At 42.1% G+C, this 144179-nt stretch overlaps 5 protein-coding genes and 1 long non-coding RNA gene across 14 annotated transcripts; 2 read left to right on the top strand and 4 right to left on the bottom strand.

The window, feature by feature from the left end:
- Positions 1-3785: 3785 nt before the first annotated feature.
- LOC110990119 (coactosin-like protein) lies at positions 3786-18418 on the bottom strand. Of its 3 annotated transcripts, none has more exons than XM_022254965.2 (5): positions 18212-18418; positions 9036-9102; positions 7465-7547; positions 5574-5719; positions 3786-5002 (listed from the first exon to the last, which is right to left on the bottom strand). In XM_022254965.2, exons 1-5 carry the CDS (start codon positions 18315-18317, stop codon positions 4892-4894), a joined length of 513 nt encoding a protein of 170 aa, XP_022110657.2. In that variant the 5' UTR covers positions 18318-18418; the 3' UTR covers positions 3786-4891. The 3 variants fall into 3 exon arrangements, with proteins under 3 accessions (XP_022110657.2, XP_086993912.1, XP_086993922.1); XM_087137786.1 differs by lacking the exon at positions 18212-18418 and adding an exon at positions 11876-12085; XM_087137796.1 differs by lacking the exons at positions 3786-5002; positions 18212-18418 and adding an exon at positions 11876-12211 and having other exon boundaries at positions 5659-6637.
- Positions 18419-19604: 1186 nt separating this feature from the next.
- On the bottom strand, positions 19605-30345 carry LOC110990114 (protein YIF1B-like). 2 transcript variants are annotated; one of them, XM_022254954.2, is made up of 7 exons: positions 30200-30345; positions 27664-27944; positions 26457-26561; positions 25738-25874; positions 24714-24869; positions 23854-23947; positions 19605-22909 (listed from the first exon to the last, which is right to left on the bottom strand). In XM_022254954.2, the coding sequence occupies exons 1-7, from the start codon at positions 30225-30227 to the stop codon at positions 22742-22744; spliced, it is 969 nt and encodes a 322-aa protein (XP_022110646.1). In that variant the 5' UTR covers positions 30228-30345; the 3' UTR covers positions 19605-22741. The 2 variants fall into 2 exon arrangements, with proteins under 2 accessions (XP_022110646.1, XP_022110645.1); XM_022254953.2 differs by having other exon boundaries at positions 30194-30336.
- A 5929-nt stretch (positions 30346-36274) lies between these two features.
- On the top strand, positions 36275-57032 carry gnpat (glyceronephosphate O-acyltransferase). 2 transcript variants are annotated; one of them, XM_022254955.2, is made up of 16 exons: positions 36275-36418; positions 39594-39797; positions 40508-40684; positions 41297-41426; positions 42040-42243; positions 43821-43972; positions 44804-44937; positions 45663-45886; positions 47777-47904; positions 49258-49369; positions 50356-50435; positions 50845-50985; positions 51761-51866; positions 52607-52700; positions 54123-54172; positions 54620-57032. In XM_022254955.2, the coding sequence occupies exons 2-16, from the start codon at positions 39612-39614 to the stop codon at positions 54697-54699; spliced, it is 1998 nt and encodes a 665-aa protein (XP_022110647.2). In that variant the 5' UTR covers positions 36275-36418; positions 39594-39611; the 3' UTR covers positions 54700-57032. The 2 variants fall into 2 exon arrangements, with proteins under 2 accessions (XP_022110647.2, XP_022110648.2); XM_022254956.2 differs by lacking the exon at positions 36275-36418 and adding an exon at positions 38592-38721.
- A 1008-nt stretch (positions 57033-58040) lies between these two features.
- LOC147800528 (uncharacterized) lies at positions 58041-76058 on the bottom strand. The gene is made up of 3 exons (XR_015426186.1): positions 75797-76058; positions 65792-65938; positions 58041-58126 (listed from the first exon to the last, which is right to left on the bottom strand). It is a non-coding gene; the product is annotated as an uncharacterized LOC147800528 (long non-coding RNA).
- LOC110990117 (forkhead box protein N3-like) lies at positions 61836-137604 on the top strand. 5 transcript variants are annotated; one of them, XM_022254962.2, is made up of 9 exons: positions 61900-61966; positions 76068-76348; positions 96994-97606; positions 106326-106483; positions 108070-108128; positions 124320-124397; positions 130420-130488; positions 132237-132402; positions 132679-137604. In XM_022254962.2, exons 3-9 carry the CDS (start codon positions 97010-97012, stop codon positions 133160-133162), a joined length of 1611 nt encoding a protein of 536 aa, XP_022110654.2. In that variant the 5' UTR covers positions 61900-61966; positions 76068-76348; positions 96994-97009; the 3' UTR covers positions 133163-137604. The 5 variants fall into 5 exon arrangements, with proteins under 5 accessions (XP_022110650.2, XP_022110654.2, XP_022110653.2 ...); XM_022254958.2 differs by lacking the exon at positions 76068-76348 and having other exon boundaries at positions 61836-61966; XM_022254961.2 differs by lacking the exons at positions 61900-61966; positions 76068-76348 and adding an exon at positions 79468-79846.
- A 1648-nt stretch (positions 137605-139252) lies between these two features.
- On the bottom strand, positions 139253-143711 carry tmem223 (transmembrane protein 223). Its single transcript, XM_022254964.2, has 3 exons — positions 143573-143711; positions 141883-142430; positions 139253-140787 (listed from the first exon to the last, which is right to left on the bottom strand). The coding sequence occupies exons 2-3, from the start codon at positions 142364-142366 to the stop codon at positions 140489-140491; spliced, it is 783 nt and encodes a 260-aa protein (XP_022110656.2). The 5' UTR covers positions 142367-142430; positions 143573-143711; the 3' UTR covers positions 139253-140488.
- Between the last annotated feature and the right edge of the window lie 468 nt (positions 143712-144179).

Raw genomic sequence — 144179 nt, 5'->3', positions numbered from 1 at the left:
AACCCTATCTCAAACCCTAACCCTAGCCCAATATATAAGGATAGTGTCAGGGATATATAGGGATATAGTCGTATATTCCGTTGTGTTAAATGTTGATGTAAATATATAGCTCAAAATATCCCTTTCTGTAGCCCTATCCCCAACACTCGCACTATCCTACCCCTAACGCCAACAATATCCCTCACCCATCAGTCCCTAACCCTATTCCTATCTCTAACCCTACCCCTAACCCTATCTCTAACCCTAACCCTATCCTTAACCCCAACCCTATCTCTTACCCTAACCCTATCCCTACCCCTAACCCTATCCCTAACCCCAACGTACCCTATCTGTAACCCTAACCCTATCTCTAACCCTACCCCCACCCCTAACCCTAACCCTATCCCTAACCCTACCCCTAACCCTATCTGTAACCCTAACCCTATCTCTAACCCTACCCCTAACCCTATCTCTAACCCTAACCCTACCCCTAACCCTAACCCTATCTCTAACCCTACCCCTAACCCTAACCCTAACCCTAACCTTATCCCTAACCCCTCCCCCTTCTTTAACCCTAATCTTACCCCTAACCCTATCTATAACCCCAACCGTATCTTAAACTCTAACCCTAACCCTACCTCTAACCATAACCGTAACCCTAACCCAATCCGTAACCCTAACACTATCTCTAACCCTAACCCTATCCCTAACCCTATCTCTAACCCTATCTCTAACCCTAACCCTATCCGTAACCCTAACCCTATCTCTAACCCTACCCCTAACACTATATATAACCCTAACTTTATAAGTAACCCTTCCCCTTTCTTTAACCCTAACCCTACCCCTAACCCTAAACCTACCCGTAACCCTATCTGTAACCCTAACCCTATCTCTAACCCTACCCCTAACCCTATCCCTAACCCTATCCGTAACCCTAACCCTATCTCTAACCCTAACCCTATCTGTAACCCTATCTCTAACCCTTTCCGTAACCCTAACCCTACCCCTAACCCTAACCCTAACCCTATCCGTAACCCAAACCCGATCTCTAACCCTAACCCCAACCCTATCCCTATCTCTAACCCTACCCTTAACCCTATCTCTAACCCTAACCCTACCCCTAACCCTATATCTAACCCTAACCTTATCCGTAACCCTTCCCCTTTCTTTAACCCTACCCCTAACCCTAACCCTAACCGTACCCGTAACCCTATCTGTAACCCTAACCCTATCTGTAACCCTACCCCTAACCCTATCTCTAACCCTAACCCTATCCGTAACCCTAACCCTATCTCTAACCCTAACCCTACCCCTAACCCTATCTGTAACCCTAACCCTATCTCTAACCTTAGATAACCTAGCAGTGGCTACTCGCAGTTATCTTAAATTTTGGAATGCACCAGCAAGGGTTTCAGCTAACGCTTGATTTGACTGGCGTAATGCTTCAGCCACGCCGTCGGGCAGTGCCATGTTTTAAAACGGTGCAGAGATGCGGAAGAACTCTATCACATCAAAACCAAACTGTATTATTCATTTAAAAAAGAGACTGTCACGGACGATTTAAAATACAGCGCTTACATGTGAATTCTAAGGAAAGGCTAATCGCGTCACCTGGTATAACTAATGCATGAAAGACAAACACTCATAAACTCCATCAGGGTAACAAAAACAAAATCCGATATCTATAATCAAAGATGAGATTAAAGGGACTCATAAATAATAATCTCCCTCCAATGCGAGCATTATTTTACATGAAAATTACATGTACATAGTTTGTGCTTCCTAACACTTCACAAATTGAGACACACAACAAAACTACATGTATAGAACCCAACACTGGGAGTTTCTTGAAATTTTGAATTAATTATACAAGTACATGTCCAAGGCCCAGCATCCTGTCTACGACGCCACAATCTGTCGGGAGATGGCCTACCCGCCCAGCCGGTGACTAGGGCGGGGTCCGCCTCCCTAATTGAAGAAAGAAGGCTGGAGATGAAAATGTACCACTCTTCTCGCTGCTGATTTATTATTCGCCAGTCGACGAAGTTCAACTGCGGTACACACAAAGAGAATAAAATAAACCCTGGAATAAAATAACCAAGTCCATAATTACTTAATTATGATCTCATTTTTTATTGGTGAATTGCGTGCTTAAACTACGCATCAATTCACAAAAGCAATAAAGCCCTTTCAGCTTACCCCAGTATATCCTGGTATAGTAAGTGTGACCGAGCCAAAGGGTGGGTATCGCCCACGTACACCACGGACGCTATAAAATAAAATACACGCTACAGTGATTCGATCAGCTTACGACACTGATGTACACATAGAAAACCTCAAAACTAGGGTTGTCATAATTTGACTATAGTAAGCACGGGGGGGGATTTCAAGTCATTTAGGAACATGCGGGCCTGTAAATGATAAAAAAATACTTACGTCCAAAGAAGCCAGTAAAGGACTTTTCTCTTCTAATAACCAGTACTAGTAGTAGTGGTCCTTGACAAATTCCAAAGCAAGAGAAAGCGTGTTTTGTCACGTAGGCACCAGCCTAGTACGTTCATCGCTGCCCGAATATTCCTGCGCTATTAATAAGGCGTCCTGTGCTCAGTGCCCTCATTTGATATCTAAAATGTAACTATGTAGGGATCTGGGAATTCCCCATCAAATTTAGCGAATTGTGTGACCTTTGAACCTTGTGCACGTCTTCAAGGCGTGATTGGGCCCACGTGGGTGCACAGAATGTACATGACAGTACAAGTATTTTCTGTAGGTCTTGCTTGTCAGCCGGAAGTGGCCTACAATGTGATACTTTTTGGGGGCACTGAAGTTGGGCGGATTTCCAAGGTTTTTTTTCGGGAGAGCGGAGAGTGCTGTGCGAGACGACTGGGTGGATGGACGTTGTGATGGTTCGGCCGGGAATCACGTAGATTAGCACCGATTTAATTGTCCAAGCAGTTGTGATTGTAAAAGAAATCCAGTCCGCTTGAACACCCAAGTCTTTCAGTGCCTGCTGAACTTTCTTTTTGCCTGCCTGGCCTCCAATTCCCCCTTCAGGGGCCGGACCGCTACACCTATTTATTGTAAAAAGCTTAAATATGAAATATGACCACAAACTTAAGCCACAAACCAAGTTACGATGTTTGTTTACATAGGTGTTATTTGTAGGTCAGTGTACAAAGATCACCGTAATCCGGCCAGGTCACATGCAAGTTAATCAGACGATTTCTCATGTTTGGGGATTTCTCTGGACGTGCAATAATCTAACAGCGCGGTGCTGCACAAAATACGTGCCTCCAATAAGACTGGCTATGGTGTTACAAAAAGTCCTGACCCCCACAACAATTCAATGTATGGGATCGATTAGGAATATTAGCAAAGGCTCAAAGTCTACCAGGCTGTAGTGAACACTGCCATGCGCTTGTGAATTGTCTGCAGCAATCACGCGTGACGGTTGAATCACTTCCATAGTCTGGCTACCCAAGCTAATGAAGATCAGAGGACCAGAAAAGAGGTTCTCAGACTTCAGAGCACAGAGGAAGGTCCTTAAAGACCGGTACTAAAAGATTGCTCCTTGAGCGCCTGGATAAAGACCAAGCCTTCTGGATGGGTGTCCTGTGGTCGGACGAGACTAGGATGAGCTTTAGCATTTTTTGTGGTTGTCTTAGGAATCGAAAACGTCAATACTCCAGAAAGAATACCAGCTCGAGAGCGGGATAACTCTTTAAGGTTGAAACAAATAGACAATCAGGAAAATAATTTGAGTGAGTGAACAACCAGGCAACAAGGCTCATGTAACTACATGTGTCTTATAATGCATATTTGAAAAAAGTTATTTTATTGCTCGTGTATAATAACTATAGAACCACAATTGATGCAGAAAAAAGATAGAGTTACAAATACAAACTAATGAAATATAATCTATCGTAAAGGTAATAAACTAAATTAGTTGAATAAAAAAACAAACTATGACTTTTTCTCAAATAAACCTGCCGCCGATTTTACGAACTCGATAGCTGCGCGACAAATTAAGACCAGTTAAGTCGCGACTTTCGCAACAAACTATGGCGTAACTTATACGGAGTCATTTTAGACGGAACAAATCGAATCGAAAATGGATTTGATTAATTTGTCGTGTTCGGTTAGTCTTATTATCATTGCTGAACGAAAAACGTACAACTTTAGAGGGAAATAAAGAACTTGTTTGGCTTCAAGAACTGTAAGATTTTCTGTCCGATTCTGACGAAGAAAAGACGAAAATGTTTTCAAAATGGCGGCCGGAAGTGATTTATCGGCTGTTGGACGACTGTTGTTATATTGAAAAGGAACAGCCGTCGTAAAGCCGCTTTTGTCATTGTGTAAGAAATTAACACTTTTCGAGAAATTGAACCGAAGTAGCTACGGCATAAATTTGTGCGGCAAGGCTTACATAAGGTTTCAAGTTACGCCACGTTTCGTGAAATCGGCTAAAACTGAAACTTTTCAACATTCTACTTGTAAGGCGAAGATTAGACGTGATCTGAAAAGACTGAAAAACAGGATTGTCTGCTGGTTTGTTTGTTAGCACGGAGCGCTCGGCTCGAGAATCCAACCTGCCCGGGGCCACTTAGTAAAGCTCACTTCATATACATATAACCTCGCTGAATTCTAACCAATACTACAGGTCGAAGTTTCTCCGATGGAGCATAATGCCTGTCCCTGCGCCACGTTACTCCCCTCCCTCTGGTTCACAGAACGATGTTTCTCCCCTACCCTAGCTTATTAACCTCAGATGCCTCTGAGCATGAGGATTACTAAACCTAAGTTACATTCCAAAATAACATGTTTTTTTTTTTCCTTTCGCATCTTTTCTGTCGATAAAACATTCCAAACAAACGCCCCAAGAAACTTGTCTTACACCTTCGTCCCTTTAGGGCTAACGCTGTCCGGTTCCATAAGCAGCCCCACTAGCCATTTCAAGCATTTTGATAATTTTTCCTTCTTTCAAGTCGCTCTTTTCGTCAGCGAGTATTTCCTTGCCAAACTCCTGGGAGGAGGATAAAACAAGTCATTTTTCGTCATAAATAGAAAAGTATCAACATACCACCACATTAATTTGTCTTTTTGGATTCGTTATAGAACTCGGATATACATGAGATTTTAAATTTGCAAACGAAGCATGAAAGCAAGCCAAATCCCCTCAGACAGAGAAACAACTAAAACTAAAATTACTAAATCAAACATTAAATCACAAAGATATCAAATTAAACAAAAAACAATGAGCATATCACAGAAATTGTAATGTAATGGGCGAACATAACGTCAGTAGCATCAACTCTATAAGAGGGCAAGGTTTTCCTATTCCAATATGAGTTATAACACCCCAGGGTGTTAGGGTTAAGGTCTGGTACAAACCTAACCAAAAATAAGAACCAAAGACATACAGGAATCATGAAAACTGGGAGATTAAAAGCAACAGTTTGGAAAGATAGGCAAGAAGGAACAGGACTTTTAATTGCTTCATCTTTTCTTGCAAGGCACTGTTGGAGACTTGACGTACAGTTAACCGGGAAGGACATGAATTTAATACAAAATAACAAAAGAAGCATAGAACTCACTGTCCAAATTTTCTTGACAAAGGCTTTGTCTGTGCTGACTTTTGCCTTTTTCAGGGGTGAAACGCTGGGCCCAATCCAAGTGATAAAGGCAAACTTATCTCTAGTGTCAACTTCGAACTTTGCATAGGCATAACATCGGTCGTCTTCTGCCGAAAGAAAATCGTACGAACCGACCGTTAGGCCTTCAGGATACATTATATATTCAGTTTGGAACATTTCTCAAACCTTCGTTTGCCTCAAGCCGCAGCTTCAGTATCGTTGATTTAAGGTTTCTTATCGGGGGGATCTGGAATAACATGGATACCGCTATACTTGAAAGCAACGACAGATTGAAATGATGGGACCAAAGGGGAAAAGCCGCAGCCGAACACACAGCGGAGAAACGGCTTACGTCTTCCCAGACACTTTCGTACTTCCGGGCCAGTTGCGGAAATCATGATTTCTTTCATCCCTATTGGATTAAAGCATGTTAAAGCAAATGATTGCCCCAAAAGTCCGCATTTCGGGGAAGGGATGTCGATCTCCCAAATACAAGACGATGACAACGGCCGATATCCCGGCACAGCGAGCGAGCTCTCCTGACTTTGTCCAGTAAAGCCAGATATACGTCCAATCCATCTACGCACAAGAACCGAAAATGTTACCTATGTGATATACTGAAAAAGCCACAGGATGCCAACGAAAGGGTTGAAAAGGGGTCTCGTTCTTGTTCAAAGGGCGGAGTTTCAGAACTCACGTGTTCCATTTCTTTTGGATTGCGTGAAATATCATTTTGAAGGATAGTTTACCGTGGATCAAATAAACATGGCATTATCCCCAATAAAGGCACAGTGTCATTTTCAACTGCATAAGCTTACAGCTCACCAGCTCACCGAGGGAGGAAGCTAGCTTGATAGACACAGTGAACTGGTTTTGTGTGTATATCATCCCGTTCCCTAAAGACTGATCCACGAAGCCGCACCCCTTTAACACGACCTGTTCTTCTTCTATGTCACACGGCCACCCTCGTTCCCCAAAGCGGTACCACGTTGGTTCCCATCGTACCACTTGCGAGATGGTAACCCCTGGTACATAATGAGAAATGGAAATATTCCACGATGGGAGATTTAAATAATGGTTGTATTACGAGACGCAGATTCACGCGTGACGTGACGTAAAGGTGTCATGAAACGACAAGACTAAAGGCGCCTTATTTCCATATCTACGCATTTTTGGCTACGTTGCATACACGATGCGTTCATGCGTTTCACTTTCAAGGACACAAAAATCGACTCCATTAACATAACGCACGTGTGCGATGCGTTTGGTTTTTGTGAACGAAATTTCCAGAGTTGGGAGCCACAAGCCCCAAATTCGTAATTGATAGAAATATATCCATGTTCGGTCCCGGTAATAATACCCCGCACTGCAAATAACTCGCAGGATCACCGGAGTCAGGTTGGTGGAGTGGCTCTTCTCTCGCCTTCCACCTCTGCGACCCACGTTCGAATCCCAACTAGGTCAGCATGTGGATTGAGTTTTCAGTCCCGGTCTGACTCCGTGGGTTTTTCCGGGAATATTCATCCGGGGTTTTCCTCCTACCTCTAAAACTGAACATTTCATTTTCTTCTTAATTACCACTTCATCCTGTAATTGGCGATAAGTGCGCTGTTGGTTGAACAGAAATAAACTTTTAAAAATGAACAAAAATATCTATGAGCTTGCGCTTTGAAATTAGCGCTTTAAATAGAATGTGCCCTCATTGGGGCCTAGGCTGGTTGGTATTTGTGCATGTAGGATCGCGGATATCACAGCTTTTGGATGGTCATGACACAAAAGGGCTTGGCTTAATGGCCATCGGTCTGTTGGATTCTGAAGTCACCATGCATTCTGTGATTGTTGTGTTCCATACCTCCAAGAAGATCCAACAGGTCGCTATATTCCATACCACAGTCGCCCGGCACGATGATTTTGCCGTCGTATGTAGCAGTACACCTGAGCATTGATATTTGAGCAAATTATATCATAAGACAAACAAATTATATCGAGCATTAGGCTTTGTCTGAATAATATGGCTATGGCAAGAAAGAGCAGGTGCGCTTATAGACTAATTCGATTTGACACCATAACTGCGCTGGTACCCATAGATATGAAATAAAAAGACTAGATCAGCAGTGCGTGAATATAGGTGCGCATTCTTTGTGCCATAATTGTACATCATTTTTTGAAGTCTCTCTTGGACACACAAAATGAACGTGAAGTATTCAGGTAAATGTATCTTCCTCTAGCACGTGACCCTCCAGACAAGACCGCGCTTGACTCACGCACTGCCGATTTGTCAGTAACTTAAAGCCGAATTAAAAACAGATAAAAACAAACTTTAAAAAAATTCATACTGAGTAAGAAACTGAAAGTAATAATCTACTTTTGCGAAAGATTCTAATATTTTATTTAACCTTTGCTGACAACAGCTGCGTTATATCAAATCAAGGGAACATGGAACCCATCAACTACAGGTAGGTAGATCTTTGCAGTGTTTTACAATCTCGTTTTTACGTAAGCACGGGCAGTGAAAACAAACGTGCATGAACAAAGAGACCTGGGTACGATATCGCCGGACGTGAAAGGTCGTTAATGAGATTCGGTTTATACCCATCACCAGGTGACTTTTCCTGAATATTAGTTGAGGAAGATAAAGGTCAAATTCCAACATGAGTGTTTAATGGGGTGGTTTCAGTTAGGAATTATTCTTTCAAAAAGTTTCGAACGTGATAGGACGACCCAAAGTAAAAATCCCCATAGGCAGTCCGCCTTCTGTTCCGGAAGCTCGCCGCGTTAGTACCTTTACTTTCGGGCTCTATTCTAATTAGACTAAAGACATTTAGCATGATGCTGCCATATTTGTATTGTTCCGTCAAACCCCCTTGGCAATAGTATAACAGCTTCACATGTTGTTAAAATGGGAACAGACTATTTTCCTTCCAGCCTCGGTTTGGTTAAATTGCTTTGAATGGTAGTAGAGCAAAATAACTGCCGCATCAGTTGCGAATCCAGCAGGGGGAAGGACTTTCCCCCGCCACACACACAACTAAGTGTGTATTTGCCTGCAACTGGGGACCCCCTATTGTTCCTCTTTTGTTTGTACTTCAACTGTTTTAGAAGACCACCCATATGTTTTGTACACAGTTATCAATCGGAGACCCTCTCAATCGGGGACCTTATTGTCCTCTATTGGTCAGGGTCCCAAATTGAATGCAGAAACAAACTCCACACACATCCACCAAAAGCTGGATACGCCACTGTGTCCAATGACAGAGGTCAATGGCAGCTGGTCAGCCTAGCGATTGCAGTTACTTCCATCTTCTATCTGTAACAATGCTTAAATACAGCGGTTTAATTGCAAAAGGCACAGAAAACACAGTTCGAACTGTACGGCCGAGCTGTAATTCAGTGTACTAAAATGGAGATTCTGTATTATTTTACCATCCTTTTGCACCCCTGCGAACGTCCTCGTACATCTCTCTCAGCTTCTCCGAATCTGGAATTAAAGCTGAAACAGAAAAAAGTGTGATCTGATTAAAATTCAAACCAAAATGCCAGCAATGACGGGCCCAAAGTCATTTTTCCTATGTAACTTTCTGTGGCGTTGATAATGAAGGGTGAGGCTGTACTGGAGGGCTTTCTACACGCTTTTGAGAGGAAGGAAATAATACAGACGAAAAGCTGCGTTCAGTCTGTCAGCCACTATCCCCCTCCTCCGATTTGGTCTTGTATACAAGAGTCTAAGGTTCAGGTTGTGTTCGGTTGTGGCCCACCCTAAGCCGTCAGTGGTCATCAATGACCGTTGTCGAGAGCCCTCGCACAACTTTTTTCCCACATGGGAATTTTTCACCACTGTCCTGAAAGATTTCCTGAGGTTGACCAATTTCCCCAGTGATCTACTCTAGGATTGTCCTTTGAATGTGCACATTTTTTCTTATATGATTGCAGGTAATAAGTTCATGTTGATAATAGTCAGTGTTCTCGTTGGAAACTCTAAAGACCTTCTTCAGACTCTGCATCATCATCACAAGACCTCCAGGCAGAATTCAAGTTACGAGCAGATGAACGGAAACAAAGCATTCTTTGTTGGTGTTCACCGTGTTACGTAAAGTCTGGTCTTCAGACTGGTTTTGTGACTGACATTTTGGTATGAAGATTCTCAGTTCCCAAACGATAGTCTCTATGCCACGTCGTCATGCGCACTTGCTTCGTGTTAAAAGAGCCAGTGATTTCTGTCCTTTCTCTTTTTTTCTGCCCAGGGGCCACCGATTCATTAATTACCTTTTTTAAGTTCACCGTTTCCTTTCATCTTAAAAAATCAAAACTTTTTAAGTTGGCCTTCAAATTCTAGATTTTCCAAAACTTTCTTTCAGTTCTCTTTTAATTTCAGGCCCGTAACTAGGGTGGTGCAGGGGGTGCGTCCGCATGGTTAATATGTGCAGTGTGCATGGTTAAACTGATGAAGTGACATCGCACGAACCAGATAAGCTGTCATGACTTGCCCAAGGGTGCACTGAACCAATTCAAGCTCCATTGAAAATAGTGTAAAGTCAACCAGGTTTGGAGCCCCATGGCAGGCAACTGAAGTCCCTGAGGCCTCTCAAACAAAAAACAATGTGTTGTTTAATCCTTCAGGTTTCATTTGATTTTCAATTTTTAGTAGGTTAACCAATGAATTTTTTAATTATCCGCCCAAAACAAACTCTCCCCCAAAAAGTGAATGTTGCAAAGCCCTCCCAGCGGCCATTTTTCAAATGACATCCCTTACCTTCCTCGGGCTCTTTTGACTAATTTTCAATCCCATTTTTATCTGCTTTGCCCCCAGATGGGTGCCCCTGAATCTACAGAGATGATCCTGGGCCATATTGACAAAATTCCACCATTTCTTGGCCCAAACAGACCCCTCTTTTTGAAACAATCTCTTGGGGGTACTTTTTGTGCGCCTCTGCCTGGCGGAGAATTTTCCTTGATTTGGGACACTGCACCCCTAAGTGCGCGCACGCTCGAGGATGTGCGCGTGAGTGCGATCGCCCCACAGGAAAGGCGTCTCATCAGATTTGTCAACAGGACAAAATACCTGCTGAGCACGATAGCCTGTCATATATCACCGCAGCCACACAAGGACCCACGGTCGCGCCTTAATTGTTCCCAAATGACCTTACTTTTTTTTACCGAACTGGCACACTGACCAGAAGACACAATAGTTATACCTTTCAGCAATTATATGCAGAGCACCTTTTGCACACTTCTGAGTTTCTCAATAGAAAATAACCTTGCCACACCACTGTGATAAACCACTGGAGCTCCATTTTGAACAATGCCTTTAGTGAAGATTTCATGCAGGAATTCGTTGTAACCCCCCCCCCTTTATAGAATTCTCCATGGTCATTTCGGGAAGAAAATATAGTATGGTGTTTTCTGACTGATAGAGGGATTGCGCTTCACGTTTTGAAATAGTGTCCTGGCGTGTCAAGGGAGCTATTACCGAGTACCAACTGGAAGGGGTCAATCAATTGCAAGACATTTTGTCAAATAGTTGACTGATAGATCACACAATGACCTTAAAGAGGACTGTAACCAAAAACAACTACAAAAAGGTACAGTGCATGTTAAAAGATACCTATCCATTATGCTATTTATTCGGTTCCATAAATTGGTGTTATATTTATTTCGCTTTGTTTTGATTAGCATAGGCCTGCAACGTTATCGTATGTCCCGGCGTTGTAAACCAACCGAAGGGCTTCTTATCACGTACATATAATTTTAACTATGAACGGTTCACACGTCCGACAGATTTTATCTTCTGTTTCATACCAACGACCCTGTCTGAAACCAGTTTTGTCGTCGGGACCACCAAAAGACTAGACACAAGACCAGACACAAGACCATGCACAAGACCGTGCACAGGCCCAGTCACAGGTAACAGTGAAAACAATGGCATAGCTTGTGACTTGAATTCAGACTGTGGAGGTCTTGTGTTTTGTACTTGTGAAAGCCTTAAATGGTCTCGACTACAACACTGTCTGAAACATGACCCTAAAATCAAATAAGAAAAAGGTTCCTCTTTCCGTTTCTGTGGACACAAAATGCCGACTTTACTGTTTCGCGAATACTATATCCGAGACAAGCATATTTGCATGAATAAAGAAATATGTGTCGTAATTAGTTTACCACATACAAGAATTTCCAAGCTTAACTTATCTTAAAAGTGTCTGTTAAGTCTGGATTGGCACTGACAGCAGGAAAACCTTTTCAACTGCATTGCCACGAAACGAACTCACCCTGATTTCTCGTCATCTCAAGGGCCCGGAGGAGGTACCGAAGCTCCTCCACCTGGCTTCCGAAAGCAAACCCAATTACACATGCCAAAATGATGAAACGGAACATCTTTTCCACCAGCAGAAACCACGCGTGTGCAAAGCAATGTCTGGGCCGTTCAACCTAAGCACCTGGTACTGCCAAACACTTGCTCCGAAATCTGGCTTTGGGAGAATCAGTTAATGACCTTTTGTTGATGTTCTGCTTGTCCTTTTCTGCTGTGGAAGACGTGCATTTCAAAAATATCGATCGACCGTGAAAGGTCACCATGCATGAAGAAAGCTTGTGTATACCGATGGGGAGTTTTTGCGTATTGCTACAAAATTTACCGTCATATTGAACTGTTCACCATCTGAGTTCACTGCATTTTGAAAAATCAAGAAAACGTTCGTCACATTCAACGATTAAAGCGCAGCTCGTCTCCCACGTTTCAGCCGCACTTTAACCCGCGAATGTCTTTCAAAGGTGTACATGCACTTCTACGTGATAATGAGGCCTCGTTGTATTGATCGCGATACGGCAGAAATTATTTTGTGGCGTATGTAGAGGTGGTCATCAGATGAGAGGAATGTAGGAACTAGCTTAAAGATCTAGGAAGTCAATTCAAAGTGTAATTTGAAGGGATTATGACCACTCTCAAAACAACCCAGTCGAAATATTGACTGATTTCCCCAGTTGTTCAAAATTGACTACGTATTCAGTCAAACACCCACGCTTACATTGGCAAATCATGCTTTCTGACAAGATTCCTATTCGGTGTCTTTTGAAATATCAATGAAGTGACTGAAAAAAATCTAGTCAGGTTGACTACTTTCCAGTTGCACCCAGCTGAATGTCATTCTCTTATACATGTACGGCTTGCTGCATATCTGTTAAAGTACTAAGGCCAAGACTTCGGAGCTCTTAACTGGCACTGTGAACATCTAACAAAAGAAGCACGGGTGCAATAGCAATGGACGCTCAGTGTTAGTGCTCTGTTTCTTTTGTTAAATGTTCTTGTGTGATACTTGTCCTAAATTATCGTCAATTTTACATTTGACTGACTTGCATGACAACTTGAATGTTGTGGTGGAGTATTGTGAAAGCCACCATACGTGAAATCGGTTAGTTTTCATACTGTGGTCATTCCCACAAAGACCAACATCTACTTGTCGAAATGGAACAAACACGTTTTAGAATTTTATTTTCCATTCTTTTGTATTTGTACGCGACATACCGGTTTGTAGTACGCTGCCTATGTAAAGCCAAGAAGTATATTAAAACTCAAAAAGTTAATAACTATCACGCACAGGCACTTCTTTTTCAGTCTGTCCCGTTGAGTATTTGGAACTCGTATAAGAATGTACAAGTATAAAAGGGAAACCCTGAATTCCATCTGTACAACTAGCAGGATGAAAGCTCTGCACGGACACAAAAAATTACATATGTCTCCATATAATTTAAAGGCAGATATCTATCTCTGTTTTTCAAGCGATGCGTTATTTTGAAATATGTTTGATCGGTTTCTTTTTGACATGAAGTCTGGATGCTAGACTTGTAACATTGCATTGGGGACACATTTACTGGAAGGGGATACAAGTACGTTGGGCAGGAAAACAATTCTTCAGGACACATATTCACTGGGTTGCGACCACAGTCGTATAAACTTACGGACGGGCAGCTCTTTCAAAACAACGGTGGGGTACCGTAACCAAGACGGCACCCAACTAATTCAAAACGCGTGGGCAAATTCATCTCCGGGTGTCCACTCCGAGGAGGAACAAAAAGGAATGAAACTGTAGTCCTTTGGTATACATTCCCGCATAGACGCGCAAGTTTAAGTGCGTTTGACGCGAAGAACGCGCAACGAAGGCCACGTCCCAATCTCGACTCCATTAGCTGCCTTTACTAGCCCCTGGTCGTTTCGAATTCAAAAATGATGCTGACTGGCTATTAAGAATGAATATACATAAACCTAAAGTCAATCGCAATCGCATCAAAGGCTACACGCTCGCACACCGGTATTCTCCTGCACCTGGCCCGTGCAGATTGTGCAAGACGCAAGACTGGGGGTCTATGCGTTTATATGCCTACATCTGTGGTTGTGACCCCGTAAATGTGTTCGGGGAAAACATCTACAGGCGAGGGAGCATACGACCTTTAATACCGGCAGTCATGACACAGCTAGTACTTTTTTGCGGTGGTTACCATTCAAATAAAATCTACTGACCATAAAGGGGAGAAAAACCGAGGGGAGATCAGGTCCCGATAGAACTCGGAACGATTTGGGGGTTTTGTGCCAGAGTTTCGGATAGTAAATTTTGCTGTCTTTACTTTTTTGTTCTCTCTTAGGGGATCATTTCCAGTTTAGGAGACGCCAAACATTTAATCTTTAAGAGGAGTTGACGGTTAGTGCAAAAATAGTTCATTGTGTTTTAATGGCTCCCTGGTTCCTTTTTGGTGAAAACTACCCTTAGTGCATGATTGCCTCTGACAACCCAATTTACAGCCAATGCGTGCAAAGTTTCATGCCACTGACCATCTAAACCGAAGTAAGGCTGCATCCAAACCCGTGTTTAATATTGTATGGCCAGGCTGTCGCCCACAGCTTTTGTGCGGGAACACGCCGATTGTCACAATAAACTTTATTTACGAGGCCGTCCATATTGAATTTGAAAGCGAGGTTAATTCTTCATTTTGAATGTTGAGAGTACAAATGAAGCAATAAAATGAAAATCATGACAAATTGGCACCTGTTTACTCTGATGAATAATTTCAAATTCATGATTGAACGCACAGAATTGTACACTGCCAGGCTTTGAATGCATGGAAGCATAAAACAGGCCGGTGCCATCCTAATGGACAGTTTGCAAATTATATAAAACAGATTTGGGGAATAAGATTAAAGAATGACCTCCATGTGAATAGGGTCTATATACGTGACTGTACAGCTCCTGAAGCTTGTTTCGGCCGTGAACTTATTTCGATGGAAAAAGGCCATTTTTAGAACCCGTACAAATGCAGATTTTGTCATTTACAGCTCATGAACGCTCTGATTTACACCAATGTATCCAATTAGCTATCTTGACTTATTATATCCACTCAATTTTATAGTGAATCTGAAATGTGCACGGTTGAATGGGTTCATGATAAATGAGGATACAAAACAGAATCCAGAATGCGGCTTCATACAACATTATGTCAACACACACGTAACTCAAGTGAGATAAATAACAGATAAAATAACAAACAAAACTTGAATGACGAGTCGGAATACTTTGTCACACAAACAGGCCTTTTAGTGTTTGATGAGATTCCATTGTCGTTTATTTTATCCCCAAAAAATCAAAACGTCAGTCTCGTGCTGCATGCAATTACCAAATAAGTTGCAAACGAAAATACGTGGATAAGGATTACATGTACATACTTACAAAAAGAACTGCTTTTCCAATAACTACCACCAGGCGGAAATAAAATGAAAAATCCAGAAACTGCCTATTATAAATTTCTATAAAATTAGACCTTGCCGATTGTCCCTACAATAGGGCAATGCACTGTACTAGATGATTGGGTTTTGGACAGAGTAACTGTTACGGAACAGTGGCTCTGTTATCAAGGTTTCTATTTTCACTGACGGGGCGGTTTTAGGCAATGGGGTGTAATAATGGATTTAGGACAATGTAGAGCCCTCGGTTCTTCGTTTGTGTTTGTCACTGTGAAAGCCTTTGGAAATCAGTGCACAGTAATACATTGGAAAAGAATAGGAAAATACCCCTTTGTAGATTCCATAGCGGTATATGGACGAATCTATCAACGCTTCACTGAACCTTACCTATACGGCCCTCTTTTGATAGCGGAAAGGGGGTCTTTGTTTAAGAGTTCCTTTGTACCAAAGTTTCCATGGGCGTAAATCCCAGAAGGATTGGGGGTATATGCCCCCCCCCTTTGAGGTGGGAGATGGGCTATTGAATCATTTGCGCTGCACACTTTTTCGTGGTGAGCAAAAATATGAAGCGGATTGAGAAGAATTTTTCGGAATTTTCAACGGCTAAAATGTATTCATGATTGGAAACAATAAATAAACATACATATGCCATTCTGATGTATTATTGATGTACACCTATATCACAACTGGCAAGTCACCCCCCATCCCCCATCTCCCAATTCCTGGCACAAATTTACGCCATTGATACATGCTTATTAGCAACGACCATTGATGGCGTTGCTGTGGTAACAGGATTCGTCTATACTGTCACTGCACTGCATGCAAGACCAAAGTGGTGCAAGTGGAACGACTGACTTAGACCCTGTGACAATTTCATAGTATTAATGACACTGCAATGGCATTGACACTGTCAATGTAGCAATAATACATCTGGGCTCTGAGGTATCGTTCGGACGGCCCGTTCTTGGCACGGGTATTGCACTCAAACGGAGGGAACGCGACCGCAGAACACTCAGTTCTCGGAACTAGATAACACACGTCACGTCCTCATCGGGGTTTCTTGAGAGCTGCAAAAATGGCGACATGGCCGACAAAACTGGAGATTATGGCAACGTTTTATAATTTTCCATGAAACAGAAACGGATTTTCCGTTTATATAGGAAAGAACGTAGCCTAGAAATCCAAACGTTAATCTTTGAAACGGTACGTTGACGCTGCCATCATGTTGCATGTCGCTTGTTACTCATACCAGCGAGAACCGAGTGTACGTTCCCAGCAACCGAGCGGTCGCCCCGTCAACTACACATCGAAATGTTCAGCTAACACGCCGCCCAAACTCAGCGTGGATGGACGATCTCTAGTCTTAATTTTCAGCGTAAGGATGGGTACTGTATATAAAATGGATGCGTACATGGTTCGGAAGCTGCTGGGTGACCGAGGAGGGGGGGAATGGGGTACTGGGTGAGGTGGGGTGTTGGGTGGGTGGGGTGTTGGCTAGTTGGGTGGGGTGTTGGCTAGGTGGGTGGATAGGTTTGGGTTTTTTTTGTGTGTGTGATTGTTTTAGGAACTGAACGCCAGTACTTCAGAAAGTGTCTGCGCAGATACAGGGGGTGACTCTTTTGAGGGTATATCAATTTGCTTCAACACAAACATTCAAAAATGCACCTTTGTGTCTTAATTAACCTTCTTTTCATTTTTGGTATTATTTTAAATGATATTTCACTGCTAATCGGTATTCATGCTAATAGTATTTCCATATTCATGAGCAAAACTGTGATGTCATCTCAGGAAAAAAGCCTCAATGTTACATTGGCTGGTACACAAAAAAGTCTTGCATTTTTGTATGACTCCATTTTCTCTTCTTTGCTGATTTTTCATCGTTGTTAATGTGCACGGCAATAAGCAATCATCAACCCCTTTCTGAGAAATGTTTCCAGTAAGTAAATCCTGGGTCCAGTATTTGACAAGAAGAACTTTGAATTCAACTACATGTATGTCTTCCACAGACATATAAACGCATAGACCGCCAGGTCGCATTCATATACATGAGCATTTCCTTGATCAATGCAGCACCTGACTAAATCGAAACTACGGGAAAATTCACCCCTCCAAACATAAAGGGAATTTACGCACAGTTGAAGAATTCCAGCCATAAAATTCTATGGAGCCACTTTCCTATGTAAAAAAATCCTCCGTTTACTTAATCTGGCCCGTGCAGATTTGAAACAATGTTGTTGTAACACATGAAAAGATGACACGCAGTCATCCAGCACCGTCTCGCCTCGCCATTATTGTTTGCCTGTAGTACTTTTCATATAATCACGGTTATATGAGAGGATCACGGCAAGTCATCTATCGTTAAAAAATCACACGAAACAGATCACGTCATCCAGTGGCATCAAGCACAACTCATCACCAGAATCAAGCAATAGCACCCTCGACGTATACGCGAGGCCACAAAGGACACGATATCGTTTCCAGTATTTTAAATAATGGAGGTCAATGGTACAGGGCGCTGAGGCTGTCTGACGCCACTGCCCAAAGTCATGAACAACTAGATCAATATTCCTCGCTGAAATGCTTTATGGTGTGAATATGAAAGAATTTTATGCAAATAGCTTGAAAAAATCAACTTTTTTGTCCCAAACTTTACACACAAGATGCCATTTTTTAGGATCCCACAATTTCGTTACACTATGTCTTTGGGAACAGTGTGACGAGCAGCTCCGTGGATCAACGGTGCCGGTGTGCGGGGAGAAGCATGTCTCGTGTATGGTCCAGCGGTTTCAAAATTAATTGCCAGGTGTTTGTTGGGCCTGGTTCAGTACCAAGAGAAGATAAACCTTTTCATCTGCATGTCAGACAACGAACTCACCCTGATTTCTCGTCATCTCAAGGGCCCTAAGGAGGTACCGAAGCTCCTCCACCTGGCTCCCAACAGCAAATCCAACTACACATGCCAAAATGAGGAAACGGAACATCTTTCCACCAGTCCCTGCAGAAACTACGCCTCTACAAAGCAATGTCTGCAGCGTTCAGCGTCACCACCTGAACTGCCAAACACTTGCTCAAAAATGTGGTTGTTGATTTTCTTTTTGTCCTGATCTGCTTTTTAAACATACTGTAGACGCACCTTTCAAAAATTAGCCAGCCGTGAAACATGACAACGGTAAAGGGTAATGTATATACATCCTTCACCTTTAGCATATACAATTTACTGTCTGGGAGGGTCGATATACAGTGTCTGCGATACCATTGACTTGTTTCATCGTTGATTTCACTGCTCTTTCGAAAATCAAAAGAATGTTTATCACATTCAGCAAGTTATGCGACGCTAGTCCGTGCTCTTCGTATAGTTTTTGGGCCGAACATTACAGCCGTGCATGTCCCATTTCGAGTGTTATCTCTAATGCGGCTACTTTAATCGCGCTACGGAACAAACTATTCTAAAATGTTCACTTTTTTGGGAGACAACTGTGGAGAAAGTCAGTAGATAAAGGATATTACAGGGATTAGTTTAGAGATAACAAGGAAGTCAATTCAAGTGTGTTTTCAAAGACTAGTACAAGAATTTGTGTTTCTCGTATATGCATGGTTGCTGATTAACTTTTAAAAGTGAACAAAGAGCGTGCAAACACCCTCTGTACACAATTGCGGTATACACTCCATCACTCATTACGGACTGAAAATGTTGACAAAATGAAGGAATGGAATTACACATATCTTTAAAGAAAAAAGCCAACTGCCAGGCCCTCCTCAATTCGCTCCTTCCCCGGGTGAGAATCCACTGACTGCGCCCTTTTAATGGCTAAAACCGTGCAGGACATTTACACGCTGAGCAAAATTAAGCCGAGACCGAGTCACGGGTAGTGCGTTGTGTGTGACATTTCTGATAGTAACCTGTTTTCTGCTTAGCAAATATTTTTTCCTCTTTGCAAACTTCCGCACATAAATGAAGAGTTGCTCGAGAGCTGGTAATAGAAAGGCTCCTTAAGAGTGCAATTCTTGCACACGCATTTAACAAGTCATCTAAAACTTGCTGCATTAGGCAAACTGTTGCATAATGTCGGCTTTCGCATCATCCTTCTGGATGCTCTTTGCACGGTGAAAGTTTCTACAGCATCCAACAGTTCAATTATGCTCTCGAGCAAACCACCTGTATACAATTTGCTTTTCTTGTAATACAAGAAAGGTTTTGAGAATAACTTAATGTCCCAGGTAATTACATGTAAAAGATTTCTTAGAGATTGAGGGAACCATCACTACAATTATCAACATACCTGTATATTGTAAAAGTTTGATGTTTCACATAGGATTCTATTTCTCATATCCTTTAACAGCAGTATCGCCATTACTTTTTTGACAGTGGATAAATGATGTTTTACCATGGAGCTATTAAACACAGGGATTTCGAACAAAACCCCTACCGACCGTAATCCGATGAACTGCCCCGGTCGGCTCCATAGACAAAGCGCGGTTACCAGCCCCAGTGTTGGAGATCCGTGACTTTCTTTGTACTCAATGATTGCTACCGCCGGGTAGCAGGTAACCCACAGACTCGCCGTGTTTCCCTGCGGCATACTGGAGTAAATAAATGGTGGAAAAAGATGCACGAAGAAGATGCGTAGTTCTCTTCTGTAGTCCTCAGGAGTCAGTGCGTGATCCCCGCAGATGCACTGGAAAATTCTGAATCAGCAATTGTTATTTTGCAAAAGGTCGGACGTTTTTTAAGTCAGTTGTGACATTTAGCAGTTCCGGCGGTAGAGAAGAAATGCCCAAAATACGAACTGCGATATTTATATAACAAGTGGCAATCCTAGTGGTTCCTACGGTTAAAAGAAGGTGGAAACATGCCCCAGGGATGCATTTGACAACGTGGTGAGGTTTCAGGCCGAGACAGTTGTTGACAATGACAGAAAGGACAACAAATCTTCCCACGTTTTTGTGCGTTTTTTATTTTCCTCTGGACCAGCTACATTCTTTCAGTTTTCCTGAGCGTATTTTTGGAGAATTTGTATTAGTTAGTAATTCTTTTTATTGTTAAGAGGGACTTTGGGGGATGTAAAGACGTAACCAGACTTTCATAGTCATTGGAATATCACAACAATCACTAAAATTATCGAAATTTAAGTCTCCGACGACGGTGGTTTGCGTCTCAAGGCGGCCATGTTAAACATGCGGAAGTGTAACACGCAGGCGCGGTACCCACGATCCTTTGCAAATGCAACTCCGAGCATTCCTTATAGCCCACAACTGTCCTTGCAACACGTGTAGTGCTGGCGGTGGCCATCATTGACCCTTTTGATCTCTGTAAGTGCTTACTCCTTGTGTATAATAGCTTCATGGTTTTACTGAAAATAGGTCTAAAATAGTAGCACTGCCCCAATTAAGAGACCCAAAGACACAAACGCACGTCTAGGGTGAGCTTTTTTGTTGCTGTTCCTGAGCCTTTAACCCTAAAATAACCAGGGGAAATCCACCTCTGACATTTTCTCTGAAAATGTCCCAAAGCATTTCAGTCGGTATATTTCCATTTCAGTCATTTTGACGCCACTTTTTTAAAAAGCGGTCATACACCTACCCTTCTCGAGAAATGCCCATTATTCTGAGACAGGCCAGCTACAGTTTTCCCATTCATAATGCTCAATGAGGCAGACCGTTCATGTGAGGCCATGAACTTCAATGACTATAACAAAAACAAAGAACTTAAAAGTAGGTCAGACTGAAGCTATGCTCATAATGGGTGAGTTTATGTGCATACCAAGTTTCACTATGATTGGACATAGGCCAACCGAATTCGAGGGGGGGGAATCTTCCTCCTCCGGATTGTGAGGTGGTCCGACAAAGCCATGGTTCTTTTGGGATGAAATGTCAAAGGTTCAATCTTACCAGAATGCGAGCACATCCCACAAGTCTGCATCTTTTTTCGGCGGGTACAGGAGGCATTTTTTTGGTTTACTTAGCCCATCTTTGTTGACAACAGACTACATGTATTTCTATAGGGTTTTGACTGTACAAACTCTTTTGAGTCAAACTGTAAATGGCCTTTGAATACACTGCCATCCCATCACAGCGTGTTCAATCAAAAGGGAAAAAAGGAATAAAGTTTACAAATTCACATGACGGTGATTTTTTTTCTAGTCTCTATCTAATTCTTCAAAATAAACAAAGTAAGCCAAAAAAGAACTGATGGGAACATGGTGGAGGCCACCAACAGACATTAAGTTGACGTGAACCATGAACCATAAACCGTATGTGACCAAACCTAACAAAATGAACTGTAAGTTACTAGGGCCTGTTTCGAGTCCTGCAACACCTGAACCCATGAGAACTGAATCCATGGACAATCAGTACACCATGGCTGCATGCTGAACTGCTCACATAATGAACAGTCGTTTTGTTTCCAAAGGCAACTCTCTCTATATAAAACAGCTCTGGCCCTCTCCAGTCTTTAGAACGGTAAAGCCCACTTACATATACACGTACATGCACATATCTTATACAGACACTGATGTCCCATATAAAGGTGCAGTCCCACATTTGCAGCTGTCCTTAAAGGAACTGAATGAATTGTTGAAAGGAACATTTCATTTATTTAATTACAGTTATTGGACTACAGTCCCTGTGATGTTATTCTTTCAGGCAGCCTTCCATTTTGAAGAAGCAGCAAGAGAAAGCAATTTCCAACAATGTGTCTAAAGACACATTCTTAGAAATTGCCATAAGGCGCTTATTTTTTATTGGCGAAGGTTTGCATGATGGACAGGCAGGTGCCATTGCTAAATATAACTCACTGGTCCAGTGCTCAACATCATGTAGCAGCAATCAGCTAAAGGAGAACATGTCCTGGATGCTGAACTTTGGGCGCAATTCAAAACATTACCACGCAACTTTTGATTTGAAACCAGCATCCTAGAACAATCTTTTTCTCCGCATATACGGCATTCACGGAGCTTAAACTCGGTGAGATTAGTTTGAAAGCACCCTTCTTTCAATTTTGAACATTTTCGTTGCCTAAAATGAAAAACAATGAAATGACAAATATCGGACTTTGCCTTTAAGTCAAAGGGGATTTTGCTCAGCTATGTGCCCATCTCGGGCTATGTCTCAAACATCAAAACCACTTGCTCGGCCTACAATGAAGGATGTGGTTCTGGTACCCAAAAAACAGGACTCATTATTGAGCTAACAACTTCAAAGTCACAGGGTTAAAAATCAGAGGAAGCCTGAGGTACTGACAAAGCCAAGAATGGGAAAAGCCCCAGAGAGTAGTGAGTCATTGGTTTCTCGCATGGAGGAGATTTGGGAGGATTCGGGAAGTTTCCTTGCAAAAAAAAAAAAAAGCCGGAGGGTTCAGGATAAAGCGTGCAGAATATTTAATGTGGAGCAACTGCGTCAGACGGCTTCAGATTTTGGCCTTGAGTGGGCCGCCCGTCAGATGAGCCGTCAGCCAAAAGATGAAGACCGGCTGGAGCACAGCGATGAAGAGCAGCAGGTACAGGCGTCGTTTGTTGCCGTGGCCGATGCTGTCCTCATGGGATTCAGGCAGAATGATCAGCTTCATGTTCCGCACCTGCATCATCATCAGCACCACCTAACATGTCATTACTCATTACTCAAACGCATTCATTTTTTTAACTCCTTCATTCTACAAATTCAGTAACTGACTTTGTCTAAGCCACTTGATGGTGCTGGTATTATTCCAAACCAGAGTTGTCCCGGGTGAAGTATCACTTTCAGCTGCAAAGACTGACTTTTGAAAAGTGACACATATACTACAACCACAGTCCTTTGCAAATGCTGACCTTTGGTGGTCATATGATCAAGATTTGTGCAACTTTTTTTTATTTTGATTTTTTGACACTCCAAGACCACGTTTCAGAGCCACATTTGCTACAAAACCATGCACGAGGGCTCCATCCATGCTCAGCTTCCAAGGACTAGCTTGAGCCTCTACGTGTGAGCAAACACAATGGAAATTAAGTGTAAGGACCAGCCTCACAGCATCACCTGTACTGCATACAGAACTCACCTGAACACATTTAAACATCTCCCATGTTACGGCACAGGGAACCTTGCATATTCACACGTCATTCAGTGTGAAGGAGTTAAAACCAACAGTGTATAAAGGTGACACAATTCACAGTGGATTGCACATTTTCAAATCACGCTCCAGATGAAAATTTGCTGCATTCCCACAAGGAATACATCATCAGTGTGCACACAAGGACCAGTGTTCCCATTCAGGAACAGGTCTCGTTCAAAGAAGGCACAGTGGGCGGTCCTCATTGGAACAAGCGATACTTTTGATGGACCATTCTGTGAAGTCTCAATTTTGAGGACATTCCAAAAACCTGCTTACAAGTGCCTGACCGACATTTTCATGTATCATTTACTGACCAGTAATAGCTTAAGGACTAAGCATTACATACATTTTAAAAAGACCGCCTGTTCTGTTCACACGTTCACGTCACTGGATCAAGGCAAACAAATGGATAGTAGGTATTTCTCACTCACCACAAAGAACATGATGGATACGCTGGAGTAAAGCAGAGCAATGTAGTAACCAATGGACTGGAATAGAATACTGGCAAGAAGACACACAATCATTCTGTAACAAGAAGGAACAGGACAAAGGAAAACTGAGAGAAATTCAGGTATGCTGCAATATTGTCACTGATGCTGATTAATGTGTCTGTGTTCAACCAACCAAGGCCACCACACTTAATTAGGGTGAATTCGTTGCTACAACCAATCAGACCTATATGTGGGGGTACCGCCACAACTTCAGATTAGAGGCCATTTTGGTTCCGAAGTCCACAACTCACTTAAGGCACAAACAATCAACTGTCTGACCTAAATCCATCCCTTGTCAGATCACCCTGACTGTGAAGCATTTTCCTGATGGATTAGTGCATGCTCACGCTCAACAGCCTACAATTTCCGAAGCAACAAATTGCCATACACCTCCAAGCATAAAAATAAGGCCGAAGACCTTGACACAATGTATCCATTCAAATCAGTCACAAAAAGTCCTCAAAACCACTTGGAGGATTTGGGCAGGTTGGGGTGAATGAAAATTGACCTCCCTCTGCATCAAGGCAAATGTCAATCTGTTTCGACTACTGCAGGTTACAGTGGCTAGATGCATTTGCTCAGCAAACAAGCAATAATGATCTGTGCTAAGCATGTCTCTATGCTGAGCTGGTCCGTGAAATTGGACCAAGGGCCGTGTGTCAACCACTTGGCTGCACATCTCTACGGGAACTAGATGCAGCCTTAACCACAGACTCTTGCATAATTTCAAGCCATAGCCAAGCAATTCGGCCACAGTTCCTACTTCCACAAAAAATGCTGGGCCTAAGATGTTGGCTCACCCAACATATTTGTAGCCACAGAATGCCACCAGGTCTAGCTTCCGGAGTGCAGTGTGGATGTTCATGACGTACAGTGTCAGGAGCACAGCCACAATCTCTATGATCAGCCAGACCAGAGCTGTGCTGGCTTGCATTCCCAACTGCTCAGGGCTGAACCTAAACAACAAAGCAAGAAAAGTGCGTTCACAGTCACTTGTGCTTTGCTCTCAAAATCCTCCAGTTGGAGCCTGGCAATAAACTGTTAAGATTATAAGATTCAACCCTTTTTCATCAGGTTCAAGTTGCCAAGTCCAACCACATTTTTGGCTGAATGTTAATATGGCTGTTGTGACTTTCAATATTTCCTGCAAGCCACGTACTTTCATTTTTAGTAATAAAAATGAATTCTGCATCTGTGCCAATTCTTTAACATCAATGTAGATTAGAATGTTTCCTGCACCAACTGTATCTGTCATTAGAAATTTCTTCATTTCATGTCAGACGCAGGGAATTTGCAGTATTCCCTTTGGAAACACACCATTCATGAGTACTTCACCCATTCGGGAACATGCTGATGTTATAATAATATAAAAGTATTTCAAAGGCACATGAAATCTCACAGTATCCGTCATTCAAAGGTGCTGATATCATCATTATCCCTGCACACTGGAGTCACATAAGAAAATTCCCAAGACTATCTCAGCTCCCCGGGAAGCATATTAGCCCAATGCAAAACTTAGTTGCCCTCACAAGTACCTATTTACTCCAGGGTGGCAGAGAGGCACACATTCAGATCTCAGTAGGTACGAGGATGTTTCCTGATTGGAACAAGCAACGTTCTCCCTTGAATGCTCTTAATGTTCCAACTTTAAAGACGCTCTATTATCTTCACCCTAGACCTCTTTCAAAGCTGTTTCATAGAGGGGAAAATCTTGTGCCAATCTAGGTCCAAGCAATGTCCTCATAACTGATAAATATGTGGACCTCTTTGGTCTTCATGGGGTCCACACAAGGTGGCAACAAGTGCACACCCTTCAGGACTTACCTATCTTGTCTTCCCAGTGCAACTCCAGCCAGGAGTATGTAGGTGACAAGCCCCATGACGGGGATATAAAGGTCTGGTGCGTTCACCTCATACCTGGGTGCCACTGGCTCATCCTGCTGGTAATTAATTGCCCATTCCTGCCAGCAAACAATTACAGACGAAACAATTATCATCTCTAGCCCTTCCTCGACTGTTACAACATCCTAGAGGCTTGGGAAGGTTTTGCTTGACTTTTGAAAGCCTGTCCAAAATGAACCACGATTAGTTTCGGTGTGACTTGGTAGTTGGTACCCATTTAAATTTATGCGGAAGGATGCCGTTACGGGATACAAGCACTTGCCAAGGATTCTGGATGTCTCTGGAAAGTTCCAGACAAAGTTTCCTTGGGAGTCACAGTGGGCACTAGCAGCCCCAACTTTCCTAACGTGATTCTGTTCAGTTATCCAAGTGTTGAACAGATCAAAATTTCCCAAGTATAAAGAAAGTAAATAAACTCTGAGAAATTACGGCGGAGTTCACAACAGAGCAGGAATGCCTACGACTTGACAGCCAACATGGTAGTGAACAAGGGTGCTAAGACCAGAGTAATAAGGGTTTTTAACAACAATACTGAGACAGTATCTGACACGAGTTCCTCACATTGAATGATCTAAATCGTTAGAGGTCTCTTTTGCAGATAAATATTGGCACCGACTAATTGCGGCAAGGGATCTGCTTACCGTATGTGTGAAAGGACAGAGAAGGATGGCTAGCTTCTTGGCCACATACGTTGTGTCCACGGCAAAATAGTATTTGAGCTTGCTCAGAGACATGAACCTGTCAAACTGTGAAATAAAAGCTAGGTGTCACCACGCAATCTTCCTTTCATTTTTCAGGTTTTTTTGACGCAAACGCCGACAAGCTTATTTCATTGCGGCATTTAACCAACTGGTGAAGTGGGCTGTCCGACTGTTATGGGTATGGCCGGCAATGACGTGAATGCATGCGTGTTCCTATGGAAGCCAGTGACTGGCAACTGCAAGCCACTTCCTATAGACAAGTGTGCTTCTCCTAGCCACAGCCAGTTGAGCTGGACATTCTTTATACAGGCTTTATGACTTCATACTGAAAAACAACTTATCTCAAGATTAGGAGCTGTGGAAAATTCAATGAAACGAAAAGGCAATCTTCATTAAATATAACAGGAATTTCACATTCTTACAATACATTGAAATTTGATTTTACTCAACTGTGAAATCTCTTCAAAAGTTTCTTCCCATGTACAGAGGTTGTGCAAGGCAGCCATTTTTGCGGTATGGGCTTTTGTTCCACAGGGACAGACATGAGTAGACCTTTTGTGCTATCCCTCCGTAACACAAGCAGTTATCAGAAAGATGGTTGCCATGCACAACCTCTGCTGGATGCAAAAAAGATTGGTACCAATTGCTGTGGGTACACTCTATTTTATCAGCAAATTTAGGGGCCATGAGCACATCAATACAGGCGATTCACAATAGCGCGCCTCCAAGAGTTTGCAATGCGTTGGCCAATCACAATGTAGGAAATCTGTCGACCCAATGCGCATTTGGAAAGGGTCAACAGATTTCACGTGTTGTGATTGGCCAACGTGTTGCAAACTCTTGGAGGCGCACTATTGTGAATCGCCCGTATTGTAAAGTCGAGAAACTTGAGCATTGCCCAGCCTTTAAAACACACAGAGAATATTTCTGCACCAGACAAGGAAGGAATGGATACAGAGGCCTGAACATGTGATCAGCCTGCACCACTGTAGATCAAATCTAGCATAACTGGAAATGACAAACCCACTGTCTCAGAAATAAAGGCCTCCTCAAGGAAAGTACCCCTCCCTTGAGACTGCATATTGCACTTTTGACCCACAACTGTTCCAAGGGTGCCGTCAGGCAGACGTCACCCTGGTTACAGTACCTGTTTCTCCACGACATCCTTGCCGTGGTCAGCCAGACTGGCCCCGTACTGCATGGCCATGTTGGCCATTGGGTCATTCATCAGCTGCTGACCGGGGTACATCATCCCTGGCGGCTGCTGCTGCTGCTGGGGCTGGCCATATGACCCCTGACCCTGGAAACCCCCTCCAGGCCCGGGCTGACCCGGCCCCATGCTGCTGGTGTCGTCAAAGAGAGGAGTAGGTCCATCATGACCCTTAGATCGCTGGGGTCTTCTGTGGTGTCCTTGCGCTTGTTGGCTTGCTGCAAATGACAAAGTGTGAATTTGGCATTATGAATACAGAATTATTAATTGATACTTGTAGTTAATACATTAGGCCTTGTACTGCCCCACCCAGGATAATAACTGTTTAGTTTCTATGGAATCATCAGGGAATACAATTATATAACACAGGTACAATTACACCAAAATCTTACAAATACATGTATGTAGTTTTATTCCCATCAAACATGTGAAAACCAACACCTGTCTTTTGCAGTACTGCAGTGTAAGTTATTCAAGACCAAGGAACTCAACATACATGTACATTATTTCAACGAAGCTTAAGATCCTTACTGTACTCTGTATTTTGTCCAGGAATGTACATGTACATGGTATGTGTGCCACAGTTTTGCAGCAAAGCATTAAATTTGACAGGATTCTGAAAGATCCAAACAATAATGACCTGGAAGGAGTTAGGCCAAAAGTATAAGCACTGATTCCTGAGCTAGTTCCGAGGTCTGTAACGGTCAGGGGGAAACTGTCCCTGTGGTAATAATTACAGGGCCACTGACCAGCACTTCAACAGTTAAACCTGCTTGACCCCCTGGTGGCCAGAAAAAATTTGGTCGTTATCAAGAGGAAAGATGTACATGTAAGTAACCTTGCCTTATGTGAGCAAGGGCCACGATCCCCTCAGAGAAGTTTAGCTCAAGCTCTGAAGTGAATGCTGCATTAGGATACAAGTTCAACTTATGCCAATAAACTTTAGGGGGAGGGGGCTGAAGCTACCCCAGAGATACAAGTCCAACAACAGAGCAAACCCCTACATTCAACAGGAGAAACTCACAAAAGCAAAGACAGCCATCAAGCATTTGCCTCAAAGAGGCCACTCTTCAACTCCAAAGTACATTTTCCTGTGCAGACAATGTTCCATTCTTCACTGCTGAGTCAATTTACAGGAGCAATACAATTAAGTGTAGAGATGCCGTTTCTTTCAGTGTGCTGCAAGTGACCTCTCCACAATTGCCTGTACCTCTTGGTGACACACTCACTGCGCGGGGAAACACTTCCTACAGATCTCTTTTTTTTAATGACTTCAATTCCTGTGTTGTCAAGAATCCAGTACAACCTGAGTACCTCTCAATGACGATTGCACAGAAATCACTGGATATGTTTAACTCGAGAAGTTCAAAATTTAACAAATCGTTTTATTTGGTTTTACACTCAGAATTTTGCTCTCTAGAGAACATCTTTCAGAATGGTGAGGAATTCCCTCCTCTATGACCGAACATAATTACTCTTGCAAATGAATAAAAGTGTATCACCTACAGTGTATATATGCCATGGAGGAAGGAAGACGTAATGATCAAAGGGGAATCTGAGTATGTAACAAAAATATAATCTTTGTATCTCTGTCACTCAGTATCAAAGACACAAGCAAACTGCAGATTCGAAGATGCAACACTGAACAAGAGGAAATGACGATAATTGGAGACAACCAAAGTAATTCACAAATCAGTTCCAACCATGCCAACACACATTTAACATTATATGACAGAGAAACGCTCTCACTGGTGTTGTCAGATGCATTGCTTTGCGTTCTGATACTATTACATGCACCATGGCAACACGTCATGGCAACACGTCATGGCAACACGTCATGGCAACACACGAATAATATTGCTACATCGCTGACACATTGCTTGCCAGTGCCCACAGCACACATCTGCACAATGCCATGAACAAAACTGAACATTTTCTGTCAACATATCTGTTAACAAATGAATTTGAAATAGTTACTGGGACTAGAACAGCCATGTGCAATATAGTAGGCTTTCATCAGTCACTCAGATCAGTGAATGAAATAGGCCTATGATGCTGCTGCCTGTCATCAGGGTCATAGTGTATGTCCATAAATATCTCCCTGACCATGCCCTGACTATGTACTGTACTGTAGGCTAAATAAAACTCCATCATTTCCATGACTCAAGCAAAGGAAATCACAGAATTGGTCCAAATAAGTCCAAAATATACAGAAACAATCAACAGTGCAGAAACTAGATACAGATCACAAAGATCAGTATTTCAAAAGAAATTTTATCATGCAGAACCACATGAAGAACTACAAACAGTCATACGAATGTAGGCTCACAGTCCACATGTACACGTCAACACCGGGTCAAAAAACCGGACATGCCAGACGACAGCAACTACGGCCGGCCAAGAACACGAAGAATTTGTCACAGCATGCAAGCATTCTGCACACCTAAAGAAGAAAATGGTAACATACACTTACGATGCCTGAATCCAGCTGGGACGTCCATACTTACAAATATGGCAAAATGGATTAAAATAATATTTTTGTCACCTAACGTTACGACCCAGTCTGAACTGTGCCACGACTACGTGACAGCTACTGGTTCCCTGACACTTGCATCGAAGTTTAACAGAAGCAATCCCGTAAACCAGTGTAAATAAGCCGTGTCCGAATTGCGTGTTCGAGGCTTGAAATTACACAGGACTATGGATAATGGCTGCAACTACTGTCATATACTCGTGTGTATTTCTTAGCCACGGCCAAGTGATGAGGCCGTGTCAGAACTTGGCTAAAGCTTGAACGCCTTCACTGAAACGAATTTGAAACACAGGTGCTGGACACGAAGGCGCAGCACCACCGGTACCGTCCAAAAGAGCAAACATTTAAGAGCCATTTCACGTAAATACTAGACATATGTGTCCACGTTAAAGAAATATATTTCTTCATACTTTGTAGTCCACTTTATACCCCAGATGCAAAAATAGTTCACTATCCACTTAAGTCACTTTAAAGTGTCATCCATGTCTGCTTGAGACAAATTATCGTTTTAAGGGTCACCCTTATTTATGCTCTTTTAACCGCTTGCATTAAAGTGTGTTTTTAGAACTTGCAAAATTTTCACCCTTTCCTTTTGGTCATCACTGTTCATGACTGGGGCCAACACTGGTCGTTTCATCATGGTGAGAAAATGGGCGATCGTATCCTGCTGTGACAGTATTGCCTCAAATATGGTCATTTTGCACAAAACAGAAAATTGAATTGGGGGTGGGGTCCTCAGTTTGAATCAGTAATACAGAAAGAAAGGTACCGGTACGCTTTTGTGATTCTAGCACTGTTTTTATGTCTGTTGAGTATAAAATGATTACATAATAAAATCTAGCACCCACCGATAGCCCATAAGTTTCCCGTTGAAGTTGAGTTCTGACTTTTGTACTTGTACATGTAGGCTATGACTCCAGTTGCAAGAGCACACTTTACAACTTGCCCCTTGTACAGGAGCCTTCCCACAGTCTCTTTGTCACCTGTCTGCCACCCAATGTCAAACTTGTTAGGCTCCAGCAAAGAATAAACAAAACTATTTGCACAAATCTGTTGGGAAAAAGTTTCGTAGTGGTCAAAAAAACATCTTCACTCTCAAAGTGAGCAAAAAACACGTACGTATCTCACTGGCTGAAACACTATTTTTGACCTTTTGTCAGCAAATTCCACATTTGAGGCAGAGCTTCATTGGAGTTGCAGTGGTGGAAATAGACAAATCAACTCAAAAATGTTTGATGATGGTTTCCAGTGATCGTTCTCTCAAATAAACCAAATGCATGTGAATTTCTCATTACTTTTATGCTATGTTTAATATGTTGCGTCGTGCTAACATGGCGTCGCGTCGTGCCATCGACGGTGCTGTCGCATACATCGTGTTGTTTCCTGATGCCGTCGCGTCGTGCCGGCGCGCCTTGCAGTCGTATCGTCGCGTTGGAATGTCGCGCCGTCGCACCGTCGCTTCGCCTGTCACATTATGGTTCTTATACGGTGTAGGTTAGGCCGTCCCGTCCTGTCGTCGTGCTGTCGCGTCCTGATGTCGTGCGGTTGCGTCGTGTTGTCTCACCATCGGGTCGACGACACGACGCGACGCCGAGACAGCACGAAGCAATACAGTGAACACGGCATAAAAGAAATGAAAAAGGAGGCGACGCGATGGCACGGGACGATGGAGCCGTCGTAGCGTCGTGTCATGGTGTCGCCTCATGGAGTCGGGGCGACGGCACGACGCTTAGCAATTTTGTCGTCTATAGAACACCACCCCAAAAGAGGAAAATGCAGAAAAGCCCTTTGTACAGCGCTATTTACAGAACCGGCAATTTTTTGCAGAACCGGGCAAACTCAGTTCAGTAACGACCACCGAAAAAAGCTTGCTAGCATTTGTCTTTCAAATGACTGTCTACAATTTTCGAGTATAATATATACGCATATAGGAGGATAATTTCCTGATATTTCTGAATGAGAACTTCTCCATGAAAGTGAGATTTTCAGGCGCGAGGAACCTTCCATTGTTTCTGTTTGCGGAACCGGGCAATTGACTGTATTTATTGGAACTCTTCATCAATAAATTCATAATTCCATGCGCATAGATGGTTCTGGTGGCAGCAAACGTGAGTTGCCCATTAAAGATGTACAGTGGCAAAACTTTCATCGTCATTATTTCACAGACCCAGCAGAAAACCATCTCTACCTCGGTGAATTTATTTGATGACTCCCAACGTAAAAGAAATATAAACCGTGGCTGCATCCGAATCTGTTGCCAAGAGCTAGGTCTAGGTCTTCACTCGATCGGAAATGCGTGGACGGAGACGCGCAGACAATAGCCGTAGCTCAGGAATCCCGTTTCGGATACGGCCAGCGCTTTCGCTTTGAGCGCCTAAGTTAAAAGAACTTAACAAGGCGCCCTTCCAAGTGTGCTATTATGAACACAACTTCTTGTGATTCAAGGCACCGGTACCAAGTGCACGTGTGAAAGACTGGCTTCATTTCTAAATCATCGTCGCTACACTGGCTTAATCACTTACGTACAAAACCCTTATAGCATATGATGTCAGAACATAATGACCTGGCCGTAGCTCTGGGAGCCTCCTCTCTAGACTCTAGACACGCATGTTAGGGACGGTAACCATACCGACAGACGGTTGGCTGAGAGCGATTCGATTGTTGAAGTCGCATAGATAAGATGGGCACTGCCGAGGTATTTTGATTATCTGGTTGTGGAAATTATTTGCTGCGAAAAAACTTATGATATTTGGACAAAAGAGAGTCTTTTCGGCAAATTGAAAGGGTCATACCTGTCGTTGAAATCGTGAATTTCCTGCTGTCCAGTTAGGGCCTACTTTCTGGAACACATCAGGAAAGGAAAGTCTCCCGAAAGGGGGGTCTGGACCCCCTGGACCCCCCTCTCGGGATGCCAACATGCCCGAGCCAACAGTGCAATGAGCCAAAAATAGTGTGAGCTAGGAGTAAAACTGCGGGCTCATTTTGGTAGCAAAGGATAAGGCACCTGAGACACTGGAAAATTTTCAAGATTAACCAGTTTGTGCTTTGAACCGTTCCCGACTGGCGTGAGATGGAATGAGTGAAAACTGTCTTAGGTGTTTGTGAAAGCTGTTTAGTCTGAAAAAAAGGCCTTAACAGGTTACTTTAAATAAAAACAAACAAAGGACAACAAAAACTGGCATGGAGCATAATTGTGATCACCCTGGGCCACCCCAACATCCAAATGTCTTGTTTATGCAGTTATAACAGTTAGTTTATACACAGCATTTTTGTCAAGTGAAGCACTTAACTTTTTACCCAACAGCACTAAAGAAGATGATCTGCAGCTTTTGTATTTCGCGATTGCGAAATTAAATTTGTCTCACCGGGTGGCAGCTATTCATTTACCGAGTTTTCATATATTGAGTAGCAAGGACTCAGACGTGTTCAAGTTTGGCTTGGAATTATCCATGACAATATGATTGGGGATGTGAAATTTTAAGTCCGCAGCCAAACCTTTGAGACAAGGCTTTCGTACGCGTTGGACATGATGGGTCAATGGGGATGGGGGTGTTCCGTGTACGTTTCGTTCATTCGTGTTTCGATTTGAAACGAAAATTGAAAAACAAGTCGTTTTCAATGTAAAAAAGAAAAGCAAACATTGGCAAACAAGTTGTTTCGAAAAATAACAAACAATAATCATGTTGTGTTTTGTTTTTCAAGTGAAAAAAGGGAAACGACTTTTTTATTTTTCGCTTTTTCTTTTCAGATGAAAAAACCGAAAAACGATTTTGTTTTTCATCTTTTGTTTCATTTAAAAACTAGAAAACGAATTTTAAAAATTTGTTTTGGTGAAAGCTACAATCGCTTTGTCCTTTGTTTTTTTTATCTGAAAGCAAATAACATCGGTGCACTTTTTGAAAACTAAAAGATAGTTCCATTTTTCATTTTGTAATGTACCTTGTAAGGAACGTCTTTATGCAAAATTGTAGCCCCGCTTATAAATTAGAAATCTGGCTGGGATTATGAAGAATTCGTGTTTTCCAAAGCAGAAGGAGGAGCAGCCCACAAAGAAAATTTTCACATTCTGATAAGCAACGACTATCTTATGAGCTATGACACTGTCAAATTGGGTATGTACAAATTGCTTTACTTTGTCAATTTTCCCACATACATCATAATTCTAAAATAGCTTTTCTGCATACAGAGTAGCTTTTGCACAGCTTTAATACGCTGAAAATAACAGATGCGTGATATATGATCCACCTTGCATATGCTTGGTGATCATGGCTATCTCTTATAATTCTACATTCATAAATACCTGGAACAGTTTTTATAATCCCATTGGTCAAAACGCGTCACATGACCGTGTATTAACATTTTGATAATGCTCGCTGAGCTGAGGATAATTCCCGCTTCTTAAATCACACGCTAGCACACATGGATACGAGCATTGGTCTCCATTAAAATAAATAGAGATCAATGGGTCTGATTGGTCAGAAGTCTGTGTGCACGCGGCGCGCCTCACAATGGACTGGGGGTGTTCGGGAAAAAGAAAGTAAAATTTTAGAACAAAATTGTTGCATATTCATCATTATTTTGTTGACTTCTTTTGACTTTCTGGATAAAAAGGTATTTATGAATGGGAACAGTGTGTACTTGGCCTTGCTCACCCTTGTCTGCTGCTCGGGCATTAGTCGCGTCCATTCTCCTGTGCCGGTCTTAAACTCACGTTTAAGAACGGCCCAGCACACATTTAATTCCCTTATACGGCAGGACTGAAACCAACATGTAGGGCGAAAAGTGACAATTTTCACAGACATAAAACGCACTGACCGCCAGCCTTGCGTGTCCAACTGTGATTTTGAAAATTATGGGCAAACAAATAGACAAAACAGTGGATGGCAGCCCGTTCAGTGCGCATTACGTGCGACAAACTGACATTGCCTGTAATCTGACGAACCGGCGAATCGACCGTTCTGGTGGTGTTCAGATTTTATCTCACGAACTGACGAATAGCTTCAACAGCAGCATTCAAACAAAGTATTGCTTACTGTGCCGAAAATACAAATTAGGAAATGATTTCAAAGACCATTTTTTGTATCTTTTATATATAGGCCTACACAGAGATTAAAAGAGGGTTGAATTATGATTGAAAACGAGCTAACAATAACTGTATTAAATAATATTTTAAGTGATATTACATATTCGTCTGTTCATCAGATATGAATTTTGTTTATATGCGCTTCTAATATATATTGTACGTTCACCTTTTTTTCTTTTCTATACTACTGTATTTTCTTTTTAAATGTTGCACCTGCATTGTTTTGAATACCTATTGGCCAGATTAAGTAAATAGAGGATTTTTTCACAATAGAAAAATGGCTTCATGGAATTTTATGGCTGGAATTCTTCAACTGTGCGTAAATTCCTAATATAAAGGGGTGATATAAGACTTAAAGGTTTTCATGGTGAAAGAAACTAGATCTATAGTAAAGATTGCGGTAACACCATGTATTTATCTCTTCTTTGAGTATGTGTGGTTCTGAGAAGAACCGGGGAATAACTCGACGTTTCGAACAGTGTACTCTGTCCGTCTTCAGGACAATCTTTACTATAGATAAAGGGGTGACTTTGCCCATAGTTTTGATTCTTGTCAGGCCGCGCGCAGATCACGAAAAACCCCAGTAGTTTTGAACAAATATTGTATAGCGCCGCGCCACGTACGCAGCCTTGCGGTCAATGCGTTTATAGTGTACGTCAGTGGAAATTTTTCTCTTTTACTGTTTTCAAAATTCAAAAATAATGAGAAATCATTTCTTTCCTTTTTTCACAAGTTTCGTTTTCAAATGGAAGAACGAGAAACGACTCCTTTCTTCGGTTTAGTTTTTTTTTTTTTAATTGAAACAGCAAAACGACTTGTTTTTCAATTTTCGTTTTCAAATCAAAACGAATAAACGAACGAAACATGTACCGTGCAGGGACCGGGAGGGCGCCCCTCCCTATAACCATTAATGTTCTTCTGTCTGACTTGTTCAGCGAACGCGATAACGTAGTGTGTTCGGATCGTGCGGCCCAGCCAGCCAGCGCAGCTGAGCGGACTCGATGCTCACTCGTTACGTACACTGCTGCAACTTGCACATTTAATACAACTTTAAACGCTACTGTCGCAAGGTGTCGGTAAGTTATCATCATTACTATTACACAACAGATTTTCTTGATAAAATCGCACTTATAAATTATACAGTTACATTACATTATAACGATTCTTGTGCATGTGTGCGGCTGAACACAAGCTGATTTACAGCGATAAGCCTGCTGTCACTGTGTGAGGCATTGTTGTTGGCTGAATGACATGTGGTGGTGTGATGTATGGAGCGCCACGTGTAAATAATAGTCTACCAGTACCATGCTGTTTTTGCTGCAATGCTTGCACTCCATGCTTCAAACACTTGAGTTATAAATCTCAGTTCAATAAAAATCTATATGTTTCTTTCATGTGGTTACACATTTTTAAGAATCTGGCTCTCACACCACCGCATTAGGCATAACAATTACTAAATTCCCCATTGGAAATAAGTAAGCCCGAAATAACTTAGAAAAATAAGCCTTATTGCAAATACTGCATGGGTGATTTTGCACAATGGTAGAGAGGCATTGTGGGAAGGAAAAGGAGCAATGTTTGCTCCTTTTTCCTTCCCACAATGCCTCGCTACCATTGTGCAAAATTACCCATGCAGTATTTGCGATAAGGCTTATAGACTATACCTAGTGCTTATCTGGTTGACCAAGTTGCTTTTGAGTGAGCAGTCGTGGGATCGAATCCCACGACTGGGCTGTGCTAGTGAATTGCAAATATGTTTTATCATGGAGGAAGGACACATAAAGAGTTGTAACTCAGGCACTTCAAAGCGTCCAATGATGGTCGCCGCCGAGTCTGACGAATAATAGAAAACATTCCAAAATGTCTTATTGCTGCCTGCATCTTAGCTGGACAAGTGGGGCCAGTAATACCCTGGCAATACTTGTATTTTTTTTGCTTGCAATTAAATACAAACTTCTATGTGACCTGGAAAAAAAGAGAGAAAAATTCCTGATATTAGATTTACTTTTGCCATCATAAATAAACTTTTTAAATTTTGACACACTGTTTCATTATCCATGCAAAGTTTGTAATTCTAGTCTCCTCTGTCCAATATACATCAGTGTCAAAGACTTGGAACGAATTTGGCTAAGACTGGCCAACAAAATGTTCACTACTACTGGAAAGCTTAGTTCATTAGCAACAAAATGCGCTATTTCATCACAAGGAGTGATCGTGAAATCGCATAAAATACGCATTTGTACAAATGCCATAATAAAAATGATTCAAACAAAACACAAAGTCTTACAAACAGCTTGGCTATTTTTTCCTAAAAGAAGTCCAGAAGAAAGCGTTCAATAAGGGCAACAACTGCACATGAACACTTCGGGTATACAGCCTAATAAAAGCAACTGCGCAAACACTACATTTGATGATTTTGTCGGTTCATACCAAGCACCAACGATGGCATGAATATTCAACTTTCTGTACTACAGCACTCAACGTTTTAGGGATGCAGATTACCAACGAAAAATTGCGGCGACGATCATGGGGTACAAAGGGAGCTTATGGTTGCAAAACAGCTGGTGGGTAGCAGGCGTGCGCTGCGCTCTGGCTATGGACATACCGGGCATGCCAGAAAGTGGTAATCGGCCAGATGTTATAGCCCGGGCAGTTCAAACTCCTTCTGTGTCCTTCGTCCATGGTTTCATCTACCCCTGGAGGAATAAGAACATGATCTACTGGTACCCAAAGAACCCCAATCGCCAATATATCGCTTAATGCCACGGGTTGTTGCCCAGCCAAGTTCCAACGCCCACAAAACCTGTTCAGTTACTGTGCTAGCTAAGAAGCAAACCAAATCAGTACCAGTGCATGGTCAAGTGTCATAAATGCTCAAAAAAGTCCTCAGTCCTCCCATTTCAGTATAATTTTATAGACAGCCTAGGGGTTATGGTGAATAAATTGACAAGTGATGGCTGATCATGCAATTAAAAATTCCATACGTGCCTGCTCATTTCTTGGAACAACTCTAACCTTATGAAGCCTGTGCAGTAATTCTGATCTATTTTTGAGACATTTTTAAAATGTTGTGGTGTTGCTGTGTGCTAACTCCGCCTTAAGTAAATGCATACACATACAATAAAAAAAATCCCAACTGTATAGTAGAGCATGCAGCATGATGTTAATAATTAAGAATACTATATTGTAGCTGTTGGCTTTCCATACTTGGTTAATAAAACCACTTGAGTCCTGGCAGCGCTGTGCCCTGGTTATTATGAACAGCATGTAGCAGCCTATCAGCTGTGTGGGATGGGCATGCAAAACGTGAACCCGCATAAATCGAGTCACTTCATAGGAGTCTTACTGCACCAGTACTGCTTCAGTTACAGGGAAATCTGTGAGTTTTGCTATCCGTGGGTTGGTGATTTTTTGCAGTTTGTTTTTCATGGTTTGGATAACGATTCTCTACCACAAGTCAGATTTACAGATTGAAATTCCATTAAAGCTGTTGAAGATAATGAAGCAGTGTTTATGGAATCAACTCGTCATGAGCTGGTGGTTTTACTCATAAAACTAAAAAAAAACCTTGCTTTTGTATAAATTAATATGATAATGTTAATTTTGCAGTGACCTATTACCCATCTGAAAACAATAAAATATCTCAAAACGTTAAATTTAGGTGTCAGAATAGAAAGTGTGATTTTTCAGACTGGGCTCATAGCGTTTGTGCAAGGTTTGTGCATACTTTGTCAAGCGGTGTGCATAAATAATTTCCAAAACTCCAAATTTCTCCTGCAGTTTTTATCAAAGGGAGGAAACCTCTTTGTTCCTACCTTTTTCACAAATGGCGAACTACTGAACTTTTCCAAGTTCAGGGATGGTTTTGTTTGATTTTTTTTTGGGGGGGGGGGATTTTTTATTGCAGTGTCAAAAGCAATCTGATAGGTGTTAAATTTGCTTTTAATAGCTTCACTTTTCATCAGAAAACGATGAAATTCTAAACACATACAGATTTGAAAATTGAAAAGCTTGAGGTTTTTCACCCAAAATGGGGTATATTATAAGCTAGCAAAGATCGAGAACCAGTCAAGTTTGTTGATCTTACATGTAAGTAACTTCTTGTAATCTCCATCTTTAGTTCTTATTGATGTGGTTTTCTTAAGCACAGGTTTACAGATTCAATTCTTTCCCTAATCACAGTGGTACAGTGCAATCATGGCTTGACTCTAAGAACATGATTTAAATTCATAGATCCATTACCTTTTATAGAGAGCACAATTTAGCAAGATGGCCCATCCCTCTGATGAATACTTGGACCTCCTGGAGCCCCGACGGAGGCAGTATGACATCAGCTTTGCGCTCAAGCACACCGCCTCCCTACTGCCTGAGTACCAGTACGTCACGCACATGTCCAAGGCTGAAATCAGGACGATGGTGCTCAAGTCTCGTAGATTAAAACACACGGTGGAAGAGGTACGTATGTTGGATGTCCTCAGGAAGGCCTACCATAAGAACACAAGCCATGTACCCATGGATGAATCCAGAACCCACTTGTTGTGAAGCAGGGGGCAAAATGTTCTGGGGATCGATCCAAACAATTTGACAATTGCTTACTGTGCATGTTACGGTCAGAGAAAAAAGAATGTGCTATTAAAGCATTTTTGTGTACAGTGGAGAATTTTTGGAGGATTTATCAGCATTCTTCAAACAAAACTGCAGCCCATTTTCTAAAATGGGTTCAAAAATGAGGGCTTTCATGTTCAGGTAGATCAGAGAGAATATACAGTGTATTTTCAAAATTTGATCACGTCCCAAAGAGACTTCATTTTGCTTGGAGCAAGAGCTTTACGTTGGCAAACTGAACATAGTGATCTAGTAATTCGAGTGGAAATCGCCAAGTTTTTACTGTAGACCCATCTCAGCATTTGGAATCGTTCAGAGAGGCTCGTAAGAAAGTTTTGCTGGTGTGAAGTCATAAGCTCTTTTTCATTTCCTTACCAAATCGAAATGCTGTAAACGAATTTGAATTCAGAGGCACAATGCTTATTCAAATTGGGCAGAACATAAAACGTGGTTTTACCTCAAATGCTCATGCTATTTTTGTGGGGATGTAAAAGAAGACAATTGTTTAATGTGCCTCTCCTTCCCTTAGTGATGGTTGTTACTTGCTTTCTTACCTGCAGCTTGTTGCCAGCCAGAATTGTGAAGAGAAAGAGGTGTTTGCAGAAGCTGAAACCATCCTGGACGAGATGGCACACAACTTCACATTAAACAACATACGGTTCTTGGCTTACCTTTTTTCCAAAGCATTCAAGAGGCTGTACGGACACATCTACGTCAACAAATCCGGCCTTGAGAAGGCAAGTTGGACCACAGTGATCGAGCAAGATCATTCATCCTGAGATGCCATTTCTTTGTCTGTTGTCAAACAAGATTGTTTGTTCAATGCGGACAACCAATCAAGCAAAAGCCTTGAATCAGTTATAGCTCTTTGTCTGTTTAGAACTCACTTTTTGTCATTAGCATGCATATGTACATATATAAATGTATTTCCGGAGTTGAAACATATCACAGATGGAAATATGTTCAGTGTTTTCTCGCATTACATCTTAAAAAGTTTACATTATGGTATTTGGGCGATATGTGTTTCCGTTATGGGGGTAATTTTGTATTTAATGACAGGGACTTGTTCAAATACATGCATTACCAGTGAAGTTGTACTGCTTTATTTTACAGACTTTAAATGGTGGAAATCATCTCTTGAATCCTTACATAACATGTTCCCAAAGAAATGTCATCGCATGACTATATTTAATTTATGCCTGGTGCTAGACACTCTACCACAATTGGTTTGTGTGGTAACTTTCTTCTTGAAGCAGAACCTTTAATTTAGTCTCTGTGCTTCTATATTTTCCATCCACCTATAAATACTCTGTTTTAAGATATGGCTCCTCCCATCCTGTTTTATTCAGCTGCGGAAGAGTTACCGTGATTCGCCCGTTGTGCTGCTGCCCACCCACCGCAGCTATGTCGACTTCCTGCTGATCTCTTACATGATGTTTGAGTACAACCTTCCGCTGCCTTACATTGCTGCCGGTGCGGGTAGGTGGTGAAATCATTGTTTTATATGATGCGTGCTCCGTGGGCCTTCCGGACAAGTGTATGGTACTGCAAATGCTAAGAATGGGGCAAAAATGGGATACCGTTGTGCAAGAAGCTGACGCCAAGAATGCCTGAGGCTCTGTTTGAATCCAGTTATTTTGCACATTCTGTTGAAAAATTCGCTGTATGCACTCTACACCCGTTCTGCACACATAAAACACTGAATTTGTGTGGTGCATCCCAGCTTGGTTCCTTGTGAGTTTATCACACAATGCCATGTAGAGCTCATCAAAAGGCATATCAAAAAAGAATAACAGGAATAAAGTTGGGATGCAGAACCACTTTAAAGTGTAATAATGATGATGGGACTTTCATTCCACGGAACCGATCCCAGTTATGAGGGACACCTAGTATAGTTGCTCGGAAATATAATGTTTGCCATGAAAATGTCCAGATGTAGTTCCTAAATGCAGAGAAAAAGTGAACATGCATCGTTTAATACTTGACACAACAGATGGAACTTCTTCAGATCTTCCTTATCAGAGGTAACCCTAACTTCTTTCAGTTCATCACTGTACATTGTTTTCTACTTTTTTTTTCTTTCAAATTCCAGATTTCAACAATATGAAATTTGTCAATACCATTTTACGGTTTGCGGGAGCCTTTTACATCCGACGGTCCTTTGGATCCGACAAGCTGTACTGGGCGATCTTCACCGAATACGTTCAGATATTGGTCATAAACGGTGAGGCCCCACTGGAGTTTTTCATAGAGGGGACGAGAAGCAGAACAGGCAAATTTCTGCCGCCGAAAAGAGGTTAGTCTCGCCATGTGCACCTCAGATTCCAATGATGTGGTTGAGACCAGTCACAAGACCGGTCGTATGTAACAGGTGCAACAGTGAGATAGGAGTGCTTTTGTTGCAGTTCACTTGAATAGCTTGCCACTTGAATGGACCTGTAACATAATGATGTCATGCTTTGTTCACGTGTACGCTTTCCTAATAGGATGTGATCCTTTGAGCCCCCATAGGAAGGTGCACATGTGAACAAGGCATGACGTCATGTTTTAGGTCTATTCAGACTGGAGGTCTTGTGTTGCTCTAGTGTTTCAAGTGATCGATGGTCCCTGCGCCCAGGAAAGTGTTACCTTTTTTGTGGGTCTCCTTTGCACTCCCAAACAAGTGACTCAAAGAATTAAGCAGCGCATTACTGATGATGGGTGACGTTGGGCGACAGTAAAACTGGGATAGGACACTACACCACAAGTATTGCTGGTTGCGTGAGTTGCTTGCTAAGATTGATGCACGCTATAGTTTTTATCATCCATGAGGTCACTCCTGCAAATGGGACTTTGCCAAAGCCAGTGTCTAGACATTTGTTGCACATGACAATTTGTTGCACATGATCATCGCGAGGGAATACTTTAACTCATCAGTACACGATACTTCCGTCTGTTTGGTGCTGGACTTCACAAGTGCCCCTAATGCTGTATGTAACTAGGAACCAGATGGTTGACAGCACGATTGGCCGTAGGTGCAGCAAAATGTTATGTTTTAGTTGGTACTCGGATCAGTCAACCTTTCAGATTCAGAAATGGAAAAAATAGTTTTTTATTTCTAAAAATCTGGGATCCTCTGAAAAACAATTTACAGATATAAAAAGTACTTTTCTCTGTCCTCCTCAATGTTTTTCTTTAAAAATCTGTACACCAATTTATAAAAAGGCCTCCATTAGGTTGCCTGCTAGCTTTTTTTGTATTTTGTTTTTCAATTCACTTTTTTCAATCAATATGTACTTTTCTGTGTGAGGAAACTACATTTCAAACTCCATGGAAGCATCCTTTTAATAATCCTTTAAAGCCACGATCATCGAATTGCTCAAGCCGGCTTTCCCCAGCAAGATACATAAAAATATCTCGCCTTCAGGTCGGACAAGTACAGTGTACATGTACTCAACGCACTGTGCACTGTGCAGTAAATATAAGTCCAACCCACACACACCATGCTTGCTTGACTATGTACCGATGAAATAAGATATGTCCACAGGTTGTTGGCAGTTTGCAGAAGATGGGACTGGCCACCCTCAGTGTGTTGATGGATGGTGTAATTAACAGTAGATAAGGACCCCTTCCATGCAGTGAAGATAAACAATGAAATCCTGGTCGTAGAGGGGGCCAGATTTTTTAAACAGAAATTTGCCTCATGATATACTGGACTAATGCGTATTTAAAAAAAAAATTCTCAGGGAAGAGTAGACTCTTTTTACCATGATATTTCAGGCTGGCAGCAGGATACAAATGACCAGAAACTTTGTATTCAGGGGAAAGGATGCTATATAAACAATGGGTGTCCTATCATTCGTGTCACTGCTGTTTTCTGTGACTTGCCTCCAGGGCTGTTGCAGGTAGTGGTTGAGCCGTTCATGAAGGGGCGCGTGCCGGACATCAGCCTCATCCCCATCAGCATCAGCTATGACCGGATCTTGGAGGAGACGTTACACAGCAGAGAGATGCTGGGAATTCCCAAGCCCAAGGAGTCCACGTCGGTGAGGACTCGGAGAGCATCATTCAGATCTCAACTTGTTTGTTTGTGCATTTGTAAAGTGTCAAACTCACAGTAGGAACAGACGAATCCGAGGAAATGCCACCATTACAGTGGCACCACACTCAGGCACACATAGCAATTGTCCCAAAACTTGACTTTCTTTGCACATTTTTGAAAGTCACAACGCCCAAAGGGGAGAAATTGGGGCAAAAAGGGCTTTTGGTTAAAACGTGTGAGGAGCTCTTATTCTGTTCAGCCATTATCGGTTTCCAATGGGATATAAACAGAACCCTGGCCACACGGGACCACACTCTCACAGATTCAACGTCATATGCCCAAAAACCAGAATAGCAAACAGGATATGGCTGTAGCGACTCCCACCCGTATAGTTCTTTCAGACGTTTTGGTCCACCACATCACCATTCAAACAGTGGTCCTAGCATGTTCTCATTTGGAACAAGCTGTTCCTAGGTAGGCTAACATTGCTATATGGCAGTGGAAAAAGACCTATATGCCAAATTAAAATCAGTAGTATTAGTAGTAGTGCTGGAAGTCAGCAAGTATTCTGAACTTTTGCTCTTGTTAAACCTTGTTAAACAAAATGTGGCTCAGATCTTGAGTCTCTTTAAGTAGCCCTCAAGGATGAGGTTAAGACAATATCCAAACTACATGTACTTTGGCCGTATACAGTGTAGCTTGAAATAACAGGGAAATGGATGAAGCCGCTACCTGACGGCTTCCATGGCTACATGTGTTATTGTAATCCGCAGCCACACGTTTTTGGACAATATCCTGTCTTCAACCCACATTCCCCCTTCTCCGCCCTCTGCAGGGTCTGTTCAAAGCCAGCTCTATCTTCCAGGAGAATTTCGGTAACATCATGGTGCACCTGGGAGACCCTGTGTCCCTGAAACAGATGTCCCTGATCAGCGGGGTTGACAGGAGTGTGCATAGCCTGGCACCAAGGTGAATCAGCCTGTTTTGACCATGTTCCTAGAGTCCATCTTATTCACTGCAGTCTGTTAAATGAGGTGGTGCTAGACTACTTTTGGTTCCATATGCCTCACTGCTTTCATTTTTTAAAATGTGGCTTAAAACAATTTGATATAATTAATTGCACATGTTATGTTGTTTATCATAAATGACATCGATTTGCGGTGAATTTTTGTGCATTGCTTTATTTCTATTTTCATGTTCCCCCCAAAGAGGGTTAACCTCACTTTCAATCCAATATATAGCCACCATTTGAATAAGGCCAGTTACTATGGCCATGATCCCAACTGCAGAAAAAAAACTTCTCCAACTTTGTTCACACTCTGGGTACAAAAAGTGCAGAAGGCAATGATGAAGTCCTCAGCGTTCATTAGCTGCATTGAGTTCTGAGCTCAAATTCTAAAGGAGACTTCCCTTCAGCATTTCGGACAAGAGGAGCAAATCCAAGTGCCCTACTGATTGATATTATGGGCCATTTGCTGGTCTGGTAGCTGGACATTGAAAAGAATGTATAAGCATAGACAAGATTAATGAACTTAATATTGCAGTCTAGTTTCTTTCATTTTTGACATGCATGCACAGTATTGACAGCCCAAATTCTCAGGCTTTGTATCAGCCACTCTTTTGAGGCCTACAATCGTCCATCCCCTTTCTGGCTCTAGATATTGTTACTTCTGCCTCCAATGTCCACTTTTCAGGTTCATCTTCTCAATGAATGCCCAGGAGCAGCAGTTTGTCCAGGAGCTGTGCCTGAGCGTCCAGCTCATGCAGCAGAGGCACATGGCCGTCTCGCCTTGGGTGCTGAGCGCAACCCTGCTGGCGATGAGCCCGGGGTACCAGACTAGCCTCCACAACATGTACAGGGACATGGAATGGCTGAAAGGGGCAGCCGTCGGTCTGGGAACCAAGCTGAACTGGCCGGGTGTGTATCCCGTAATAGGAATTTGCACAAGAGTGAAGTGATTTTGGGCCATTTCAAATATCTCAGCATTGTTTTCATGAGGTGTGCCTCGATCTGTTTCTCGTTCCAGAAAGATTCAGGAGCCTTTAACCCTAACTACCCAAACCTGCCATACTCCAACAGCAGGTTTTGTGAGGTTTTTGCAGGCTTGTTATCGTACCTGATTAACGTCTTGTTGAATTTTGTGAGACTTGGGATGAAAGGCCCAGTGAGATGGTGTTGGATTCTGTGTGAGTTGGGACACACAGGGTTCATTGTGTGCAGTGTGTGGCTTGCTGTTCCAGTTGTTGGACTATGCTTGATTTTGTCAGGTTTGGTACTGTTCAGTGCAAGTCATCCTATACTGCATAGACCCATCCATACCATATCACTCAAACTCCAATGAGCTCATTCTATTGGAGTTGATCAGGTTTGGTACAGTAACCTGCATGTACAAGTACATAGACAGGTACATGTATCTGTTGGATTTTGTGAGGTTCAGTGTTCTTTCTAGTGCAGGAGCCTAGGGGATTAGCAGGCCGTGACGAATCGCCTTTCCGATAGCCTGGGGCAATTAAAATTCTAACTAGCAAGTCCAGAAGAGCTGATGTCTTTTCTGTCTTCACAAAGTATCTTTCAATAACTTTTTCTCACGTTAAAATGCTTATTTTTGTATGTTTTTGAACTTACATTTTCAAGTTTTGGAAAGAAACTTCTGTTATTTTCACAAGTTCTCATTCACGTTTCGCTGTCGCAGTGATGAAAACACGTGCCCTCAGCTCAATGCATTAAACGAAACTGCTTTGGTTCCCGCCGCGCTGCACCCATGCAAAGAAAGGTAGCAACCAGAACCAGTCTATACATGTACTGTACGTTCCGTTTGATTACTCTACATCGGCTGTACATGCACGCAACCCTAAAGCCACAGGTAAAAAAAAATCGATGTTGTAAGAGGTTTTCTGTAAGTTCCTTCACAGAACTTGGTCTCTTATTTATGTGTGTATTTCCTGTGTTCATGAGTTTAATTTGAGTTTGTTTTGCTAGTACTTGAAGCGAGCGTCTTTCAACAAATTTCCTGCCGCGGCACAAGGTTTTTCACTCACTGGTCTAGATGCCTCATGCACGTTTACCACGCGATACATTGTTGGCCAGTTTGCCGTCGTGATTGCCTGAGTCACACTGTGTCAATTGCCCATAATTCTTGTGAATTGTTGCCTGTAGAAATTTTTACATAGATTAAGACAGGTGTTCATCGCTTTTTGAGCTAATTTTGGAAGCTGTCGTCCCCATTGATGCCATTCAATCAGGACAAAAAAAATTGACCCAAAAAATTTTTCCAATCTACCGACCCTATTTTTGAGAGGCATGCAATTGGTAGCACAACTATTTTGGGGACTTAATAAAAGACTGCATGCACGCAGTAAGCCTAAGTTAAATACCCATAATAATCGTGGATTCCGAGAAATCTTGGGCAAGTGTTGATCTAATTTGGGCAAGCAAATTTATGGCATGGCCTGCCCGATAGGGCAAGCTAAAAAAAAATTGTCGCGGCCTGGGGGTTAGGGTTAATGTTCACTACAATTATAGATAGTTTAGTTGCTGGCCACAATTAAAAGATGAGTTCGTCAAGTATAAAAAAATCTAAATTATGTATATTTAGCCAGGGTTGACTTACTTTTAAATCTGACTGCTGGCGGTCAAAGCTTGCAATGAAGTTGATGTTACATAAAGCGATTCAACTAGCCAGAGGTTTTAACCACAGCTTTCACATCTGGCAAAAGGTTTCAGTTGCATGCTATGAGGCATTTACCAAATCAGTTGGTTTAACATGGTTTTATACGTTGTTTCCCTCCCCACACACACACATTTTAGTCGGGAAGATGGTGCAGTCTGTATTTGAAGAGCAGCTTGCTGTCCACCGTGCCATGGTTGTCGTAGATGGGGACAACGTCAGGCTAAATGCTCCGAGAAAAGTGGCAACTGCGGAAGAAGTCATGACGGTATAAATTTGTTGGAGTGCCTCAGTAGAACAGGGTTCTGGTGTGGGGGGTTTGAGGGTCGGTATCAGATCTGTGAAGGGGTCACCTGTAGATATTTTCAACCGTGACGCACAGCTGAGCCTATCAGTGGGGTCCTGGGAAGAACATATGCCTTTCACTGTGCAGGGGAACTTGTCTCCCAGTCTAGTCTTTAGAAGAGACAGCCACACAGTAGACACGTGTTCCACAGATTCAGTGATGAATTTATTCAATAGATTCACTTTTTAACCTCCAAACTGTCACCAATCAGTGTTCATTTGCCTGATGGAACAGGGTCAGCTGACAGCTGTTGACCAATCAGGAGGGTTGATGTGGTTTCTGACCAAAGGATCCGAGTTTCTGCCATCCAGAGTCAAATAAAATGTACTAGCATTGTTTTAGAGCATCTGTGGAACTGGGAAGGGTGCTCCAATTTTGATCAGAAGTTGTACGGTCATTTCTTGACTTCCTTAGTTTAGCCTGGAAAAACTGCAGGCTAAGGGGGAACTCACAAAAACTAACTAAACCAAGGATCTTCGAGAGAAAGGTCATCTGAAACTGAATTAATAGGGACTCAGACACCAATATTTGACTTAGAAAAAAAAGACACAAAAATTTATTAATGAAAAAGTAGTGATAAAAAGGGAAGGAAAATAACCAAAAAGACTACAAGACTGAAAAGACTTAACACCAAAAGACTAAACTTTAAAAGGACTAAAAACCAACAGAGTGTGTCAAAGTAGATCTAGTGAGGAGGCTTTGGCTTTCAATCACTGACTCTTTAGAAGGAGACAGAAACCTGACTCAAGTAGAAAAGATCACTCCAGTGAGGAGGAACAAATACAGGAACAGTAATAGCGTCTCTGCTTGTCTGCCCTTCAAACTACGTGTGGTCAGAGCACGGGAGCCAAGTTATATGGGTTGAAGCAAGGGCCAACGTAAGTAATCAGGGGGATACACTAACAGAAAAACACAGGGGAACTCCAAACTAAAACTCAGTATTTTTATAGGGGAACTACTAAAGATGCTTACAAAAAGTCTAACAAATTCTCACTCTGCCACACTAGTTTCTTATTGTGCGTTGTTATTCAGTCTCAGTTGTAATGTATCATTAAACTGATGCTTCCCTAGAACTTGGCCATGTTTGGCTGGAGCATCAGAGTATCCGTAAACACACCATGCAGGAACATTGTGGTAGGGACAGTGTGACATAAACATTAGAATAACCGTTCAGTCAAATAAGCCGCGCCATATTTTTTTTGCTGGACTCGAAGATTGCAGAAATCTGAACAAACCTCAGTACAATAGCCTGCTATTTCAATTTCCCCTTTTCAGGCTGCAACGGTGTACATCATGCTGGGGGCTTACCGGAACCATCTCCTTCCCTCACTGGCCCAGCCCGCCCTCGTTTCTTTGGCCTTCTGTGGTCTCAGTGCTGCCACCAAAGGTGGGATTGCTGCTAAAAACCTCCGATGTGATTCAATAGCTACAGATTCATTCATCATAGATGAGGCTCGTAATTAGCTACCCCCGTTTATTTTTACTGGAATGAAGTGTGGGAATATAAGTATGTGATTGTCGCTCTGTCCTGTAATATGGGGAAGCGTTTTCCTGAGAGAACCTGCAGGGACAACATGACAGTTGTTCAGTTTGCGCCAAAATAATTTTTGAAGAAAAACAAAACATTTTGTGTCAGCAGAAAAACCGGTGTGCCGTCCAGAACTCTTTGATCCATTGATTTTTATTTCTCACTAGATATTGCTCTGTGCTAGGCAAACGCTGAAATAATATGTATGCCTTTGGAAGCCTCTTGCTCGAGGTTGTGTCTGTTCCCCATGGATGCATATGACATTACTAGCCATAGCCATTTCATTGGGACACTTACTTGGCTTGTCACTGAAACACACAGCACCTTCATAAGCATGGGGGAAAATAAAAACAGAGCTCACCAGAAGATGTTAAATGCTAGTAGCTGTATTTTCGGCCCGGCTGGGCCTTCGTCAGTACTTGGTACGGGACTGGCGATTTAAATACAGTGAAACTGAGTGAATTCCACGTTCAAAGCACAGTGCGTGGAGAAGGAAGAGCGAATCGTCCACAGACTTCGGACACTCACGCCTGGCAGTTTGAACGTGGAATTCACTCTAATCCCATTCCCAGCTCCAACAAAGGCCCAGTCGGGCCGAAAAATCAGCTGCTACCATCGAACATCTTCTGGTGAGCTCTGTTTTTTAATTTTCACCCATTCTCAATATCAGTGCCACACAGTCTGGGTCTTTTTTTTCTTGTGATACCCTCATAAGCTCATACTCTCATTAAACTTCAAAACATTAAATTGCAATTTCATTCAAAGGCAAAACACACATAAAGTCCGCGCCCCCCCAGCTGCTTCAAATACGTGACTTATTTTGTTTTTCCACTCTTCATTGTCAGATGAGCTCTTAGCACAGTACCAGTTCCTGGTCACGCTTTTCAACAGAGAACTGACATTCCACCCGAAGACGACCATCGACGTAAGTGAATACTTTGGTCAGTCCTGCGTTTTCAGAGGAAATCCAATATTGACGGCGAAGAGTGCCTCAGCAAGAAGATTACTTCAAGGGAACTTTTTGTAGATTAAATACAAAACTACTCCAGTAGGGGCTTGAGCTGGACCAAGAGAGGGCGCTATTTCCATAGCAACGGAGGCTCCTGTAGTTTCCTACTCGTCCATTGAGGAGTAGGAAACGCAAGCGTTACAGTCGCATCGCTATCAACAAAATGAATACTCTGTTCACCCGATGAGGTTGTGCCTCAGCTCGAGGCAGATCGCCGAGATACACTTTTTTTAGAGTTCACATCAGTTTTAGTGTTTTTCACATACTTTCAACATTGCAGTATCTCCCACAGACATTAATTTGATTTTTGTTATGCATTCTCAAGGACTTTCAGAGCACTGTGCGGAGACTGCAGAGTTCCAGCGTCATCTCGGTGACTGGCTTACAGTACAGTATCACCTCATCCGGCGAGCGGCTGATTTCTTTCCTCTGCAGTCTCCTACACCCTTTCCTCCTGGGTTACTGGGTAAGTCTATTTATTACTCTGTTATAACTGGTACCTGTTCCTTCTGGGTTGCTGGGTAAGTTTAGTTATTCCTCTGTTATCTCATGCACCTGTGCCTTATTGGTTACTGGGTATAAAAAGCCTAGTCATTCCTATATTTTCTGCCGCACCCATTCCTCCTGGGTTACTGGGTATAAAAAGTCTAGTCATTCCTCTGTTATCTGTTGCACCCATGTGTCCTGGGTTTCTGGGTAGGTCTAGTTACTCTTCTATTATCTGCTGCACCCATGCCTCCTGGGTTTCTGGGTAAGTCTAGTTATTCTTCTATTATCTGCTGCACCCATGCCTCCTGGGTTACTGGGTAAGTCAAGTTATTCCTCTGTTATCTTCTGCAACGTTTTTCCTGGGCTTGTGGGTGAGTCGGGTCATTTCAGCTCACACCTGTTCCTCTTGGGTTACTGGGTAACTTTGGATCATTTCATGCAGTCCTCTGCTCGATTTCTTTCATACTTACTGCTTAAGTCTGATGGGCTGTTGGGTAGGTTTTATCATTCCATAGGCGTCTCCAGCACCCTGTCCTCCTGGGTTTCCAGTTGGGTCTGCTCATACCAGCAAAATTCCCTGCTCCTTTTCTCTCTGATTGGTTTGTAATTTAGTTTTAAACTCCAGCGCATTGTGGAAAAGATTTGTGTCAAGTTAAAAAAAAAAAATAATGTCAGCAAAGGTTTGATGGGCTCGCCATGAGGTTACACTCTTTAGACGAGGAATCTTTACCTTCTCGTCTCTTCTCGTTCAGGTTGTCTGTCGTTATTTGCTGAGCTGCCCATGCTCGTTGGATTCGGTGACTGAGCAGTCCCTTGCCAAGACGATTCAGAAAGAGATTGCAAGTCTTATAGCAGCAGGTAGGCTCCTGACCCCACACTGTAAATGAGAATCCAGTCCCCCAACCCAAGTGCTTACCCCCCAAATTTGTTTCTGATGCATTCATTCTACTCTGTGGGGCAGCAATTCATATGCATTAATATCTTCCAGAGGGTATTAGTCATTCTCTTTAAGTTCATTTCTCCTAGCACCTTGTGGCCCACCCCTCGTGTTTCTTTCTCGTGTTTCGCAAGTATAAATGTATATGGCGAGATGTATATGAGAATGGGGAGATGATGGGATGCTCTTTAGGATACTCCCCTAGAATGAGCTGGTTTGATATTTCATAAAGTTAAGGTCTTTCAGGAACAATACTTGTGACTCAACGTATGGTAGTGCTCATGGGACAGACTATTGCGTGTGTTTGTCGCTGTTCAGAATAGCCTTGTAGTGGGCATGTGCTGTTGGAATACCGAACTGGCTCTTTGATCCATACTTCGGAGGCAGGGGAAGGGGAGGGGAAGAAATTTCCAGCTTGTGGGTTTCTTTTTAAAGACAGCAGACATCGGTTAGTGAAACTAATGTCAGGAGACAAAATGATGTAGTTTTTTAAATGCCTTCGCGGTTGCTGTCTTGTGATTTTACAAGCACTGGCAAGATACAATGATTGAGAGCCCTGCCCCTGTGTCAGGCATTATATAACCAGTCACCCCCCCAAAAAAGAAAAAGTCAACCATCTCTTCATAGTGCATTTTCGTTTTGTTTGCTTGGGCGATGCCAGGTGACCTCAAGATCTATGACATTCTGTCACTCAACCTCCTCTGCAACGCCATCTTGTCCCTTGTCCAGCTTGGAGGAATCAAGAGATCAAAGAGGTACAGACTCACCGAGTTCAGCCAAATTTCACAGCACTGTGCTGCTATAGAAGCAGCCTATCCTTAGTTACAGAGAAACCGTCTCACCAGTGACAGCGCTGTCCGTACAGCGTTGTCAAGCCCAGTCACTAAGGCCTGTCACGAGGCTAGGAACAGGGTGACAGAATAATGCTAGAGGAGTGCTACTGTCCCAATTCATATGAATAGCTTGTGACTTTGTTTAAAACTCAGTGGGTAACTGGTGATGGACTTGCAGGAACTTGTGATGGACTCGACTATGCCACTGGTCTACTGCAGAAAATTGAAAACTCCCATTCTTATAAATTTTTGTACACACCAGTTTCTGTCGAGTCTCGCTTTTGGCTATCAGTTTTTTTTTGTAATGTTTGGAATGACAGAAAAATTGTGGCACATGCCCCTCGGCCAGCACAAATGGGTGCAACCAACGCGATTGGGGCTGATAGGGGAAACGTTATTTTAGAAAAGTATATTAACATTGGACAATTAGATTGACACTGCATCTGGCCCACGCGGGACCAAGAGAGGGTGCAATTTTCCTCACAAAGGAGGTTCTTTTGGTAGGGACTTCACCTCATTGGTTCACATCAGACTATGAAATGCATGCATTGCTATCGCACTTCTATCAATATGAACATTCCCCTCCAACCTGACGCTTTCCAACCAATGAGGGGGTGCTTCTGCTCAAGGCAGATACTGATCTGGGAAAGATGGTCTACAAGGAGTTTACTTCCTGTATTGTTTATCCTGGCTGAGGGCTACATGTACTGGTTCCCCGCCATTGGCCAGATGCCGACACAAGTATACCATTGCTGTCATATTTCTGGTCTCGCAGCACAGATATATGCACAGGTTCTACTAGCATTGTGACGAGAATCAGTCATGTGTACTCCAGACAATATGCACACGGGTTAGTGTCAGCATGTATTTTGTCCATTGGCCCAGCTTAAAAGTCTCTGCTTTTACATAGAGCTCAATAAATAACCTAGAGTGCGTACTCTTTATGTGACATGAAGCAACGACTGCCATTGCCACCGTGGAAAAATTCAAATATGCCAGGCGCGCGCCTGCATGCGTGCAGTATTCGTATTGCTGAGTAACATGTGATAAGTACAGATACATGTCACAGAAGCTGTGTTATGGTCGCTGCGAACCTGTTTAAATGCAGCACATGGTTATATCACTTCCTGGCACTTTTAGCTTATTTCCATCCACAATGGCAATGGCGGCTGTGCATCCATGTCGGCACACGAGTACACACTCTAGGGTTTTTAAAGGCTCTATGTTGCTTTCTGCAAAGCGCCCTCTCTCGCTCATGCAGAGGCTGCACTTTGGAATGCATTTGACTCGGTGCCCAAATAGACGCCACCGCATGTGAGCCAGATTATTTCTGTTTTCTCCCAGTGGCTGGATGCTGATTGAAGCCGAGATTAGCAAAACTGCCGATAAAATCAGTAAGTGCCAAAGTCTATTTTGAACCTGTGCTCCTTGGATAATTTGTCGGGATGCACATCTTTCCATAAGGCTGTACCTCCATTGAACATGATCACTTCAACTAGGTCAAAGACTGAAAGAGAAAAAAACCTGCCAGGGTTTCTGAAGAGCAGGGTCGAAAAGAATTTCCAATTTTTTTCTTTGTTGGAGGAAAGATGCTCCAAGTGCTCTCGGGGGACACGGTACCTGGTTATGTTCCGCAGTGTCCAGATGATGTTAGCGATGACTATGCAGTGCGTTACATTTACTAAGTGATCACGGTGTTGATAAATGCTTTCCTATGGGGGGGCTTCAGTGGGTGTAATGCAGGCCACAGAGTACAGCTGAACTCCCTGCCCTGGGGTCCTGGTACTGATAAGCACACTATTGAAGTAAATCTTTTTCCTTCCCTGAACCCCTCCCCCCAGGCGAGTACATTGAACTGCCGGCAAGCCTGCTCACTAAGCTGTTTGCAAAGAAGCTGGCTGGTCCCGCCGCTAAGCTGTAGACATCTCAGAGGCAAGGGCCGAGTACCAGCTGCACAACTTGCAGGGTCATCAGCTGAGTGTGCATAAGAAAAAGCCAGAGGCAAGTCACGCTTGAGTGCCTATCTACCATCAATTAATTTCTACTTTGCAAGTGTTTACCACTCTGCATGTTTATCTAATTGTGAAGTCCAGCTTGACCGTGGATCCATCCCGTGGTACTATGTATCCATTTTCGGTGGACATTTTATCTCGGTACAGATTTTATTTTGGTTATGAAGAAAAATAAGAATGTTGGGGCATGCACCACCAAGTCGGATTTCCGCCAGTCACAGCTTGTTAATTTATACCAAGTTGGATGGGGTTGGTCGAGGATAAAGAAAGAAAACTCCTGTACATTCAGTACTATATTTGCTAATTCATTTCCCTCCAAAAGACAGAAAAACAAGGAGCGGGAGTGAATTTTGACGTGCCCAATGATTTTGGAATAACTGTTGTGAACTGTGTCAACAAATAAGCAAATCCAGTCAAATCTCATTAATAAGAGGTCCTTTGGACTTGGCAAATTTACCTTGTTAAAACAGGAACCTCGTATTATCAGGAATGAAAACAGAGAAAAACAAAGGATTAACCTAAAGATTTCTTTGCAATCTTCTATTAACAGTGGTCCCACTGTATTAACAGTGCTCGTATTAACGAGGTTCGACTGTACATGATTTTTGATACTGGTTAATGTGCACATCTTCACTTTAATTTTTTGTAGGCTACCAAGTTTGTTTGTTTTTTACACAATTAGAATACAATTTAAAATTTTGCTCTGGAGACTGCAACTCAAAATGCTGAGAATGAAATGTCTAATTTAATCAAGACCTCTATCTATGGTGCAAAGACAGGTTTTTCTAACAATGTATATTTTTGGACTAATTTTTAGTAATAAAATATAAAAGAAGTCATGTTATCTATTATAAAAAAATTGAATGATGATAGAAAATATCTTATCAAGTTCATTGTTATTCTATGAAAATTTAAATATTTGCTTGCAAAATGCCTCAATGAATCAAACTCATAGTTTATGATGCTAGTTCAAAAATAGTGATCTATTATGTTTTGTGAAGTGTTGTTTTAAATATAATTATCTGCATCAAATTACTGCTGAGAGAAGTAAGTTTTTTTCTTCTTTTTTTGGACAAAACATGTGAATGAAAGCTAATATTGCCAGGGCGTCTTATTGGGGCATTCTCGCTAAGCCATGTGGCCCAACTTGTATCCAATATTATAGGCGGATTTAGTGCTAATCACTATGGACAGTGTTTAGTTACATGTAGTGGGCATTGTGGGCAAGCCCTCAAAGCCTTAGGATTGGCAAAATTAATAATGACTAGCGTGCATGGCACATGTGGTGGTTATTATGCCATTTGATATAAAATTCACAGATATCTTTGGTGAAAATAAGTTTCACTGTCAAGTTTACAGTGGGTGATGAATGTTTGCTGACTGAATGCCTGCTTTCTGCCATGGTGACCAATCTCACGAAAGTGGTGTGGTATCGTGGTGCTTTGACATCTCTTGATCAGACCCCATTTTGGGTTGAGCCCAATTGACGTGGTTTAACAGTAGCTTTTCTAAAGTGTGACTGACTTGAACAGATCCCGGTAGCACTGACAGTCACAAACGCTTCAAGAGTTGTTTTGGGCCGGCCGATGAGGGGAAGGCCATCGATGAAAGCAACTCGCATTGGCAACCTTTTCACAACTATATAGGTACGAATCCTAGATGGTTTCTTAGATCAAGTCCAATTATTAGAAGGCATTTGATGAGCTAAGAAGGGCTACTAGATAGCAACAAATCTGAAATGAAAAACCTGTCCTGTAAGCACCATTTCTAATCAACGCAGTTGCACCAACCCCAGACCCAGATCCCTTTTGAAGCCCAGGATGCTATCATCTGCCTTCTCTCCTCGAACTTGGAGTGAGAAGGCCAATGGATCTCCCATTCTAGTGGATCTGCCAGTCCAAGATCAGATATCCCCTGGTATCCGACACCAGATGGGCTCTACACAAAGTCTGTGAGCCAAGAAAATACACGCCGTTGATTAGCAACACAGCTACCAATGTAGGCCTTCTTGGCTCATCGAATGCCTTCTAGTAATTGGACTTGATCTAAGAAACCATCAAGGATTCACAGAAATTTGAATTCTCTGATCTTGGCAATCCATTAAGAGGGCTCCTGTCTTATAGCATTGAACAGTGGATGTTACCGTAGTGCCTTTAAAGGGAACTGCATGGCATTTGCCATTGTTATGCAGAAGAGAAACCGATTTGGATGTAGTAAACGACTCATGATCCAGAAAATGTAATCATCATCTTTTTTGTTGTTAAAGTTTGTTCCTGTTCTGTTTTGAGTTTGAGAATCAATTGCAAGAGGAAAGTCCCAGGATGTGGCAGGATGTTGAGGAATTAAAACAGTTTCGAAATCTCAATCGGCTGCCCTCGGTGGCAGTTAGGGGATAACTCCATGCATTGAAACCTGTTGTTTGCCAACAGAAATCTTGCGAAGGACTGATTAAAACGCAGTGGCTTTAGTACTCCATACAAAGCTAACAGCTCATCTGCCAAGTTGCTGCAAACCCCTTAAATTTGTTTTCTGAATCGGGTTTCTCGCCTTTTGGATTCTGGGCATTCACACTTGGATTGGAATTGTTTGGACAGCATAGATAGAGTCATAAAACATACCGACCACGTTGCACGTGCACGATCCGTATTATGTGCTGTGATCGCTTGGAGGAGAAATGATGCACCTTTTATCACGCGATTGTGAAGTAGTTGATTTATTCGCCATGCGTGTACCCACGGGTTGGCCAGTGCATGGCCCAGCAAGATTCGATTCTGGCCTTGCACCTGCACCACAAGGAATCCAATCTATCCAAGAACTAAGGATACCCCCAACTTATATTAGTTTCCAGAAGATACCCCGGTGAGTTTGGCATTAACGGAGGGAAAAGATCAACCGGCCAGCGGCCAATAAACGTCAGAGTCAAGCAACGGGTGCTGCATTATTTGTGGGCCCTTATAAAAACACCGATTCTCCCTCTCGCTGTGTTGACACGCTGGGTGTCGCATGTCATTCCCACGTGAAGAAGTTTGTAACAGTTGCGGTCCGTTTTTGCTTTCAAGGAAGGGCCTAAATGTTTAACGTTTAGATCACTGGGTTATTTTGCCTCCGGTTTGATGATGCGAAAATAGATATACATTGTAACCATCAGAGTGTGACCATTAATCAAATGACACGAAATCTCATGGCCTTCACTAGTATACGTGTACATGAAGAAGGCGCCTGTTTATAATAACTAAAAACTTGCCTTGTACGGTGCTTGTTCAGTTCTTGACATTTACGACCATTTCCGCAGGCTTCCTTTCTTGTGGTTTCGTGATCCGACTGGCACTTTCCTTGCTGCAAATAGATGTTCACGGAATGCTTTAGTTGGTTACTCCACAAGGAAATGACGAATAAGTAACCGTTAATTCTCGTAATGATTGACTGCAGTTTCCAAACACAGACTGCAAGATTGGCTTACAATTTATTGATAGTACATTTTCAAGATTGATTTGTATAGATGCCTCGGTGGGATGAGCAAACTGGGGGAGTCACGGGGGGTCATACCCCTCAAAAAGGAGCTCTCCTTCTCAAAAGTGAGTACAATCACCAATTGTAGCCCCATCCCTCAGAAATGACATAAAGGGTCACGTGAAAAAATTTAAGTTTTTCTCCCCAAACAGTTCCTCACCCACCCTGAGAATTTGGTTCCGGATCCTCCTTTAGGGATAAACTTCAAAACGTGGAGGTTTAAGCTTTTGAACATAAAAGCTTCTGAAGAAGAACACTCACTTAACATGGACTCAACTTTTCTCTCAAAACCACATAACTTACAAAGGAACCCTACATTATGTTACTGCAAACTTTATGGTTAATTGATTCTCGTCCATACAAACTGCCATTAATAAATATTGAAGGACTGAACTTGAGGACTTCCTATAGGGCCTATACAATCCATGTTTACAGAATCCTCCAAATTTCGTAACGTTGTTTAAATCTCAAAGTTGCCAAATTTGATGCCAAAAAAATCAAAATTTAAAAATATGATTAAAAATTAAACCATGAAAATTGTTTTAAGGAATGTTATTTTTTTCTTTTCCACGGAATCGTATTTACTAAGAGTAGTTTGAAATTGCGACTGCTCAGTGATATTATCCATCATCTGTCAGACATAACGAGCTTTACTGAATTCTGACCCACATCATCGGAATTGATAATCATTTCAAACATAACCAAATTATCCAAGTTGTCTTTCTGACTTCACATTATTTAGTGAGTTTTTAATCAAATAAAAAAAGAAACTATAGAAACAAACATGTTATAACTTTTTTACCCCGTAATTCTTGTTAATTTAAAGAAAATCTCAAGCTATTCTAAAGCTTGGTAACAATGTTTTGTGTTATATAATTCACGCACACGAATTAAAAGTCATGGAGATTCAGGAAAAAGGACGTGGAAACTAGCTTTTGTCCCGATGTGCGATCTGCCCGAGAGATATTTTATTGTAATGTATTTGTTTTTTCGGACCGGTTCTTACTTTATTCCAAATATAGTCCAATCATATTATTGGCTATGAATTATTCCGCATATTATTTTTCATTCGCGCTCAAAGCCGTCCAAGCGAGATTAATAACACAAGCTGTGTACAAACACCAACAGCGATTGCACACGCCCGACTGGACAGCGCACGGCTCATCGATGTACTAACTCCAACCTCAGCCGGGATGGAGAAATGTGTCCCCCATTCCTAAGATATTAAATACATAAATGCAAACACCAGCGCCATTGATTTTTCTCTCCTCCAACCCCGGCGCCCGGCACTTTCGCCCGTAATTGAATGAAACCCAATAATTTATCAGCAGAGAGAACCACTTTCCGTTGCGGAACCCTAGCTCTGCCGCCATCGCTAGCCGTCGATATAGAAGAGAAAGGATCGGAATATTGCTGCAGTCTTGGCGACCCAGATTTCGCCGGGAGGTGTCCCTGTTGGTCGTCAGGGAGCGCGCACGCTCGCGCTCGGTGCACACAGTCACCTACTGACGCGGTTTCGACCGCGGAACAAAAGGAAGGTGAAATTGGAAGGCGGGATACTGGTTTTTCCCCCGAGGGTGTGATGATGTCCATTGCTATGGCAACGTTCGCTTCGTAAAGATGCAGATCTATGCGTCAAGAACATGCATCTGCGCGTGCTGTGCAGATCGCTGGTGTTTATGAAGTGTTTGGTTCACCCCGCAGGCATCTTAGTGCACGGTGTCTCTGATGTCCTTAATGTGCCTTGGTCGAAGGAGAGAGCACTTGGTAATAATTCACATTTAGAGCGACGCGAGGAGATGAATTTTAATGAGTGCCTTCCATGGTTTAGTGGTGACCATTATGATGATATACTTTTTGGATAGTGGTGAAAACGGTGACGACAATGACTTTTATAATGACGATGACAATTGCAATCTTGACGAAGATATCAGTGTAATGGACAGTGGTTAGTAAATACCAGCTACGGAATGGGAACGCCAGACAGGAAATAAACTAAACATGAAGCAAACTGGGAGAAAACTGTTAACAAGGAAGCCGGGACACACGATTTTCCTGCCATTTTATGTGATTCTCTTTTTTCGAAATTTCCTAACACAATCCTCAATTCATCCTTTATTTTTCTCTGTTTTATTTTTGACAACCTTTCATCTTTAATCGAATGACTTTCTTTCTATACTCGTGCCTGATAATGATCAAGGCTTACTATTGAAGATCCTAAGGGCTTTTATGGAGGACAATCCCTTTGTGAAATTGTTTTTGGTGTTTTTAAAGTTTCACTTCAAATATATTTCATAGTCAGAAAAGCAGCTTGTGTCATTGTTTCATATAGACTTTATGGAAAAAATATCAGCGAGAGTGTAAAAATTGTGTGTGTTTTTTTAGGAAACTGAAGGGAATATGTACAGGTTATAATTAGTATGTGTCGCTTTTTCCTGAATTTCCTGAGAACTGCAGATTTAGAGGGAAAATGTTGATCGTCTCTAACTGCTCTTCCCTCGTGAAAGGCACGCGAGATTCTACTAAACAGTATGAGAAACCGAGAAGTTAATATTATTGGGATACGTTGTTGACAAAAATTTAATACCTCGGCGCTGTTAAGGAAGTATCAAGGAACACAAAAATCAAACGTAGAACATTTGAAACTTTCCTCTCGTGGTTTGCTGCAGTTGAATTATGATGTTCGATTGTGACAGCCTTGTTTTAAAGAGAATCTTGTAACCAATTAAAAACATCGAATTGGTCCAGCAACTTCCAATGCACAATTTTTTAAGTGGTGGCTTTGCAGAACATGTCTCACAACTTAATTTGAAGAAAGAAAATATGAAAAGTAAGAAGGGAATACTTAACAATGTAATCTATACAAATGAACAGAGTTTATCGGACTATATATGTTGAGATAATTTTGTCCGTTAAAAAAACGCAATGTTGCATAACTATGCGGGTCGGAGTTGTCCATTTATAATTTAGTTATTATGAAACTTTTTTGTATCTTATTGATCCTTAAGATGGACAATTGGAAATATGTAATTCTTCTTGACGAAATTAAGTACGAAAAATCTTCCATGTTTTGTTTTCGTGCATCAGTCAATTTATGTTGTCGCTATTTTGCTATGTTCTTGTACCAACCAAAACCCGAAACAAAGGTGGAAGCGTTCGAAAACACAAACAAAACACCCGCCACCAGCAGTTAGCACGTGGGGATTACCCAGCAGGTGCAGCGAAGGAGCCTGATTGGTTGCTATCACGCTATCTCTGGCTCTTCCGTGAATTGCTCATCTAGGTATTTACCCCTGCCAGAACCTTCAATACCTTATTTTGAATTGTTCCAGAATAGTGCAATCCTTCAATTAAGGAAATAATCTACTAACACTAGTTTTAAACTATTTATGATTTATTTTTGGTGAATAAAATGCCAGTTTTTGTGAAAAGTAGATGGATATGTAGACGGATTCAGAGGGTATAATGATTGTCTAGGCGACCGGGCAGCGTCATACGTCACGGGCCACTCAATCAAATGCGCATGCACGTCGAGGCCGCGAGGGGTGAATCACATGTCGTGTACATACTGCAAGGCGCCTTTGTGCAAATTGTGCAGCAGTCTACGAAGGATATGCACTATTCCACACACTCTATTGGAAAACTGCACGCTAAAAGTCAGAAAACGTAAGTGAAATATTACTTTCATAGTATTCATATTCGTATTTATTTGTCATTTTCATTACCTTCTAGGTTCATTTTGTTACGAGTGTGTGTGTGTAGGCCTATATGTTTTAGGGCAAACGCCCTGAGTTGGACGGAAAGAAATGGACAAAAAATCACACCATTGTTCCTTCCGGTCGAGTGGCAAATTATTGACCCATGCGAAACACGTGGTAGACCTCAGCTGCAGCTGCAGTACAATGCGATATTTAATCGTGACCAGTTCGAAATGGTGTAAAATGGCATAGATTTACCATCTGTATTCGTTTGTGTGTTGTATTTTGTTAGATAAAAAGCCACTGTAAGTTACTGTGGTTAAAATCTAACCGGAGTGAGGAGCTTTGTTAACATCTTCAAAATCCTATGTCACAGAGAGACCAAGGGTGCAATACATCTTTAGGCCGTGAGAGACTCAATCGTGCCCTGTGATCCATTGTCAACGTGCTTGGGTACCTGTATTTCACGCCCGCCAAGTTACCTTTAAAGGTTCTGGTTTTGTTCAAGTGGTCTGATTGATGGGTAGCTATTTATGGCCTTGCGGTCGGTTTCTGGCCACCACAGAGTGACGAGGATTTGTAGCTTTAGCTTCTGAACGTGTACGGAATGTGAAAATACAGAAACATTTTTTGAAATAGCAAAGAGTATGATATGAGGGGATAAACCTGACCAGTCTAGAACTGGTCATAAAAGGAGGGGGATACTTGATCCAAACTGAAAAAAGAAATATTGAAATGGCAGAGCCAACTTACTCAGGTCTTTGAACTTAAAGGTCTATTTTTGTAACACATCTACTTGTATGAAGTTTATTTCTGAATCATCCATGCATGGAAAATATATGTGGGCCAAGGTACTGTGTTCTAATTCTTTCCTTGTCAAAAACACATAAGTGGTATACACATACATAGGGACGATTTTTATTCCTCTATAGTAAGTACAAAAGTCTGGTTAAAATACTTACTTTGACAATTTTTTTCTTATGTTTAGCATTGTATATTTTTTTCTTATTTTTAGTATTGTATATTTTTTTCTTATGTTTAGTATTGTATTTTTTTGTTCTCAATAAAGTAAGCATTTTACTCAGACTGTTGTATACACAGGAATAAAATAACCCTGAATAGACAAAAATCAATTTAGAGGTAGGCCTAAGGTTTAGCTACATGTTATGAACTTTTGGAGCATTAACCGTTTGTGTCACCAAGTTTGATTTCAGTTTTACACTTGCCATTGTAAATGGGCCCTTATTCATCATATCAGTGCTTTGCCCAGTCCTTCCTGAAATCAGTTTTGACATCGATGATCCCCCTGGATGTGATCCACCATCCGTTGCACTTTTTCAGTATTTGGAGAATTATTATGCTTGATCATTGAGAAGTAAGTTGGGGTTTCACTTTTGTAGGGAATTACAATACTTTCACTTAGAAAAGCCCCAACTGCTCGCAAACTGGAATTGAGGCATGAGAAGTATAAATTGTTTCATTATTTTTCACATTTTACATGTTGGTAACGTAAGACATGTGCACTAGTAAAGCAGGAGGTTGTGAGTTTGAGTCCCACCCGAGCAAGCTTGTGAAGTTTTTCACAAGCTCTGTACACAAGTGTACAGTGTTAGATAATATACATGTACGTCGTCCGTGTAAGGGTAAAACCCATACTTAGAATAAGTATATCAGTTGAAAACAAAATTTAGAAAAATTAAAATTAAAGGAGTCCAGAACTGGCAAAGTGAGAAATTTTCATCACCCCCAGCTAGGCCTAACTGTTGTAAACATCCTCTCGTCCAAATTGCTGCTAAATGTAATGGACATGTAACCATGTGTCCAATTGTGAAGGTAACAAATATGGTATTAAATGGTATTGATTTTAGTTAAACTTGTATTTCCCCATCCCACTTTTGTACATATGGTTGTCCTTTCTGAGTTCAAGGTTTTTTTTCTGTGGTTGCTTTAGGGGAGCATTGACAGTGCTCATTTGAAAAGACTGCTGGGATCATTGTTTACTGTGTAACTTCCAGTGGAGGAACTTAATTAGCATGTGCAGGCCATGTGGTGCATAGATTATCCCTGTTGTCATGGTGATGTAGCCAGCTGGCCATGCATGATAAGGGAAGCTAGTCAGGAGGAAATAAACTGTACATGTTGGTGGCCTAGGGATTTGCAGTGTGTGCCCGCATATTACCTTTTGTACCAGTGACCGAATGTGCTCTTATCAAAAAAATATTGCATTTGCAATAGTTGTAATCACATGTTGGGGTAGGCACTTTTTCTTGTTAGCAAGAAGTGAAACTACATCATTAATATGTATTATGACATGTGGTTTGCCCATTAGTTAAGCTGTTGTACATGTACATGTATTTATATACCTTATCTAATTCACCTGCTTCCTGTTAACACTGAAGCTGTGACAAATGCCATGTTGTTATTGTCTGCACCAAATGTATTCATGAAGTTTTCCCAAGCTTTTGTGTTCAATTCTACATACCCATTAAACTTGACTGGTTTATGCCTGGCCAATGTTTGCAGAGCAAACATGATGGGAGAGAAGCTGGAGATTTTTTTTATGACACTTTTGCCAAAAGGGAGAGGGGTGAAGTTTGCCAAAAGGTTTATCCCAGTTAATTCTCCAGATTGACACCAGCAGTTTCTCTGGTGGTGAGGCATTCTCTGATGTTCTTTTTGTAAGATGGCAAACTGGACAGTGCTCTCTCTAAGCAGCTCTCTGGCCTTGTAATAGGGGAGAGAAGACTGCAGTGCAGGAAGATAAATTAGTCCTGGTCAAACAGGCAGCTGAAAGCTGGGCTGGTTTTTTTCTGTGGTCCTGCTCAAGGAGGATTAAGTGATTATAAGGGATTTCAGAATCAATGCCCACATAGCTGTCCCAGTCTGAGGATTTTCAGGAATGTGTTTGGTTGTTTATCATGCCAAGCTGTGAATTGCTTCACTGTGTCATCATGCCCTGCTTGTTATTCCACATTCATCTTTGAAGTCTGCCCATTGCATAAAATTGCCCCCTTTTGCTTTGACTGTTGACAAAAGTACCCAAGGATTGGGTGTTTGAAGTGGATTTCTTTGGGTGATATAAAGTGGAACGGTATTGTCAAAGGAAGAGTGTTGGCCAACAGTTTACGATGCCCAGTGACATTTACCTGAAGTCAGAGCTTTGTTTTTTTGGCAGAGTACCAACTTACAAAAGTGAAATCTGTGTGTGTATATCTCATTAAAATAATCAAAGATGTTAAGATTTCTTTCCGTTTCTTGACACAAGATGTGCATTCTGCATGGGTTGTCTGTCTTCTGTGATTGCGTATCAAACTCATTTAAGTCAACCTTTGTAGGACTTCTTTCTATTTCTACTTACTCTAAGTTTAACCAAGGTTGTGTTGATACTGACCACTTTGACAGAGTGGACACACCTCAAGTCATTCTCCCTCTCAGAGGACCACAGACTTCTCCAACAACATGAACACTGGGGCAGACAGGAGATGGGTTGCTAAGGAGGCAGCTCCCTATTTACCTGTTGCCATGGAAATTAGCACCAAAACACTCACTCAAACTTATGGGAATTGCCGGCCCCAAATCTTCTGGGTCAATGTGGCAGGGTCAAGCTTGATCCATGTAGCAGACTAGCAGGCTGACAAACGTTCACAAGGATATAACAGGACATTACATGTGAAGGCTGGGATTTTTTTTTTTCATTGGACTTGGCCCATGGCCTAACCTGGAGAGTGTACTGGTGGGTGCCTCATCTGTTACTGTCCTCTCTTGGAGTCCACTGGGGGAAAGAAATAACTACCTTGCGGCTGACAAAAGACAAGACTGATGATGCTTCCAGCTGGAGTGGGCGGTTCAGTCAAGTAAGATTGGCAGGTTTTGGTCCCTGATGTGCAGTCCAACATGTGTACTTCAGTTCATTTGTCTATCTCCAGTCTTTAAGTTGCCACTGTTATAAAGAAATAACATTACAACATGTAAAACTGGGGACAATTGCTAATTGGAATTTACCTTTTCTCCACAAGTGCATATTGATGTCCTCAATACAAAAGAACATAGAAGAACTTTACCATGTTAGACAAATGACTGATGAACCTTTTCTGTTTGTACAGGTTGTTTTAATAGCTGCAAGTTGATGGGTCAACCCGGTCAGGGATTTTTGAATTACTGTTCTGAAATTCTGTACTTGTTTTAATGATACAGTTGTCCTGTGGCCAAGGTCAGAAATTAATGATAAATCCAGCTGCCTGTTTCTGTTGTTTGCTTTTAAAAAGCTATGTAAATTCCGTACATAAGTGTAGCAAAGTTTGAAAACAGCTGATTTCTGCTTTATCTTCTTCATTTGAGGCTGCAATGGTAGACTGTCATGTTGGAGATATGAAGTATGATTGGGACGGTTTGGCCAAATGCACAAATGTAAAAAATGAGGAAAATGTTTGACGGAGAGGAGGATCAAAGACTGGAATTGATTGGACATCCTCACCTCATTCACCTGTGCATGTCACTATTTGTGTGTCACGGTAGGAACACACGTACCTGTATGCAGCGTTTGTTGTTTGGCTGGAAAGATTGGTGATTAGATAGTCATAATAATTATGAAATGGCCATGGACCCTCACCTGCGTTGTTCGAAGGCCAGACACAGTTAGCTGAGGTGACCAACTGGATGGATCATGACTTCTTAGGCAAACTGTATGACTTGATAATGGAAGGGGTTGCTTTAGGTGTTCCACAGTTTGTTTTTTCTTACTTGAAATAATAAACCGGGCCGTCTCTCCAGGGTCAGGGTTAAATCAAGAGGATTTTTGGAGGGGAATGACTGGTTCCAATCATGACCCTGGGCTGGCAGCTAAATTCTGGCCGATTACTTCTCAAATCTCTCATCACCGTTGGTTGATGAGGGGGTGGAGAATGGGGACAACCCCCCCAGGGTAGAACTTTTTTGAAAATATAATAAAAAGGGGTTTTCTTACGAAAACAGCTTTTTTATTTTCCCCCTCCTTCCCCAAGCATTAAAAAATCCTCAGAAAAAAGTTACCTAAAGAAGTTCCCAAACTTTTTGCAACCCCCCTACTTTTTTACACCATCACTACAAAGATTAGGTTCCCTTCTGCACTATTAAAGCATATTGTACATGCTGCAGACCTGCATTCGTCTCAGCCAGGGGTAACTCGTCATTCTGTCTGTTACATTTAACTTGTGTGGTTGCATCAAAAGGCAATAGCCATCTTCAGCTTTTCCTGGTGACACAACCTCAAAGGATTCTTCAAGATCAAGAGTTTATTCAGACTGCTGTTTGAGCTCATTTGAGTGTAAATTAATCCCCAGGGAGAGACACAGATAATGAAATTGTTGTAAAGGGAGACCTTTTCCATTCATACAAGTTGAATCTTAAAAAGAAAGCTTACAAGTGCACTAATTCAATTGACTATTGAAAATGTCACAAGAAGCTGTTACCTGAAGTCATTCGACCAATTATCCTATGCTGCGTGGACACAGAAAAGTGCTGTGCGAGTTGCAGCGCACTGTGATTTGATCGATGTTGTTTAAACATAAACTTTAAACCAGTTCACCTTCAGACCTTTTGCCCAGATAAAAACGTGTTTTACAATCCAATCTCAGATAAATCAATGAAAAAGAGCAGAAAATCTTGAATTGGGTTCCTATCTTCATACAGTGTACTGCATACATGTACATGTACATCTAGACTATGCCATGAGGTTTGGTAATAAATCTGGCTGTGGTTTACCATCAGTAGTAGCAGACCGCCTACAAGACAAAGGTTAAGTATTTCATAGGCTTTGATTGTTTACTATGCAAGTTCTAACAGCCCCTTTCATATTAAAATAGAGGGATGATGTTCAGTACTCTGCACTAGAATGTTTTAAATGGCTTGAAATGCAAGTTGGTTTTTCACAATCTTTGTAACTCTGGGGTGAAAAAACAAACGTTTTGATTGTTGTGGTAGTTGATGTATGATTACATGTATACTCCGATTTCATACAGATAAAAGATGAGAATGTGTCGAGACTAGACATGTGTGCATGACATGGCACCAGAAATACAACAAATACTGTAGTCTTTCAGTTTGAAGAAACGGCCATATTTAACTGAGTTGACCACATGCAGCAGGTTTTTTCATGGTGTGCTCAGCAGGCAGTGTGATGTTGTGAAGATGTAAACAACTCTATAAACCCATTTTTTTTTTATTTTGGTACCTCCACAAGATTGGTTTGAGTTCTCACCTTTCATCTCTCATAAAAAGTTGTTTTGGGTCCAATCACTGGATTCAGGTGGTTGAATAGTGCACCTTTCAAATCATTTAATTCAGTGGCTCAAATCATAAAAAAAAACCACATGAAAAAAACCCTGAAGGCATCCCGTCCTTCAGGGCCCAGACAGGAAGTGTACACTCTTCAAACTGCAACACTTATTGAATAAGTTCTCCAAATTTATCCCTTACAAAGGTGCTGCTCGGGGACAATCTAAAGGTCCTTTGCCAGGCCTTGGTTGCACAAAAGCTTCCTCTGCAGAGAGGGAAAAAAATGTGTTCAACCTGCCACATGCCATCTGCCCACCTCTCTCAGTTTTCCGTTGCCCCGGTTCCCTTGCCGACATGTGTACAGTTGGCATGGAGAACCAAGCTTTCCTTGATCAAACCCCATGGCAGAGGCGACCGGTAATATCAAAGTCCAACACACTGGGACTTAGGCGGCGTGGTTCATTCCTGCTCCAGGGTTTGGTCGTTGGCCCACCCAGGGCTTGTTTGCCATCCAGGTGAGGAGCGTTGGGACTTAAGTCTGGTAGAATTTTTCCTTTCTTTCACATCTCCAGTGTATCAATTGTCAAAAGTGTTGTTGTTGTGTGTATTTCTGATAGTCGGAGATTATCCTAGATCACTCTGGTTGGTTGGTGTTTGTGGCACCAACAATCCCTTTGGAAGAAATAGAACTGGTGGTGTTAACTTAATCAGATCTTGTTTGAAGAGCAAATTTACATACCTTGGTTTCAAGTCCCATACCACAAAAGAATGTGGTAGGGGACCGTTCATGCTATACGTAAATTCCATATGTAATGCAGAATTTCTTCAATGTAGCATGGCCACTAAAAATCACTCAATTTCAACTTGACTCAATCAATCTGCACTGCAGTAATGAGTGGCCCCTGTAACCACTGGTCACATTCAGCTTTGTTTATGTCTTTGTGAGAACTTGGTTGTTTTTGATATTTTGCCAGGATATTTAGTTTAATAAATGGGGTTTGTACCTTAATGTCAGTCATTCCAAAGCCACACATCAAGGCCTCTTTATTTTTACTTACTTTGTTGGTGAACTTATCTGTTGAAGCAATTTCGGAAAAAAACAGGTTTTGAAAGAACCACACTGACAGGACAACAGTGATTAGATATCCACCTGGCACTATCATGTCATGATTTCCAAGCGCACCTTTCCTCTTCATGAGGTAAGCGCCCCTTTCCACTTCATGAGGGAAGTGCACCTTTCCACTTCATGAGGTCTGTACATGTTGGTTGACATGTTCCTTATCGTGCGTTCCTGTGCAGTGTTTCTGGCTCTCTGGCTCTTCACTTTTGTCCGGAAGAACTGTGGATGGACTTGTCAAATTATTGATTTACCTTTTTTTAAACAACACCCCCCCCAACGAAAATGGACACACATACCTTTAAGCACACTCTCTGATTGGAATGTTTGCTGAAATCAATTGTTTTCTCTTGTTCAATGTCATGCTCAAATGTTGCACTCTGTTCCTCTGACCTCTGACGAGATTAATGACAAGGCAGCCAAAATATTTCAAATGGTTTTATACAGCATTTGTAGCACATTTCTCTGTGAGTCCATATACTGACTGACCCCCCTCCCCCATAGTAAGAGCCGTCCACTCATGGAAATATGCTGTAAAATGTCTCACACTTTGGAAACCTTGTCGATTCAAATTCAGACCAGCCAATCACTGGCAAGCAATCATTGTAAATTTTTAATATAGCCAGTATTTGGGTATAGTTTTGTAAGTTCTTAATATTTTTGGGTATAGTAAGCCTCCAGCTTGTTCAATTTCAGCTCCATAAATTGTTTTCAGTATGATTTGCCTATCAAGAAATGTATTCATTGACCCCAAGTGCCTGTACCTCACACGAATTTATCCTATGAGTCAACATGACCTCTTAGATTTGGCAAAAGAGATGGAAAGCTGATCTATTTTAATCCACTCCCCCCCCCATTAAGTCAAATCTCCAAGACAAATAGGAGTGGGGAGACAGATGTGCATGTATGGCTATCACCCATGTGACCCTTGTTATCACAGACAGTAGTTGCATCTGTCATTCAAAAACCTATTACAGTGATAGTCTTGAGCAATGCCTGTAATCCATCCTAGGGAATGAAGTTATTGATCACTTGGAAGTCACCTGCTATACATACATATACATGTACATGCCAAAGTGTGACAATTTTTTATATGTACAGCAGTATGCAGATCTTGATTATGTTGGTCCAGTGGAAGCAATTCAAGACGTTTTTTCCCCGTTGATTTTTTTTTTAGAGGAAAGCCATGGACTTTGTACTGCAGTTTGAAAACTGAATTTTGGACAACACAGTCCGATTGTTTCACAAGGGAAAAGTATGTATTCAAATTGTGGACAGAAATCAACTTTGAATGTGCAGTTTATGCAGCAGGTTGAGCCATGGTCTGGTGTGCATTATGGGCCACCGTCATTCAGTGATATTAACATGTAATTGACCAGCCTATTAGATTTACCCCATACAATAAAATTTAATACATGTATCTAATATCTATAAATTGGTGTTTATGGGCCCGTTGGGTGTTTTCATTAAGAAATATCCAGAAACTCTTGCAGTGTAGGTTTACGCATAGTTCAAGTAATGCAGTTAAAAGGGAAATTCGTTACTTTGTGTTCAAAAAAAATATTTACACCTAAAACACATGGTTGACGGGGCAGTGAGCTTTGGGTGTCCAGCGTTTTATTCATTCCTGCATGTGTATCACCCTCTCAGATGTCATATGAATTAGATTCTGCAAAGATACACTGCACATTTTCATTATCTAATCACACTGCCACCTGCCAACCCTGAACCTAACACTTGTGTCATGGCAATTGAAGCAGCAGTCTAGAAAATACTTGATCCCTCCTTGGAATATTAATTTTGGTTAAAAGCCATTGATGCAAAACATTCATTGCAGAGAAGCTGAATATTTGATTGTTGTTGTGCCTGAATGGCACTTACTTGTACGTGGGTGTTAATTTTGAACAGTTGGCATTATATAAAGGCATACAGACCTGAAAACCCAAGGGAAATTTAAGAATTTCAAATGCACTCTATTTCTATTTTTAAAAGAAATTTTTAAGTATAGGCCTACAGTGCACTGTATGGTTTTTTTTTTATTTTTGGAAGAATTCGATAAAGACGCATTTTTTGATTTCACGGTGTGTGGGTTTGAAGGAGCTTGCTCTCCCCTGCGTATCTGTCTTAATGAAACCCATCCATCATCCGTTGCCCTTCACCTAGTTACGTCGCAGGGGTGCTGGGAGTCATTGCGGAGCAGGGTACCAGTCAAGTTGCCGTTCACCACATCCTCTGAAGCCCCCTTCAAGGGCCAGCAGCATGGGATGGGAGAACGGTGTTAGCACACTCTTTAAAGCAGATGCGATTTCTTCCCACGAAGGCATATCTTTTTTCTCGGAAGTGCGGCTGAATAAACCCCTATTGGCAAATGCTTATGTCTGCATTATTCATCATTTTCCTACTGGCTAAGACTTATTTTTGTTAAGGCAGCAGAAACCTCATTTCTTGATATTTACTAAGGAAACAAATATATGCTTGGCTAGTCTTAAATGTTAATTTAAGATCAGTTCAGGAGAATCGACACGATTGTAAACGCCCCAGCTGCAGACAAGGGCGGTATCAGCATCCGCTCTCCTTAGGTTATTCCCTTTCATGAGTAGCTTTGGCGTCAGAAATTCGAAACAAGTTAAGAAATTAAACATTTTGATTGATTCCTTTCAACAGTTTTATTTTATTCAAACACCCTATCACCATTTTGTGGTATGTTCCTGGTGCAAGTACATGTACATGTAGTCCTAAACAGTTGTCTTGTATGGAAATAGGCAGGCATATGGCACGTAATGCTTGAGGTAGCACAGAACACGAGCCAATGGTGAGGGACATATCAGCATCCATTCTCCTTTGCCGCTTGTAACTTGTAACAACGTTTAGGACAGCCATTTATTCCCATTTATAAATACTTTATGAGCCTAAATGAAAGTAAGTTAAAAAAGTATTATTCCTAACGATATTATTTACCAATTTTAATTCAGTTTTTTCCCAGCACCCGTCCATGTTATGGTGTGTGCCTCTGCAAGCCAATACTTATCATCAGTTTAAAGTGTAGCAGCAATGGATTTTTCTTTGACTCAATTTTCCTTCAGATTTGTATTGTTCTTCAGTGTATGAAAACTCTTTTACTTTCTTGTTTGGTTAAATGCATTAAAAAGTGCATGTTTTTAAACAATTAAAATAATCCATGATTTCCCGGACAACTGAGGGCGCTGTTGCTGTGAAGTCGTCTTGGGAAGACATGGTTAGTGAATAGGTCTTTCTATTCAAATTGTGACACCAGAATTTAATAACTGAAAACATTTCTGTGAGAGGGATTGATGCACATGAGTAATAATGAATCAGCAAAGAAGAGAAAAGCGAGTCGAAGAAGATCTTCAAAAATGCAGGACGTTTTGTGTACAAACCAATGTAACATTGAGGCCTCTTCCTGAGATTACATCACAATTTTACTCATAGATATGGAAATACTCATTAGCATAGAAACCCAAAATGCATTAAAATACCCTTGAACTACTAAAACAACATATAAAATAATGTTCACTGAAACACAAAGGTGCATTTTGAACTAATTGATTGCAGCTACCCTTTAAGACCAGCCACATGACTGGCTCTCAAATAACAGGAATGACTGAACTGACTGTCTGAAGTTTGAATCCCATTGAAATTGGGGTATGGTGAGACAAGGCTAAACCAAAAATATTAAGTTACAGCTCCGTTGGATTGCTCTCATCTACCTGTGATGAGGTCAGTTGCACCACTATTAAAAGCTGGCGCAACTTGGACTTGACAAATCAGCAGTGGATCATGAGTTGAGCCAGTGAAGATAATTCCTCCCACAGCGTTGATCCACAAAGTAACATTGGAATGCAACTGACTTCCTTTGGTAGTTTCTTGTTGGCCCATTGATGTCGGGGATACATATAGCCATCATTTCTTCCTACCTGATCTTTAGACCACCCAAAAAACCAACTGTCTTGGCACAGTGGTAACATTCTGAAATAAACCGTTTTGATGCTGCCTGGTGTATTGAGTTGGGATACCGGACGAATACGGATGGCCATGCATGGATCACATAATGAGAGTGTGATTCTTGCGACAAACTAGTAATGCTTTGTTGAAAGTAGGCCACCATGGGTGTCGCCATTTTGATGCCACGTCCAATATGTTGGTAAGGTATGCATACACAATCACCAACATGCAGAGGATGTAAGTTTGTAACGTCATGGGCCACATAACAGCCAAACAGTGCCCTTCTGCAAGTGTGTTTTCGTAACAGGAACTTGAGGAAAGTCTGATGAACATAACCAGGCCAGGTTTACTGAGGTGACTTAAGCCACTCTCTCATTTGAAATATCGGGCACTGTCAGCGTAAGTGTTGGTCTGCACATGAGTATAATTTATTTTGTATCAAGGACTTCTTGCATGTTTGTAATCTACATGTAACTTGAGCTCAGGGGCAATTGAATTCATGTTAACTTTTGCCATGTCTGAACATGCTGATAGTGATATTCTGTAAAATAATGAAAAAATGTTGTCTTTTATTTCTTGATGTCTTCCCACTCGTCTAAGCCTTGCTTTCTTAAACACTAATGTCATCAATTAACATCTTAGCAATCCACCCAACCTTAAATTTCAACACCAGTTGAGTCATATTCTATTTCAGGGGGGCAGACCAGTCCTAACATACATAGTTTGTTGGATGTCTAGTGACTTAAACTTTAAAGGAGCAGTGCCTGTACATTATACTACAAGGAATGTGAACCAGGGATACTGTACATAAAGACTCTCATTCACGCCACCATTAAAAGGTTACATGTACAAGTACTCTCTAAATTCCTAAGAGTGAAAGTTTACTCTATTCGAGTGAAAATTCAATCCCTCGGATGGAAATTAAGGACCAGACGAATTGGAGTGAAATTTATTCACTCCAAAAGACTAAAATTTCACTTGAGCTTCCACTGGAAGGGGCTATTTTCAGCCTTTTTCAGTCTAAATTCAGAATGATTTTCACTCTAAAACATCTTGTCCCTAATTTCACTCTTTCCGATTTAGAGAGATAGGGCCTACGTGTAATCTCAATTGGTGTCTGAAATGTTTCAAACGTAGCCCTGTAAAGTAAGACTTTTAACACTGAGATTAATAGAGTTTACTTGAGTTGAAGACATCTCTTGTGGAATTTTCTGCTTTGGGGCAAAGTAGGGCCGAGTCAATACAAATAATTCACTATTTTGATACTTGACCTTCAATTCGATGGAATATCCGAATATTGGGTTGTACTGACTGGCAGATTGTTGATTAACAAAACCATATACCAAAAATCAGCTGCAATAACGCATGCAACTGTACATCATTATAATCAATATAATAGCTTCTCTTCTAGGAGTATCTCCAGCCACGATTTAGCAAGATTTAAGAGATGAACAAGACTTTTTGCCCTATCGAAAATTTCTAATCCTTTTAAATTGTTTAATGACTAATTTACTTTTTTAATCGTACATAGATTTCTGTCGCTTTTCATTTAGATCTGCTTGAAACAAGCCTCCATAATGCATTTTTTCTCATTTAAAGCAAAAGAAAATGTTCCCCTTCTTTTTCATGAATTTTGCATTGGAATATTCAAAATCAGAAAATAATATTTGATAATCGATCAAATATTCAGTTATTTGGCACAGCCCTCGGGCAAAGCTGTATGGCCTAATGTTATTATAATAAGCATTAGTTGTGGCCAAATTGCTGCAAGTTGGCTTTGGGGCATTCTGGTGAGTGCCTTGAAATTGGTCTCAGACATGTTTATGCCAAATGAAAAGAAAGCATGCTGGAGCGGCCATAGCTATGTATTAGTGTAGGGTCGATTTTGTACAGCAAATTTTTAGTCAACCAGCCTCTAGAGAAACTTTTTTTATTGGCACAGGATATAACACCTTATAACCCATTTCACCTCATTACAAGGTGTACTTTTGCAAAACTAATGCCAATAAACTCACATTTTCGGGCTTGGGTCACATTTAAAGTATAGGATTAGTAGGTTATGGGAGCAAAATTAAACATGTGACCCACTCTATAAACTTGAGTCACAAGTCACCAGTGCTACCTGTTGAGTTTTGCTTTGTATTAGATTGAGGAATTTGGGCTCTTTAATTTGATGTGTCACATTTGGAATGACGGAACTAGATGTTGTGTAGATTATAAGGTGTTGATGATTCTTATTGCTTAAACACTGCAAAATGTTTTACAGGCCTTTAACTCAAAAGTGGCTCTGGCAACATGTGACTAATTTTTGCAGAGTAGGTTGCATATGTTTTCAGAAAGGCTTTTTGCTTCCCCCCCAAAAGCAGGTTGCTTCCTAATTTTTGTCCTTGTTATATTATACGTGTACCTATTACCTACAAATATTCAAATTGAAATGTATTTACTCAAATATGTTAAAATACTTACCACAGGCCTACATGTTCATCAAATCAGTGATGCAGACCATTTTTGTTGTAGGGATGAATTGGGACTGTGAACTGGTCAGCATTGACTTCAAAAGGACAGTCTTCCACACCCAGTCCTTGATTCCCATGGATGCATACACTCCTCGCTTTAACACATTACACCGTTGTGGCTCATACTGATGGGGCAGGTATTACCATCTGTTCCCATCAGCTTGATTCATGGAGGCAGGTGTGATCACTGATTACCCTTCTCTCTCGCTCTCCTTTCCCAGCTGAAGAGTTACCAGGCTGGAGCTGGCCGAGCCCAAGGAGATAGGATTGACTAATATTTCACTCACATGTACCAGGGCTTAATCATGAAGGTGTATTACCCTTGATGTCGTAAACATCTTATTTGGAACCAGAGTGAGGGCTTTTACTGGACCAAGAGCAATCTTCACTGAGAGAATACAATTGTGGACTTGCATGGTTTGTGCACGAGTTACTTAACGATGCAAGGCGGAAAATTGGTTCTCAAGATCATTGCACTCTTGACTTTTACATAACTTTTAAAGTGAGTATCATCATTGAGGGTACATTATTTCATGGAAATGCTTTGTAACTTTGTATTTTGTAAATGCTGTTGATATGTTATGTCAGTTGCACTCTGATGAAGAAGTAGGTTTAAATGGATACTTAAAATAACCAACAAAAGGCTCATTTGTCAATTATCAATCACTGGGCAATTTCTAGGTTTCAGAAATGAGATAAAAGACCTTGTGCTTGTATACTTTTATATGTACACAGCAGAAAGGAGGGAGCCATTTTTTTTCTGTTTGTTCAGTGTGCTGGCTATGGTTACATGCAGCTTGTGAATATTTGCACACCATCACCAAGTTGCAGGCAGTGATCAGGATGATAGCATTGGGCCTTTAAGCACATCGTTAACCTGCACTTAACAGTGCCATTGTCCTTTCAAGATTACATCATTAATCCTCTCAGCATGCTGCTGCTCACTATTTGCCCCATTGAAATCACCAGGCGGAAGATTGCTTTTGATGGTTTAATAATACATGTAATCGTACAGTTTTGCCATCCTCACTCTCAGATGTCCTTGCAGTTATCAAAAGAGTTCCCTTTGTTTAGAGTTGCCATGGTGATCAAGCTCAGCATTTCCGTGGCAACAGCGAGCTGGGACTTTGCAGCATGTATACACTGACACACATCCGTGTACATCCATATTCTCAAGTGATTCGTGTAAACTTCATTACCTGTGGACCGATGCTGAGTCAGGTGCATATTTACCGTCTGTGCAAGACCTGGCTTTAGTTTTGCTGGCACTCCACCTCATAAATATTCATGTCTTTGTCTACACACACACTAGACTAACTCATGCGTAATTGATGAACTGCTTTTTTTTTTCTTCTTTTTTGTCTCTTGTGAACTTTTATTCAGTGTGGCAAAATGTTTGAACATGGATCCCCACGTCCAAACCTCTGTCACAGTGGTTTTGCTGAACTTTGATATTTTTTTATGAATGTCATTGACATTTTGTCTGGTTGATGTTTCACGATTACAAATGGCAAGTGGATAGCATGTTGACTTTTTGTGAATTTTCTCCCCCATAGAAGGGTGTAGGACTGCATGGGTCCCACTGCGTACACAAACCATAGTTGAAGAAAAGTAAAAACTCAATTATGTTGACAGTGATTTGCAACATGTGCATACGTACATGTAATCCAAGCTTAAAGAGTGATTTCTATCTGGCATGAATTGCACTGGCTGACTATTTCAATCAATCAGAAGGAGCGATTGTGAAATTGGACTTTTAAAAACATAAGTACTGAATTTAACATTGAATCGTGAACAGTTGCATTACAGGCCAATTGTGCATAATGCATTTGGTAAGTACATGTAGAGACTGGCTGGACTGTTGAGTTGTCTTTAATTGACAACTTTGACAGTTAAAATGTTAGGGGAAAAACCCAAACTATCGTACATGCCTTTGGCCTGAAACTTCCCTCTTGCTTGATGCCTGATGTAAAGTTTGGGTTTCCCCAAACCAAACTTTAATTGTTCTGGGAGAGTAAGAATTATGAACAGCTGATGGCGCATCAACTGGGCATATTGAATTCATGTAAAGGTAGCACTATCAGGATTTTTTTTTTTTGCAATGAATAGGCTGATGCATATGATTGCACATGCGCCCGGTATGTGCTTGTAACATTTAGACTGACATTCTGTAAAGCACAAGTGCATTGGGAAGGTTAGCTGACATCACTGGCTTTGATGCCAGCGTTGTAAATTACCCGTATGCAAGTACATGGATACATACATTTTACACCTGCTGTTCCGTTTGTGCCAAGTTTCAGTTTCCGTCCAGGCTGCAGTGCTTGTTTTGCCATTGTATTCCCGAAAGAGAAACAAAGCTGAACAAAGATCAGATGTACCCATGATCAGTCTGTATTCGGGGAAGTGATCCATTATGGCACGGCGGTCAAGATTGGGGTTGCATCACATTTGCACGGGTTAAGCTGTATTGTGCATGTGCATTGTTAAGTATAATACAGTCTCGGGCTTATCTATAATTGACCTATCGTGGTAGAATTGCATCACTGCAGCTTGTGAAATATTGTCCAATAATTGACACAATATACAAAATTGATGCAGAGTGCACAAAATCTGAGACAAATTTCAGCTTCCCAAAATTCCTTAGGGTGCCCTTGGAGATGTTTTGGTTGGACCGGGAATTAACTCGTTTTCTTTTATTAAATTGAAATAAATTTCACTTTTTGGGAGGGTCCTTGACATCTGTTCCGTGATTGCCCTGTGTAAAATGAAGGGGTTTTTCTCTGGAAACCAGTTAAGCACTGTTTTCAAATTTCATGTACACTCGCTTGTGTAACCAAGGAAACTTTGTTGTCTACAACTGATTCTATCTTGTTCCGTTCAAAACACCTGTGTATAGAGAAAGAATAATCTAACATGAAGAACACAATCACAAAAATTGACAATTTCAACCATTTTGAACACAAAATAAGTTCAGAAAGATATGTGTCAACTGATATGATCATCTCAGTGATGTACATAGTGCATGCATATTCATAGTGCCATACATGTACATTGCAGGCCTGCACTGCATTGCGAGTACACATCTTCCGCATACATGTACATGTCCATGTATAAGGTCTAAGTTTGTTATTTCACTCAGGTTGACAAGTGTTCTTGACTAAGTGGTTGAAAGGACTGAACATCAGCAAGATGCAGATAACTGCCTATTTGTGTGATTGAAACATTCATTTGTGGAAGCTGACGCGGCCAGAATGTGTCGTCAGTGTGCGCACTTGTCACACTCGACGTAGTTGCATGGGCCACTCACATTCTGCGCTCCCGCTGCCTCTGAATGGTTGCCAAGGACGTGTTTGTGGGTTGCCATGGTAAAACCTAATTAGCATCTTCTTCTCATCTCTGTTCTTCGGAGGGAGCAGGGAAAAGCCCCAGCCAAGATTTCTCTCTCTCTCTCCCCCCCCTGCGGTGAGAGCGATCGGCCTGGCTGGGGTTTTAAGGGAATTGAAGACAGGCAAGGCAGTGGCGTCGATGTGACAGGCTGGTTGTCATGGCTCTGTGTGCGTGGATGCCCGGCGCGGACTGATGCAGGCAGACCCCCGAGCAAGGCAGTGTGAGAGCCAAAATCATTAATCCTATCATGATGCAATGACCTTTTCATTATTGGGCCTGGTATCCATCCGTGGATGGATGATGCAGGGCTTTTTTTTTCCTCTCAATCCCACACATTCTTTGGAACATGTAAATGGCCTTGGTGATTGAGTATCATTGATCCAGTTTCGGCAAAGCAGCTGCGGTGATTCCCATTCTCCACTGTCACCCGGAAGAAGAGGACGGTCTTTTTTTTTTTTTTTTTGGGTCGATGTATCAGGAGAAAATTTCTTCTTCACAAGCTCGGATTTAAACACTTTGAAAGCCAGCACATCTTCTTCACTGAGTATTGCCCATCCTCAAGGACTCCTTGCCACTCTAGCAATGGAGGAGACTGCAGTACCGCTGCCTCAAGGTACAAGTACAACTCTCTTCTGGTCAAAGCACACGCAGGGCCAAACCAGCTTCGTAGCCCCTTTAATGCAAGGTCTCTAGCTACATGTAATTGTAATCCGATATCGTGAATAATATTGATGTGTACCATACACACAGTATAATTAATTCATAACTGCAAGATAGGCAATCGCTTAAACACTAAAAATATAAAGCCTGACTTGCTGATGTGTAAAGTACATTTGAGGTTTGCCCTTTCATGGATTGGTTAGCAGTAGGCTGCATTATCAGTCTTTAATGATGTTTCATTTGATACAAAGATCAGGTCATTTATTGTCTTCAATAGCTTTTGTGCCAAGTATTACACAAACTCAATGGAGCTGGACAATGTACTCAGCAGTATATACGTGCATACATCAACAGTTAAGGGGCATTCTCTATATACAATAATCAGCGTTTAATTGGTCTCTTGGGTTAAATATTCATTTGTTCAGGAGTCTGCATGTTTACATGTACATGCACTTGACTAAAGTAAGCATTAACAGTCAAAATTGTGGGTAGCAGTTTGGCTGTTGTGATTCCATACATGTACATGTACATGTGTATGTAAGCCTGCGTGTAACTACTATATAAGTTTAGGGCTATGTAGTATACTGGGCTAAAAAGAAAAAATTATTGTTTACTATAATCTTTTTCTTGTCTTTGCCGGTTTCTTTTGTTACCAGGCTTCCCCTTGTTGGTTTTTAATGTTGGTTTGTTAAATTTGCCACCCATTGAAATGATGTTTTGTTTCTGACAAAATATTTAACTATGTGCATGTAAAATTAAAGCTGGTTAGACTTTAGTGAAATTTTCTTTAAACACAAAAGGATCAGCAAGAATTATGAAAATCTGTCTGGCCTTTGGGAGAAGTCGCTATCGTAAAAACAAATATGGGCTGACTTTTTACGTTCAAGAGAAACCTTGACGAAAACCTTTTTTCACTTTCAAAGTTTAAAAAGCTTCATGTCCAGTAATAATTCTGTTTAACATGAGATGTTAATGGCCAAACCTTGCACTTTGCTCTCTGACATTATCAGGTACAGGTGCCCAGTAGGTGTACATGCGCTATCAGGTACAGGTGCCCAGTAGGTGTGCATGCATTTTCAGGTACAGGTGCCCAGTAGGTGTACATGCACTATCAGGTACAGGTGCCCAGTAGGTGTGCATGCACTATCAGGTACAGGTGCCCAGTAGGTGTGCATGCACTATCAGGTACAGGTGCCCAGTAGGTGTGCATGCACTATCAGGTACAGGCGCCCAGTAGGTGTACATGCGCTATCAGGTACAGGTGCCCAGTAGGTGTACATGCACTATCAGGTACAGATACCCAGTAGGTGTGCATGCATTATCAGGTACAGATGCCCAGTAGGCGGCATGCATTATCAGGTACGGGTGCCAGTAGGTGTACATGCACAGTTGTGGAGCTCAATTTGGTCCATACAAGCACACAGTTGCCATAGCAACAGGTTAGCATACATGTGTACTCGGACCTTGTATGTACCTTGTTTGAGAGGTAGTCTGTTGTAGGTACATGTATCTACACCAGTTCTTGATTTTCTTCGTGGACGTTGTTCTGCCAGTTGCTGCGACATTCCATTCACCACCTAATATTAAACTTTGATTGTTGTTATTTTGTTTTAATGGTGCTTTCAGCTACTCGGGCTATTTGTGCCAGTAACTATACGTTTACTTATAACCTTTATTAATCAGCATCACATTACAGCATCAGAAAAGAAGGTCCAGTTTTAGAGGCAAGAGGAAACCAGAGTACCCAGAGAAAACCTGTGAGAGCAAAACTGGAAACCAAATGCACTTAAAGCCTGGGCCAAGTTGGGACTCGAACTTGGGCCGCATTGGTGCAGCGCGAGGAAAGAACCGCTCCCCCCCTAAACTTTGATTGCATCACAAGGCTTAAATTTAGGTTGATATTTTCATCACTACAGGTGCAGTATACACTATACGTGTTTGTTTGTTCATTCTGAATGTTCAACAGTTGGTTTTGGTGTAGAACAATCATTGTTTGTTTGTTTGTTCATGTTTGTTTGTTCATTCTGAATGTTCAACAGTTGGTTTTGGTGTAGAACAATCATTGTAACACGTCAGCGGCGGCGGAACAATTTTCAAAGTGGGAGGGGGCCAGTTGTGAAACCATCAAGCGTCAGCCATTAATTGGCTGATCCATTAAGCCCCACCCCATTATAGGCCCGGCAAAAAGTGGGGGGTCATCCTAGTGTAACACATTTTCATTGAGATTTGAAGTCATTTCTCGATAAGCTTGACTGATTGAGAAGTACATACATGTATGTGAAGTCCCTCTGGCCAATAATCCCGCCAAGATTCATAATTGTCAGGCAAAGTGATTTAGAATTTTGTTATTTTGTCCACCCTATAAAAAATGACTTCTCGTTCAAACAGAAAAATCTCTCATTCTTGCAAATAATTGTTTTCTGAAAACAACAAATCAGTCACAGTTTGATGATTTTGTTCCAATGGTTTTCTCTTTTCAAGTGCCTATAATGGTTAACTTCAGCATCCCCTTTGCTCGTTATTAATTAAGTAGGACTGTGACTTTATCAAAAGCAGAGACAAAGGAAATTATCAGCCACAGATCATTATGCATGCAGAGCTGATTGTCCTGTTCTGATCTGTCATTTGAAACTGTTCGGCAACAGAAGAAAATCAGTGTCACATTTGTTTAACACTGCTTGGCCTGCTACATTCAACTCACAGTCCCAAACCTCAGTATTATTTCTGGTGGATTCAGACTGTGGCACTGTTTCTTTCGGATGTTTCAGCGTGGAGTTGTTGACCAGGATAGCTCAGCACAAATTGGATTGAGGCCACTTTATTTTTATTGTTCGCTCGAAGAATGGCAACAGATCCTGAAAGTAAAAGGTTACACAGCAAGCTTCCGGAACCCTCGCGCAGTCTGCCTATGGGGATTTTACGTTGAGCTGTCCTATCACATTCGATAATTTTTGGAAGAATAATTCCTTATTGAAACCACCCCATGAAACACTCATGTTGGAATTTTACCTTTGTCTTCCTCAAGTAATATTTTGGAAAAGACACCTGCAGATGGGTAAAAAACAAATTTTATTGACGGCCTTTCACGTTTGGCCATATCGTACCTAGGTCTCCTTGTTCATGCACATTTGTTTTTACAAGCAGTGCTTTCTTGAAAACGAGATTGTACCACTTTGCAAAGATTGACCTACCCGCAGTCGATGGGTTCCAGATTCTGTTGAGTTGACATCTCGCAGTTGTTGTCGGCAAAGGTTAAATAAAATATTAGAATTTTTTGTAAAAGTAGAATATTGCTTCATGTTTATTACCTTATAAATTGTAAAAGTGTTTAAAATATTTTGATCTGTTTTTATTTTGGCTTTTACCCACAGACTACCATAAAATTGCAAATTGTAAATGTCCATCTGCGTACGAGACTGCCGCATTACACTGTTCTTCATGTATTTTAGATTTTCGGAAGTTATGGGCCAATTTTCGGCAGGATACATGTATTTCTCTTTTAGGTCAGGTAATTTTTCAGATTCTATAAATTGATATACGAGCAAATTTTTTTCAAAAGCCCTTTTCCAAGTTGGATTTTTTTAAGAAGAAACTGAACGAAAAAATATTACAACTTCTAAAATCTTTGCACGTTATTTTTCCTGTCCAAGGGTTCTGGGAGCACGCTGTCAGGGGTCAACTTTCAGGCTCTATTGAATTGTTGAGAAAGGATCCATGTGTTCAGTGCCCATGACACTAGAATTACTGTGTTTGTGTCAGTGGTAAACAATTTTCTCTCCATTCCAATTTCAAGGCAAAATGTGACTGACCAAGCACAGGGCTTGAGCTGCATCTCCTCAGAGTCAACCCAGTCTGTGTGCATGATGTGGGTATTGTGAAGCAGGAGAGCTCTGAAAAGCTTTTTTGTTCACTGCTTATATTTTGCAGGGCTTATTGAAAACTCCCTGACTATTTGTGGCCAAAGTTGTGCTATTTCTGTCAGCCAAAGTTAATTGTGCTATATTTGTTCTCTCACTTGGAAGCTCCTGTGGTCTCAGTGATAAACTACATTACATGTAACTGTGTGTCATCATGAGATTGTGTTTTCCTAGAGAGAGAATTTGGTGTAGGGTTTACCAAGTAACCTCTTGTATTGTGCAGTGTACAGTGAGGAAAAAAATTGTTTTATTAATGAATTGGAATGGCATGTATATTGGCATAAATGCAACCAATGAGGGTAATTAACTGTGGGTCACATGTCCGTTTATGCAGCCCTTTAATATTCGGATATTCTTTACCCATTGTTATGTGGATTTTTTTAATTGCACTAAGAATTTATTGAAAGCGATATTTCTCCTAATGTGCTAATGGGGTAATACTGTAGTTTGAACTGAATTGTAGCTTTGAACTAAACACTGTACCTGCAGTACACTGTAGGGTCTAAAGTGTACAAATGGAGTTACTAATTAGTTGATCAATTAAGTAAACTTTTATGTTTCTACCAAAGTTAGTGAAACCTACTTTACTTGCACGAAAAATTCTGTTACTTTATTGGGAAAAAACAGGAATTCCTTGGGATTGATGTTTTTATTTCAAATATGTACATGTACATTTGATCTCGATCTCGGTTTCCTGAAGAATGGTACCTAAAGAAATGATGCACTATGGCTGTGCTTAATTTTGCTCCAGTAAATTTCATTTAGATTGATTCAACTTGATTAGGAAAATGGAAAAAATACCCCCAAAACAAATCAAATCGTTGAAAGGCCAGCATCTCGGCTAAGTGTCATCACTACAACAGGTAAGGGGGGAGGGGAAGAAAAAAATTTAACGGGAGAAGAATTTTGTAGCCGGGATTGCAATGTTAGTCATCAAGGAGCCGGCGGGGCTGTTGATTGTTGCGAGCAGGGCAGGAATGCCCCAGTGTGAGACAACTCTGATTAAGCAGGCATTTGATGCACGCCTTTGGAACGGCCAGCTCCGATATGGAGTAATTATTGATTTGGGGGGTGGGAGCGATGGGGAGCGCAAGAGAAAGACGCAGAACTGCCAAGTTTTCAATACAGGCCCATCACTGGCCGGACAAGACCGAGGTGGATTGTCGTGAAGCGTGTCTCCGGTCTCGCATTCTTATATGATGAGGATGGTCAATCAGAGTGACTCACTAAAGGGACAGCAGCAGTGGCAATTGTCTGAGTTTTTTTTTTCTGTGGGTTTGAACGAGGTACTCTGCAAGGCAATGTGGGATAATTTGGAAGAGGATTTTTTTTCCGTTGTAGATCAGAAGCTTGGCAAGGCCACAGGTCACACATGCTGATTTCAACTGTAATCCAATTTTGTTACAATCAAAATTGAATTTGGCTGATCAGACACAGTAAGCATGGCATTCAAAGTAGTTGAAAGCGACATTTTTTTGGATAGAAATTTACATCACATGGAGGTCCTCGCCTTCAAGTTTTGGTCGTTTTCTGCTCATTGCTTTACTTCAACAAAAAGGGAAAAAAACGTACTTTGACCTAATGATAAAGGCATTTAGTGTTCATAAAATGTAAATCTGCACACATGATTGATGATCTTGAAGTGTTCAAGTAAATGAAACTTCAATAAATTTGTCTCAGTGGAAAGATGTGCATATAAACCACTTCACTGATGATGAATCCCTTTTGTACACACGGATATCAAAATGCGGATGTGCTGTACAAGACGCAGCGGTCATTGTCAGTTGATACAGCAGCTCACGGTTCTCTCCTCTCCATCCAAATCAACACGTTGTTTACTCTCATACTCGGAGATACATGCTGTCCAGTGCTTCAAGCAATCAACGGAATTGAATCAGCAAACATGTCAGGGGAACACTCGAGCACATGTTTTTTTTTTTTTTTTCTTTTTTACTCTCCTCCTGACTCTCTCCACTGTCTGTTGCTTCATCTCGTACCACGCCGACCCATCTTGGAGTCAGTGTGGTTGACGGAGGCAGAGAAGGCTCAACGATGCATCGCAGCCCTAGTCTCCGCTTCAAATGACCCCCTGGGCCGTCTTTCACTGATTTGATAGATATTCTTCTGCGGGACTAGGACTCGGTGAGGCGTGTCCGATTTCCCACCCCTGTAAGTTGCCTGCATTGGTTGAAGGGGTTGTCGGGGTCGTGCAGTGTATATAATCCACGCATTTCTCGTGACGGGTACCCTGTTGTCTCTCTCTTGGTGCCTTCTCGCCTGTGGCATTTTGCTAACTAGGGTTACCAACTCCTCCTCTTTGACAATGTGCTCTTCTTTCCCTGCAATTGAATTTAAATATGCATTAAGACAAAGACACAGTCCTGTTGAGTCATACACAATCCGCTGCTTACATAGAATTTCTGTTACTTGCATTATGTGTATTCATAACATGCTTCAGCAAATGCATATATTTGAAAGTTAATGAATTGTTTAATGTTCTATCGTACGTGTACCTTTTGCACAGAAAAATGAGTTTACTTTAATAAGGAATTCATGTAAAAATATTGTAAAACAAAATTTAGAGCTGAAAAACTGGTTACAAGTTGTAACAGGACTTGAAATGAATAGATTTAGAAATAGTTATGAAAAAAAAAATATATTATAATTGATGTTTCCCTTGTAATGAAACTATTCACAATTGCTGTCATCAAATCATACGGCCTGCCTGAAATTACACTTAAAGTTCAGTTAAAATTATGCCCAACACTCTGGGTGCGGGTTAGTGCAAGAAATGCCAAGCTGTGTCTTTGTGCTTGAAAGGAAAAGAAACTACGAGGTACCTGTATAAGAGAGCTTTTTATGTACATGTACATGTACCTGCACATGTGGAATTACTCCAAAGTACTCATGGAACACTTATTACAGTCGTTGCCACTTTCTCATTACTGGAGCAAAGAGCCATCATCTTGTAGTGTAGAATGGCTCAAATCAGATCGCCGTGTGCTCTGAAAGTTGTAGGGCATATATAATTTGTACACTGTGTGCCATGCGTACGTGTACACTATGCACTTTCATTTCTGCTTACACAACCATGATTATTTAAAACAACAACACCTCAGTATTAAGAAGACAGTCCCGATAGGTTAGCAGATCATAGAATTCAGTAAACCGAAAGTCAACGCTTGTGCACACTTACATGTACACACACTCATGTGTCACCAATTCACTGTGTTACTTGATAGTCACCACGGTTGCTCTGTCCAATTTAATTAAAAAGTAAGAAGTAGGTATTTTTAAAGAGCCTGCATGGTGCATTTTGTCGAATGCAAAACTCCAAAATGCACCTTTGTGTCTTAGTTAATCCCATTTTCAATCATTGTTTCACTACTTTAAAGGTGACTTTGCTGCCTGTCTGTTTTTATGCTAATGATTATTTCTCTATGCATGAGCAAAACTGGGATGTCATCCTGGGAAGAAAACCTCCATGTACAATGGTTTGTGTACGAAAAAATGCTGACTTTTTATTAGATTTTGTTTGCTTAAAAATTCTCTGTTTTGGTGATTCATTGTTGCATAAACTATGGCAAATTGGCAGTTAGCGAACAGGTAAACCTTTCTCGGGATGTTCTCAGTGAGTAAATTCTGGGTTCTCAATTTGAACAGAATAAGCAATGGGCATGCACTAGACCCTGTCTTTCCTGGATGACATCACATCAACCCTGCACCAACAGTGACCTTATAGTTGTCCAGGAGGGTATGGACAATTTGAATGGTCAAGTGCTCTTTTAATTTCAACACATTTAAACTTGCAGAGATAAGTCAGGCAGTTCTGATGCATTGAAGAAGAGGATGTAGTAGTTGCCGAAAAATTGTGTCTAAGAAAAGTGAATTGCTGCTACCCGTTAATTACTAACTGTTACGAATATGCATGATGAATTTTCCGGGTAGCAACATGCTGTGTTTGAGTTTCATAGTGCGTTGTAAAGTCTGCATGTTTGCAGGAATTTGATCAATATTGACATGTTCATAATTGGTTGACATTGCTAGCTTTAGAATGCAAACATGTACTTTCCTTCGTGACTAAATCTACACCGAGCATGATGTTAATGATGTGCATTTTAATTTCTGTTGTTGGCTGTCTCTTGTCAGTAATTGTTCACTGATAATTGACTAAACTGAGTTAAGCAAATTCAGATGCAAATGTTATCTCACAGGCAGCTGTAGCTGTTTAACATATCTCCATAGCAATGGCAAAGCCAAGAAAAGTTGCAGGTACATGCAGAGAATGCTGAGCATTGGGTTCATAAAAGCGTCAAGATGATTGGTCCGTGGGCAGATTGTACCTACATGTATATATGTGAATGGATGCATTGCAGTGTGCATGGCTGGCTCAAAATATTGTTCTCACTGGCATTTTTGGATGGATAATTTGCATAAGTGAATTAGCAGGATCCTGCCAATAAAAAACCACTTCCTTTTCTTTCCATGTCTGTGTTAAGCTGCATGTATGCATTCTCACCCGTCAGTTCGTGCTCAGTCTCTCACTTATACAGTACATGTAGGTAGTGTAACTATGAATAGCCTGCCCAGCCGGGCACTATATACGGCCTTATGCTGCTCTCACAAGGTACTGCACTTCCATTAGGCGTGGGTAATTGCAGTGTCACCTTGACAACAAGTGGGCCAATCAGTGTGACCGTTTCATTGGCACTTGTCATACTTTGATGAGTCAAGTCTCCAGCCGGGATCTCTGGCTGGGAGCCGGAGGAGGAAGCGTCCCAACACAGATAATTTGCGTGATAGTCATACGCCTGAACTCCGATCAAACCAACGTATGTATGTTTGTGTGAGTGACTGTGATGCAGGCCAAGCGAAAATGCAAGCCAGGACTGAGATAATGGATATACACAGCCTTAGCAGATAACATGGCTCCAATGCCGCAGTGGTGTTTGTGCACTTGAGGAAGCTTGTTTTTGATTCAGGAATACTTTTATACCGCCGCTGTTTGTGAGGGTTGGAATCTCTTTTGGGGGACATGGCTTGTCCTTTCCACAACTTCTGTGAGTATTTGTGTCGACATGTTACATGTACCCGAGAAAGAAAAAGTGTTTATCAAAATGTTTTTTTTTCCCTTGATACTGGTAATTGGAATGTGCATGCTTGCGGAGTGTATGTTAGCTCGTAAAGTGGGCGAAATGTTGTGCACTTGACCAAAGTTGGGGTTTTTCTTCATGAGCGTTGTGTAGAAAAATGTGATAAACAACTTCATTAGATGCACTTATGCTGTCAACATTGGCTGTTGGAAGGGTTGCCGAGTAGTAACTTATTGTTCATACAGTTCCTTCCAGCAATTTTGCACAGAGCTTGAGGTGTGCATTAAAACGTGTCCGACGAAAGTTTGGTATTTGTCTCCCCGGCCATTACGACGCATAGAAAGATGTGGTTAACCTTTATTTGCACAGAGAAGCACTTTGTACTGTTACAAAAAAATTATGACTGATTAAAATGAAAAAAAAAAGAACAAATGACTGATTTCCATCATTCTAAACAATCTGAACACACGTGAGCATAGTATATATCATGTTAGAAGAGCAATATTACGGCTTGCATTTACATGTACCAGCTTGAACAATGGTAACAATAACCCTGCCCACCATACACGTACAGCTCCACTGTAATTGCCTGTGCATTTACAGTATCTTGATTCAGCTAGACCAAACAGATGGGAGTACCAGCATGTTGAAATTCCATGAACCATATTTAGAAACGAGTCATATAAACAAAGGCCCTTTACTTAGTATACACAAAATTGTCTTCATTGGGGTGTACACATTCAGTAGCAACGGTAGCATACATGTACATGTATAGTAGCATGGCAGTGTATGTACATGTATAAAATATGCTGGGATTATACTGTGCGCAGTTTGAGCATTTGCAAATCGTGTGAACTGGTACACGTTCTGGCTGCATATCGAATTAAACAATGGACCTCCCTCCCACTTCACTTGATTGAAGGCTATGTGTAATTGCTGTACCGAAACATGTAACTGAATACCAAAAAGAACATTTTGTTATTGTTAATTCCCATTTGTGGATACCTTTCTGGTACGAAAGTCCAAACAAGTTTAAAAAGTACCAGTTTCCAATGATTCTTTTCAACAATTTCTCTCCCTTTTATTTCAAACACCCCTGTTGCCATATTATGGTGTTGGCACACAGCCAGCGAGTGTTTTAAACGGGTTGTTCACCAATAGTAATGGCTAAACTGTCTGAAGTATTTATGAGTGGTATTTCAACTTCACTCTCAGTGTCAGAACAAAAATGCAGAAATCAAGTTTGTGCAACAGAGTGTTTTCGGTAGAAATAAAAGTTGTCCAACTGTGTACATGCATGACGGTGTACAGGTAGATCACTTGATGTGTCTGGTGTTGTATCTGGAAAAAACTCTCTCTGGTCTGTAATTTGCTGTACATGTGTGGCACGTATTTTTTGTATGTAATCACAGGTTTAAAGTGTTCGCAAAATGACCAGAGTCTAGCCTAGACCCTTAATTGTAGCAGATGTCTTGAGATGCATGTATGAACTGATTAAGGAGACGATATAACAATTCCAGACCAACATCATCACTCAGGAGCAGAGTTTATCCGCAGCTCTAAGTTCAACGACTAACCCGATTTGCTGAAGAGAAAAAAAATGCAGAAGGACTTCACTGGGGACCCTTGCTTAAATTTTAACCCATAAATACCATCTTTGGGCCGCTTTCCAAAGACCTACATATAGGTTGCTCCTCAGAGAACTTACAGTAATTACTTAAAATTCTGGCTTTACGGCCCTCTGGAGGTGCCCTGAGTCAGCTTGTCATTTCCCCAAGGGATGCCCAGCCAAAAAATAAGATTATTATCTCATTTCTTTAATGTGAGAAGAGTAATTATATCACCACTGTATCACCGAGGTCCCATGAGATGTTGGGAAGCGGATCAGTTAATATAGGTCCACGGCTCATCCTGAAGTGCTTTGCAGTGAAGGAAGCATTCATCTCCTAGAAATGGTTGACAAAGAGGTCAACTCGTTATTCCTCTTCCCCGAGCCATTTTTCTGTTTGAATTGCCTCAATTTACTCATTCCCTTTGCCAAGTACTTACTTTAATTGTGTAGTTCACTGATTCTAGACACCATACCAGCATTCACAGTATGAATTGTGCTGATTACAACCTGTCCACACAGCCTGGCTACTCAGGACAATAAAACAAAAGGATTTTCCTTTCACTCAACACACCCAATTTTTTTTCTAATATTGTCTGGCATTTCAGTCAGTGATCTTTTAGTACTGGTTTTTGTTAAAACCTGTACTGTGTTTAATTCCAGTAAGGGACTTATTCTTTTCCAGCTTGTAGCAGAGCACCTGACTTGGACAAGCAACAAAGTTATTATACACATACATGTAGCCTGACATAGGTCATACAATAATACTACTTTGTTCATCCTAAGTGGGCTGTAACACCTTTACGTTACACAATTGCATGTACTTTTGCCCAGTTCAGCTAGTGCAATGAAGGCCTGTGAACACGTACATGTGTCATATGTGAATCCCTTGCGCAGTATGATCCAGCTATCTGCTGGAATGTTTATGGACGTCATCTCATTTGACAGCCACGATGGGTCATCTGTCGTTGCTCTTCTCGCATTTCCATATGCTACTGCAGCTATAAGGAGTGAGGTCATTGCTGTGTAAATGTGACTGCAGTTTGGAGACTGCAGACCATTTGAAGATGATACAATAGAAATGTTTTCAGCCACCAGATGGTGCCAAAGATTTGTGAAGAATCCAGCAAAACCCAACTGTGCTCCAAACCCAGTGGTTCACTATTTGTGTTCAAATGAAATTGTGATGTAAAGCAACTAAAGCCACTTTGAAATTTTAACCTAAGTGTGGTTTCATGGCCTAGATCGGTATCTAAGACATTAAGCCATAACTGGCAATAGGTAGGAGCGAAAGGGCACAACTACATGTACACGTAGCTGGCATCTTTCAGCTTATTGCACATTGATGGAGATTGGAGAATCTTCATTTAATTGCCAGTCACCTAAGGCTTGTCCGAATTGAAAACAGGTTTATCAAAATCAAGCTAAAGTAGCTGGCTTTTTTGGCTATATGAAGTGTTCAAGGCTCATTTTGACACATATTTTTCTTGATTGATTGATCGATCGATTAATAATCATTGTTATATGCGCAGCATGAAATATACCATATAGTAAAAATCCATTTGATTGCTCACTTAAAAACATACGCTAGCACAAGCACATGTAGCACTCAATGCTGATCTCTACCAATTTATAATACAAATGAAACTTGCAACTAATATTAAGTCCGTGAGTTGATCTACAGTAAGAACTGTAGGCATTGGTGTGTGTATTTCTGTGTGCATTTGTAAAAGTTCTCCCAGAAAATAGGCAAGTTGCAGTTTACAACTGCATGGTCTGAACCACTCATGTGTTCAGGGTTTCAACATATTAAAATTCAAAAATTCATCAAACAACACGGTGTAATTATCAACATAATTAAAAATATGGCACGGCAGAAGGTTGTTGGTGTGCATACATTACCAGTTCAGCTTGACTGAATGCAGCCAAAGGACGTGATACGGGACCGTGCATGCGTACAATGTTACATATGCAGCAACATGTGTTGGATATGCTGTCATGGTCATTTAAATGGAAATGCGAGTCCTGACATTTATGTTGAGAAAAATCATGTTGGTGTGAGAAAAAAACCAACGAAAGCCTGACAGCACAAGGAAATCCCATCAAGACCTGCAGATGCATGGGTTGTTGCCAAATTTGGGAAGGAGTACCATATGCTGGATCACCTCTTAAGTCCTGTGCATTGTTCAGCAGAGAAGCAGCCTTAGATAGGACAAAGAGAGGTACTGACGGAGGGGAAAAAATGTGCCTAGCTGGCAGGTTGCCTGGCCCTGAACTGGAGCTTAAATGTTGCCATGGCAACAGATGCTTTCCCCAGGCATAGGCCCCAGAATGCCAGACTGTTTTTTTTTCTGGGCTCGTACACTTCCCGGCGTGGACTCCTTTTCAAATGGGATTGGATTGGAGGGATGTGGCCATTTGCTAAATTAAAAAGGATTGTCTGCGTGTGTAATTATTGCCTCAAATCACTTCTACTTTGATTCATTATTGCTGCCAGGGAGGACGTGGCTGGAGTATGGTTCCCCTTGTCCAGCCCTTTAATGTATACACAGATTATTGGATCTGGGCAGTGATTAATTTTCCCCTATGCAAACAGGAAGCCAGCCTAATTGGCTGTTGTGTTGACAACTCTTGGAGGTAGAAGCAGCTTGTTAAACCTGGAGGAGTATCACCAAGTCATCTTGTACCCTATTCTTTTTGAAATAAAAACATGCAAATTGCACATGTGCATGTGTGTATAGTGTGCATGCACTACACTTTTTGCCACTCGACAAACACCTAAACCTGTCTGAGCTTTGTACACACTTGTGGAAGTGAAACCTGATTTTTTTTCCAAAGCCCTGCCGTGTCTACCGATTTCCAACATCTCAGTTATTTGATCTCAAGGCCCTTAATAATTGTGTTCTGGTTCTGGGATTCTGTTGGATAAATTTTCAAAAAAATGTGTTCTGGTTCTGGGATTCTGTTGGCTAAATTATTTTAAAAAATTGGCAATGTCGCACTTTATAGCTAAACTGTTGGTTCCCAGCCTGTTGTATCCCTCAATGATGCTGTTGTACTGTTCACCAAAAAAACCCCAAAACAAAACAAAGAAAAAGAGTATATTCGCTAAAAGAGGGGACTTAAAGTCTTTGTGTTTTTGTTGGTGGGAGGCGAAAATGTTCCTTTGCATTTCTCATCTCTTGATCTGGACAGCCAGTGATAATCGCCGACTTCCTTGCCATCTCGATGTGGGCCTACAGCGGGAGAAAGCTGATGCAGATGTATTTCTGGGCCCAGAGTCGGATGGATGGCCCACTTGTTATGACACGGTCTGCTTGCTATGAAACATCTGTCTCCCCTGACATCTTGTCGTACTCGTACTCCTGTATTCCTCTTAATTTCCTGTGCTTGATTGGGAGTCAGATGGGCGTATACATGTATATAGCCGATACATGCATGCGCGCTGTTCAGCGTGGCTGCATGATGGTGCAAATTGTGCTCTTCGTGTGAAATGCAGATGTACATGTAGTTGTTGGGATTTGCGGATGTGAAATCTGTTACATGTATATGTATGCTCATGATAACAAGGTATTCTTTGGCCACGAATCACTTAATGAGAAAGCCACTACCCGCATTAATTGAGGTTAATATGGCCAGTTTGCAAATGAAGACACTTCAGTGTATATGAATAGTGTTATATGTTTCCGTCTAGCTTTACTTTCAAACATTTACGTGGTAGTGTACCCATGGTTTAAGATATCATTTTGAAGAATACATATTTTATCTGTGTATTGACCATTTCAGGTACTTTGTGGACCAATCAAGACTCATATGCACTTCACTTTCATTTTTGTACAGCTGTGCTTGCAACCCCTAGTTGGCTGTTTGCTGTCATTGAGGATTTTTAACAGGAAATAAATAAGATAAACAGATGATTTGGTTTGGAACAAGCAAATTGAGGTCACACCCTCAAGTGCTTCCCCTTGCTGCCATGAATTCATTTCTCTTGCTCAGCTCTTGTTATCTTCCATAGTTTCTTAGGCGCATGAGCCCTTATTGACACCAGCTCTTTAAAACAGAAATCAAACTTTTTTCTTTGGGGGAGGCTGGCCAGTTTGTTTTACCCCTATATCAGTGTAGGTTTGAAATAGTGAAAGCTTGTTTAATCTTTGTCAAACCAGGCGCAGCTCAAGGATGAACCAACTCAAGCCACCTCCGCAAACAACTATTGTGCCATAAAGCATAGGTTTTGCTCATTGGATTTAGAGCTAAACTTTGATACCAAATTAATCCAGCTTGAATTGGCTTCATTCTTGCAGCACCTGCAACAAAGCGATCTGTTGTTGAGGTTATTGGAGCATACATGTTGTACATGTCATGTACATGTGTACAGGAGCTGTTTTAGCTGTGAAAGAAAGTTTGTTCTGGTTTCAAACTGGCTGTTCTGGCATGGAGTTAAAACTGGTGTAAGATTTGGCTGTATGTTTTGCAGGTATTGTCCACACTTACAGATTAAGACAAGGATCAGTTTGGCTTCAGTTTCTCAGGAGTGACCACAGGCCGCCTGCAATGCCTTCCAAGGCATTGTAGTTTTTAGTTACACCTCGGGTTTGTTGACAGTACACTGCTTCTTGTTGTTGCTGTTTAGTGCTTTGACCTCTTAATTGTCTCTACTTGTTTCACTTGAGATATGTTGGAAATTCTAAAATGAAAAAGGACTCTCCTCAGTGCAGACTTTGTGCATGCAGATTTACCTCGTACGTGGCATTGCTGGGAGCAGTTGATTAGAGTTGCACAGTAACATGTACCTGCCAACCAGAATTGCAGTTTGCTAATAAAGTTTGCCATGGCAATTTGCCATGGCAGTTTGCCATAGCAGATGCCAGCACACACACACACACACCTTGCTTGCAATTTGTCCTGTTGCCAGGTTCAGCTGGCCAAGGTTCCGTCCCATGCTGGTGTTACCATGGCAACTTCTGATACCCATTATTGTATTATTAAGCTTTCCCCCATCTGGAAACTCCTTCCTTTTCTCCAGTGTTTGTGGTTTTATGATGTTTCGGTTGGCTGGCGTCAGACTCTAAATCCAGAGTTGTTTGCAATTCCCCTTTTTTTGTTGAGGTGTGGCGGCAGACCTTTTGTCAGCCAACAGTTGCACTGGCAACTATTCATGTGTTGATTTTTTATAAAAGCCGTTTCCTTGGCAACCCAGCAGGCACTGGCCCAGTGGATTGTGTAGCTCACAGTACATGTTGGCCGTACAGCATTGTAGACTCAATCTGTACATGTACATGTACGTGCCTTTTCCTTTGTTGGATTTCACAACGTGTACATGTACATCAATCTGTGCAGTGCACTAGGATGCTTCGATTTTAGTCTGTTTTTCGAAGTATAACTGAACTTTACTTCTGGACTGATATTATAGAAACATATATTGAGGAGAGAAAGACTTTCATTCGACTTGAATGGTATGTCACATACCTTCATGTTCATTGTATAGATGGTGTTTATTGTTTGGAGACTGCTGCTGTACGGGCAATTATGAACAGATTCTAGATAAAATAATGCAGAAACTGCACATTTTGGTGTATTATTTGTGGTTGTCTTTTGTTAACCTTGAAGTGAAGTCAAGTTGAAATGTGGAAAAATATTCCCTGCTATATAAACACTGTGCAACATGTACACTTGTAAACTAAGTTGTCAGAACTACCTCAGAAGGAGTCAAAGAGTAATCAATCTTATTCCGTTTATTGCCGCTCTAACAGAATATTGGATAATGGCAGTTTAGGCTTGTGCAGTTTTCAACCTGGAACAAAAGAAGTGTGGTGTATTTTTCGATTGCATGCGTCAAAGCGTGGCCCAGCGTGTTCAAGGTAACTCCGGGAATTTGAGGGTTTTTTTGTGGAGCACAAAGCGGAGAAGGAAATCTAAAAAAGAAACGTACGTCAAGGGAAGCACGTGTAATAGGTTTTCAATGGAATTTCAAAACCAAGCGTGGGCTGGCTTTGTTGGGACTGGATGTTTTGTAACCTGTTGCATGCGAAACCCAAATAGGTTTGGGCCAAGCCTTGCGTGAAGTGGCCTTCGTCATTTCTATGCGGAGTGGGTACCTTGGCCCTCAAAGAACTAAATATGAATCATTGTTGAGGCATTTACCCAAACTTCCCCGAGCAAGCAAGGAAAAGAAATCAGTGACCGTTAATTTCAAATGAGGCTCCATTGATATTCAGAGCAAGGTATTCACATGTAAATCTGGTGGTGGCTTGCCCCTGATCGTGCAGCAAGAAGAAAAAGTTTGTGTTCAGTCTCGCCTGAGTTACAGTTGGCATTGCACTGAACTTAAGTAAAAGAAAAATGATCCTCATCTTAAAATGGCAGGTTTGTATTGGTTGAAATAGAACTTCACAATTATTAAGCTACTGTTATTTGTTTGCCAGTGACATAAAGTGTTTCAGGTTTTGATCTTATGATCTGACTGTCTTTTTTTTTGCAATAGGTGGTAGCCTGCCACCATGCCGCCCAATCGTAAACCAGAGCGTCTGCTGAAGAGACACCTAACACTAGGCCTGAGCAAGAGCTTCCCCAGTGCCACGCTGTCCCGGGCCCTGGGTAGCCGGGTTCCCATGGACCTGAGCAGCAGCAACTGCAGCTTTGCCGAGATCATCAAGCTGGAGAAGGGTGGCGGTGCCATGGAGGATGACGAGCTGCGGCCGTTGAGCTGGCTGCACAGCACCGACCTGCTCAAGGACATGAACCTGGACGATGATGAAGGGGAGAATGGCCATGCCAAGGAGAACAATGCTGCCGGCGCCGGCGAAGGTGTGATGGCCCGGTACGGCGGCCTAGCGGGGGACGAGCAGGACGGGCCCGTGGACCCCAAGCGGCACATCAACAGCAAGCCACCCTTTTCCTTCAGCTGTCTGATCTTCATGGCCATTGAGGACTCTCCGCTGAAACGTCTTCCAGTTAAAGACATTTACCAGTGGATACAGGACCACTTTCCCTACTTCCACAATGCCCCCACGGGCTGGAAGAACTCTGTCAGGCACAACCTGTCGCTCAACAAATGCTTCCGTAAAGTGGACAAAATCAAGGGACAGATCAGCTTGGTAAGCCTTAACATCCATTCTGTCTGATGTTTTAAAAATAGGAAAAGTTTCCCATTGCAGTTCACTTGAAGATTAATTTACCTGGTCATTAAGGCACTACACATTATATCGTCGGTGTGTGTGTCAGGTAGCATAAATTTTGGTTTTGTAGAGTGTTCCAGGCTTTGCATGCCTTGCTGCCACTTTGTTATGTGATAGCCCAGTGTATATTTATTCAGCCTGGCTAAAACTAAAATTCTAACAGTTTTGAAAGTATCCAGTTTAGAAATCAATCGGCAGGGGATTTCCCCCCCCCCAATGAGTGCTTCAGTTTCACATTCTCAGTAACTCCTGTTGCTGATTACCAAAACCTTAATAAAAAGGTAACTTAAGAATTCATTAGTAATAAACCGACAGTTATGAGCAGGGCACCCTGCACTTCACTTCCTGGGTTCGGTGCTTGGGGACCCTTCAGGAGTCGGACTGGATTTCCCTGTTCAGTTGTTGCCCACTTGTAGCCCTGCTGCACAGCTGCTGCCTGCCCTGGCAAAACAAAGGCTTCCCCTGGCAGGACATCTGCTCTGAGGTGTTGCCATGCCGACAGAAAAACAAACCAAGATGCAAAGATTTAATTACCTTTGTCCTCCTCCTCCCCCCCCCACTCCCTCAGTCTCTCTATCTGGGGCAGCACAATAAAACTCCTTCCGTTCTTCTTTTCCCCGTCCAGCTTGTAGTACCTCTGTGCATTTTTTGTTATGATGATGAATAGCACAATAACTCTTTTCACTGTTCTGCTAACACCTGTCCCCCCCTCCACTGTTATGGGGCCATTAGTATTGTTAACCTGTCTCTGTGGAGTTTCTGTCCAAAGCGGAGAAGCAAATTGAATATGTACAACCAATTTGAACGTCTTTGTCAGCTGAAGATGATTGTGGGAAATGGTATTTAATGTGAGTGGGATTGGGGCAACTCCTGCCGTGCATTCTGTGCGGTAGTTTTCAAGGCAGAAAAGATTAAAATCTCATAATGACAGGTCGGACAATAACTTGTGCCAACTGACAGTTTACCTGTTTACCAAGTTTAACTTGGTACTTGTGGCATGGTTTTTTTCAGTGTCACGGCTCCCCCTTTTTGGCCATCCCACTTGTGGGAAGATACCGGTACAATATACCGGTACATTGTAATCAGCTGAGATTAACCCAAATGTGCTTTGGAGTGTCAAGTCCAATACTCCAATTTAAATCTGCTAAGTGATACTCCGGATAGGCCATAGGCCGCTGTGTTCCAGCTGCCAGTTGTTGCTTTGTTTGGTCCCCCCCCCCCTTTTTCCAACTTAAAAAAAGGAATCGGCCTTTGCAGCAGTTCAGCCTGTGACGGAGCAAGTGGCTGGGAAATAAGTTTGCAACTCGAACTAATCAAAATTGAAGTGTTTGACATAGCTTCAGCCCGCTATTAGCTTGCAGAAATGCAGAATGAAGTTCAGGACAATGCGGTATAATGGCGTTGCTGATAATAGGCCAACGTGGATACTACTTGATGTGTGAATCTGGGTACATGTACCAACTCCCTTTAGCCTGTGTACTTTTTTATCAAAAGGTCCAGGATAGGGCAAAAGGTTCACTCTCCAAGTGTAGGTCATGTATGGTGATAAGAGTGTGTTGTGTAGTCTGTGGGTACTTCAAAACAACAATGGACTGGCCTTCTGATTGTATGCCTAGAAGTGTTTGGAAGGGTGACGTCACTGTGTGCTTTCAAAGGTGGTCAGAGTTTTGAGTGATGAAATGAACAAATGCAGTTGAGTGTAAAGTTTTGGGGAAAAATTAAAGCCTGGTGTCATGCCTTTTTTTGATGGTAAGAAATATAAAGTTGGGCAGATCGAACCATGGGGTAGTGATTATTTAAATCTTGACCAAATGGCAGATTTTACAAAACAAAACCTAAACCTACATGTACGTAAATGTGGCAGTCTTCTTTCCTGCTTTTAAAATGGCTGCTTCTAAAGCGGGACAAGTTTCATAATCAGCCAGGCTTTTCCTGCAGATCAGCCGTTAGACAGCTGTCTCAAGTTCTCATCTCTGATGATTGAATGCTCTGCTGTTGTACGCATGTAATACAACATGGCATTCGTGCATTAAGAAATCTTCCCTGACAACACAAAAAATATTAGTTATGGTGGCCATGGTTACCAGAGAAACCATGGGAACGGGTGAAATGTTTTGCCAGTGTTGACCAGAAATCTGAGTAGCGATGGCTGTTTTTTTTTTAAAAAAAGCCGATACAACATTGTAAAGGTAACTACGGTACATGTAAATGCTGAAGGTATTTGTTATTGTAGGAGTCATTTATCATATCCTGGCAAGTTTGGTATTTTTAGAGAGAACTTTACGAAAAAAGAGGATGAATGTTGACTGGTGCCGCTGCATGAATTTGCAAAGTGGCACAATGTATTTCCACAGAGCATTCAAGGCCAACAGGCATAACTCTGAAAATATTTTCGTTGGACCGTGAATTTTACAGTTAAAGGGCTACCTGTTGGGGTGTGATGCATACCTGGCAATGCCATATCAGGTGTGGAAAATTGGTGCACCCTTTATTGTTGTCTGAGGAGTTGGCATTTGTAGTGTACAGCCATTCAAAACTTTCAAAACAAGTTTTATTATTTCAAGTTAGGGAATTCTGAGGTTCACCTGGTACATACATGTAGTCTGAAGCGTAAAGCCACTTTGGAGGTTACACAGTTCATTTACTCTTTTTTTTTTACTGCGTCAGGATTTCACATGTGTTTTTTAGCCTATCCAGAATTGTTTCTGCATGTTGAGCTTCATGCTGGATGAGCGGAAATTAAGTGTTTGTAGGAATTCAAGATGTTAGTTTTGGAAAGGGTTGGGGCCCTTTATGCCCCTAAAAGTCCTGGGGCTTTTCGGGAAATGGCTTTTCAATTCGAAACACACAAAATCCTGGTTGAACATTCAGTGTTCATATTAAAAAGGATTTAAGGGGTTCAAGATTTGGAGTGGCTCTGTGTGCCGCTTTTTGGCAGGAAATTTCTAAGCCACAGTATTTTTTTTCTCAAGAGGCTCTGATGTAGACGTTATTCTTCCATTGTGGATGGAGTGTTGTTGTAGCTGTAGAGGGAAACATTTTTTTTTTCTGTACTCAGGAAGTAGTTTCATAGCAAAAGGAAGACAGCGGTTAAGATAACCCTATCAGGAAGTCCCAGCCAGTCACTCTGGCCTTGCTGCGTTGCCATGGTGATGTGTCCAGCTGTCACTGAGGGGAGCTGCCGGTTGCCTGGCAACCATTTATCTTAGCAACAGGTTCCCGTGCTGGCGTAACTTGATGGCTGTGAATCAAAACTTTTTTTGTGTGTTTAGTTTTTCGTTTCTTTTCGAAACCAGGAAGCTGATGTTACAAAGTGGAGTATTGAGGACGTAAACTTGAATAAATCGTTATAGTGCCCATTCCATGCCGTGTGGACTGACACTCAATTCAGACACAAGTAAAAGAATTTGGATGAAATTGTTTTGTTTTGAAGTCATTCTTCTTGTTTAAAGATTGAAGTACTACAATATTTTCATGCTTTATTAATGTCCAATGTACATGGGCAGTACATAAATATGAGTGGAAAGTGCAGTTGCGATGAGATCTGTTAGCAGCAACTTAAAAGAAGTTGCTTGTCAAGGGGAAAAACTACAAACCCTGTTTTCATGCAAGGCCATTACCAACACACTACTCTTTTGCCTTGTGTGTCACATACAGGGATTAAAAAGCATTGATTTCTTTGCAATAGTGTGCGGGTTTCACCTGACTAGTAATTAGAGGAGAAGTTTAAGTTTTGGGGTGAGAAAAATAATTTCTCGTGTACGCACAGGGCGGAATTCATTACAGCCAGAGCGCGTACATGTACATGTATGGAAGTTACATGAATGCTGTGCATTGGACTAGTCAGTGCCAAGCCCCCCACCTGTGAAAAGAAGGCGTTTTGGAATGAGGGTAGATTGGGACAAATTGCCCAGAGTGGGCCCCCAGCTGTGCCCCACTGTGGCAGCATTGGGGCAGAGGACATTGAGCTGTCCTGACTGGCTGTACCTGTCTGTGACACTTCCCTGTGTCGTAAAGCTAATATGAAAATGACAGGAAAAGCAAAACCAAAAATGCAGGCAGGTGTTTTTATTTTTAACTGGTGGGCTGTAAGTGTGACAATTCCAAGGATGGGAGGGTTATGCTCTCTCCATGTGTGTGCAGTTACGTGTTCAACCGTATTCATGTATTTCCTTCTCAGAATATGCATTTTAGCCTGCAGACCTGGCATCTGTATGGACATACAATACGTGTACACGTATATGTTGTACGGTACATAGATGAGAAACAAAATGTTCTAAAGTTACTCAATGAAAACTTGATTACCGATACGTGTAGGTGGTTGACATGGTCAACAGTAAGGGGCATGTTTTGATATGTACATACATGTGAAGAACGTTGCTGTTATTTGTATAGTGTGCAGTCACACTCCTGTACATGTGCAGAGCGGCAATTTTTTTGTTTTTGAAAGGGACCAGGGAAATATTTACTCCACCTTCCCTCGATAGTTTCAACTGAAGCAGCACCAACACAGAATATGTGGACACACGTGTACATGTTCCTACATACATGTACACTTTCTGAACATTTGTATATCACATTGTTTCAGCACGATAACTGCTGTAAAATAAACAGAGGCGAGGTACGCTCTTTCGGCCGTCTGATTTTACGAAGTCTTTCCTGACAGAAAGAAAAGATTAAAAAAGCACTCCAAAATCTACTCATCAGAGTCAGTTTGCCCGTAGAAGGATAATTTTTATCTGAGATGAATGGTTTTCTGTTTCAAATTTGCCATCCACTTAGGTCTGACAGGTTTTTCCAAACACGTTAAAGGCTTTTGGCAAATAAAGCAGTTTGTGCTGTTGAAAGGCCATTTTTTTTCCTCACCTAATGGAATACCATGTCCGAACAGGGAGGGTCTTGCCCTTTTGCTGTAGGAAAACATGTAGAGTTTTGACTGCTCTTGAACTAGGTGGTGAGTGAAATGTCGGTCCCCGAGGCTGTATCCCTGCCCTGCCAGAAAAAAAAAGCTGCTTTCAGCTGCTAAGGCCATTTGGTCCATGCACTTGAACCCGACTTTGCCTTTCTGGCTTCTAATTCCACGGCCATAAAGTAAATTTTATTGCCTCGCAGAGTGGACAAGAATACCACCCCAATTTGCCTCTGACTGCGAGGTAAAATTTTATGGTCAGTGGTTGCTTAAAGTGAAGGTGGGGGGAAGAGAGAACAGATTGGTTGCGAATGATTTGAATCTGAAGAGTTGCCTAGCAACAATCCACTGAACCAAACAAACGGATGTCGGGGCTCTTGCCATAATTGTTTTTCCTTTTTTTTTTGGCAAAACAATTGCTCTTTCATCAGGCTCAGCCATGGATCCAACCCACATGTAAGTTTTCAACAAAGGGAGTCCCATGTCCTTGCAGTCTGAGCCACTCTTGACTTGAAGGCCTGTGGAAACCAATAGGAACCATCAACATTCCTCACTCACTTAGCTAAAGTCCATTTTTGTCATAATGCCAAACTGAGCGATATATCAACATGAAGAGAACAGTTTAGCCCTTTCTGAACTAAATTAAAAGAAAAAACAACTGAAAACATTGCCTTTGTGTAAGACTGATTTGGGGGGAACCCGTCACACACACACTGTACGGGCACCAGACACTGTGACAAAACAATTCAATCGCTAAATGTGTATTTCATGTGTACAAAGGTACATTGCCCAGAATTCCCGCGGCGTGCAAAAGTCATAGAAAACTCATGGAAATTTGTTTTTCTTTTCCAGGCCTGGAAAAGGCATGGAATTTCGTAAAAAATGACTAAAGTCGTGGAAAAGTCACGGAATTTTGTAAAAAAAATGACTAAAGGCGTGGAAAAGTCCTGGAATTTTTCAAACACAGTGTATGATTTCTAGTGTCAGAAATAAGTGCATAATATGGGTGATTTTATTCACAACTTTAACAGTCCGAATAGTCCCAGAAATTGCATTTTTGAGTCCTGAATTTTTATAAGTTGGTCATGGGCAAGTGATGGAAAAGTCATGGAATTTTACTGTCCTTAAAGTGCAGGAACCCTGATTTGCCACACAGTGATGCAACAACTTTACACATTTTCACTAGCGATGAATACCAAGAGGCCTTACAAGATAAATTGAAAACTCCCTGTATTTATGGAAAAGTTTACCTCATATGTATCATGCACATCAAAGTACATACAAATATGTACAATTAAGGACGGACAAAAAACACTACATGAAAATCAAAGCACTTATCTAGCAATGCTGTACATGTATATGCATGCATGGGTCAGAAGGACGGAAGGATCCTCATCAATGCTTGGGAACATGGCCTCAGTGCTCTGCTGTCCTACATGCAGTTCTTCAGTGCTGTTTCTTTCTCATCACAAATGCGCATTGATCCACCATTATGAAATATTCACAGTCCTAATCAGTGCACTAAGGCTGATAATCTCAACTCAGAGGGGCCATAAACAGTAGCCTAAAGGCCCGACTGCACTCAAGAATTGGTGCTAAATACCTCACGGTTGGTTTCCTCATTTCTTTTTCTTTTCTTTTTTTTCCTCTCCCCTAGCACCCTTTCCACTTGCAAAAGAATCGGGCTGGAATTTTTTTTTTTTTTTCTCGTGCTCAAGTTCCCGGCAATCTTGTTTCGCACTGTCGCCATGGCGACCTGTTTGCATCAAGCAATCCCCCCTCGCCATGGCGGCTGGGAGGAAATTCGATTAACGGCTCTGTGTGTTTTCTCAGCCAGTCTGTTAGATAAGAAAAACAAAAGGGAGGGGGACCCAGGAATAAATCCCAGCCGCATCAATGAGAGTGGAAATTTCACCAGAGGCACTGGTTCCCGTACTGCTTCCCACCCCAAATTCCTACCCCCAACTCCCTTTTCAAATCATTATCTTCAAATCCATTGTCAGCATTTTGCATGGTTCTTGCCTCCCCAATATGAATAATAGGTTTCCCAATCCTGGCTCATGATTGAACACAAGGCCGACGATGGTTGACTGCCCCCCTCCCCCATCCCCTTTCCTTTCCTGCAGGCGTGTAAATGTGTAAGAATTTAGGGGGTCCCTGCCCCTCGGGTAAGCTTGGATTGTTTCTGCTGGGGCTGCCGATCATTAGTGGACGCGTGTGCGCTAGGAGCCCAGTATTGATTGTGTTGGGCTGATCAATATCAGGTATTCACACTCGATGCTGGGAGTGAATAGAATGGGTAGGGAGGTAGCCATATGGCACTTCGCTTTACATTCCAGTGTTTTGATTTGCACCCTGCTTTGCTACACTCGATACACTAAAACAGCAATCATGCAGTACAAGCCACTGTTTACGACCCCCCCTGCCAAACTCAAGAATGAAAAGATACAGTGAACGTTGTTGGGGACATAATGCAGCAAGGGTAGGCTTTCCAAGATAAAGGAAGACATGAGCAAAGAGTGATGTGTAGATGAAATGCCTCACTTGGGAAAAATTGGGTTGTTACTTATAGGCTTACACAAGGGAATGCAATTCTGAAAATCTGGAAATCACCAGTGATGATGATGCCTTTGTTCGTGAGAACTCTGCTGTGTCTAATGCAGTGATATCTCTGGTCTACTGCATTATACAGTAAGTGCATGTACACAGATGTATAAATGGACATACATGTACATGTGCCAAGTTGTACCCACAGCCCTTAAAGCGCGGGAAAAGGGTCATTGTTTAATTTGTGCATCATTAGTATGCTCTGGATGGCTCACTCACTGTGGTGCTTTATCAACTTGACTGGGAGAAACGATGCAGAAATCTGGGTAATAATACCGATCACTCTCCCTGATTGCCAGCGTGACAATCCCTTGTATCGGTTTTCCTAACAATTCATCATGGTAGCCTGGTGCTGCTGCAATTTGGAATAACTGATTACCAGTTTGGAGGGAGCCGGCGTGCAGCCAACTGACCCCTTCCCCTTCCAACTAGACTAGTCTCAGTTGCGTCAGATTTGGATGTATGGTACTAACAACTCCTCCCCCCCTTCCCCCTCTGCTGCTGCTGCTGCGAATCCTCAAATAGACCAGTTTGTCTGGGCTGTGTACTCAGTACATATTACAAGCTTGCTCTGGGACTTTGGCGCATGAACCGGCAAAGCGCCTGTGTTGATTCAGCAGGATTGGAGGAGCATCCGCTGACTGGGGTGCCGGGTGTTGGGATGAGCTCGCCATCCTCCTGTTTGCGAATCTGGCTGCGATACAGATCTTGTGTGATTCATCACACAAGATACTGCAGGATCAGTGGTTAAAAATTACCCCTCAAAAATCAATTTAGCACATACATAGAGTCTCATCATCACACTTAGGCTTTTCCTGTTAAAACGGTGCCCTGTACTTAAGCTAATTAATCAATCTGTATCCAGGGACCATTCCATGTATGTACTTTCTACTTGGCAGCATTTTCCACTGTCCACTCGCCCATGGCATTAAAGACTGAAGAAACCCTACATGTACAGATGGCAGGTTCATTTCTCAACAGCAGGATTAAGTTTGATTCACTTGATATGTGCCTGCACCTCTCAAGGCATAAATGTCTTGAAATTTATGACGTGTCATAAATCACTCGTAGCTGATTTTAATATCCAGATTTAACCTTTTTTTGGTATTCTTGACTCTCCAGTCAATCGGAAAAGGCTCACTATGGTGCGTGGATCCGGATTACCGGCCCAACCTACTACAGGCGTTACGAAAGACACCCTACCACCCTTACCATCATGTGCTGCCCTACAACTCACACCCTTACCAGTATCACCAGGGCCCGCTCTGCAACATCTCAAGGTACGTGCTTCATTCCTCTACTCCTCTATCATTTCCTTTCTGTTTCTTGTCAAGAGCTAGTCTAGGTTTAGGCTACAACTTGAGAATAATGCAAGTGCTGCTGGAATATACGTGGCTGGCGGCTGCAGCAAGTTGCCGTGGTCTTGTGTTTTTAAATTTTGGGGGGGGGGCTGCTCGTGGCCTAGTAATTTGGATTCGGTCTGAGCTCCACTCTGTGCAATGTGAAATGCTCTTTTGAATGTGTTCCCATTTGCTGGAATACCGTCGGCGTCTTTGGAGTGTAGCCATGTGCAGAAATGGCATGTGGTTGATTGACTCTATAGCTTCTGACTGAAAATCCACTGCCTGGATACACTGCCCTTACCACACGAGACTGGAACGCATGCCTGCATGTATACGAGGCACGCTTGGATTGATAGATCCCTTCAAATCAGAGTGCTATTCTGTTCCGACTTCGCATAATAGGCAATATGCACTCACCATTACCAAATGGCCCCCCTCTGGTGTGGCCCACTTTAATAATCTTAAATCCTAAATAAAAATGACTGGGAAGGGACACTAGAGACTAATGCTGTCTAAGTTGTGAGCATTTTCCAAGCACCATAGCACTTCCTCAGTATGGTCGCCAGTGCAATTTCTGTTCATGCAGTTTGGCCAGGTGGGCATCGGAACCACCCCCCCACATGTATCAATATGGGGTCTGTTTTAAGTGACTTTCACGTAAGCTTGAAGGCAACTCAGCATTCGCTATTGCGTACCAAGTTTTCCAGCTGCCTGCTGTAGGATAATCGTCAAACACGGTTTGAATCCACACCGCCCACACACAAGGAAGGAAGGAGGTGCCAAATAAGCGTGTAACCTGCCGGGAAATGGCTATGAATAATGTATGCAGACCCTGGCCAACTATAAAAGAACAACGACAGGGGGAAAAAAAAGTCCAACTTGCCACCTGCCCAAGATTCTCGGGCACTTGGTTGCCGAGTGATGCAATGCTCGTTCGCTGGTTTGCCATGGCAACGGACTGCATCGCACTTGCGATGCGGGATGGTGGCAAACACTAATGGGTCCTCTAACTCACATATTATGCGGCGTGTGTCCCGCTGAGCTCTGCTGCGTATAGTACATGTGGCAAACAGTTTTTAGTTCGTCTGCAAAGGGGGAGGGGGGATTGAGAATCAAACCTCAGGATCCTGTGGTATGAAAAATAATCACACCAGCTCTGGATTATTGGGCTTGGCTGGTAAACGTAATGAAGCTTTCTGTGTTGGCATTTTGATAGTCTAGGGATTGAAGGACAATGCCCAGCACACCACATGCACATTAACGCTGAACTACGTTTTTCAAAAGTGGCCATTGTTGTGTCTGCATTTTTCCATCTGAGTGAAAAGAGCGGAGCACACCAGTTAAGATTACAGGAAATGGATAATTTAAGGCAAAGGTCATCAGAGCAACAGCATAATGAGCACATTAATGTCAAGACTGGGGCTCAATGTTGTCAAGATGTCAAGCAGAAATGTGGCCTGAAATTCTTGGTATTTTGAATTCTCTATCAGTTCACGTGTCATCACTTTTCTCTCTCCCGACAGCAATCCTAACAGGCTTCCTGCAATGCACATCGGCTGCAGTAACGGCATACCCTTACCTAGTAAGTCAAGTTTACTTCTTTCGTTTTTCTCTTTCCCAAATCCTCCACCAAATGCCCCATACTCTGACCCTAACTTTGTACCCACGGTGATTTTTGTCTGAACTAGAACTATCTGAACACAGTGCCCTCAGAGAGGCAGATAGGCCTACTGTAGGTGCAGCGGTAAGGGGTCATCCATCATGTTAAGTCATCATTTCCACGAGTGTACAGAAATCATTTCTTCCTAGTTCCCTCTCCATCCCAAAAATTATGCAAGAAAATAAAGATGGTTAATTTCCAGGCTTATACATGTAATTCTTTTTCCCAAGTGCACTATCTGTACGCTCCGGAAAAAGATGAAAGAAAGGGGATGGCCCCAAGTGTGACTTCTTGATTAAAGCCTCAGCTATCACCTTGCCCTCAACTTTGTTATTTATTTTCTCAGAACTGTACAATTCCATGTATGCACGACAAAACTCAATAAGCAGCGCACCATTGTAACGAGGTTGTACATGATGTGGTGGGCAAACTCACATATGAGATACGTGCCCATGTAGATTATGTTACTCGATCCCTACCTTAATGTATCATAAGCTCTTGCTTTCTCTTCCTTGTTCCTTTGTCTGTAAATCTGTATGTCTACCAACTGGAACTTTTTTTTTTGAGGCAAACTTTTGAGAAAGGAAACTCTCGCCTCGTTTGCTTCCAAGGAATTAGGAAGAGGGAATGCAAAGGTTATTGCAGGGGCCAAAGGGATGTTTAGAAGCCCAAGTCATGACTTTGCCAGATCAGGTACCTGCTAGGCTCATCAGTCGCTGTCATCAAGGCCAAGCCAGGACTGATGGGGGTCATTTTCTGTCACCTGACTTGCCTTTTGATTGGAAGGGGATTGGGTCTTGGAGGCCTGGGGTCTTGGGGTACTTTCAGGATTTTGAGGAGGTGACTCTGAGTTCGTGGGAATGGAGGTTGTTTCCTTCAACCAAAACCACAAAAAAGGAAAACTTAAAAATGGTTGTTCGCCTGTCTGGTGGGGATGGCCATCATTCTTGGGTTTACAAAATGAAAAATTTGAGATGGGAAGTCGGTTCATCAAGCAACTGGCAGGAACAAATATGCGGTTAGTATTCTGAGGCAGAGGAAAAGGGGGGGGACCTCAAACTCTTTAAAGAATGGGAATGCAAGACCACAGGAAGTGATTTTTCAACACTTCCTGAAAGTGTACTTTTTTCCTCAAGGCTGTTCAGGTATTCTCAGCTGAAACTCAGCCATGAATATTTTTATTTCCAAAACATGTTCTCTGATACCTTAATTATGAGAAAAAAGTTTCAGATGAATTTTGTCATAAGGAGAATTGGTCTCAGTAGAATTTAGTCTTTCTTCTTGTACGTGTAGCTGAATGGGAAGTCAGGTGATTTTTTGTTTAGCTGGCCATATCTCAGGAACCATCACAGCTGGCTCAACTGGAAAAGTGTGAAGCGGTGTACCGTATGTGCCGTTGTTATCATTGACATGACCTGTTTTGACTGCCTATGCAAACATGTCTAATGGTTGCCTGGTCAACAGGAAAGATAGAAACCCAGTTTCTTGCTGCCGCCCGCATATTTCTATTATTGGTTCAAGGGAAAAATAGAGTTGCTGTTCAATTTCCAAGCCGAGCAGGTATCTTGACAATAATAAGTTGTTCCTGTGAAGGCAAAACCCGGGTCAGCCTATTTGTACGATGCACACTACATTTAGTTAGTGATTTTGCTGAGCGCAAACGCTTTTTAGGATGGGGGCCATTCTGGTCACTTGTTCTGCCTCACCCCTCCCCCCAACAGATCAACAATGGCTTAAAACTGTGTCAGGTGACCTGCATCAGGTGTCAGCACTCGTTGCCCACTCCTTTTTTCCCCTGCTTCACAGACCAGAATCTCTCTCTCCCACCACCCACGGCAATTTCCAGTCCATTGCCCCTCTTGTCCACACAGTAATTGAATAATTGAGACACAAACAGACCACTAGTGTTCACCCAATATGCTTATTTCCTGCTCTTTATTTGGACCACGGGTGAAGTGACAGGTATGGGAATTTGATAAACTGATTGTTGGAGAGGGCTGGAAAATTAAAAGGTACATGTATACACGCCACGCTGTGATGAAGAGAGAGACTGAGGTGCCATGCATGAACATTCTTGAACTTTAGTTTGGATTTTTTATTGGCTGAACTATAATATCTGGCTAGCAGGAAAAAAAATGGGTTTGAGATTGCTGGAGTTTTCCCTTTTTTTGGTGGTCTGTCTTCCTGTATTTTCTGTCTTGGGAGTGACAGGGTCGCATTAGCAGCAGCCGAATGTTGCCCAACGTGCCAAACTTACTGAGCTGGTCGCTTCCCATCCTCTTTCACCGAAAAGTACCAGTGGAATTGTGCACCACAGAGCAGTTGAAGCCTGTATTTTTGATTGATGGGATGTGGGAGCTGCTTGTGTATGTTCCTAGAAACAAGATCCAGGGAGACATGGCATCAACGAATTTGAGAAAATGTGACAGATAGTCCACCACATGACAGCTCAGAGGAGCCCGGACACAGGCGACTGTGCACCGGAGGCCGGCTGAGAAGCAGATCTTCCCCTTTTGAACATCATCTTCTGCAATTTGCACCGAACACACGTAATACAGACTTTCAAAGAATCGACCACTTCAGTAAATAATAACCCAGGCTACAGACTCACTGTCGTCAAGGGTGGGGGGGTCAAAAAAGTATAAAGTATAGCCCTCTTCAAAAGAGTCGGAGCAAATTGGAATCTTCATATTGTCTGGTTGTCTGAAAGGAATATTAATCACAGAAATGAAAATAAGAATAGGAAAGAGATAAAAGGATGGGGGGGCTGCTTGGGAGAAACTCGATATTTGCTACAGTTCTGTTAACTGGGCAGGAAGGGAGATGGGGGGGGAGAGATGTTGAGCTTGTGAGAGTAGATGAACTGAGTGCTGGTTGAGGAGTGGATGAAGCTGAGGCAACTGGTGTTGACAGAAGCTGGATGCGCCCCCGAATTAAATCGGCCAGCTCCAGTTCATGGGGATCTGAGCCTGATGGCCGTGTAATGACAGGGCCATTCTGAGGGTTTCATGTACGCCATGCTGTAGATGTGGCCCCTAGTATTCTGGGAGAATGTCTGCCACGTGAAAAGTCTGAAATCTGGAAACAGTGGAATGGGATGAATGGTGGAAATACTGGTATGCTCCGTAAAGGGGAAAAAAAAGGAAAAACAAAACTTGCACTGGAAATTCTCAGGAGGATGAGTTCAGTATTTCAAAAAGCCAAGGTTTTCGGGAACAGAGCGTGCATGTGAGTCAATGTACGGCTACACTGATTAGGACAGACTATTTTGTGCGTGCGTAGCTATTCAGAATAGCCTTGCACTGAGCATGCACTGTTGGAATACTGAACTGGCTCTTTGTCTCATGAAATTTTGCGTAAAAGTTTCTGACTTCCAGTAAATTATGTAAAAATTGAAAAGACGCCTAACTTGTTACAGGCAGTGCATGATACATGTTAAACATGAACAAGAATATCTTGTCCCTTTGCGGAAAATCAATGTCAATCAATATTATAAGTGCCAAGATTTTTAACCAGATGCCCTATGCTTTAACACAATTCATTTCCAATTTTAAACGTTCTTTGTTTGGAAGATGCCGCTTCTTTCATCCCTGGCTCAGAGTTCCCAACATCACATCCGATTTTCAATGTGTGGCAAGCATACATGTAGAACGTGACACCCATAGGCTTGAAAACTCACAGGTGCACATTGGGTGACCACATTCACTTGATTGGTTACCCCACAATAGCTTGGAGCCAGGAAGATTGGGCTGGAGCAGATTCCATTGAAAGATTTCTACTCTGAAGGGTTTCATTTGTTTTGTTCAATGTGGCCCTTCACAGCAAGGTCAAGCACCAAGGTGATCAGAGGGGTCATGCCCCATTTAGATACTACACCCAGGCGCAACTTTGTTCTTTTGTGCCCCGTTCATTCTGGGCGGCCCCATTGACCTGAAACCCCTTCATTCATTTGGGCGAGGCCGTTGAGATTGTTGGGTTTTTTTTTCCCAGCGAGCGACTTTCTTGAATGAGCAGCTGGACCCTCTTAAATCACTTGTTTTGTGTTCCATCCTTGGGCACCTGTCTGTTGTTCCTGCAGTATTTTACACCCCCACCGTGCTCCGTTGGATTTAGGAATGGACACCTTTTCTTCACCCTTTCTGTAGGGCCATTTCTCTCATGACTGGTAGCAACTTTCCGATAATCCCCTTGCTTTACCACCTGGTGACTTCACAAAAAAACCCAAACAGTGTGGTAAGCATGGTATTACCCAATGTGCACTTGCAACTGCTTTGTGAGAAAAATAACCCAATCAGGGGGTAGGTAATCCCCCATTGCTTGAATTTAATACAGAGAATGTCGTACTCTGAGAAAATAGCGATTAGTTTTAATCATGTTTACATTAAACTTGATGAATATAATGTGCAGATACTATGTTAGACTGCATGAGTGTAATGATTGTTGACACAGGCAAATGCAACTGACATACACGTATTTACGATTATACAAAAATTTAAATGAGCAATAATATTGTGGATGTTACAAGACAGTGTGTCGGAGTGAAAAAGTACTGAAAAGCAGGATCGGAAGCAAGGACTAGAAAGGGGAACTTTTTTCGCAGAATTTGTCTTTTCAATGCACAGTTGAGGTTACATTGTGGTGTAAATTTCATGTTCATTCAGCACAGTTAAACCTCTCGGCTCCCGCATTCAATTTTTTGGCCAGCCGGGGCCTCCAGACAGAATGCGAGGCACATACGTGTGCAGTGTACTTACAGGGAGAATATTCACCCCGGTTCATTCGGAGTATTAAGAATCTGCTATCAACCCATCAGTCTCCAACCAAACTGATTAGAATCGCGCTCCACACATTTATTAGGGGTTGACATCACGGGCATGCACCCACCTAAACTGTTTCAGGATGGCGATCAGAACCGGAATGAATGCAGTTGGATTCCGTTTGCGGTACGGGGGTCATTCATTAATCATCAGAATTTTTTCTCTTGAGGGTGTACTATACCTCTCCCAGCATTTTAGTCTATTTTGTCAACTTTATATTGAATTTATTGAAGTCCAGAGTCTTTCTACTGGCCCAGTTATACATTTTCTTCTGTGATAGCAACTGATAAGAAACAAATTTTTATTGAATAATTGTCATCCTGTTCAATACAGTCTGAAGTTATACATCATAAAAGCCATGTTACAGACATCAGACTTCAAGGGAAAAATTCTGAAATTGCTAGCAGTTTCACCCTTAATGAAATCAATCTGACAAATAAGCATTCTCCTCAGTGCAGTTAGTCAAGGACCATGCTCAAAGAACAAACTGGATAAAGATTTTTTTTTAAAAAGCCTAGTCATGACAAATTAGATGAAAGTGTCTGGTACGGAAGTCTTGCATGCAGTGCTGCTGTCTCTGTATCCTAACTACAAGGCCTTGGGCTTTACAAAACACTGTGATAAATGTATTGCACATTGTACCCCGTGTTTGCATTGGCTTCTGTTTCGTCTGCTGCCAAAGTGTGAGTTGTGAATCATTTTTTTCTCTAAGTAAGAGTAATTTTAGAGCAGATACATGCGGGCAGTGTCAGATAGTTGTACCATGTCATTGAACTATGCAGATTAATTCCACGCACTCGAGGGGGAAGTTGGATTTTTTTTTTTCAAAGTGCTTTCAAGGGTGCACTTTGTGTGGATGTTTGTTTCAATATGATATGTCCTGTTAACGAGGCCAGTAGGTTTTGCAGGAACAGTGCTGAGGGAATGCGAAACAAAGTGGAAAGTGCTATTTTAATTACTGCTAGTAGTAGGGGAAGGTACAAAGAAATGGCTTGTGATGTTGAGATTCCATTTGATAGGTCGGCGTCTTGCATTGCCCACATTCCATCAGGGTAAGATCTGCACATTCACCTGTCATTGCTCCTGAAATAAGAGCCGGCAATCGGATGCCTCGCGCTATCTCACTGCCACCATCCTTCCTCCCACCATAGTGCTGGATGGCGTCAACCCAAGCCAAGCCGGCCCCTGTCGCGCAGCAACGGTTCCCATGGCAACCGTGCGGGGGAAGAGGGGATAGGCAGTATATGTTGGCCGCCGTCCACGTACAGCACCTGCAGTTTTGGAAGAGTATGCTCAAATCTCTCCCGGGAGGGCACAAGACTCCTGGAGTGTTCTCATAATAGCCGTCATTCTAATTACGCTCTGGATTGGTTCCAATCTTAGATGAATAGAATGATCGTAGGCCAGGACTGCCGGGGGGGGGGGCTAGATTGACTGTGTGCTAGACTGACTACGTCAGTCCAAGTATTTGATGACGGTGTAAACACGGGGCAAGAAAACAAGCAGCCCGTGTTTGTGCATCAATAACTTTAAACAGAGGACGATAGTCAGCTAATCAGTGCAAATATTGTACAACCAGGATGGGATCCTGCCGTTGGAAAATGTAGGACAAATATGCTGATTGTCTGGTGAAGAGTTACCCTAAGGATGAATCCGAATAATTGCATTGCCACTCTGTTGTACAGAAGTGCATGATTTAAGTTGTGAAAAGGTCTACAACTTGCCTCCATGTTTTTTGCACACAGTTGTTGTTTCTCTTCACATTTATCCGATGGAAATTAACGAAGCACCTTTAAGGAAAACATTTTGTCTCCAATTTTGTCTGCTTAAATAAATATGGAAGAATCCAAATCTAGCCCAGTGTCATTTGTCTTCAGAGTTCAATTATAACAAGCGTAACGAGGCTTTTTTTTTCTGTTCCTGCCAAGATGCGAATTCTGAATGCAGATTACGTCATTCAGAGAAAAGGAGGGGTACTCTCATCCAGTGTTTGTAGTGGATAAACCCTTGTGCATGCCAAACATGTTTTCCGTAGAGGTGCTGTCTAATGTTGATGAAAAAAAGATTTGAAGATGGCATTTTTAGAAAAAGGATTTCAAGTCTTAAGGGAGCATCGAGCACTGGAATGAAGGATTGTTCTGGATCTAGATTGGATCTTAGTTGTCCGTTTTCCTTGAAAACATCAGGATTCCATGGGATATATACTGTATGAAAAATACATGTACATGTATACCTGTATTTTGGCTGAAATGAGGAATTGAATTTCACCATCACTGTGCACTGTGTGGCACAGAGTAATCATTTTCCCGAGGGAACTGATCAGAAATGTTCTCGAGTGATAGCTGTAATCCCGTGATTACACTCCATCTGGACAGCTATGGTTTTTGGTTGCTCTCATTTTGTTATTGCATCCTTTAGTGCAGTTTTGTCTTCCCCCCACCGTGCTCTCCTTTTTCTCTATTTAGAAAGCTTTGTGTGCATGTACACCACTGGATTGGTTTATAAATGTGGAATTAAAAGGGTCCGTGTGATGACTTTTTCCTAGATACACTCTTGTGACTTGTGTAATGTTTTACTCTTCTTTTTTGTTTGCAAATTGTTTGAAATCCCTTTGGGATTTATTGTGTCGAAAAGATCATTTCTAAAAAGTTTAAAATCATTGTGCTTTCCGGACAACTGAGGGCACTGTTGTCCAAAGTCCATTAGGGAAGACACTTTTTCATGTGTTACTGATCAAATTGTAGACTCCAAATTTGCTCATTAAAAACATTACTGGACAGACTACTCATGAGCTTATTGCTGTGTACTCACACAACGGTAAATTGCCAAAGGAAAAGGAGTTTTAGGACAGCAAAATATTAAGAACTCCAGCAGCTTTTGTGCAAATCAGTGCTTGCTGGAGGTGTTCTACCTACAGATTTGCTCATGAAAATCCCTTTTAAAACGGAATTAACAGAGGGTTGCATTAAACCATCCATGGCACTTTCTATAGACCCTTTAAAGGGGATGAGCCATGTAGGGTTAAACTGATGTTATATGATAGTTTTCAACCGTCTTATATACAATAAGTTGGATTAACCCCTCTTTTCTATTATTAAATCAGCAAAAATTGGCATTTTCTGTGTGCTTTTTTCGGTCTCTGCCTGGGCTCTTCGCAAAATCTTATCAAAATTGGGCAATGAGGGCAGCAGACAAATCTTGGCAAAAACATGACGTCATTGGACGAACTTGACTTTCCAGACAAGAATGCATAGTTCTGGCTAGAAAGTTGATCTGTCCGAGAAAGAGTAATATTCTCTGCTCTTGTGCATAGTCGGGTACGTAACTCGTACGTGTCAAGTCAATCACATTTGGTCTTGTTTCCTATGCCCTTCTCTTAACATGAGGCAGAGCTATTGGACAACTAATAAGACGCGTCATGTTCATTTTGTTTTGCATCGTGCCATACACATGTAATAATTTCTATCATGAATTGTGAATTTCAAAAGAATGCCAATAAACTCTGTTGTCAGTGGCTGTTGTCGTAATCAAAACAATTCCCAGGAGAGCACTTTTTGTAGACTCCCAAGTGACTTTTCACACTAGCATTTGCAGGTTAGATTTGTGGAAAACACACAATCAGATTTTTACGAGGACACAAAATTCCAAATACATGTACACGTACCAGTACTAACACGTACACCCATACATGTACTATGCATACCGTGGGACTATGCTGCACTGGCGCACATGGACTATTTTCCAGTGCAGCTAATGCCGCACGGTCGTCAAGCCTGCACGCGACGTGTTGATGCGGAGCATGCAAGTGACACGTAGTGCACAGTGAAAAAAAGGTCGGAATGGAACACCAACTTTGATGAAGTGGGCTAGCCCATAACCATGGATAAAAAAATACTTCTACTATACAGCTATTGAATAGCCAATGGTCACATCTTTCCAGAAAGACAAATTTTTTATAATAGTGCAGGAAAAAATCATGACCAGTCAGTGTCTTGTTGTCAATCCTGCGGGTCGCCGCCGTGCCCTTGGCCAACAGCCTCAAGTTGCAAAATCTCTTCCTGAGTGTGTTCTGGTTGGAACTGCCAAGGCAATATTTCTTGTGCCTCTTCAGTTCCTTCAATGTCACTTTCTTTGTCAAATGAATAAGACGAACATGACAACTGATCGCTGTGATCGGAAAAAGCAGTCAACGCTGGAATTATCGTCGCTTGAGTCTGACATGATGGCACATGCTTATGCTAACGCTACTATATTACGTACATATCGACGTGTTGTTGCGTAACACTAAACAGTCACCGGATAAAGGACTCCATCCTTTGACGTCACGATTCTTGGGAATTTCTTCTTCTTTCTGTTGTTCAGCTTTTGCTCTGAGAAGGGAGTGAGATGGGGTCGTGAAAACTATAATTTTTAACATACTTCTGCACATTTTGAAATGATGTATATGTTTGTTTTATGTGTTGATGCATGTTTAACAAGAAATTTTCCCAGCACGGCTTATCCCCTTTAAAGCTTGGTACATGTACATGTACCGTGGGATATGCATATAGTGTGTACATTCACCCCTGCGATATTGCAATTCAGAATTGGTGAAATGCTTGTGAATATATCGGGATGAGCGAGTGTCCTTGCTACCACTCATCATCATCCACATTCCACGCATAGTTGAACCCACATAATTTTCTTTTTTTTTGTGGAACTGGTAGTGAGCATCACTATGTTGCCTTCGGGATGTCTTCAGCAGTGCCTGTGCGGAGTGTATATTTCTATCTTGACGTTGAGGAGTCCCATTCTCTGGTGTATAAATGTTTGAAATGAAACACCGTCCCGCCCCTTTGTTTTGTCCTGCGGGCCTCAAGAAAGGGTGGAGTTGTGAAGTAAAACTGACAGTTAACAATGGACAGAGGTGGCTCCGGGTTAAAATGTTTTTAAAAAGAGTGCTTGTCATTGTTGGCTGGTTTATTTGGGTTTTTTTTTTTATAAACTGTGAAAACAACTTTCGTCAGAGAAAAATTACAGATGATTTCCTTTTCTCACTGGTGTTTGAATTTGTAATGCCGGAGGTTTTCAAAAACATGGGCAATATTTTTCGGGAAGGAGGCCGAGCTTCACGTGCCTCTTCTGTAGTTTTACATGTTTCAAAGTCGTCTGTTGCAACAAATGAGAATAATAGTTAGAATTTTGTCCTCATCTAGAAATCTTTGGATAGCTGTCTGCATGTGTCTTAGTTCAGGAAAACAGGCCACATTGTAAGAGATTCTGAAACTCTACATTTGCACATAGCTTTTTTTTTATTATGAACAAATTCAGTTGAGTATTGATTTCTCTTTTTCACCCAAATGTAAAAGTGTTGGAAATACAACACTGCATTATTGTTGCATACATGCACATGCACAGCTATGTGCATATTGCAGTATAACACATTTTGTTCAGAAACCTTTGTGCTTGTGACACATTAAAAGTTCAAGGCTTTGAAAGGGACATGTGAAAAAGTTGCATTGGGAGTTGGCAGTGGGGGGGAGGGGACCAATGTCCCCCCCCCGCTTTTTTGAGGGGGGCGGCATAGCCCATCCACTTTTGGCAGGTCCTATAATTGGATGGGGCTTAATGGATTGGCTCCCCCCTCCCATTTTGAAAATTGTGCCACTGCTTGCTGTTGACAGTGAACATTAAGGTTACTTGTGCATTTGGTTACACCATTATGTTGAAATGGTTGCATAACTAGCTTCTAGAGGTACTAGAGAAAAATCATGAAATTTTGTCTGGACTGACTATTATTATTATTAATGCAGCTAGCTGCATGTGTTGCATGTGACTCCTTGTCACTGTGTGATCTGCCATATGCCCGGTGCTTGTCCTACAGTCATTCCAACTGAAGAAGCCATGAATATGAATTTCAAGTTTAGGATATTGAATGATTCGCCCTACAGCATCCAGTCAGAAGACCCGCCAGGAAAGGCACCCCCCTTGCCTCTGTGGGTTTTTTTTTTCTCGGTGCGTGCTGGCAGGGGCAATGAAATTACAAACCAGTTCATGCCAGGTAGTAAAAGCACTAAAGTAATTAATTTTGATCATGCTTACGGTGTGGAAGTAATATACATTAATATGTTGTTGCAGTGGTGCAGTGGTGCTCATCTATTGGCATGCAGCATGCATGTGGAATAAGGAAAGATTCTTATCTTGTTTTGAAGTTACAGGTTTGTGTTTACCAGCAACCGTTTTTGAAGCCTGGCGTAGGTCAAGAAAAGGAAAACAGTTCCATTTAAAAGCATACTTTTATGAAAAAGAAAAGCGTGGCTGTCTTTTTTAATCACGTGTTTGTTTCATATCCTTCAAAGTAGTGCATTTGGTCTTGGGTTCATGTACATGTATTTGTTTCAATTTGTCTTCGTTTGTTTTGAGTGAAAACAAAGCAACTGTCAAGTTTGCCCTACATCTCTTGCTGAGTTGCTCCGTGTCTGTCTGTCTAGTCTAGTGTGTGCACAGATTCGGACACGAGCCTTAAATCAAACAGGACTAAAATGAATTTGTCACTGTTCTAGTAGACTGTCGGGTTTTTTCTTATTCGTCAGATGGGCTGAAGAAGATCCGATCCCATCAATCCCCGGCGTGGCATTTGCCGATTCGATTGGCCAGCAGGGAGGCCAATAAAGACAATAATGAAAATCTAGTTATGAGCAGACTAATCCATCAGGACCGCTGACCACTCAACAAGATGACACAATTAGTGAAATTGAACAGAGGGGCCTGGCCGTCCTTCCCCCATTGTCTCGGCCCGTCTGGTGGCTTAGAGAGCCTTTTTATTTGTCCTGCAAATTATCTCTTCCTAGATGCCCGCTGAGGGAGAAGATGTCTTGTTAAGGCTGGCAGTGTCAACAGATGAACTCAGATTTGGGTGATGGATTTTACATTTCATGTAGCAAACGGACTATCAAAGACTGTGCTTTGCGGTATTGACAGTTGGTATTTGAGGTGCATGTTACATGTTTGCTCCGTAAATGGATTCACTCTGCATGTTGGCCTGTGTGAAATATTTTCTAATTTCAAATTTGCACACCTTCTAAGAATTCTCAGGAGCTGTGCTGATAACTGATAATAAAGACAGTGCCCTTTATGAAGCACATGACCAGAGACTTAAAATGAAAACAGACTAGTCCTGCATTTATTTTCACGTCTGGCTGTTGCTGTTGAAGTGGTTAACAGTTGATGGGCTACACACAGCATAGGTACATGTAGATTCGGCGTGCACATAGATGCAAAACAGCAAGGAAGGCATTTTGCTGTAGGGTAAATCTTCAATTTCATGCATAGTCTGCTGTCGAGGTGTGGCTGCCATTCTAACCATAGAATCCTTGCTCTGTGGTCTGTTTTCAGCCTCGCCATACCCTGAAGAGGCCCTGCTGCTGTTTGTGTGCAGTGAACTTGTCGTGAATAGATTAAAGGGAAAACTGAACCTGCAAAAAGGAGGAACCTTGTATTGTTGTGGGAAAAAAGTGAAATGATCAGCAAGTCCCAGGGGCTAAGTCCTGATGGAATCTTTCTTGCAAAGGTCAAACTGTTCCTTTGCTCTTCCTTTCACTAGACTCAGGCCTGGCTTGCTTCTGAAAGCACATTGCTCAGCTGTGTCATCCGACAGCTGAGCAGAGCGGCCAACAAGAACCTGCCTCCATGTCCAGCTGGTGTTTGTGTAATGCATGCACAGGGTGATGCAGGCATGGACAGAGGGAGTGTGCAGTCTCTTAGTAACCATGGCAATGCAGTAAACCATCTTTGCTTGGCAACAATACAATGCCCAGAGTCATTAGTGGTGTGGCCATCCTGAGGCGTACTTGGGCAGCTCACCACTATCAGTGCGTGTGGCCCTAACTTCTTTCCTGATCTTCAAGCTTCAGGCATCCTCAATGTAATGTAAACATGTGCTTAGGCAGTTCTCCATTGAACACTTTTACACTGTTTGCAACATGCAGGTACTTGAGCTTGACATTTTACATTGTTTATATTACAGGTTGCGCACGGTTTGCCGCCAAAAAATGAAAGCCGAAAAATAACATCTTCCACTTCTTGGTGTACATACTTGATTAACACACCATTGGGTTATCAAGCTCTTCAAGAAGATTTCCAATCCATTTATGAGAATGAGATGGATTTCACTTCGAAGACAGCAGTCTTGAAATGAAATCAGTTTTAGTGAGGTGGACAAAACCTGGGGCATTGCCTTGAAGTTGAGCGTGGGCTGCTTCAAAGGCAAATTTTGTAACATAAGAATGGGCCCCAGTGTGCCTATCAGCCAGTGACAAATGACGTTTAAGTTACACCCAACAGAAGAGCTATCGGATTACTTTGAGGGGAAAAAAACTCTGGACTCGTCATAAAATGGGTTTCAATCTTCTTGGCACACTGTGTATAAGATGCACCAGGTATACTGGAAAAATGATTAATTAGGATATCCCAATATATGCAGTACTTCAAGCCATACAGAGCATGTGTTTTGGTTCATGTCATGCCTCCTTTTTTATTTATATAATTTTTGTTGGAGCTGACCTTGATTAAAAATCTGTAAATGCTGGAAATACGGAAAACAAATTGGCCAGAATGTGGTTTGAAACGGACTGATATGTTTCACAAGCAATTCATTTTACTTTTTGATACATGTACTACGAGATGTTAGATTTTTCTTTTTGCTGCTTCTCCTTGTGGAGCATTTGATAGCTTCAGAAGCACGTCATCAAGCTTAAGGGGTTGTGTTGACATAGTCATCGTTCCTTAAACACAATCTTAGATCATGCTCATCCTTGCTCCATTCTTGCAGCGAAATGCAAATCCTTACAGGCAGCCACCCACATAGTTTGTTGTACATGTATGACAGTTGAGACTGCCCATCAGTCATTCTACATGCACAGCACATACAGAGAGGCACGCGTGCCTGGTCTCCACTTGAGTACAGTACGTGGGCATCTCTCTGTCTCGGCATGGGTGCATACAAAAGGCCACAGTGCCTCCCCTGCAATAACTGTTGCTAGCTCACTCCTGAGAGAGCCTCTCTCTCTTCATTGTGTTCAGTTCCACTCTGGTGTCTCAGTGGCTCCCCCAATTACCCAGATCTCGCCTGGATGTCCCGTCCCTGGTCTATATCATGGCAGTTCTTGTACTTTGCTTCCACTTTTTGTTGGAGTATCTGTGAGGCCCTGTTTTCCAATCGTCCACTAAAATGAGCAGAGCTCTGCTACCCTTCCCCTTCTAGCAACCTGCTATTGCCTCTGTTTTTTTTTTTTTTATGATTTCAATCTTTACCTGACCGGAGTTTTAGTATCCCCTCAATGGAGAGAAAGAAGTGCCTGTTGATGATTCTTTGAGATAAATGGACTTTACATGAGTATTTCTGGGTTAATTGTCTGTGCTGGTCAGGGGCAAACATGTACGTTGTGTGCCTTTGTCCGTGTGCCTCCGAGCAAGATAGCGATTATTGATAAAGATGGCACAGGAAACAAATAAGCCTACACACTTAGCTACATAGAGTGGATTTTGATTGCAAGGGGAGCGGTTTGGAATGGAAGTGAAGAAATGGAGGCCAAACTGGTTGAGAAACAGCTGGGGGATTTGCCCTAAACAGGGCGAATCATCATCCTCAAGGTTCCCACATGTGCGAAATACCAGTTCTGTATGCTTAGTCTTAAGGTCCTTTCACACAAGCGCTGTAAACGTTGAAATTGCATCGGGGTCACCAACGCAGGGAAATCATGTGAAAACCTGTGCGTCCCTTTCACCAAAACATGATCACACTGGTCCCATCCAAACTTCTGCATCGATGCAAAATCCATGCAAACAATCATCAGAAGTAGTCGTGTGCATGGAGAGCGTGTGCCTTTTGTGAAGGTACAAATGTACTGCGTGTTGATGCCCACGAATGTGCATTTATTGCTGTGGCCATCATGCAACATGGTTGCTCAGGAAAATATAATAAAGTGCGGGGGCTTACTTTCCTTCACACAAAAATTCCCTCTGAAGGAAAAAAAGAAAAAGATGAAATATTCCGCAGTACAGAATTTGGAATTTTCCTTTGACAACTTCCTTCAGAGCCACAAATCCGAAGATGAATATATTCTTCACGGTATTTCCAGGGTTCAAACTCGACATTTCACGTTTAAAAGTCTTGTGCCTACCCTATTGAGCAATTGGTATACTCAATTGCAAAAGAGAACCCTTAATGTTAATAAAGTGCCACTAAGTAATGTTATGATATCTTTAAAGGCAATGAGGCCATCACTAACCAGCGTCTGAGTCAGATAAAAGAAGAATGCTAAGGACAGTCATGAAACGGTCCTGTAAACTCCAAAAAGACAGAGGTTTGTAGCTTGGGTATCCTCCAAGAGGTGAATAATGTCCAGTCATCCCCAAATTTGTGCACAAATGGTCGTGAAAACTTGCATAAAAAAGCATGTTGGATGGGAAGTGGATGATACCCTATGATTTCACCGTTCAAAGTGTATTGCAGTACCAGTGAAATTCACTCAAAACAAGGAACGTTCACTAATGTGATGTGTTGCACTTTGTGATAGCCTGTGATGAAATCCCAGCCATCCTTTGTGTCAGACACCCAGCACCAACCAGTCATAGATGTTTGTTTCCAGAGCTTGTGTGAAAGGGCCTTTAGACATGTTTCTGCGGTTCGGCTACTGACTCACATTAGTTATACATTGATAAGGAATTTCAGCTGACATCCGTTTGCTGCCGGTGGTTGTGGAATAGAATTTAGGTTAAGTATACCGGTTCATGTTTGAAACCCTGTAATGGTCCTAAAGTCTCCAACGGGGAAGGATGTTTAATGTTTAATGTATATGTATAGGCATATTATTTTCAATTTCATAAGACTTATTCCCCAAATGGGGAAAGGAAATGTTTTTCTATTATTTTCCCACTCTTGTTTTTGTCTTAGCATGGGTGATTGGTATTATGAAGATACTCAACCTCATTGTCACTGTGCAGAAATATTGTTAAATAAAGGAGTTGCCCTTTAAAACTTTAAAGGGTATTATTTTGAAATTTCATGAGGTACATGTAGGTTTCCAGGCCATTTTTAACCATTTAAAGTCTTTTAATTTGATGGAAAGCATGTATTTCACATTTAAACTTTCTCATGGAAAATCTGTTTGTGAGCGTAGTTCTCTCCCCAGCTACCGTACATGTACGTGCAGTGTTGAGAAACTATGAGATGTCAGTGATGGCCTGACAGCGATCCTTGTCTTTGCATTCTTCGCAACCTCCCTGACTAGTGCTCTCCTCTTCTCCCTTTCTGCAGGTCACTTTGCGCTGGTCGAAAGGTTACTGAATGGACCGCTTCACTACTCGCCCGTGCCGCACAATGGACTCGACACTGGTGAGTGTTCCTGGTGAAACTCGAGAGTGCTGACCGTTTGCATAGAGCGATGGGACTTGGGGCCCGGCACATTTGATTGTATCTCACCCTGACCACGAAGACTTTAATAATCAAGGATCTCTGGTGTAATTGCTGCGGTGGTGCCAACATGCCTGACCTAAGCTTGGAAAGTGCAGAGTTTGAGAAGTCTTAATAACTTCGGGTGCAAGTTGAGCTAAGAGCTGCTGAGAAGAAGACATAATTTGCTTATCAAAACAGATAATATCCCCAAAATAAGGCAGTGTACATTACTTGTTACCTGCTCTCAGCTGGATATTGCTTTCTGTACTAAACCTCCTCCAGCGACATCTGCTTTGCATCGCTGTGACCCTTGACCTTGTATGTATTGTCCAACAGGAAATTCCCCAAGTTCTGATCCCTTGTGATGGCATCTTTAAGCTCTCTCCCTGTCTTATTTTTGTTCCTGCCACACAGTCCTTTCAAGGTCTTGATCACGGGCATTGCCCCTGCTTTGGCCTTGCAGCGTTCAGTAAGATAAATGCACATGTTCATGGGCACGCATCAGCCAACCTTACATTAAGCACTGCCAAAGATCGCCTTCATTTCATCAGGTGGTCCATCCAGTGCAGAGGCCAGTGGCCTCACTGCTTTCCCTGTTGGGCATCCACTTTCAATAGCCGACGAGTGACAATGTGCAGTTTGTTGGGGGGGGCACTGTCCAAATTCAGCTTCTTGTGGGAAGTGGCAATAAAGGAATTTATTTTCTGTGGTGCTCAGAGATGGGTTTTTTTTGGCCTGGAGGAGTGCAATTGTGGGGGAGGAAGTGAGCTCATCTAACATCTACCCAACCTGTGATCAATAATTTGTGTAATTTGCGTAGAATATACGAACCATTTTTTTCCTCCCTCTCCCCTCAGCCAAATTCTGTGCATCACTGTTTTTGATGTGTGCATACATATACATGTATGTATGTGCCCTTGCTGGCCTCTATATTGTGGAGACAATTTCTTTTGTGAGACAGCTTGTTTCTATGGCAAACATGTCCCTCAATATCTATCGTTCAACTCATGTGTAGTCTTCTCTGTCGCAGTACCAGTATGAGTTTGAATTTTTGTTTTTAACCTCTTCACATTTATCTTCAAAAATTGACACAGGCCTACATAAGGTAATGTGCCTTTTTCTGCCTGGGAATAGTCTGTGCAGCCTTTGTATCCCGCCCCAGCAAACAAGAGCCACCATACTGTAAAGTGGAAAGGTTGCACAAGGAATTTTACCGAAAACATTCTGGATGGGAATTAACATTGATGTTGCCTTAAAAGGGGCGAAGGCCCAGGGAAGGAGAACCATGTTTGTGTTGGGATGATTCATATAAAATGATGCAGCCCTTGGCCTCCTTTTTACAGAAGTCCCCACGGCCTACTTCACTTGGACTTTCCCAACTGAATTGTGAAATGCTGGAGGATTCAGTCCCGTTAGAGGGGCTTGACAGAGATTTTTTTGTTGAGGGGAGGGTGTTGTTTTTTCCTCCTGGCGTGAAGGGTTTTAAGGCCAGGACTGCTGTCTCTTGTAGCTACTGAAAGGAGCCAAGGGGTCAGTTCAGCACACTCAGCAGCAGGATCAGCAGAGGTTAATGCTCTTGTCCCTGGACAACAGACATTTGGGGTAAATGGCTACCCATCAATTTGCTGTCAAGGGGCGGCTTGGGTGGGTGCCTTAAAGGGGTTCTGGTCTGGGGCCCCTCTTGTAAATCACCAAAAACAGGTCCTTCAAAAATGTGCCTCTTTTTATTTCAGGAATGGAAAGATCCTCCCCCTGGAGTTGGCGCCCTAGCTTGATCACCCCCCCACACACCCAACCACACAAATCATTACACCCTCGCTGTGAACCACCCATAGAGCAGTGATATATTGAAAATCCTTTTGCCACAAAGTATATTATTGGTGTTTCATATCTGATGTTTATTAGGGTGGCTTTTGGTTTGGCCTGACCCCCAGAGAAATACTGCTCGTCAGAACTTGGAAAGGAATCATTAAATTGCTCTTTGTATCAACCCAAGAGAGAGAAAGAGAAACACAGAGAGATGGTAAGCCCTCCAGTGTGGTGAGAGTTCTTGGGGGAAAAAAATTGCCAAACTCAACAGCTTCTCAACAGTACCCATGCTGGGCACGGGCACGTGCAATTTTGAACGTGCAGTCACGTCCACCCATAACTAATAATTGTGTCCACAGGACAATTTGTGGTCCTGTACAATCCTTGTATAACCAATATTGGAGGGGTTTTGTTTCTCAACATATGTGTCCTTCGTAGGGGTGGTGCAAAACAGACGGTAGGCCCTTCTTGTAAACTCCCCATGAAGGTTATGTAAACCCACACTCCATGAGCGCATGTACTTGTAATTGTATGGTATGGCATAGTGGTGAATGAGTTGTATGGTTACAGATTTTAGTCATACACAACAGTGGCCTTGGAATTACATGTACATGACTGCAGAGCATGCAGAGCACCAGGCTGGCAGTCTCAAAGATTTTGCACTGGATGTAGCCAGGATGATGTTTTTTTTTTTTTTCTGGCCAATCATACTGTGCCACTCAACCCTCAACCTGTGATGGCCAAAGATTAAGGCAAGGTCAGAGGGCAAGGGGAGTGAGGCCACAGCAAGTTGCAAGATAGTTTGCAGGTGGGTTTGATTGGTCTGGAAGCCCATGTTATCTGGTACCGGTTTCTGAACAGGGTAATTTTAACTTGTCTTGAAGGCTTTGTTTCATACACAATCTCCGCCCTCAGAAGAAGGACCGGCCTGGCAAAGATAGGCTGATGTTTGTTGAAATGTTTGGGTCCTTTAGAACTGCTGTCTGGTTTTTAGAGAATGATGCAATGGTTTCAAAAAGTCTGGATATTGAGTTAAACGCTTACATCCCTGCCGCCTTTCCCCTGGCAAAAAAATGACACTGTCCAAACGTGGTTAACCAGGCTCTCGCCAGGGTCAGCAAAAAGGTCACAGTGGGTGTTTCTTTGCTGAATTGTTCTTGTAGTTGTCCTGGTGCTGTGGATATGCTCCCCTCAGGCCATGTGCAATAGGCCCATGGAATTTCTCACTTGCTTCCATTAGAAAATTACCTGTTTATTGTAAAGAAGAGGTTATGTATTGTGCAGGCCTTCTTTCTGTACTGCCACAAGCGTTGCCAGGAGAGCTGTTGTTGTGCTGGCCATTCGTCAAAGTGCCTGTTATCCCCTCTCACTGTTGTCACATCCATTGTTTTTTTGTTGACACCAAGCGTTGACTTTATAAATACAACCGTTACTTAATTTTACCCTTACATTGGGAATCCCCTGTGGTGAATTTTTTTTTTTCAGCGCTGATATTTTTGAGAAGAAAAACATTCAGGGACGGACTGGTCCATCGGCCAGAATTAGAAGCCATTAGTACGCAATTGGCATCATGCCTGTACACCAGTAGTAACGGCTAAAAATGCCATAAATGCTTCTTCCACCGATAGGGTCTTGTGATTTGCCTAATATTGCTCTCACACCTCAAGTCCAGTAACACGTGCATGGGTGTGGTGCAGTCTTCTCCGATAAGTCCACATCCGTCCATTGCCCCGGGAAAAAAGTTTTGCTGGTCCCTGCAATAGGGGATTTTACCTTTGGCATGTAGTATACAGGGCCTACTCGTGTATACATGTACATGTAGTCTAGTTTGCACAAGTCCCTGCTTTGTTTTCTTGATCACAAGTCAGTCTGGGATGGCCAGCGGTGCTTGAAAAATGCAGTGAAAAATTGCCTCAGAAACAAAGGCACTTTGCACCGGTAAAATGCATGGGATACTTTGTCAAAGTGGCTGGATTAGGGTCTTTTGGATTGTTTGGGACGGACATATGTTGCCCCACACACGGTGGCAGTCCAATAGGGTTTGAGTGATGCCTTGCATCAGTGGCTGTCTCCTTGGATGGCACTTCCGCAGTTAACGCTGGAGGATGTTGATGATGATGACACCACTGCTGGATCCCTTACCCAAGGATCCGTGATAACACCCTCGGAATAATTTATACCGTCGGTACATTCTAATCTTGGCCGGAGCCAAAAGGTGGTTCCAGCACCTCTTGTGCTCATTTCTCATCTACTCTCTCTCTGTCTGTTGGAGTGCCAGCCGTATTGGCTGAAGGTGTGATTGCAATGGCGTCAGTCCATGAATGATGCATGTCTCATCAGCGACACTACACGGCCACGACCGCGGCAAATACGTGGGAGGGGGGGAGGATAGGGAGAGAAGGTAGGGGAGGGGGGGTTTATAGTGAGACTTAAGGTATTTTTAGGGAACTCCTGACTTAAGCAAAGGGGGATTATATACACCTGGGACCGTCCTCTGTAAACATTGCCATGTGCGGGGTAGGTGGACAGTCTGATTAGCTTCACAGCTCAACTTGGGGCCAGGCGCTCCAGCTCAGCTGGGTGCCCAGCCAGAAACAAATTAGTTGGCATGGCAACGCAGGGGGATAAATTGCAAAATGCGCCAGTCGGCTCATAGGGCCAAAGTCGTGACAGATGGCTTGTCACGGTTGGCTGGATAATAACTAGACGCAAGTGAGGATGTTAATCAAAACTGGCTGCATTCGTTTTTTTTTTTTTCTTCTCTTTTAATTTGTTTATCATATTATTGCATTTTTCTTCACTTGAGCACACAGTACAGGCATCACAAGGGCTTTAATTGCAAACAGAATGGTTGGCGATGGGGACTGGGAATCTTCTTGTTCAAATCGTCACAAAATAATGAGCGGCACATTTCCCCCCTCGAGAATAACATATGATTTTGCCCTATGAAGTCTCACACCCAAATACATATTCACTCACGTTCACCTGTATACAGTACGTTTGGATCTTTGGTAACTTGGGGTAACTGTTTTTACCAATGCCCTGTCCGAACTGTTGTGTCAGCTGCTAAGGTGGAATTGGCCAGGAGATATTTGCAGAACCCACTGAGCAATAATGCAGAGGCTACATGCTCTTGACTGCAGGTTAGACTTTCTGAGGCAACGATGGTGCCGAGTACAGTGAAAGCATGCCATAGACTTTTCCCCAACCCAGTCAAAAAGAAATTGAACTGTTGTTTTCTTTTGACGTGGCAGTTGCAGTGTTGCTAACATCAGCTGCCAGTGACTTTTTTTTTCTACACAATGAGTTCCATGTCTTTGACTCAAATCAAAGAAAACCCCCCAGAGAAACCTGTTTCTGCATCTGTAATGACAAACAGAGCAGAGCGTGTGCCTATGCCAGGGGCAAACACTTGAACAGGAAGCATGGTGTTCACTCAGTACCAAGTTGACTGATTGGCACGCAGTATTAAGCATGTCTAAGTACAGAACTGGAGACATGCGAGTATTTGTTTGCCTGAGTCTGATTTGACTGATTCATAAAAGCGAGGCTTCCTGCATGGTCCAAGATCCCACTGATTAAGTGTCTCATCTGTCATTTGCGGAACCTTATTTGAGGGTCATAAAGCACTCACTGCTTGTCGGAATGTTTCCTGCCCTGTCTCTGCCAGAACCCCAAAGACAGGGTTTTTTCCCTTGTCATATTTTTAATATTTGTTCAACTCTTCGTCCCCCTGCGCCAGATCTCCTGCAACTGTTTTCTTGGTGCTCGATGTTTTCCCTTGCTCGACGAGGCTGGGGGGGGGACATGGGGGGACTATCTACTGCACAGAGAGAATCAATCTGGTGCATTAGCCTTTTAATATATACACCTGGCCGTGATTAATTTGTTTGCGCCTTCATAACGCCGCGAGGAGTTTTTATTGTGAAAGACGCAGCAGGGGGAAAAAAAAACTCACTGATGGGTTTCTTGCTAAACATGCCCTGAATCAATAAGCGTCTCATTTATATAGGCTCGCAGTTTCCCTTACTGGTGATTGTTGTAGAGATGTGAAGTTGAGTTGTATGTGGATTGATGAACGGCAGGTTCTTAACTGTTTTTTTTTTCTCTCTCTCTCTCTCTCTGTCGCTTGTGTGTCTTGTCCTGATTGCAGAGCGGGAGGTGGATGCGGCAGCCACTATGATGATGTTTAGAACGCCCCCGGAGCAACGAGTTGAAGAACGTGAGTGTAATTATGTCTCCATCTGTCCTTCACATCAGTGTGGCTTTCTTTTACTCCGTAAAATCACAGCTTAGATGCACACGCACCAATTCATTTTCCAATATCTTTCTTGGTATCTCGTATACAGTTTTCAAACTTTGTTTTCTGACATTTTTTGGTAATGCTTGACATCCAGTTACTATTTATGGAATGGATTTTACTTCTGTCTAAACTTGGTTCATTTCGTTCCACACTACTTCCCCTCAAGAAAGATTTGTTCCTGGCCCTGCCCTCTATGCTCCAATTTCACCTTTGTGTGACTTCTCTCATTCCACCCCATGGGACCAGCATTTTTGTTTGACGTAGATGCAGCTGAATGGTTCATGTCTTCAACTGGGGTGCATCCCCTTCCACTCCAGACGTCATGTTTCCTCCCATTGCAAACTGGTTTGCAGATCAGTCAGAGTTGGTGCCATACATCCCACAGATTGAAGCCACATTCCATCGAAACATGTTCCCACGTCCCTTTCCTCATCACTCTCAGATGTTCTGTCCCGCTGTGTCTTCCTCTCTTGCTTCCTTTCCTCCTCCCCTTTATGTACTGTATTGTCTTCCTGTCTCTCACCCAAGTGCCCTTTTGACCTCCCTCCCCTCCATCTGCCCATCCCCTTCTACCAGCCCTCTCCCCCTTCATCCCAGTTCTACCCTCGGGGCTGACTCGATTAATTGCCTGGGAGGGTCTCTGGCTGCGGCCAATTTTATGGCCATATAAGGAAATGCTTGACTCATTTTATGAATGGTAGCAGCCCGGTGGAGCAGCCCCCTCTGTTGGCCAGTTGGCATCCTGCTCCCGTCCAGGCTGAAATAGGTTACCTTGTGTGGCGCCCTCACAGGAGAGCATCTCCACAACAGTGTGTTAGCTTCCTTGCTGCACTGAAATGCGGACAGTCTTTTGGATATGTCTTGCTAGCATGGAACACTCTCTTCTGTGAACAGAAAATTAACATAAATTTTTAGGCTGGCGTTTCTTGGTTTGAGAGTAAGCAGATCGTTCAGATTGAACTTTTCAAGTAGGCCTACAGTTTGTCTGTTCTCAATCATGAAGGGTCAGACTGAGATTGCAAAAGGTTTCTGAACCAAGGCATGTTAACCACGGTGTCCATAGGTTACTTAATATAAGGGTAGGTCAGAGATTGCAATGTTCATCCGTAATCCTTAGGGTGACTTTCATGGAAAAATGTGATTTGCTTGGGCCCCATAAAATGATGGAGTCCCATGCCATGCGTTAAATCGCACTTCATAAAAACAAAAAAAAAAGAAGAGAATATCAATAAAACGGCTACTCTAAAACCTTATGAATTTGTAACCAAACCTGCTGGATAATGTGTAGCATGTACACTGCATATCATTGTTTTAGAACCTTGCATAACAAAGCTTCACAGGCAGTCATGCTTCAACCTTGGCCCGTTTTCATTTGAAACTGTTTGGGTGTGCCCTATGCGTGTGGTTTCGGATGGCTTTTGATTATCATCAGGTACCGTTTTTCACTGTCCACAAACATCAACATACTGAAGGGACAGCACCTTAAAAGACGAACTAAACTTAAGAGAGGCATTAGCTTTTGTTGCTTAGGGCTACAAGTATTTATCAGATGTGCTGCTTGCAGAGCTTTTTGATGATTCACATCTAAATTTCTGGAACAATACAGGGAAAGCACACTTTGCGATCATCTACATTTTGAACAAAACAAATCTTTACTGACCTTCCAGATGAGCGTTTGAAGTCCTTCTCTCCTCACCAAGGCGTGCGCCGTGACAGCATCCCGGTCGGGGGCGTGGCCCCCCTACAGGCCAAGCCGCGCCAGCCTCACAGCAGGCCCACTCTCTCAGACCTGGCCGAGACTGCCTTGAATGATCAGAGCCTCCCCAGACCAAGGTTGGTGATGAAATCCTTAATCTCAACCCCCCAGAAAAAGGACAGACATTGCTCCGTGAAGGGTGGTTATTTATGTCCCGTTATACAATACTTGCATAAATACTCGTCATCTGATTGGTGGATCATTGATCACGTCATGCAGAATCTTCTAAAACCTTTTTACGGACATGAGACGATCTGGCAGAGCCATGGTTGATTAAAGATTAGTAAGGAAGTCTTAAGGATGTGGGAGGGGTATGGTTTATAAGCATATGACACCCTTGTTTTTCATGACAGGCTGGCATCCACGCCATTTAACAAGGCGGCCCTCCAGACGAAGTGTACCCCGGCTCCTTCAATGTCAGACGACCACACCTACAGCCTGAGCGCCATCCTGAAGGCCCAGCGGGACCGGGCCCAACAGCTGGCTGGGGACGATGAGGAGGACGAGGAAGAGGAGGATGACCCTGTGGAGTGTGACATGAGCGACTTCGAGGACTTGGTGTCCTCGGACTCGGACATGGAGCAAGATGAGGAGTCCAAGCGGCTTGGGGACAGCGGGTACATCCACGATGCCAGCTTTGATGACCTGGAGGATGAGAAGAGCAGCAGCAGCAGCAAGAAGCCCCTGCCGCTACCCTTTAAGAAGCGGCCGCGCCGCTCGGACGTGGATAACGACCTGGCAGCAGGCGCCGACGCCCTGCTCAACCTGGCTGGCATCAAGACCAGCGAGGTCCCCATACGCTCAATCAGTCCTCAATCTGATCTGACGGCCACATGATGGGAGCTAGGCTTTTCTCTCTCCCACTGCCTGGGTAGTTCCCCTGACTTCCATATTTAAGAGTCTTGAAGAATTGTTTCCTACTTTTTTCCTCACTCTCTTTTTCTTTTTTTTGAACAACCATAGCGGTTTGTTTTTAACAAGTATTTAATCATGCAGCTCCTTTGATTGCAGAAAGGGGTGCTTTTTGATTGGTGGTGTAACTATGCTAAAAAATTTCCCGAGGAGCACGCGTTGGGTGCACAACATTTTATCTGGGGGAATCGAAAGTCAATTTCCTGCGGCTTGTACATAGGTGGTGTACATTGCAAAATTTCAGATGGAGGGGAGGAACACCCCTCCCCCGTAGTTACACCACAGTTGTAGATGCTGTGAATGAATGTTGCTGGTCATGTTCACATTGATTGTGATGATCATGCGTTTAAGATGGAAAGTGGGGTTGAGGAAAATACGTCTGCTGCCAGCATCATAGTTTGTTTCCATTCCAAATGGCACAGTGTTTGGTTTGTTGTAGGCAGCACCTGCTCTGAGAAGACTTGTTTTTCTTTTTCGTCTGGCCTGCCATTTGAGAAAGCAGTCTCCCGGTTAACGACAGTGTGCTCATGTTTTCATTCCAATAGCATTTGTGGGATTCCTCAAATGATGAGCTCTAGCAAGAAGTTTTCCAGTTTGAAAAGTTTTCCAGGAAAAATGTCAGTGACAGTAAATCTATTTTGTGTAATCTTTGAACATCTTGCCAAACTTGCCATTATAATTCTTCCTGTAAAGTAAAAAAAAAAAAAGAAGGGAAAAGATACATTGTTCCAGCGTGTCTTTGTAATTCGTCCTTAAGGTATTGAAATCATGACTCCCACAACTGCTGTTGAGGATAGCAGAGTTTGGAAACCATGTGCACTTTGCAAAAAGGGACACTCGGCAACGGTCAGGAGAGTACATCAGCAATCCAAGTATTGTTGGAAGAAGAAAAAAAACAGGGGTGCGCACACTTGTAAAGACTTCTTGCCATATGGAACACAATCAAACAGAACAAACTTACAGGCAGGGGCCGTCGTATTGTGAAAAAAACAAACTTGCTGAAAATGGATTCATTACACAGCTGGTTAAGGTTTTTTACAACATGTTGATGTTATTGTGCATTGGTCAAGTGAATAGTAGAACAGGTGATTTTTACAGGAATATTTATCCTGTATGAACTGGTACTCTTTTGTCTCCTCTGGTCAAAGACATTAAATAATGTACAAGATTCCAGTGCTTCCATATTTTTTGCCCTGTACATTTTTTATTGGTCCAGCATTACGGTAAACACGTAAATATGACTATGTAGAACAAAATGTATATGTGTAGTTGAAGAGTTGTTCGCTGTATTATCGTAATTTTGAAGTCTGTGTCGTCTTAGTTCTGGTCGCACATTGATCTCTGATTTGAAATATTTGGAGTTCAGGTACAGGGAAGTGGATGTGCTGGCCAAGTGCGGGATCATCAGGTTTAGCACCCCTGTTGCTGACACGAACTTGGAGACAGATTGGATGCACGATCGCATGTCTGTCATTCCTCTACGCGAAACAGATGTCTTTGTTGCTCCTCGACTACGTTCTTGCCTGAAGCTTGAATGCAAGGAGTGCAGCTCTGAAACCCTGGCTGGGCCTGAAAGTTAATTTTCAAGTGTGCATGTGAAGCAGTGGTTCAGACCACCTTCAGCGTCAGTGTTTTTCACGAGCAGAAACCAGTGACTTTCAGCTTGCTCTTTCCACCAACCCCATCGGGGTAGCCAGCACAATCGTTTGTGTCAGTCAACTCGGGTGAGACCCGCCCTCTCCAATCCCAGGTGATTTCTATCCAGGTAGACTAAGGTGCTAATTAAGAGAGGGACGTTGGTATAAACACTGTAGATGTAAAACACGTACACGTAGCCTTAGATTGAGACTCTCACAAGGAGCCTCTGCAGAGTTTTCAGAATCGCGCAGCCGATTTTTTCCGAACTCTTGCAACAACGGAATGAAGCTCTTCCAGAATACAAATGTACAAACAGAGAAGAAAGTAATCAACAGAAACGAGAGTATTACACACTAACCTGCCATTTTTTTTTCCCCAGTGGTTGAGTAGCCAATCGCTCGTGTGATCTTCCAGAATTTCATTTAGATGTTTGTAAAAAAAAAAGAAGAAGGTGGGAGTAGCTGTAAAGGAGGCCTGATTAGAGTTTTCCTGATTTCTGAACTGCATCAGTAACATAATGTACTCCAGCCAAAGTTGCTCCAGATCGGTGCTTTGAAAAATCATTTTTTTGTTTCCTCCTGCAAGGCGGGCCTTCCATTTTGTCCATCCATCATCTGGAGAACCCTCCATGTTGATTGGTTACAAGTAAGCTTTTAGTTTTGATGCAGCTTCTCTCCAGACCTCCAGTATTGTTAGTTAAGGACCTTCCCAGATAAAATGTGTCAAAAGCAGAATTTGCCATTCAACACAATGCTAGAAAAATTTCGTTCTCTGTAAATCCAAAGGGCTTCAGATCTCGGTTCTCATTTATAATCAAGTGTATGATGAGATTGTTTCATCACTGGTTGTCATTACTGAACGAACAAACGGAGCAAGAGAACTGATTGTGTATTTTTAAGGTAATTATGTAGATTATTTTTTTACAGTATATTTAAAAATGCCAGTTTTTCTTTCCAATCATTTTAGCCAGTTGCCAGTTAATTTTTTTTAAGATCCTGTGGAAGAGGGAAAATACCAGAGAAGGGAACAAATAATGAAAAGGTGATCTAAAATTGCAAGGCAGAGAAATTGCACGCTTGAATTGGCTGGTGCTTTTCACATTCCTCATGTGAATGAAAATCCCGAACCACTCAACTGCTCTACTCTCATCCACTCAAAGCAAATCCTCAAGTCAAGTGGCAGCAGTCTCAGGCGATTCAGATACTTCTATCATTGCTGCGCACAGCTGGTTGAGGGCGCCGCACAATCAGCAGTGGATGTTCGGCAGAGGCAAGGGACAGGACCGCGGGGGGTCCTGTATTTGGTGTGTCGATTCCATGTCATCCAACATTAGACTTGTACCTTCTTCCTGGCCTCAACTCATACACGTACCAGTGTCATACAAGACTTGAAAGCCATCACATTGTGGTGTCACTCTGTGATAAATCTGATAGATGTGTTGTTGGAAGGTGTACATCAATGAAATATGTTATGTCTGGAAGTATGATCAGTCATGCAATTCTAGAGATTTTTTTTCTTTTTAAGAAGCCAAGATGACATGTTTGTCAATGTGTGGGGGCAGTGCATATGTAATTTATTGTACAGTACGGTAGTTGAGAAATCTTAAAGTAATTGTTGATCTTTATTCATTTAAGTTCACTTTTATGTACAGTTAGCATAGGTTCGCTTTCCTACCTCTTCTGAGTCTGACATGCCTTCTTTTACAATTATTGCAACCCTCTCTGTCTTAGTTGTATAATTTAAAACAAAGATCGAACAAAAGCAACTTGAACAAACATGTAAAGGAACAAATTTCTTCTTTTGGTTTTTAATTTAAGAAAGAATTTAAACAATTGAATGTATATTGTACTTTTAAATATCATGAAACCACTTAACTATTAGAGCTTCTTGTTCTGTTTCACAGTTGGAAATATGTTCTCGGAGTTCCAAAATGTGAATTGAGCACAAATTGAAATAGCAAGGGAAAATCTAGTTTCATATTTCAGGGACAACACTTTTTTCCCCCCGGTTTAGCTTTCATCCCTATCACCGTGCAATAAGTGTGCCGTGCAGCCCGTAGATGTTAGTCTGTAACCCTTGCTGACTAGTCTTAGCTCCGTAGCCGGGTTCTAGATGTTAGCAGTTTGTGATGATAGAAGCTCACATAACTTCTACCTGCCGTGCTATTACAGACCAATTCCGCTGTGCCCGGCGACTCTGCAGCCACGATGACTGGCTCCCCTGTTGGGGGTAGCTGACACAGGTGATCACATTTCAAGCGTTCAAGTGGGATTTCCTTGCCCGAGTAAGAAGGGCGAAGGGTGATTGTGAGGAGTTCGGAGGCAACTCGGATCACAATTGATGTGGGGAAAATTTCAAACTGGAGGTGGGGCTTCCAGTTGAATGAGCCAGAGAGATTCTTGAAAAGCAGTGAGAATATGTAATGCCACGAGATCCTCAAATCCATATTCAGCTTTGAGTCTGCTGTCAGCAGCCTGTTGTTGAAGTCACCCATCTCATTACGCCAATACAACATTTTCTAATCACTGAACCACTATGTGCTGTAGAACACGTGGTGATCGGCTGTGATCCTCTGACACGTCTTCGTCAGACAAAAATGGCTGCTCGTATGCAGAGAGCATTTTTGGGAGGGGGCAAAAAGAAAGGAATTGGTTTGTATCTTGTGGGGAAATCCGCTTGTTGGGTCTGTGGCTTGTGTGATTGGTTGTGTGTACCATTAACTGTCGGCATTGGGAGGCATGCGGTGTGGATGGAGAACGTTGATGCTCGCCACGCTGCGCATGTAGTCCTGGGTCAGTCACGAGCTGACTGCATAGAAGTGGTTAGATGCTTCCCAAGGTCTCCCAACAATTGCTTACAGGGATGCACACAACCGAACTGGGCAGTGTTTTTCTTACTAACTCTGTGTGTGTTGTAACCCCATTACTAACTTGGCATTAGCAATGTGAGGAACACTACTGTTGATCAGAGTGGTAGCTGGTCCACCTCAAAATAATTCAAGTCTCTCAGTTGAATTTGCCACACCTGGCATTCTGTTGTATCACAGGCTGTTACTTTTCCGGGCAGCATTGCATTGTCAGCAGAACAGTGGCGTGTCCAAATCAGTCTGCTGTTGCCCAGTGTAACACGTGCCTATGGTAAGTGGTCGCAGTTGCCAGCCATTGGCTTCCCATCAGCCATAACACGCTGACACAGCCCCAAGCTGGAGTTACCGGCTCATTTGGTACATCTGTCATCTTTGCCTTTGGCTGATGGGCTGATTTATCAGATGAGTTTGCCGAATGTTGAGAACTCCATGCTGCTCATGCATCAGTTTTCAACCAAATGGTCACACATGCCAATTCTGCCCAAGAATGGTCAAAATTAGTGGTGTTCTTTCATTGTGCCAATCTGTTTGCTGTGTAGGCAAAGTGCAACAAAATCAAGTATTAGAAGTCATTTCAAGCCTTCATTTCTACCATCTGCAGTTTCTTCTCTGTGTTTAAAATGCAATATCACACAGCCAGAACAGGAAACTAAACAGATGTGCACGCGATGGCTTTGGCCGACTGCATGGTGACATTGTCACTGTGGACAGAAATTTATCTCAAGTAAGAAGGATTGACAGATCATGCATGAAAATATGAGTTTCTGCCTGGAAACAGTAACTTTTTGTCTTGAGCCATTCAGAATGTGTAATATACAGCCAATCGTTCAAAACCGTGTGAACAAAATGGATTGTTCAGAATTGTTTCATTTGAACTTGTTTTATGAATATTTTGCATTTAACAAGTTAAGAGCCAACAGTAAACAATTTTTTTACAATTCAGTTTTAGTAATTTGCCATTTTTATTTATGTGCAAGACTGACAGCAGAGCACATCTGTTACCTAAGCACAATTAATTTTTGAAAAGCATGGTATTATGTAAGTACCAATACAGCAGCCTTATTTTTAATGAAATTTAATGATGCAGCGTTCCTGAGGCTTACAGATAATTGTTTCGGATTTTGTAAGAGTCATAAATTGTGTACATTTCTCAATCTATACTTCTACACCAAGGGCATCTTCCACAGTAGAGGAAAGGTCAAGGGTCACACAAAGGTCTTGCATATTCATTAGCCTGAGCATTTATTACTCAGGAAGGTGGACTAGGGAATATTGACTCATTGCTCTCTTAAATTCCCTCTCTGTAATGTTAAATCAGCTTTCATTTCACGTTGTACAGGCATAATGATTCATTATTCAGTGTAGGGAATACTTATTGGAAGAGAGAAATTAATCTCTCGGGTAAGCTAGAATGTAAATGTTATAAGAAGCAAACTCCGTGACTAAATCATTCAGTAAAAAAGTAGAGGCTTAATGTGTATTAAACCAAGAAACAAAGAAAACAAAACAACTTTTCCATCTTTGAAAACAACTTTTATTGATGATAAATTACATAGCGAAACTTCAAGTGAAATTTCAGCAGTCCAAAATTCTTTTATGCCAGACACTGTAAATAGGACTACATCACTTTCTGCAACTCCATATTATGGAATCTATACTCACATCATCAGGAATAAACCTAGTTCCAGTGAACTGCAGGTGTAATGGCCCCCAAAAAAGGGTCCTGATGTTTTTATCAAAGAAAATAACACTTCATGGCGGGCACATCTGTGTCTTTGAATTATAATTGAAAGCAGGAAATATTACAGCTGTAAAAGACTCGTTGTTTTTAACTCTTATTACGATGCAAGTTAAATTTTCAGAATCTAGTTTTATTTTTTTCGCAAATTCAGTTCACCATGTAGTTTTAGCGTTAGAATCAAGATAGATGAAGAGTAACCCTGAAGAATCTTGAGTCACCCAGATCGGTTGGTTTGACTTTAAAGATACCAACAGCAAAACTGTTCTCTAAGTGTCTATATATTTTAACAATTAAATTATTCATGTTTAGCCGGTACATTTTGTACAAAAACTGGAACAGAGATCACTACTGTATGTGGGCTCGGTTTCATTAACAGAGCAACCTGTAGGAAAATGAACAACTTATTATGTTACTGTCACTGTTCAGCATGTTGTACAAACCAAAACCATGTCAAAGTTACCGGTAAGCAGTTTTTTGTAATAATTTAATGGAACTGAGAGAATGAAATAAAAAGGGTCGTCAGGACTATTTCTATGTAAAAAAAAACTTTGCATTATTGAAATTTATTTTGTGAATTGTTTGCACAGAGTAGGCTCTTGAAATGGCCACAAGTGAGTTAATTCATTCTTTTTCACATGATTTGCAGTTTAAAGTGTACAAGACTTTAATCAGTGTGTCAGAAAGTGGATTCTTGCTGTCAATGTACTGGTACACCCATTTGTCAGATTTTCTGCCTCTACCAAGACTTGGTCACGTCGCACTCCAGGTTGAGGTCCCTACTCCCTGACTTGGAAGTACACCTGTGACAAGTATCCATCATTCTGTGAGCCCCTAACCTTGTAACTTAAAGACTCAAGCAACCTCCAATGAGCTTTCCAGATACATCAATTGTCATTCAGATGTTCATCACTAAAAATGACTGGTTTTCCCCTCTCCTCATAAGGTCAAAGAGTACACCTTCCTTTGCATGGGAACGGTTGAAACCGACATGTCTGGCCCTGCAGTCTCAGGAGAGCAGCATTCTCCTCATGCCCACCGTCTGATCGAAGAGGGGTGCGTTGTACAGCTTGCCCTCCTTGTCCAGCAGGTAGAAGAAGCTGTGCCCTTTGACTTTTATGGGCAGCTGGGTCCGCACCCCGTGCCGGGAGTGCCGGCAGGAGACATTGGCGATGGGCACGGTGAAGGACCAGGGCTGGCCGAAGAAGCCAAAGGTGCTGATGGTGACCCTGTCGCCCCCTTTGCGCAGGACAATGCGATGGATGCACTTCTTGGAGTATGTCAATGCCCCGAAGCAGATTAACCCACCTGAGGACAGACAGAAAATCTTGTATAATCCACTGCTCTTGACTTAAGGAGAAAAGGTTTCAATTGTCTGTGGAACAACCTGTTCGAAGACTTTGATTTATGCAATCTACTTTCTCTGTTTATAACATAATTGTAATTAAATTGCTATTTTTATTTATTCAGTCTTGATGCAATGACACTCTCAACGTACATACATCAATTCTTGCAAGGTCACGATTAAACTTTATATTGTAGTCACACTTAACATGGGCTTTTGGCATGGCTCCCCAAAATGAATGAGCTTAGGTTTAGACAAATGCAATACAGAATCCAGACAGGAACACTAGATTGCAATGTACATGCATGACCTACACAAAAAGTTACAGTCTGAATTTTCATATTAATGTGCACAAAAACATGGTATCTTTACAGAGGAATACACTGATCTATACAGCAGTGTTTCAAGACATATTTTCCTTTTTGCTTATTATTAGTGAGTCAACTAAGAATGGAGTTTTTAGACTTTTGACATGGAAACTGACATAAAAGTGTGGTCCTTAAGCACAATCGTGCGCTCACATGCATTATCACATATATGTAGACCCACTCGTTTCAGTGTCACAGACACGAGTCAACTGCATTTCTGGATGAAGTTTATCAGAATCCGCAATGCTATATTGTCGAGGAGGCGCATTACTCCCGACTGCTCCCTTTTGAGTGAAAGAGAACGTGTCATACCTGTTTCCCTCCCTGATTCCGCGGGTGTTGTTCGCTTACTATGAACACCCTGTAATTCATAGATTTTTTAAGCAAGATAAGTTACAAAATCTTCAATTTAATCATTGCTGTTTTTTTCGATTTTTCACAAAGCAGTTGACTCAAACATGAAACAAATTGCAGGGAATGTTATACACCGCAATCAGCCAATCTTGTGAAATTATGACAGAAACCAATGGTGTATACCACTTTTAATATACCCAGGAGCACTTTGAGGAAGACACAATACAAGATTATGGGGCCGATATGCCACCTTGAAGTTGCCTACTAGCAATAGGCATATGCAATCGGCCTTACTGGTTGAGTAATGTTGCAACTGTAATTGCACGCCCTACTAACCAACAGCAAAACACAGCATGGTGAGTGCATATCTCCAAACCCCAGAGTGCAGCTTCATCCGTATTCCTGACAGCGAGGTCCAGTTCTTCTCCTCAGGAGGTGCCCCCTCAGGTCCGTACTTGACCAGCTCAAAGTTCCTAGAGTCGGTCATGGAGGTGAACGCCGAGTAGGTCAGATAGGACCAGAAGCCTAGCTGGGCGACAGCGAAGAGGCCCACCAGACGGAAGAAAGTGAAGCCATCGTTGCGATAGATGAGGATGTTCTTGTCAATATGGGTCTTGGAGTAATTGCTCACCTGCCTGAAATGCACACTGAGACACTGTCCTTTCTCTCTGCCTAATGCCCTACCCCAGCACCACAACATAGGTTGGTTCAAACGTCCTGCTAGCATGGCCTTTGTGTTCACTTGTACACAACACACACTCCCAGGGGAAAGTGAGAGAAGTTTGTATGCACCCGCAGCAGCTGCTCTTCCTAACAGCATTGTGGTCTGGTTGCTGTGCTTACAACTCTCAACCACAGGAATTTAGTGTCTGTGATGCCACATCCTAGAAATCCAAACACAAAATGGGTATTTATTAGAAGAGTGCCAAACATGGTGCTCCTCAATGGAAGGTACCCCACAAGGCCAATTTTGATCCTTGTGGGGTACTAAAGTGGTACCCAACAAGAATTTCATGAAATAGATATTTCAAATTTACTCAAAAAGGAGGAATTTTCAAGTGGCATTCATCCGTCGCAAATTGGACTGTTTTATGTAAGGGACATACGGTCGAAATTTCAACCCAGGAAACTGAATTTGGTTGAAATGGCAGTGATTTGAAATTTTTTCCGTGTTGTGTGGGAGTTTTGTACACAAGAACAAAGGAAATACCCCACAAGTATACATATGTAAGGGTGTGTGTGTGTTTGCCAGCTTGGTGAAATACTGCACATTAATGCCACAAGTACATGTATATAGTCCGGCTGATAAAAACGTGGTGTGATTAATCATGGCAACAAGGTGACTCTAGAACACGATGACTCCCAACCCTGAGAGCTGAGCTATAACTTAACAGGTGTTGTCTGAATGTTTGATTCAAAATGTAACTTGTTGTAAGGAAAGATTTGATGCCCCAAGCAATGCATATATACTCATGACATGTACACAAAAAAGTCCAATAGGCCCATGTACATGTAATTTTCCTACTTTTGTACTCAATCTATTTACCATTCAACCCCCGCCCCGAGAAAGCTTTAAAAATAAAATAACAAGTCATTTACTTAGAAAACACTTAGACCAAGCATTGTTAACTTTTTAAGACTGGTCTTAACATGCTTAAAGATGTACGGCCACGGGATGTCAAGTGGCGTCCACGTATGAAACACTTTCGGGAATTAGGCCTAGGCCCCTTTTTATAAATGTGTGAATTCAACTATTGTTATTACTCCAAGCATTTTGGTTCTTGTTGTTTAGCCGCTCCAGCGCACTCCTTATTCGTGGGCATACATGTACCATGATCATGGATGGGCACGGACGTGGTGGGACTGCGCAGTGGGACATGTGGGCAGGTGGCCCGCATGCACTGATGATGCAGTGGACTATCGTGACTAGACCGGCATGAGCCGCAGGAAATCGAATGTATCTACCTAGCCTACATACCGATTACGCTATATTTATTCTGTGAACATGTAAGAGAAACAAACTTACAGAAAGTGACGCAAATAGGCCAATAAATTTTCAACGAATTAAACTCCACACAACCTGCATGGACGCCGCCATGTTGAAAATGGGCAATCCCACAATGCTACTCTTCCTTCTGAATATGGCCGCCCCCTTTCGCTGGCGGTTGATGTCATTACTTTTCAACGGCCACAGGTCGATTGCCTCCACAAAACAGGATCCGAACAAAGAAGAGCATCATTCCGCTCAAGGAGAGTATGCATTTCGTGATCGAAATTCGACTTGCACAAATTTAGCGAGTGGGATGCTTGTTTTTACGTGTTGTTAATTTTTCAGACTTCACTTCGCACTGTCATTTGATAACAACCAGGCCTAGCTATCCATGCTAAGATAATTAGCGTTTAATTTGTTTCGGTAGGCAAAATATTTATAATTATAGTAATTTTGCATTCCTTGAAATCGTGTCGGGCGAAAACTGGAATTTTAAAAATTTGTAAAGAAGAATACGAGAGAGATTTATTAAAATTATACCCCATTGGAATTCGTAGCACTGCTCCTTGACAATGACATGTTACTCTAAACGGTTGATATTTTCTGTTATGTTAATGATCTGGAAAAAGGCATTTTGGATGTC

The sequence above is a fragment of the Acanthaster planci genome, linkage group LG01, assembly GCF_054643075.1.
Source record: "Acanthaster planci isolate LZ-2023a linkage group LG01, COTS_SCS, whole genome shotgun sequence".
Lineage (NCBI taxonomy): Eukaryota > Metazoa > Echinodermata > Asteroidea > Valvatida > Acanthasteridae > Acanthaster > Acanthaster planci.
This window is presented reverse-complemented; position numbering and strand designations above follow the sequence as displayed.

Bases quoted from the DNA above. Each gene is read 5' to 3' on its own strand.
- LOC110990119 (XM_022254965.2), bottom strand. From the start codon at position 18,317: ATGTTCCGTTTCCTCATTTTGGCATGTGTAGTTGGATTTGCTGTTGGG. The intron at 7,548-9,035 runs GTAAAATAATAC...ATCAATGCTCAG, and splicing joins CGCAGGGGTGCAAAAGGATG to GTGTACTGCTACATACGACG. The intron at 5,003-5,573 runs GTGAGTTCTATG...TCCTCCTCCCAG, and splicing joins TTGTCAAGAAAATTTGGACA to GAGTTTGGCAAGGAAATACT.
- LOC110990114 (XM_022254953.2), bottom strand. From the start codon at position 30,227: ATGGACGTCCCAGCTGGATTCAGGCATCGTAAGT. The intron at 25,875-26,456 runs GTAAGCAGATCC...GTTTGCTGGCAG, and splicing joins TCTGTCCTTTCACACATACG to GAATGGGCAATTAATTACCA. The intron at 22,910-23,853 runs GTGAGTGAGAAA...ATGATGATGCAG, and splicing joins TATCCATCATGTTCTTTGTG to GTGCGGAACATGAAGCTGAT.
- gnpat (XM_022254955.2), top strand. From the start codon at position 39,612: ATGGCCCATCCCTCTGATGAATACTTGGACCTCCTGGAGCCCCGACGG. The intron at 39,798-40,507 runs GTACGTATGTTG...TCTTACCTGCAG, and splicing joins TAAAACACACGGTGGAAGAG to CTTGTTGCCAGCCAGAATTG. The intron at 49,370-50,355 runs GTGGGATTGCTG...CTTCATTGTCAG, and splicing joins TCTCAGTGCTGCCACCAAAG to ATGAGCTCTTAGCACAGTAC.
- LOC110990117 (XM_022254958.2), top strand. From the start codon at position 97,010: ATGCCGCCCAATCGTAAACCAGAGCGTCTGCTGAAGAGACACCTAACA. The intron at 108,129-124,319 runs GTAAGTCAAGTT...CCCTTTCTGCAG, and splicing joins TAACGGCATACCCTTACCTA to GTCACTTTGCGCTGGTCGAA. The intron at 132,403-132,678 runs GTTGGTGATGAA...TTTTCATGACAG, and splicing joins CAGAGCCTCCCCAGACCAAG to GCTGGCATCCACGCCATTTA.
- tmem223 (XM_022254964.2), bottom strand. From the start codon at position 142,366: ATGCTGTTAGGAAGAGCAGCTGCTGCGGGTGCATACAAACTTCTCTCA. The intron at 140,788-141,882 runs GTTAGTAGGGCG...GTCTGTCCTCAG, and splicing joins CATGCTGTGTTTTGCTGTTG to GTGGGTTAATCTGCTTCGGG.